Source organism: Dendrobates tinctorius, unplaced genomic scaffold, assembly GCF_039654945.1.
Source record: "Dendrobates tinctorius isolate UK_male_01 unplaced genomic scaffold, ASM3965494v1 ptg000129l, whole genome shotgun sequence".
NCBI classification, from domain to species: Eukaryota; Metazoa; Chordata; class Amphibia; order Anura; family Dendrobatidae; genus Dendrobates; species Dendrobates tinctorius.
This window is the reverse complement of record NW_027361797.1, coordinates 29,899,305-30,029,029: the sequence shown is the minus strand read 5'-3', so window position 1 is coordinate 30,029,029 and position 129,725 is coordinate 29,899,305. Positions and strand designations below refer to the sequence as shown.

At 47.6% G+C, this 129,725-nt stretch overlaps 1 protein-coding gene and 1 long non-coding RNA gene across 3 annotated transcripts; one reads left to right on the top strand and one right to left on the bottom strand.

Moving 5' to 3' along the window:
* Positions 1-9,491: 9,491 nt before the first annotated feature.
* On the bottom strand, positions 9,492-33,905 carry RSL1D1 (ribosomal L1 domain containing 1). The gene is made up of 9 exons (XM_073542904.1): positions 33,713-33,905; positions 24,108-24,247; positions 15,573-15,711; positions 14,052-14,200; positions 12,816-12,917; positions 12,401-12,494; positions 12,004-12,108; positions 11,106-11,300; positions 9,492-9,898 (listed from the first exon to the last, which is right to left on the bottom strand). The coding sequence occupies exons 1-9, from the start codon at positions 33,749-33,751 to the stop codon at positions 9,554-9,556; spliced, it is 1,308 nt and encodes a 435-aa protein (XP_073399005.1). The 5' UTR covers positions 33,752-33,905; the 3' UTR covers positions 9,492-9,553.
* On the top strand, positions 33,837-90,528 carry LOC141047689 (uncharacterized). Of its 2 annotated transcripts, XR_012219884.1 has the most exons (4): positions 33,837-33,936; positions 81,243-81,381; positions 81,559-81,671; positions 89,618-90,528. It is a non-coding gene; the product is annotated as an uncharacterized lncRNA (long non-coding RNA). The 2 variants fall into 2 exon arrangements; XR_012219885.1 differs by lacking the exon at positions 81,559-81,671.
* Positions 90,529-129,725: the final 39,197 nt, after the last annotated feature.

Sequence of the window (129,725 nt, the reverse complement as noted above, 5' to 3'; positions counted from 1 at the left end):
TTTGACACAGTGGACCATTCCCTATTACTACAGACCCTCTCATCTCTTGGCATCACAGACTTGGCCCTATCTTGGATTGCATCATACCTCTCCAACCGGACATTCAGCGTCTCCCATTCGCACACCACCTCCTCACCGTGCCCCCTATCCGTTGGAGTCCCGCAAGGCTCAGTCCTAGGAACCCTGCTCTTCTCCATTTACACCTTCGGCCTCGGACAGCTCATAGAATCTCATGGCTTTCAGTATCATCTCTATGCTGATGACACACAGATCTACATCTCTGGACCAGATATCACCTCCCTACTAAACAGAATGCCTCAATGTCTGTCTGCTATTTCATCCTTCTCCGCTAGATTTCTAAAACTTAGTATGGACAAAACAGAATTAATCATCTTATGCCCATCTCACGTGACCCCCCCCCCAACGGACCTATCTATTAAAGTAAGCGGCTGCCCACTCTCTCCAGTCCCAAAAGCTTGCTGCCTCGGGGTTATCCTTGACACCGATTTCTCTTTCAAACCACATATCCAAGCCCTTTCCGTTTCCTGCCGACTTCAACTCAAAAATATTTCACGGATCCATACATTCCTCAACCAAGAATCTGCAAAAACCCTAGTCCATGGCCTCATCATCTCCCGCCTTGACTACTGCAACCTCCTGCTCTGTGGCCTCTCCTCTAACACTCTCGCACCCCTCCAATCTATTCTTAACTCTGCTGCCCGACTAATCCACCTGTCCCCCCGCTATTCTCCGGCCTCTCCCCTCCATCAATCCCTGCACTGGCTCCCCATTACCCAAAGACTCCAGTTCAAAACCCTAACCATGACATACAAAGCATCCACAACCTGAGTCCTCCATACATCTGTGACCTCGTCTCCCGGCACTTACCTGCACGAAACCTCCGATCCTCACAAGATCTCCTTCTGTGCTCTCCTCTTCCCACAATCGCATACAAGATTTCTCCCGCACATCCCCTCTACTCTGGAACTCTCTACCACAACCTATCAGACTCTCGCCTACCATGGAAACCTTCAAAAAGAACCTGAAGACCCACCTCTTCCGACAAGCCTACAACCTGCAGTAACCACCGATCCACCAAACCGCTGCACGAACAGCTCTACCCTCGCCTACTGTATCCTCACCCATCCCTTGTAGATTGTGAGCCTTCGCGGGCAGGGTCCTCTCTCATCCTGTACCAGTCGTGACTTGTATTGTTTAAGATTACTGACTTGTATGTATTATGTATACACCTCCTCACATGTAAAGCGCCATGGAATAAATGGGGCTATAATAATAAGTAATAATACATACAGGGAAGTAAGGGGACACACGGCCAAGAACTAAGCCAAATCATGGGCAGTTTCGCTGTTCAGCGTTTTCAGCAAAGTACTATAGATTAGGGATATCATATAAAGCTGAGTAGTGATGGGTGAGTAGCATCGTTGCTCGGGTCTCCTTGAGCATGCTCGGGTGGTCTCGGAGTATTTTGGCGTGCTCGGAGATTATATTAGTCGTCTCAGACTTGCAGACAGGCTGAATACATGTGGGAATTCCCTAACAAACAGGCATTCCACACATGTATTCAGCCTGTCTGCAAGTCGCAAATCATGTAGCTGAGGCGATGAAAATTAAATCTCCGAGCACGCCAAAATACTCAGACCACCCGAACATGCTCGGGAAAACCCGAGCAACGAGTATACTCGCTCATCACTAAAGCTGAGACAACCCCCTAATGTAGGGAGTGTTATGGGTTTTGTTATGGGGTCGTAATAAAGGGTCTGAATTGTTGAAGGGCAGTCTGAATTTATATAGGGTTTTTATCAGGAGTGTCTATTCAGTTAGAGGGTCTTTTCACTTACAGGGTCTAGACTGGGAAATATAATGGTTAGGGGCTCTGGGGTATGCATTTGGTTTGGTGTAGCATTTCTATTCCTGAGTTATTGATCTAGGGTTGAATTATGGTTCTATACTGGGGTCTCAAGTAAAGTAGAGGTTGGGTCTCAGAGGCGTGGCCTAGCAGCATGTGAGGACGTGTGCCTGCAGAGCTCCTGCATGTCTTAGTTAATTACTGCTGCTAAATCCCCACAGCACAGCAGGTAATTACCTGTGGAGGCCCTGGGGACTGGTGGAGGTCGTAGGGCCATCGTGGGAGCATTCCTGACATGCAACATGCCGAAAAAAGGTCAAAAGAGGATTGCAGGAGAGATGGCCTCTGGTTCCCAAGATGGCGCCGCAGTTTCAGCACGTGCTCTGGCAGATGCAGAAACTGATAGCGCAGCCAGAAATAGAGAAGTAGCGGCTCGTCTGCAGCGATTTGCCCGAGTGGAGGAAGTGGAGAAGGAATCTCCTCAAACAGCTGGAGAAGATTCAGGCACCGGAGGAGAAGGTACAGAGCGGGGGATGGGTGAAGAGGGGGAGGAGGAGACTGAGAGTGCTGGAGGGCAGAGGAACCAGGAGGCTCTGGCTAGCTGGGGAGAACTGGTGGAGCAAAATAAGAAACAGCTCACAGCGCTGAAGCTGCAGGTTCCTGCTGAACCCACTATAAAAGACGTGCTGGTGGCTGTTTAGTAATGGCTGATCCACATTGCATATGTGCTCACTCAGCTGGGCTTTCTACAGGAGTCAATGCAGAATGTAAAATATGACCTTCACACAGTTAAGGACAGAACTGGGCAATTAGAAAAAAGAGTTGGTGTGGTGGAAAAAACAGTCTCTAACTCTGCGTAGCATAAGGAGCTCAAAAAAGATCTTGCTGCAGTATGGAATAAAACGGATGACCTGGAAAACAGGTCCAGGCGCAATAATGTCCGTATTGTCGGTGTCCCGGAACGCTGCGAGGGCAAAAACCCTACTACTTTTGTCGAAGCCTGGATAAAAGAAAAAGTTGGGCCAGACAATCTGACTCACTTGCATGCGGCGGAGCGCGCTCATAGGGTCCCGGCTCGTCCCCCTCCCCCTGGCCATCCACCAAGGCCCATCTTGGCTAAAATACTTCACTACAGAGACAGGGACAGTATTCTTCGGTTCTCAAGAGACCACCCTGATCTAACTATTGATGGTTCTAGAGTTTCATTCTATCCGGATTTTTCACCGAAAGTGCAAAAAATGAGAGCTCAATTTGTTGATATTCAAAAATGACTGAGGGCCCTTGACCTCAAGTACTCTATGATCTTCCCGGCCAAATTGCGGGTCGAAGCTGGGAACAAATCTCATTTTTTTCTGGAAGCTACAGAGGCAGCTGAATGGTTGGATCTGAACGAACATCTAAGAAGGGAGGTGGAGGATTGTGGTGAAGAAACGTGAATCTTTTGGACGTTTTGAGCTGTTCCTGTGTCTAGATGGTTGCTTTGTGCTGTGGGGTATTATCCTGAAATATGTGGGGGGCGAGATAGGAACTAAAGCGCCCGGTATTTGGCTTTATACATTTTAAGGGGGATAACATTGTCCTTCTTTGTGATGGGCCTAATACAGTTGAGAGTTATGTTGGGATGTGTTATTAGGGGGGAGAGAGGGAATGGGGGGGGGGTGTTAGGTCCTTTGACAGGTACACATACGAGGGGCGATCCAAAAGTAATGATAATCGGTTATTTCTATTGCACACAGAAATTACAATAAAATGTTTTCTTCTCTTTTAGTTACCCACTAGTCCAGGAAAAAAAACTCACTGAAATAGGCCACGATTCCCGGGAGCTACATTCATTTGAATATGAACTGCCAAGGCGTGAACATCAAAATGGAAAAAAACGAGCTCAGAGCTGTCATCAAATACCTCTGCTTGAAAAAAATGTCTACCACAGACATACACAGCGACTTGGTGGAAACATTGGGGGACTCTTCTCCTCCATATTCCACAGTTGCACGCTGGGCCAAGGAATTTAAGCTGGGAAGAACATCGACGGAAGATGAACATCGCGAAGGACGCCCGTCCACGTCCCTCAATGAAGAAAACGTGAAAAAAGTTGAAGAAGTTGTGTTGGCAGATCGAAGAGTGACTATCAGGCATGTAGCTGAGGTCACAGGGATCTCATATGGCAGTATTCAAAGAATTCTTGCAAAAGAATTGCATATGAGAAAGGTCTCCACGCGCTGGGTGCCAAAAATGTTAACCGACGAGCAAAAGAAGAAATGAGTTGACATTTCAATAGCAAATCTCGAAAAGTTCCAAGCAGACAAGTAGAATTTTTTGTCACGTTTTTTGACCATGGATGAGACCTGGATCCACCACTTTGATCCCGAAACTAAACAACAATCGATGACATGGAAACGAGCCGACGAACCAACGCCGAAGAAATTCAAAGTGTCAAGCTCAGCAGGGAAGGTTATGGTGTCCGTTTTTTGGGACGCTGAAGGAATTATTATGGTGGACTATTTGGAGAAGGGAGCCACTATTATGGGCTCCTACTACGCAGAACAAATAAGAAGATTGCGGGAGGCTATCAAGGAGAAACGGCGCGGCAAACTGCGGGCTGGAGTGCTGTTTCACCAAGATAACGCACCGGCTCACAAAGCTGCAGTTGCCATGGCTACCATTCAAGAAGCGGGCTTTGAACTGGTGGAACACCCCCCCTATTCGCCAGATCTAGCCCCCAGTGACTTCTTTCTCTTTCCTCGGCTCAAGGAACACCTCCGGGGCAAGAAATTTGACGACAATAGCGACGTGATAACCGCTGTTGGGGAGTTTTTTGAGGGTCAAGATCAAGAATTTTTTGTCGAAGGGAATTCTAAGTTTAGAAAAGAGATGGACTATGTAGAAAAATACATTTTTTTTTTTACTATATTCATTGTGTTTATTATTGATTATCATTACTTTTGGATCGCCCCTCGTATGTCCAAATGTATTTAGCTAAGATTAGTTGGATATTGTTTAAGTTTAAAAATACCAATTATGGGGGACGTTGAAATTCTTAGCTGGAATGTTAGAGGGATGAAATCCCCAGTAAAGAGACAGGCAATTTTTTCTTTTATTAAGGACCGCAAACCAACTGTAATTTGCTTGCAAGAGAAGCACCTTACACGTGAAACACTTAATATTCTGGATAAAAGGTGGATATTGGCAGGATATCATTCTACATATTCCCAGTACTCTAGAGGTGTTAGTATACTAATTAGATGGGGTGCTCAATTTTCATGTAATCGGGTGGTGGTAGATGAAGAGGGGCGATTTGTTCTTTTGTATTGTACGTTGTCTGCGGTCACGATGGTACTCATATCTATATATATTCCTCCGCCATATAGTAGCAAAATCATATATAAAATCCTAACTATTTTGAGAGATTTTCCGGGAGTCCCATATTTAGTGGTGGGTGATTTTAACATTTTAGATGCCCATTGGGATAGAGGTAATCATGCACCTATAAAACCGGAAGGCAACTGCACACCATTCGGGGCGCTCCTGCGCGAACTAGCCTTAACTGATTTTTGGAGATGCAGGAATCCTGGGGTATATCAGTACTCGTTTCTCCTCCTTGTCTCGTATCGACTTGGCTTTGGGCGACGGTCTCATATTGGGGAAAATTGTGAATGTTGAATATCTATCGAGGACAGTGTCGGAACATTCGCCCCTGTCTATTGTAATTAAAGGAGATAAAATGTCACGAGATAGGCCGCTTTGGCGCTTAAATCCGTTTTGGCTACAACTAGTGGATAAAACTGATTCTTTCACCTCTGAATTACAGGAATTCCTTGGGTTTAATGAGAACTCGGCCTCTAGTCCAGTGGTTTGGAAGTCTCTGAAGGTGTATTTGCGTGGTATGTTCATACGTGAGATTTCAAAGATTAAGTCTAGTTCTAGAATGAAATCCAAACTTTTGCTCCAGGAATTGGAAGATGCAGAGCGGGCTTTTTCAATACAGGTCACTCCCAGTGCACAACAGAGACTTAAGGATGCTCAGTTGCGAGTGACCAAAATGTTTCTGGACGTGGCAGCGCATAAACGTATGTTCCAATCGACCCAATTCTTTGAAAATGCAGAAAGTGTGGGGCACCTACTCTCAGTTATATTGGCAGCACAAAAGGGGTCCTCGCTCATACCTGGGCTCAGTGGTAAAAACGGGACACTTGTTACTGATGCGCCAGGAATCCTGGGAGTTTTGGGGGTCTTCTTTACTAACTTGTATTCCTCTCATTCTGGGGCTTCCGCGGAAGATCTTGAGGATTTTTTTGGATTAGCTAAGCTCTCACGACTCTCTGACACAGACAGAAATTTGCTGGACGAACCCCTGGGTTTGGATGAGCTTGAGGAGGCCTTGAGCACTATGTCTAATGGCAAGGCACCGGGGGTGGATGGCCTGCCAGAGGAAGTCTATAAAAAATATAAGTCGGTATTACTCCGACTGCTGCTGACTACACTTAATGATAGTCTTGGACTTGGGATCCTCCCGCCATCCATGCGGGAAGCTATTATTACTGTCTTACCGAAAAATAAGGATCCTACCCTCCCGGCCTCGTACAGGCCAATTTCCCTTCTGACAGTAGACATTAAATTATTAGCAAAGGTACTGGCCACTCATCTTTCGAAGGTAGTGGAGTCTTAAGTACACCCGGATCAGACGGGATTTATGCCTCGTAAGTCTACGGCCCTAAATATTAGAAGATTGTATCTTAACATGCAGGTGGGAGCGGATAATGTGGGGAGGAGGGCGGTCCTGTCTCTTGATGCTGCTAAGGCATTTGACAGCGTGGAGTGGAAATACCTTTTTGCCACGCTTCAATGCATGGGTTTCGGTTCAGGCTTCATTGGTTGGATTAAGCTTATGTACTCTGCACCATTGGCAAGAGTGCGGGCGAATGGATTGCTGTCTGGGCCCTTCCCTCTTCACAGGGGTACGAGGCAGGGCTGCCCTCTATCTCCGCTGCTCTTTGCCCTGGCGGTGGAGCCCTTTGCTTCGAGGATAAGACTAAACCCGGAAATTGAAGGATTTAGGTATGAGACATTGGAGGAGAAAGTGGCTCTTTACGCAGATGATATTCTTTTGTTCTTAGCGGACCCTGACAGATCACTCAATAGTGCAATGTCACTTCTTACCTCATTTGGAGCTGTCTCGGGACTAGTTATAAACTGGGAAAAGTCTGCTATTCTCCCATTAGACCCAACTGTGGTCAGAGTTCCACAAGTGCCGGTAGTGTCGTGCCTTAAATACCTGGGTATTAATGTATCTAATAACATACCAGACTATGAGCGTTTAAATCTCTCACCGCTTGTAGCTAAGATTAAACAAAAGATTAAGGCATGGGCTAAGTTACATCTGTCAATGGTGGGGAGAGTGAATCTGTTGAAAATGGTGATTATGCCACAACTTTTGTATGTTCTTCAAAACTCCCCGATTTGGCTTCCTCAAAATAGGTTATTTAAAATTAATGCACTATTCAGGGAACTTATTTGGTTAAAAAAGGGTGCGAGGATCAAGTTAGAACACTTACAAAGGGGTAAGGAGGAGGGAGGGCTGGCATTGCCTAACCCTTGGTTATATTTTTTTATCTTCTCAGTGTCAGCATCTGGCGGGGGGATCGGAAGACGCGTCTGTGGAGATGGGGGCGGTCGAGGGATTTCCAGTTTCTTAGGGGTCGGGGACCTCTATTGTCTAAGTTGGAGGCGAATAAATTCAGACCTTGGATAGCTAAACTTCCGACGGTAATGCTTATGGATAAGGTGTGGGGTAAAATCAAAAGTTTAAGAGGAATTGCTGGGTTCACGAGGTATGCTCCCATATGGGATAATCCGCATCTGCCACAATTGAGGACATTGAAAGGGTTCGCGCAGTGGCGATGTGTGGGTATCTGGTGGCTTTCACAGCTGATAGATGGGGGGGTCTTCAAATCATTTGATGGCCTGCAAAGAGATTTCCCACTTCAACACTACCAGTATTTACAGGTGAGGCATGCTTATACAATGCAGACTCACATGCACCCTATTATTATACATCATGATGCTGTCATTAATGGGCTCGGTCTGCTGACATCCTCGAGAGGATTGATTTCTTTTGGGAATGGGGAACTCCTTTCAAAGGTGCTATTAGGTCACCCGATAACGGCGCTAGTGAAGTGGGAACAAGTAGGTGGGATTTCGGCAGACCAATGGGAATCAATAATGCAAATGATCCCTAAGTTGTCCCTTAGTGAGCCCAATCGTCTGTCCCAACTATACATCCTCTACAGGGTTTATAGAACTCCAAAGTGGTTGTTTGATTTGGGTTTGAGACCGGATTCAAAATGTCCCAAATGTGCGCTCGACAATGCGGATATTCTATATATGCTCTGGACGTGTCCGTGCATACAGATATTTTGGATTATGGTTCTTAACTTAATACATGTAGCCACTGAGCAGGACATTCCCAGAGATCCCACTGTCAGTGTACTTGGATATGTGGAGGTGGTGAGGGGTGACGTTCATCTACAAACATCAGTTGCTAGAATGCTTAACCTTACATTGTGCAGAGAGAAAGTCATTTATCTTAAACAAGGAAGGCTGGCGATGTTTGAAAAAATCTGGGCAGGATGGTTGAACATCCCAGGTTTATCATCTGTAACTTTGTTATCGTAGCAACATGTTCATGATACTCTGAATATGACTTATGTGTACATTATTATACTATGTGCCTTAGGATGTGTGCCTTATCTATGTATGCTTTGTATCTATTTTGGTATAACTTAGCATTGGACCAGGGAACGGGATGGGGGGGGGGGGTAGGGAATGTGGTAAGGAATGATGTTATGTTTGAAAATTTCAATAAAAAATATCTGATTAAAAAAAAGAGGTTGGGTCTCAATTTTAGATATTTAGTCTGGGGTCTTAATTAAAGGGGGTTTTCCGAGGTAATTTTCAATATCAAAGATCATAGGGTTTAAGTAAATTGCCTACAAAGCCATTTGTATCACTTATAGGTGGGTTTTCCATACCCTTTTGGTACCACTAAGTCATCGCCAGGTGCTTGGTTTGTTAACATGCAGTATTTCTTGCCGCACAGGGAACGTTCTTGCAGCCCCTCTAAGCTCCTGTATGCGTTGCCCCCCTGCACCCTCTCAGAGCTCTGATTTGCATAAATGAATGCCCAATACACATGTAAAATGTGCCCTCATGGTCTTGTCTGCCCTACCCATTCATGCAATGTCACTATCACAGCGAGGCGAACTGGTCTTGTAGTCATGACCCACTCGTGAAGACCGACATCTAAAGCACAGTCCTGGATCGGACCATTCCCTGAAAAAAATTAACAACCCCAGAGAACATATGCGTGCCCATTTGTAGAACCAAATTGTAAAGAATGACCAATGCATAAAGGATATGAGTAAGTAGACAAGAAGAGAGAACTCACTGACTATACCAATTTGATTATTATTTGGACAGTAAGCTGGTACTACATACTGATGAGAAACGTAGCACTGGTCTAAGCAATAAGGGTTAGCCACTTCCCATTAAATAATTTAGATATATAATAAAAAAAACAAAAGCAAAATACCAAGACAGAAAATTAATAAACTTGTAGAAGCAATGGTCATCAAGAAAGGTCCGGAAATGTTTAATTAGAATGAGCCTGAGCATTTAATACGTCCACAATTAAACAGACTGCGGGGTCTTCATTTTCCTTTTCTGCTTCAGTTTTGGGGTCTGAGGGGCTTTTCTGACAGATTTAGTGAGTTTTAGTGCAGATTTGGCTGGTATTCTTTTAGGAGTCTTTTTAAGGATGCTGCGCTTTGGTGGAGTCTCCAGCTCTTCAGGTTTTTGGTTCTTTGCTTGAGATGCCAGCTTATTTTTTTGCTTACTTGGGGTCCTTTTCACTTCTTCGCCGTCATTCATCTTGCATTTTTTAGGTGTAGGCTTTTTAGTAGATGACATTTGTATATTTTCCACAGAGCCTTTGCTTTCCTTTTTCACTATGGACACTTTCTGAATATCTGATTTCTATAAAAGAATATATGCATGTTATAGATAACACCAACAGGCAAGCTTCTTTAAGAAGCTGAATCAGAGATCTGTTGAAATTATTTGCAACTGAAATTAAGTAATGAGATCTTCTGCAATGTAAAGAAGTAGAAAACACAAGGGATTTTTGGAAAAAACAAATGAGCAGAGATGTTTGGGGGATGTCCTGCAACCAGTCAAGCACAAAGGGGACCACACTAGTAAGAAAATTATACTGCAACAGATTATACTTACTGCTAAAAGAGGTTAAACTGTTCTGATATTTTTTTCTTTAATTTTTTTTATCCAGTGCCAGAAACAGCCAAAGTGACACAGGCACTTATCAATAATGGGGGGGTAACTCCTCTATCCAGCCATTCACTTAATTAGTACATGGCATAGAGGGGGACGATATTTATACTAAGCAGATGACCTCCTCCACCTTTGATATTTACAAGGTACAATGGGACACATGGATACAGGTTGTCTAGAGGAAGCCAAAGAAACTCCATTAGTATTTAATTTTTTTCCTTTTCAATTCATTATCCAATGGTGAAAATTAGGTAACAATATTATAGCGGTTTTCCACAGTAATGGAAAAGCTATATACAGACAGCAATACAGCTAAAATAAATAATATACAACCATTACATCTCCGCAGATCAAAGCGTCACATGCCCGATCCTCCTTGCTGGCCCCCTATTTACTTTGGCTGCACTACAGGGGCGACATCTTGTATCTCCACTTGACCCCTGGAGCCCCCATCACTGGCTTCAGATGTATAATACATAGTATGACACAGAGCCAGTGATTGGGGTATAGGCGATGCAACGACTATAGCCATGGAGAACAGGGAGAATCTGGGATGTGGCACTGGACATATTTGACCTCATCAAGGATCTTTTCATTACATTTTGAGTAATTGCTGTTGCAGGGTATGAGACGTGTCTTAAAGCCTACACTTGATTTTTCTACCTGATCTGACCATCCGGCGTGGTGGGTTTCCATACCATAATCAGAGAGTATTGCGTACCAGTCTAAATCATAAGAATTGGACCAATGCACTATACTCTCGAGAAGCATCTCACATTTATGGATGGTCAGGTTATGTGGGAAAATCAACAGTGTGGGTAGGCTGCAAGTGAAGCACGGACAAGGTACCGGACTAACTGGGAAATTGTGCGTCTAGAGAGCACAGGACACTTACTCTTTTCTTGCTCTTCTTTGTACTGATGGGCTCCTGTATAGGAACCAGCAAAGGGATTTCCTCCTCCCCACCATCTGGTTCGTTCTTCTCTTTATTAGTAGTGGCCCTCGTCTTCTTATCTGCTACTTTCTTAGTTGCTTTGGTCTTTTTGGTAGGCGGCGGCTGCTGCTTCTTCGTCTTCTTAGTTGGTGTTGTCTTTTTATATAATAATAATAATAATAATAATAATAATAAAAAAAAAATTCATTGCTTTACACTTTATATACAAGTAGAGTTGGTGCTAACTGATTCGCAAGACTTGGTCCGGTGGCCAGGTCAGTGGATGGTAGCCCTGAGATCCACATATTACTTGACCACACCACAGACTCCCCTTTTGGTTAGCCAGCATGGGGCAGTGTCATCGTGGTGGCTTGATGCACACATGACTTTGCGCTAGGCCGGCTAATCAAAAAAAAAAAAAAATAACCGAGGATACAATCACATAAAAGATTGTGTTTTAAGGGCTCCTGACCAGCAACCGCAGACCCGACCATTGGACTGGGTCCTGCTAAATCGCTTTGCATATAACACTAAATACAACATAGAGCCACATGGAGAGAATAAGAGAAAAAAAAAAAAAAAAAAGGGGAGAAGGCAGGCATGTTCATTATACTATACTGGACATACGGTGCGTCCACTGTGCAGAGAGCAAAATTGGCATTTGGCCATTAACGCAGTGGCCGAGGACGTTAATGAAAAGTTCAATGCTGATGAAGCACTAGGGGAATAGGCCATACATTTTGCTTTGCTTTATGAGGTCTTTGACGGTTTATATGCTAGTACTGGAAATCTTGGATATTGCAGTAAACAGAGAGCACGTGACAGACACTAGAAAACCAATCAGAACACGGATTTCTACCTTCACCAAGCCTAGGCTATTCAGATTGTCTAAAGAGGAGGTGTAGATCGGGAGAGCCACCGATGACTGGCTTTTCAAGTGAAGAACTTTGACATTTTTCCATTTCTGAAAAGAAAGACAAAAGGTTAAGATCTCTCAGTTCTTACTGCCCATAGAGATGTCAGAATCCATGGGTAAGAACTATACATTTTTTAAATATTCATTATTCATTGACCTCTAAGTTATCTTGAGCTTGTTCACTATGACATGCAGTCAAAAGCAAAGTGACAAGCAATTTGGATATACCTTACTGGCACAAGTAACAAGGGCATCGACGTCTCTAACTGGCTTGACGATTGGGGATCGTCCAATATAATACGACGCTTCGGAGAGGTACGGTTGTGTGCAGGACACCTACCAATGGCAACTTCTCAGCTAGAACTTGAGAAACTGCAAGTATGTTTTCAGCAATGTCCTCCACCTTCATACCTGTATGCCCCACGCGTACAGAACTGTAAGATAACAAAAAAATATTAATTGCTTTATTAGTAGTGACGAGCAAACGTGTTGGGATAAGGATAGCTGAGCATGCTTGGGTACTAACCGAGTGATTTCGGAGTACTCTAAAAATATGTTCGAGTCCCTGTGGATGCGTGTCTCATGGCTGTTCAACAGCAGCAACACATGGAGGGATTGCCTAACCAACAGGAAATCCCTGCATGTGCTGCGGCTGTTTAACAGCCGCAGGGACTCGAACATGCTTTACGAGCACACTCATCACTATTAATTAATCCTCATCTTATTGATGATGAAGACTGACTGTCCCCACTTACTAGCAGCAGCCTCTGTTGGTGATATGAAGCTGTGTTCCCTGGATAAAGCGGTTCAGTTCGTCAGCGAGATACTTGTGCTTCAGATTAACAGATTGCGGTTCTCTGCATAAAAAAGGCACAGAAAATATTTCACATTATACTTTGTATACATTACCTATCATGCATTTTATATTGTGGCTTTAATGCCTTTATGCTCTATGACATACCGATACATCATGGAGACTGTCAGGGACTTTGGAGCGGGTTCAGAGGCAGAGCCTGCACCACAGAGAGCAGATGCCAGCTATATTATATAATTATCTGCCTCTAACAGCACGATCTGCTGTAACCCTCTAAATGACACTATCAATCACGGACAGCGGCACTTGAATACAGCACACCACCCAAGATGTTAGATCAGGTTCCCATCACAAACCCCTGCTATGGCCGCCAGGGGTCCGGCAGACCCCGTGCTCGCCATGTGATCTGTTCTGTGATGGAGACACCCACTTTTACTACAAACAGGAGTAATGATAATGTCTGTAGAGCGCTGTGAAATTAATGGCGCTATATACGTGATGAAATTAAATAATATGGTGTTGCTGTATATAATACAAGAGATCAGATTATCGCATGTTCAGGTTCCCTAATGGGACTAAAAGTAACAATAATAAAATATAAAAATTTGAAATGACGCCCCTTTTCCCCAATTAATAAATAAAATAAAACACAAAATACACCTATTTGGCATCACTGTGGCCAGAAAAGTTCAATCTTTCAAAATATAAAATTAATTAAGCTGATTGTTTTTTTTCGCAACAGTGGTTACCAATCAAAATAGAAATGCACATATTTTGTTTTGTTGCCACAACAACAATAAAAAAAATGCAATGAGAGATCACACCATAGTATGCACCCTAAAATGATATAAAAACACTAGCTCATCATTCAAAAAACAAGCCCCAACACAGCTCCATCAATAGCAATATTAAAAAAGCCACGAGTCTCGGAAAATAAGGATGTGCTGCGATAAGGCGTTAAATGAGCACACTCTTGTGTTAATAGAAATTATTTGAGCACGCCGAAGACAATGTTCGAGTCCCCGCGGCTGCATGTCTCACAGCTGTTTGACAGTCGTGAGACATGAAGCCGCGAGAACTCGAACATAGTATTCGAGCACGCCGAAGACACTATTAACACTAGAGCATGCTCGATTGACACCTTATCCCAGCACTCTCACTCATCACTACTACTCACCGCTTTTCTTTATAGAAATGTTTTCCAATGAGGGACGGCAGGAGTCGTCGGATTCTAGAATCGGCAAGGAACAGATCATAACTGCCCAGCAATCGACGCTTTGCTTCATATGGTTTGTATTCTTTTTTCATTTTTTTTAAAGGGATGACCTGTCAACAAACACATTAGAAATGAAGAGGGAAATGTAATACATAGAACGATTAAAGGTTGTGCACAGCATCTCTGTCCCATCTGACATCAGGTGTGGAGAGAAGCTGCCGAGTGCCTGACGGGACAAGCTGCCGAGAAAATTGCATGATGTACGGTGCAAACGTTACAATTCCTGCTGGGTGGCGTCAATCCTCACAGCAACTGTCCTGCTCAGCATGCAGCAACTTCTCTCCATTCCTGATCTTGGATTGGGCTGAAGAAAGGTGCTCCTCAACCTCGTCATACGTTCGATGTTTAACAGCACACAATGGCTCCATTTTACGCAGTGTAAGGTAACAGTTCACAGTGGTAGGACAGACTGAAGAAAACCAAATTCTTATAGGGGTTGTTGCCCCCCATATAATAATAATAATAATCTTTATTTTTATATAGCGCTAACATATTCCGCAGCGCTTTACAGTTTGCACACATTTTCATCACTGTCCCCGATGGGGCTCACAATCTATATATCCTATCAGTATGTCTTTGGAGTGTGGGAGGAAACCGGAGTGCCCGGAGGAAACCCACGCAAACACGGGGAGAACATACAAACTCCTTGCAGATGTTGTCCTTGGTGGGATTCGAACCCAGGACTCCAGCGCTGCAAGGCTGCAGCGCTAACCACTGAGCCACCGTGCTGCCCGAGCCTATACTCAGCTCCTGTGCCGGCGCCGTTCCCGGGTGTCAGCACACGCTCTTACGGGGCTCCAGTGCGGTTGCTGTGACACCGGTGCCCAATCAGTGCAGGTGTCACTGTCTCCACCTTCAAACAAATCAAACATGAAGAGGACGTCCGGGCTGCGGCTGATCTCAGACTTCCTGTTTAATTCGACAAGAGGTGGGGACAGTGACGCCAGCGCTGATTGGGCACCGGCGTCACAACAGCGCGGGAGCCCCGTAAGCGTGCGTGCAGACACCGTGGGAACGGCGCCAGCACGAAAGAGGACTATTTGCTTTATTATTTTATGGGAGCCAAGTGAGGGGTATGAGAGGAAGTTGTCCAAGTAGTTTTCTAGTTATTCTTTAATATGCCTTGCAACCTATACTAATTTCAATAGCATCCACTACAGGCAATAGTCGCAATAAACACCTTAAGACCGGGGACACAAGCGAGAAACTCGGACGAGTCTCGCACGTCAATACCCGGCACTGCCGCCGGCACTTGGGAACGGAGCCTGCGGCTGAATTGTATTTCTATGCAGCTGAACTCTTCGATCCGAGTGCCGGCGGCACTGCCGGGCACTGACGTGCGAGACTCGTCTCAGTTTCTCGCATGCGAGTATGAGCCCTAATTCTCATTTTTGTACCCTTTCCTTATTTACTTCCTTTTACCTCTGTGATCTGCTTGACTCCATGCTGACTGAGCATTTTTTTGTAAAACTTTTCCGTCTGTTCCACAGACATGTTTGGTTCATCTTTAGTGAAGAGACAAACTTCACACGTAGACGGTCGGATCCCATGAGGGAGAGGACTGAAAGATGAAAAAAAATATAAATACCTACATGTAACTGCATTTAGAGAAAATGAATGGCAATAAAAACTATGGAGATCAGAGGGCACAACACTGTCACATCTGATGTCGAGATATCCCAAAAACTGTGGACCAACACAGGCAAGACCACTGTTCCTATTTCTATTACTGTTGTCTTGAGTTTCTTTAACCCTTTAAGGACAGAGCCAATTTTTATTTTTGTGCTTTTTTTCCCCTCCCCTTCTTCAAAGAGCCATAACTTATTTTCATGGGACTTTTTTTGTTGTAGTTGTCATTGACTGCATTCAGTTTTGTCAAAGAATGGAAACAGGAAAAAAAAAATCCAAGTGAGGTGAAGTAGTGACAAAAAACACAATTTCAACCTTGTTTTTTTGGGTTTCGTTTTAAAGAGGTTAATCGTGCGGTAAAAATGACCTGGAAACAGGATTCTCCGGGTCAGTCCGATCACGACGATACTAAATATACATAGGGGCTGATTCATCAAAGTATTTATGCAGGTTTTTTTTTACCAGATAAGACTTTGAAAGGTTGCATTGCAGAGTTGCCTAAAAGTTTAGTAAACTTTGGCAGTTTCATGCCAGTCCCTGCCAACTAAGCCAACGAAAATGGAGCATGGGAAAGATGGGGCAGCGCCCACCTATCAACTTTAATGAAAGCTACGCCATTTTGGTGACATAACTTACGCCAGTAATGTTACCCCAGTCCATGGCTGGAGTAGCTTCTCTGGTGAGGTGCACACCATTGAGAAGATGCTCTGAATTTACTAAGTGGGGTGTGGCTGTTAATAAATTTACCCCAGACCCATCATTAAGAATGACGCATACAACAGACATGTTTGGCTCCTCTTTAATGCAGGCCATCCTTAATGAATCGGCCCTTTAGTTTTCGGGACTTTTTTTGACTATCAGTGGCTTAAAAACTGTTTAAAAGGGGATATCAGGGATGTTATATTATTTTCTTATGGGCCTAAGAATTAACAATGTATCATGAAAAAAGAAGAAAAATGCAGCTGAAATAGAGCTGAAAAACTGTGCGTTTTATTTCACATGAATTCCATCATCAGGTATGTGGACAAGCAGGACGTTAGAGGAATGCTAGGGGAGGGAGATGCCGATGCTAGCGGAGGTGTGAAATAAAGACGCATGGTTTTTCAGCTCTATTGGTGAGTGCTGCATTTTTCTTCTTTTTTCATGCTACATTGAAATATTCATGTTTCTTCATGCAAGCACCTCCGTTTTTGTTTTTTGACTGAATTATACACCGCAATACTTCAGATAAAAAGCTCCGTCTGTTAATGTGATTTGTGTGCCCTAGTCTGCCGTTCATCTGTGTGCTTTCTTGCTGGGATTCTAAGAATTAACAAGCAGGTAGTTGGCAACTACCAGCCTGTTCTACCGGGCGCAGATCTTTGCCAGCAGAGTGGTCACAGACCGTTCCTGCCAGCGAATCTGCTGCTTCTGTCGACATCACATTGACAGAACAGTGGCTTCTCATCTGCTTTGCTGATGGGGCGTGACTGCCAACATCATACTAAGTGACAGTTGGCTCCCACCCTGCCCAACTGCAGGAAGCCAGCTGTCATTCAGCATGACATTGACAGTCACGCCCCACTGACAGAGCAGAACAGAAGAAAAAGAACTGCTCTGTTAATAGGGAGCAACTAAATTGCCGGCAGGAGTGGTCAGTGACAGCTCTGAGTCGGCGCCAGATAGAACAGGCGGGTAGTTAGTCCGTGAGTGGTATGGTGACTAAAAAAAAAAAAAAAAAAAAAGGGGGATTTTGGGTTCTTACCATAAAATCTCTTTCTTGGAGCCGTCATTCGGGGATTGGGGGACACAGATAACCATGGGTGTATGCTGCTGCTGCTAGGAGGCTGACACTATGCAAAACAAGAAAATTAGCTCCTCCCCGGCAGTATACACCCACCGACAGGCACCAAGAACCTCAGTTGGTAAAAAAGCAGTAGGAGAAGCAACCAAAAACTATGAACATATGTACCAACCCAACAAGGGACTCGAAGACCCAACACGGTACAACTTAAACAGGGAGGGTGCTGTCCCCCCCAATGAAGGCTCCAAGAAAGAGATTTTACGGTAAGAACCCAAAATCCCTCTTTCTTTATCGCCTCATTGGGGGACACAGATTACCATGGGACGTTCCAAAGCAGTCCCGAGGGTGGGAACAGTCATAAAGGAATGAAAGAAGGAAGGACTTAGGTCGGCCGTTGTGCGACCGCCGCCTGCAGAACCTTCCTACAAGGAGCTGCATGAGACGAGGCCTGGGTATGAACCCTGTAGAACATCGCAAAGGTGTGCAAAGACGACCAGGTCGCGGCTCTGCAAAGTTGTAAGGCCGAAGCCTAGCGTCCCAAGAAGCCCCTACAGCCCGGGTGGAGTGAGCTCTTACTCCCGAAGGGGGCCGTTTTTAATGAAGTCGGTAGGCTTCCAGGATGGTAGAATGAATCCAGCGAGCAATTGTGGATTTGGATGCCAGAAGCCCTTTCCGGCGACCTTCATAGATGACAAGCAGGGAGTCGGATTGGCGAAAAGAAGCGGTCTTGGCTAGATAAACTCGCAAGGCTCTCACTACATCCAGTTTGTGGAGCGACTTTTCCAGAGGGTGAGCAGGCGCAGGACAAAACGATGGAAGGACGATATCTTCATTAATGTGAAAGGGGGATACCACCTTTGGAAGGAAGGAACTGGCCCGAGAACGACCTGATCTTGGTGGAGGATTAGGTACGGGGAACGACAGGATAAAGCCGCCAGCTCAGAAACTCTCCTGATGGATGTAATGACAATTAGAAAAGCCACTTTCCATGAGAGAAGGGACAGAGGAATGTCCTGGATTGGTTCGAACGGCGCCTTTTGGAGAGCGCCAAGAACGAGATTGAGATCCCACGGATCTATCGGAGAATGATGAGGTGGAGCCACATGGGCGACTCCTTGGAGAAAAGTCTTCACCTGCGGTAAGGAAGCCAGATCCTTCAGGAAGAGGATTGCCAGGGCAGACACCTGGCCATTGAGGGTACTGAGAGACAGGCCTGCATCCAAACCGGACAGGAGGAAGCCAAGTATGGATGGAATGGAGAACGACAACGGAAAAACATCGTTATCATCGCACCAACAGAAAAATGCCTTCCAGTACCTATGGTAAATACGGGAGGAGGCTGGCTTCCTAGCACTGATCATGGTTTGAATGATCCGGCTGGAAAACCCCGATTCTCTCAGAATTGCGGCCTCAACGGCCATGCCGTTAAACTCAGACTGAGAATTCTGGTGGTAAAGTGGGCCTTGTGAGAGAAGATCTGGACGGTCTGAAAGCCTCCAGGGGACGTCCGTGAGCATGTTCACCAACTCCGCGTACCAAGGTCGTCTTGGCCAGTCTGGAGCCACCAGAATTACTTGGATGCTTTCTGACTATCTTTTTGACCACCCTTGGGATTAGGGCAAGGGGAGGAAGCAGATAAGGCAGTTGGAACTGGGACCACGGAATTACCAGGGCGTCGCAACCGAGGCTAGAGGATCCCTGGACCTGGCTACAAAGTGAGGAACTTTGTTGTTCATCCGAGATGCCATGAGATCGACGTCCGGGGTGCCCCAACGCTGGCATATGTGATTGAAGACTGTGGGATGAAGGGACCATTCGCCTGACGCTAGACCCTGGCGACTTAAGAAGTCGGCTGCCCAATTCTCCACCCCTGGAATGTGAACGGCGGAGATCGCCGGAACGTGACGCTCTGCCCAACGCAGTATCTTTGCCACTTCTGACATTACCTGCCTGCTGTGAGTACCGCGCTGATGGTTTATGTACGCCACGGCCGTGGCGTTGTCTGACTGAATGCGGACTGGTTTGCCTACGAGGAGAGGCTGCCAACGAAGGAGAGCAAGGAAGATTGCTCTGATCTCCAGAAGGTTGATGGGAAGAAGAGCCTCCTGGGCGTTCCAGCGCCCTTGGGCCGTTTTCCGATGGTAAACCACCCCCCATCCCAGGAGACTGGCTTCGGTGGTGATGACTTGCCACTGAGGCGGAAGAAAGGACCTTCCCTGGAGAACTGACGCCGGCAAAGTCCACAAAGTCAGCGATTATCTGACTGAGCGGAAGGAGGATGGGGCGGCCCAGAGAAAACGAAGTCTTGTCCCAGACTGAAAGAAGGAACAGCTGGAGAGGGCGAGAGTGAAATTGTGCGAAAGGCACTGCTTCCATGGAAGCTATCATCTTCCCCAGGACCGTCATGCAGGACCGAAGGGACATGATCCTCGAGCGTTCTAGGGATCGGATTCCCTTGCAAAGGGTTGAAAACTTGTCCCTCGGTAGAAACACCTGGGCTAGATCCGTGTCGAATTTCATGCCCAAAAAGGTCAGACGCTGGGTAGGGTGCAGGATGGACTTCTCCTTGTTGACTATCCATCCAAGGCGGCCGAGAGCATCCAGGGTTATCTGAAAACTTTGAAGGCAGTCTTGGCGGGACGAGCCCTTGATCAGGAGATCATCCAGGTAAGGGATGATGAGAATCCCCCTGGATCGAAGGATGGCCATGACTGTTGCCATCACCTTCGTAAAGACACGGGGAGCGGAGGCTAGGCCGAAGGGAAGGGCCGTGAACTGATAGTGATTGTCCTGAATCACAAAGCAGAGATATCTCTGATGTTGCAAACAAATAGGGATGTGGAGGTAGGCATCCTGTATGTCCACAGAGCAGAGGAACTCTCCGGGATCCATCGAGGCTATTACCGAGCGCAGAGACTCCATCTTGAAGTGGAGGATCCTCACGTGGCGGTTGAGCAACTTGAGGTCCAAAATTGGACGAAGGGAGCAGTCTTTTTTTTGGGACTACGAAGAGATTCAAGTAGAACCCTGAAAACCGTTCGTTTGAAGGAACGGGAACGATAACCCCGGCGGAAAGGAGGGAGGAGACGGCCTGAAGGAACCCTGGAATCTGGGACAGCTGTCTTGGGGGTCGAGATAGGAAGAAGCAACTGTTTGGGGGGGAAGAAAATTCGATTTGGTATCCGGATGTGATGATTTCCCTGACCCAAGCGGCGTCGACAACGGATAGCCATGCGTCCTTGAAAGAGGAAAGTCTGCCTCCCACCCTGGAAGGATTTCCAGGTGGGGGGTGACCCGTCACTTAGATGAAAATCTGCCGGACTGGGGGCCTGAAGACCTGACCTCTTGATCTCCAGCGGGGGGCGGGTTTATAAGATTGTTTTCTCCGGTCTCTGGAAGCGGAGGGCCAGTCCTGCTGTGATGAACCTTCTGCGGGAGAGAAGGGGCGAAAGGACCTAAACGGCCGAGAAGCTTTCCTGTTAAAAAACCTTCTAGGCCAGGACTGAGGAAGGGAAGTACTCTTACCACCAGTGGCATCCGAGATTATCTGATCCAGCTTGGCGCCAAAGAGCCTAGAGCCGTGAAACGCCAAGTTGGTGAGCGACTTTTTTGAGGTGGTATTCGCACTCCACGACTTCAACCAAAGGATGCGGCGTATGGCTACTATGTTGCTGTTAGCTCTTGCTACGCACCCAGCCGCGTCCAAGGAGGCGGCCAAAAGGTATTTATCCACATGATTAATCTGGTCTGCTAAATCTGCCAGCTCGTCCTGAGGTGCTGCCGTCGAAATGCCCTTGCGAAGAATTTTTGCCCAAGCTGAAATGACTTTCGCCACCCAAGCGGAGGCGAAAATAGGACAGAGGGAGGCGCCGGATGCCTCAAAAATTGACTTAGCCAACGATTCTATTTGCCCGTCTGTCGGATCTTTGAGCGAAGCTCTGTCCGGAAGAGAGAGAACCGTATTAGAAGACAGACGGGAAACTGGTGGATCTACCTCGGGAGCTTTGGTCCATTTTGTGACTAGATCCGCATCGAAGGGATATAGCACATCTAAATACTTGCGGCCTGAAAAACGTTTCTCAGGATGTCGAAGTGTCGAACTCCTTGTGATTAGGAAAGGTTCGAGAGGGAGGCCTCGCTCTCTTAAAAGAAACAGAGCATTCCTGAGGGGGTGCCTTATCCTCCTTTATCTTGAGGGTTTGGAATATAGCCGATATGAGACTATCCACCATGTCCCGAGTTCTAGCTATGTTGTCCGCCTCCGAGTCAGATCCAGATTGGGAATCCTCGTCTGACCTAGGGTCGTCTGCTGATGAGGGAGACGAGCATAGCCTGGGAGAAGCAGTAGGACCTTGCGAGCTGGAAGAAGAGCCAGACAAAACCCGCTTCCTAGAGCCTCTACCCAGCCTGTCTGTCTGAAGGTCGCGGTCAGGTGCAGGCGACTCACCGTGAGGGGCGGTCGGCGCACAGGTGGCTGTAGATAGCTGGGGTAACCGTTCTAAGACCTGGACCAGAGACTGAGAAACTTGAGTCAGATCAGAGACCGACTGAGACACTGCAACGGCCCACTCAGGGGGTGGGGTGCTCTCATTCCGGGGCTCGGAGTGCTCCTGAGAGGCAGACATAGTGGAAGGGCTGCAGGACGGGCAGAAAGGAGACGACTGACCTGATGCCCACTTCTTTTTACAGCGTGCGCAGGCGTAGTGAATATCGGTGGGTCTAGAACAGAGAGCCCCTGCAGGATTGGGCATATGTCTATGCGGTAGTAGCGCTACCTGGTAGGGAACTGCCGTGGAGAGCCAATTATAGCGTCAGACTGTAGAAGCGCCAAGCCTACCGAGGATCAGATGCGGAGCAAAACACCGTTGTGAACCCCAGGAAGAGATCCGGTGAAGGGAGAGAAGATGATATCCAGAAATGACAGGAAAACGCTAGCGGTGGGCGGAGCTTAACCGCCGAGCCACGTGATTGGAAGAGAACCGAGGGGAGGCGCGGTTAAGGTCAGACTGACAGCACTGAATTGAAAGCAGCCCTGCGATAGGCTAAAAAGCGCGCGAAGAAAGCGCGCGCAGAGAGGGAGGAGGAAGCTTTCAAACTGAAAGTGAAAGCGTTTCCCTCTGCACTAACATGCGACGGCACGCCCGGAGGCAGTGAAGCCGCAGGGACAGTGAAGGTACCGGGTAGGTTGCTGCCCGCGCAAACCACCGCTGGACCCCCCGGTGATAGCAGAAGAGGCGCGCGTCTGACAGAGCACCCAGGGAAAAAAGGGCGGGAAATTCAAATTGGCCCTGAGAGGCACCGATTCTGATAATATTAATGTGGAGAGACTGCAGGGAGGGTATTTCAAACGGGGCGCTGTACTGCCTGTAATGGCTGCAGGGCTGAATTGGTCAGCTTGGGTCCATTTTTGAGAGTGGGGCTGGAGGGGACATTCAAATCAGCTTACCTGACGTCCCTGAAGAGGATGACCACAGGGGCCCACGATAGAGAGCAGGCCACTGGGAGAGGCGATCCTGTGTACCCGCACCATGTCCGTATGGTGCAGAAGACTGCGCCAATCTCATGCTGGCAGGGGAAACGTCACCGCTGGCGACCGCCGTCTTCCTCTCAGCCCTGGGAGAGGGGTAAGGAGGGGAATCGGCTAGGACCGGCCACCCGTCAATAACCCATAGCACCCGAGGGAGATAGGGGAAGGTCCTGCCTGCGGTCCTGAGAGTTGCGATGTGGGCAATACCACATTGCTCGCTCAGCCGCCTGATATGGAAAAGCAGGATGAACTCACATCCTGTTTCCTGATGCTGAATCTGAAAAATAAATTGAAAAAAATTAATACACACAACTAAAACCTGAAAGGAAAGAGAATTCGTTAAATGCGGATCTGGGGAGATCCCGGTCCGCCTCCTACAGACACTAAGCACAAACTGAGGTACTTGGTGCCTGTCGGTGGGTGCATACTGCCGGGGAGGAGCTAATTTTCTTGTTTTGCATAGTGACAGCCTCCTAGCAGCAGCTTACTCCCATGGTAATCTGTGTCCCCCAATGAGGCGATAAAGAAAGACAATTTTTGCAATATCGATTTTTTTTCTTTACATTTCACGTACAAGTTAAACAATATTTGGTGATATTATATATATATATATATATATATATATATTTTATATATACACATATATAATTATACATCATAAAAGTGTGTGAAATCATGAAAACTGGAAACCATAGTCACCAAAACAACATTATTTTGTACCATCAACTTGCAGATAGGAGCATGTAACTTCCTGGCCAGTGACCACTACAAACTGGTCCGAACAATATAGATGGCCAATAAAAGACAAAACCGATGTCTGCCTCTGTGCATAGTAGTGCATAAAGTGGCTGACCGGGTGGCTAAACCACTTCCGAATAGAAAGTCATCTGTGCCAAATGTAGCCTTTGCTCTATGTCGGAGACCCCAAGATTTGTCCCAGAGACTCATTTATTTAAAACAAAGTGGAGACATCCGAATACAGAACAGAAAGGCATGTGAACGAGCCATGCGAGCTTACATTCTAATTGCTTGGGCCTGATTCGGGATCTTCCATACAGTAAGCATCATTGATATCCAGTCATGCTCATTTAACAGCAATAAGTTGCCGCTCTCCTTGGTTTTATGGTAAGCGAGTAGGGCTTTGGCTGCCTTCTTAACCTGAAAGTAACAAAGAAAAAGAATGTTAGACTGTGTACACCTCCACATAGATTTTTTTTTATTGTTCAGGTGTTACTTAAAAGCAAAATAAAGACACTTTACAAATAGTCTTCATTAAAACGTTCTAGAATTTAGTGGATTGCCTCTAAATATTTTACCTAGCTGACTGCTGTGCAAAAATATTACAAATCCATTAGCGCTCCCCTTCCCTTCTCAGCATTAAGAAATAGCAAGAGGGAGGGGGGATTGTTGTGAAGATCTGAGGCTGTGGGTTATAATAATCACCTAGGCAGGTTAATGATGCAACTATTTTTATTCCATACATCCATGGTTGTACAACTAATCCAGGTAGATGGCCAAAATACAATGTCCTCAGTCTACAAGTTACCAATCTGAGATCGGTAGTTCTACTGGCCCCGTACCAGGCAATACCCACTGTCTCACAACTTTTGGTTGGCCCACAGCTTTTGGTATCTCCACCGGGTATAGTGTGCAGTCACAGCCTATGTTCCTCCAGACGATGGATATCACGACCGTAGCTCCTGGATACCCCTCCAGCCAACAAGCAATCTCCAAAACTCCATAGATCATCCATCCCAGCTTGGTTCCTCTCCCTTCAAAGTCCATCCAACCACTGCCTGATTCAACCCTTGTGTCTCTTTCTCCCTCCCCCTTAAACATTTTTCTTTAGCTCACAGAATGAAGCATATTCCATAACCTAGGAATGCATGTGAGACCCCCTGTGGTGACGACTCCCTTGGGTGTACTATCTCCATCCATTCAATGGGCCTAGGCTGGAAGAACAATGGATTGATAGGATGATTGCTTTATGCCCCCGTCACACATAGCGATCTCGCTAGCAAGATCGCTGCTGAGTCAGTTTTGTGACGCAACAGCGATCTCACCAGCGAGATCGCTGTGTGTGACAACTATCAGCGACCGTCCCCCCCCGCCGGGTATCGCTGATCGTTCATGAAAGGTCAGGACTTTTTTTGGGTCGTTGGTCTCCCGCTGGCCAGCACACATCGCTGCATGTGGCAGGCGGGAGAGCAACGACCAGCGCGCTGGTAACCAAGGTAAACATCGGGTTTCTAAGCAGCGCGCCGCTGTGTACCTTGGATACCAACGTGCTAGCGCTGGAAGCTGGTATCCAAGGTAAATATCGGGTAACTAAGTGCTGTGCGCTTAGTTACCTAATATTTACCTTGGATACCAGCTGTCAGCGCGAGCACACTGGTATCTAAGGTACACAGCGGGTAATTAAGTGATTGCGCGCGCATAGTTACCCGATATTTACCTTAGATACCAGCGACCTAGCTGGTCATGATGGCTGGTGACGCTGCCTGTTTGGCAGCTCACCAGCGATCATGTAGCGATCCTGACAAGGTCGTATTTTTGTTGGGATCGCTGGTGCATCGTTTAGTGTGATGGGGCCTTTACTGTCATTGAATGTAAACATTGATTCCTGAGGATGAACTGACGAGCAAGCATATAACTAATAAAATACAGCAAGAAAATACCTAATAAATCACAACAATATTGACGCAACCAGTTCTTCGTGCTGGAAAAAGTCTCTCTCTCTTAGAGCTGAGGACTCTGCTCTACGTCCATTTGTCCGACAGCCTTTAGCAAGTGGCCATAGCCACACAATTGTACACAAACCTGCAGTGTAGAGGGGAGAAAGCATCTAAGGGAAAAGCAATTAGTTCCAGCTGCGTGTAAAAAATTTCTTCTACCCGCAAGAAGCATTACATGACCAAGTAATTAAGAATGTGCAAAATTATTCATCCAGAGATTTAACTCCAGATCAAATTGAGATCTTATCTTTGGGGTTAAACTTTGCTCCGGATCAGGACTTTGATTTGTTCACAACTATACTAGATGTGAATAAGTTCATGCGGAACTTGACTGCTAAAAAACACTTTATGAATGATTCACAAACAATAATGAATGAAGAAGGAGAATGTGATGACAACACTCAGACAATAACTAACGAATTTTTACATATGAACTTTCAGGAGCAGGTGTCATTGGTAACTTTACAAGATTTGGATACAGAAAAAAATAGAGAGATGGAATATGTTAATCAGTCATTAAATTTTTCCACAAAAAATCCCTATTTCTATCCGGTCCACGCGAGATCTGAGTGTATGGACCGATTCCAAGATATAGTGGAAAAGGAATTGCAAATTTTGTTTAATCAAAAAAATAGTAAATTTAAAAATCTATCTGGCAAGCAATTTATAGCCCTAAGAGAATTAAAATCAATGACAGATATTGTTATAAAAATGTCAGATAAAGGTGGGGTAGTTGTGGTTCTAGATTCTAAAGATTATTATGATAAAATGATTGAGTTATTGTCAGATGAATTGACATACAGGAAACTGGATTATAACCCTTTAGAACAATTTAGGGATAAAACTAATCAAATTATCATGGAAGGTTTGGAGTTAGGAGTCATTACTAAAAAACAGGCAGAATATCTGCAAGTGAAAAAACCGGTGCTTCCAATTATATATGGAGTACCCAAAATACACAAAGGCTGTGGCATTCCTCCTATGCGACCGATTGTCTCGGGCATCGGTTCAGCACATGAGCATTTGTCACAATGGGTTGACACATTGTTGCAACCCCTTGTACAGAGGATGCCTGGCTATATTAGAGATTCCAAACAGGTGTTACAAATGTTTTCTAACAAGATGTGGTTGTCATCATATTCATGGCTTAGTTGTGATGTAGTATCATTATATACATGTATCCCTCATGATTTAGCAATAAGAGCTTTGCAATTTCATTTAAAAAGATTTAGTAACTACTCTATGGATCTAATTAATTATATTTTGCAAGTAGTAATATTTTTGATGTCACATAATTTTTTCTCCTTCAACCAGTGTTATTATTTACAGTTGAAGGGAGTAGCCATGGGAGCTAAATTTTCACCGTCCCTTGCAAATCTGGTTATGTCGTTTTGGGAATATGAATTTATTTTCTCAGATTCCAATCCTTTTTATGAACAGGTGGCATGGTATGGCAGATATATCGATGATACCCTATTAATTTGGGATGGAGATGTATCTGCCATACCTGCCTTTATGCTATATCTAAACTCTAACCAATACAATATTAAATTTACGCATGAACATAATATGGAACATATATCTTTTTTGGATTTGGATTTATTTGGTGTTGAGGGGGAAATAATCTCTACGAAAACACATCATAAACCCTATAGTGGGAATACCATCTTACATGCGACTAGCAGTCACAATAAACATACCCTCAAAGCAATACCAGTAGGAGAACTCACAAGGGTTAAACGTAATTGTAGTGAAGAGAGTAATCTAGATAGTGAACTGGAACATGTAAAGAAAAAATTAAAAAAATCGCATGTATCCGGATTGGTCTTTAAATCGAGCACAACAAATAGTAAAAAATAAAAAACGTAATAAAATGATTTTTTCTGGTGGCAATGCAAATGAGACAGTTATTGGAAAAAAAACGTATATTTGTTTTCAGTTTAGTCGCCAATTTCCACAAATCAAGGGAATCATTAATAGATATTTGCCCATTTTATATGAAGATAGTAAATTGGCAGATATATTAAAGCCAGGTATTAATATAGTATCGAGAAGAGCACCTACATTGGGAGACAAATTATCACCTAATTTATTTTCTCTCAATAATAAAACTAATAAAACCATGCTAGAAATACCTCGAGTTTTAAAGTGCAAGGAATAGAACAGGTTAAAATTCCTTTCCGCGGCGGAGATTCAAAGCGACGCCTGTTAACAAGAGAGGCTTTTTGGATTTATCACCTAGATGTCCGATCCCCGAATGGTTTAAACAAACGAAATGACCTAATGCTTCATTATTGTTGAAAAGATAAATATTTCTCTTTTGCAACATGTGTTTTAATTTATTTTGTACATTGCTATGTAATTTTAATGAGTTAATTGTCATGTGATTGTATTTGTGCATGTCATTGGATCAAATGTAGTATATATGCAGCTGAGATCAGTGTATCTCTATGGCTCTGACAAAGATCTTACAGATCGAAACGCGTTGCCGTGTCCGTGTGTATGGCATTTACTATGAAGATGACATAATTTTAATGTTGAAATAAAGAAGAAATTTTTTACACGCAGCTGGAACTAATTGCTTTTTCCTATTGATTACACGTCAGTCCAGACGGAGCGCCGAGGTCTGCGGTGAACACTTGGTGAGCTGGCTTTTGTTTGTTTTCATGAGAAAGTATCTAAGGGCCCCGTCACACACAGCGAGATCGCTGATTTTGTGACGCATCAGCGATCTCTCCAGTGATATCGCTGTGTGTGATGGGGATCAGCGACCGGCCCCCCTGCCAGGTATCGCTGATCGTGCAGGATGGTCCTGGGCAATTTTTTGATCATTGGTCTCCCGCTGGCCAGCACGCATCGCTGCGTGTGGCAGCGAGAGACCAGCGATAAGAGACGCTGGTTTCCAATGTAAACATCGAGTAACTAAGAGCCGCACGGCTCCTGGATACCTGCTGTTTACCCTAGATACCAGCATGCACTGGTATCTAGGGTAAACAGCGGGTATCCAGGAGCCGCGCGGCTCTTAGTTACCCGATGTTTACATTGGAAACCAGCGTGCACGCTGTTATCTAGGGTAAACAGTGGGTATCCAAGAGCCGCGCGGTTCTTAGATACCCGCTGTTTACATTGGAAACCAGCTTGCTTGCTGGTCCTGATCGCTGGAGGGGCTGTCTATGTGACAGCTCACCCGCGATCAGCCTAACGATGTCCCAGCGATCCCATCCAAGTCGGATCATTGGTGGGATCGCTGGGACATCGTTATGTGTAACGGGGCCTTAAAGCCTTATGGATAGCAGAGAAAACAGGATATAGACAAGGAAGAAAGCACATAAAGAGAAAATGAGGAAATGGGTGCAAGAAACGGCAGATACGAGAGTAATTGGAGGCAGCAGTACCCTGATATACACCCAGACCTCACGCTCAGCTTTTATTAGTCCCTCAAGAGAAGGATTTGAACCTAGGATCGCACTGCAGACTGCCTATCAAGAAGGAAGAGGGGTGTCTGAAAATGAATGGAGATTGCAAACTGAAACTTAGTGTCATTTTTACAGTAAACAAAACCATGTAAAAATCCTTTTTTTTCCTCATGTCAAATTTGTCCATAAGTTTTGAAAATTGCCATTGGCAGAATTCTATATCTAGCAGTACTAATCAGCAAAAACAGTCAAAAGGGAGGCACCATTATTACTATTAACTAAGTGTAATCTGCAGTACAGAATAGTGTGGATCAGGCACTACTGTATCTTAAAACCCCAGTCAAGTGGTTTTTCTGATTTTAAAGCTGAATTGGGGCCAGTAATGTAAGCTCCTTGACCCTAGTATTATGCTTATCAGCCGCCCGTCTTCAACTGTTCCCAGCACCACCCTACTGTCAAAGCTGCCATCTTGTGACAGCAGCTTCTGACTGACCGGAAGACAGAGGTAACCGTCACAAGCTCTCCATGCACGGCCATAAGAGCCTCATTCTGTATCTCAGAGACTTACATTGAGTTGTGACTTCAAGATTGCACAGCAAACACTGCAGCGATCCTGCAGGTCACAACCTGCTGGTGACCAACTGGAGCACGGCAGATAAAAGATGAAGGCAGCAGCTAGTAAGTATGAGAGTAGGGGCAGGGAACTTAGATTAGAAATTATTCCCTTAAAGAACAATAGTTTAAATAGTAAAATCAGTTCTTCTCCAGGTGAAAGTGTCACCTATCAGAGGAAGCAATAAAGCTTCCTTTCTTCTTGTTTACTGCTCATTGTCTAGATTACAGGCCACCTCTGAAGTACATCAGAGGTGGACAGTCTCGTAGGCAATGAGGCCAGTGCTTACAAGCTCTTTGCTGCAAGTGCTGCTCTGAAGCTGGCCACATTGCTGCATCCAGACTAAGTTTCAGTGACCCTGCACTTTGCTATGGTACAGAGAAACAAAGCGTCTGCTTGTAGCATTTCAGAGCTCAAAGTTCAGACTTGTGGTGAAACTACGCTGCTAGTCTGAGCTGTCAATCAGGAAGGCGGCAGGCAGGAGAGTAGTGCGCTCCTGAGGATCAATACTGAATAGAACACATTAAGCCTTAGACAGCTGCATGATGAGCGATTTCTGTATTAGATTTGTGCTCATATGAAGGAAGGATTATTTACATAGAAGGGAAATGCTGCCAATGAGGCATGGCGGATGTGGTCAGTGTCGCCATGCTGCGACCCCACCCACCACTGTCTGCCCTGCGACCACACTCAGTGCTGCGACCCCATCACCGTCTGCCCTGCGACCACACTCAGTGCTGCGACCCCATCAACGTCTGCCCTGCGACCACACTCAGTGCTGCGACCTCACCACCGTCTGCCCTGCGACCACACTCAGTGCTGCGACCTCACCACCGTCTGCCCTGCGACCACACTCAGTGCTGCGACCTCACCACCGTCTGCCCTGCGACCACACTCAGTGCTGCGACCTCACCACCGTCTGCCCTGCGACCACACTCAGTGCTGCGACCTCACCACCGCCTGCCCTGCGACCACACTCAGTGCTGCGTCCCCACCACCGTCTGCCCTGAGCCCCACTCAGTGCTGCGACCCCACCACCGTCTGCCCTGAGCCCCACTCAGTGCTGCGGCCCCACCACCGTCTGCCCTGCGGCCCCACCACCGTCTGCCCTGCGGCCCCACCACCGTCTGCCCTGCGGCCCCACCACCGTCTGCCCTGAGGCCCCACCACCGTCTGCCCTGAGGCCCCACCACCGTCTGCCCTGAGGCCCCACCACCGTCTGCCCTGAGGCCCCACCACCGTCTGCCCTGCCGCCACACTCGGTGCTGCGACCCCACCACTGTCTGCACTGCGACCACATCACTGTCTGCCCTGCGACCACATTCAGTGATGCGACCCCATCACCGTCTGCCCTGCGACCACACTCAGTGCTGCGACCTCACCACCGTCTGCCCTGCGACCACACTCAGTGCTGCGTCCCCACCACCGTCTGCCCTGAGCCCCACTCAGTGCTGCGACCCCACCACCGTCTGCCCTGAGCCCCACTCAGTGCTGCGGCCCCACCACCGTCTGCCCTGAGCCCCACTCAGTGCTGCGGCCCCACCACCGTCTGCCCTGCGACCACACTCAGTGCTGCGGCCCCACCACCGTCTGCCCTGCGGCCCCACCACCGTCTGCCCTGCGGCCCCACCACCGTCTGCCCTGCGGCCCCACCACCGTCTGCCCTGCGGCCCCACCACCGTCTGCCCTGCGGCCCCACCACCGTCTGCCCTGCGGCCCCACCACCGTCTGCCCTGCGGCCCCACCACCGTCTGCCCTGCGGCCCCACCACCGTCTGCCCTGCGGCCCCACCACCGTCTGCCCTGCGACCACACTCGGTGCTGCGACCCCACCACTGTCTGCACTGCGACCACATCACCGTCTGCCCTGCGACCACATTCAGTGATGCGACCCCATCACCGTCTGCCCTGCGACCACACTCAGTGCTGCGACCTCACCACCGTCTGCCCTGCGACCACACTCAGTGCTGCGAACCCACCACCGTCTGCCCTGAGCCCCACTCAGTGCTGCGGCCCCACCACCGTCTGCCCTGAGCCCCACTCAGTGCTGCGGCCCCACCACCGTCTGCCCTGCGGCCCCACCACCGTCTGCCCTGCGACCACACTCGGTGCTGCGACCCCACCACTGTCTGCACTGCGACCACATTCAGTGATGCGACCCCATCACTGTCTGCCCTGCGACCACACTCAGTGCTGTGACCCCACCACCGTCTACCCTAGGACCCCACTGTCTGCCATATGACCCCACCCAGTGCTATGACCCCCTACACAATCTGCCCTGTGCCCCACTCAGTGCTGCGACCCCACCACTGTCTGCACTGCGACCACATCACTGTCTGCCCTGCGACCACATTCAGTGATGCGACCCCATCACCGTCTGCCCTGCGACCACTCAGTGCTGCGACCTCACCACCGTCTGCCCTGCGACCACACTCAGTGCTGCGACCTCACCACCGTCTGCCCTGCGACCACACTCAGTGCTGCGACCTCACCACCGTCTGCCCTGCGACCACACTCAGTGCTGCGACCTCACCACCGTCTGCCCTGCGACCACACTCAGTGCTGCGAACCCACCACCGTCTGCCCTGAGCCCCACTCAGTGCTGCGGCCCCACCACCGTCTGCCCTGCAGCCCCACCACCGTCTGCCCTGCGGCCCCACCACCGTCTGCCCTGCGGCCCCACCACCGTCTGCCCTGCGGCCCCACCACCGTCTGCCCTGCGGCCCCACCACCGTCTGCCCTGCCGCCACATCACCGTCTGCCCTGCGACCACACTCGGTGCTGCGACCCCACCGTCTGCACTGCGACCACATCACCGTCTGCCCTGCGACCACATTCAGTGATGCGACCCCATCACCGTCTGCCCTGCGACCACACTCAGTGCTGCGACCTCACCACCGTCTGCCCTGCGACCACACTCAGTGCTGCGACCTCACCACCGTCTGCCCTGCGACCACACTCAGTGCTGCGACCTCACCACCGTCTGCCCTGCGACCACACTCAGTGCTGCGACCTCACCACCGTCTGCCCTGCGACCACACTCAGTGCTGCGACCTCACCACCGTCTGCCCTGCGACCACACTCAGTGCTGCGACCTCACCACCGTCTGCCCTGCGACCACACTCAGTGCTGCGGCCCTACCACCGTCTGCCCTGAGCCCCACTCAGTGCTGCGGCCCTACCACCGTCTGCCCTGAGCCCCACTCAGTGCTGCGGCCCCACCACCGTCTGCCCTGCGGCCCCACCACCGTCTGCCCTGCGACCACACTCGGTGCTGCGACCCCACCACTGTCTGCACTGCGACCACATTCAGTGCTGTGACCTCACCACCGTCTGCCCTGCGGCCCCACCACCGTCTGCCCTGCGACCACACTCGGTGCTGCGACCCCACCACTGTCTGCACTGCGACCACATTCAGTGATGCGACCCCATCACTGTCTGCCCTGCGACCACACTCAGTGCTGTGACCCCACCACCGTCTACCCTAGGACCCCACTGTCTGCCATATGACCCCACCCAGTGCTATGACCCCCTACACAATCTGCCCTGTGCCCCACTCAGTGCTGCAACCCCACCACTGTCTGCCCTACGACCACAATACCATCTGCCATGTGACCGCACCAAGTGCTGCAACCCCACGACTGCCTATGCTGGCAGAGATAAGAGCAGCACTGATCACACCGGATGGAGGACCCCAGTAATGTTATGGCCATAGAGAGCTGCAGGTACCAGGGAGAACACGGGACTCGGGCACCTCTGCCTCCACCCCCATAGCTCGGAGCTGTGACAGGAGCACCACCTGCTAACACATGAGCAGCCGACGACTGACGGCACATAAGGGTGATATAACGTCACTCTCACCTGCTCGCAGTCCACTCCATGCTGCACGGTTTCAGCCATCTTTGACTCCACACGTGTGACTGTATAGAGCAGCGCGCATGCGCAACGTTACACCGCCAAACTTTATTAGTTACGTTGCAGCCCTTACAGCGTCGCGTAATTAGTGACGCGGAGGAGAATTTCACGTGACGGACCCCCAGGGCGGAAGGGACGGTAGATTGAGCGTGCCTCCTACGAGAAAGGAGGTAAGATCACGTGACTGACTCCAATAGAGCGGAAATGACGCAAATGAGATGATCACGTGGCTGTCTTTACAGCTGACGACTAGAGCCGCGGAAGTGAGCGAGGAGGGACCTGGAGTGGTCGGTCACAGAAATGGCCGAGCCAAAGTCTCTGTCTACTATTGGTTCCTCTGCTCACCAGCACATGTCACCCTCAGATTTTCCACCCATATCCTAATGCTGTACAGGCCGACATTAGCTCACCTTCTAATCATTCCTTCTGTCAGCCATTTCCTTGTTTACTATAGTAAGATCCCATAATCCACACTAGTGTCTGACAGCGGCCATAGGAGGGTCCTTCTACTTTCTCTGTGGCCAGTGTATGTTATTATCCTGCAAGACCCACGGGGGATCGGTGCTGACCATGCTGCTCCATCCCACCGAGTCCAGTGAGAACCAGTATATTAAGGGAGAGCAGATAGGAGCAGATTGGAATCTGCAATCCGCCGTATTTCACTTGGACATTCGATTCACAACATTTAGTTTTCACATTTTGCATGTAGCTTATTATCTGGGGTCTGGAGCCTCCTCACAGCACAGTACATAATAATAATAAATTTTCTTTCTATAGCGCCGACATATTCCGCAGCACTTTACATTTCAGAGGGGATTTGTACAGACAATAGACATTACAGCATAACAATAATCACATAGATCATAACAGATACCAAGAGGAATGAGGGCCCTGCTCGCAAACTTACAGTCTATGAGGAAAGAGGTAGACACGAAAGGTGGGTGGTAACAGTTGCCCTGATTGTATGGACCAGCCATAATGTTAAGTGTGTAACAGTACAGACACAGAGGGCTAATGGATGCATAAAGCATGTGGGAACATGATGCTGGGAACCTGGTTATGGTAAAACTTTTGGCTCTGCCACACAGGGATAGGTTAGGTTAATGTGTTGAGGCGATAGGCCAGTCTGAATAAATGCGTTTTCAGGACACGCTTAAAATTGTGGGGATTGGGGACTAATCGTATTGACCTGGGAAGTGCATTCCAAAGAATTCGCGCGGCACGTGTAAAGTCTTGGAGACGGGAGTGGGAGGTTCTGACTATTGAGGATACTAACCTCAGGTCATTAGCAGAACGGAGGGCGCGGGTAGGGTGGTATACTGAAACAAGGGAGGAGATGTAGGGTGGTGCTGAGCCATGGAGGGCTTTGTGGGTGAGGGTAATAAGTTTATACTGAATTCTGGAGTGGATGGGTAGCCAGTGTAATGACTGGCACAAGGTAGAGGCATCGGTGTAACGATTGGTGAGGAATATGATCCTGGCTGCAGCATTCAAGACAGATTGGAGAGGGGAGAGTTTGGTAAGAGGGAGACCGATTAGAAGAGAGTTACAATAGTCGAGACGAGAATGAATAAGAGAAACAGTAAGAGTTTTTGCAGAGTCAAAAGTAAGAAAAGTTCGAATTCTAGAAATGTTTTTGAGGTGCAGATGACAAGAGCGAGCCAGTGATCGAATGTGGGGGGCAAAGGAAAGCTCGGAATCAAGTATGACCCCAAGACAGCGGGCATGTTGCTGGGGAGTAATAGTGGAACCACACACGGAAATGGCAATGTCGGGTGTAGGTACATTAGTAGCGGGAGGAAACACAAGGAGTTCAGTCTTTGACAGGTTCAGTTTCAGATATAGTGAGGACATGATATTAGACACAGCGTTTAGACAATCGCCAGTGTTTTCTAGAAAGGCTGGCGTGATGTCAGGAGAAGAAGCGTATAATTGGGTGTCATCAGCATAGAGATGGTACTGGAAACCAAATCTACTGATTGTTTGACCAATAGGGGCAGTGTACAAGGAGAAGAGGAGGGGGCCTAGAACCGATCCTTGAGGAACCCCAACAGTAAGGGGAAGGTGAGAGGAGGAGGAACCGGCAAAAGAAACAGTAAAGGAGCGGTCGGAGAGATAGGAGGAGAACCAGGAGAGAACGGTGTCCTTGAGGCCAATGGAATGGAACATAGTGAGGAGGAGCTGATGATCCACAGTGTCGAATGCTGCAGAGAGATCCAAGAGAATTAGCATGGAGTAATGACCATTTGATTTAGCTGTTAGCAGATCGTTAGAGACTTTAGTGAGGGCAGTTTCAGTGGAGTGTAAAGAGCGGAAACCGGATTGGAGAGGGTCGAGAACAGAGTTTTCTGAGAGATAGCGGATAAGACGGGAGTGGACCAGGCGTTCCAGGAGTTTAGAGATGAAGGGAAGATTAGAGACAGGTCTATAGTTAGCGGCACAGTTTTGGTCGAGGGATGGTTTTTTAAGTAGTGGATGTATGATGGCATGCTTAAATGAGGAGGGAAAAATACCAGAAGAGAGAGAGAGGTTAAATATTTTAGTTAGGTGAGGGGTGACAGCAGGGGAAAGGGACTGGAGGAGATGTGACGGAAATGGGTCACTGGTGCAAGTAGTTGGGCGAGAAGATGCAAGGAGCCTGCTTACTTCTTCTTCTGTGACTTGTTCAAAATCAGAGAGTGAGTTAGATGCAGTGGGGGAGGGAGGACAGTGCATGGTATGAGGGGATTTGGAGATAATTTCCTGTCGGATCTGGTCAATTTTTTCTTTGAAGTAATTGGCCATATCGTCAGCTCGGAGCTCCGTGGTTGGGGCCTGTACTCTTGGATTGAGTAGAGAATGAAAAGTGTCAAAGAGACGTTTCGGGTTATTGGACAGTGAGATGATGAGGGTGTTGAAATAGGTTTGTTTGGAGAGGTGAAGGGCAGTGTTGTATGTTCTAAGCATAAACTTAAAATGGACTAGACACATAAAGATGACCTAAAGAGTACATAAAGATGGAGGGGAAAATGCCACCACTGCTGTCCCTGTGCCCCTTCCTGCCAATGCACACTGAAACCTTAGGTATCTTCACACATCCTGGCCTGGAGTGCTAACCTTAAGGTCTGGCACAGGGACCCAGAATTCCCAATCTAGAGTGTCCGTTGTTAGGTGTCAGATTCTTGCCCCTGCACAGGAGGAATCTCGGGCCTTGCCTTCTGCGGTCTTCCATTCAGTCCCAGCGGAGCCTGCTCAGCAAAGACATCGTTACCAGCATCTTGCTCAGGCTAGTGCTGTCAGGTTGGTTGCTGCTGCCACCTCTGGGTCAGCTTTGGCAATCTGCACTAGCCAGTAGCGAGCAGCTCCAGAGGCTCTCTCATTGGATGTCGGGGGTCACACGCTCAGGTCCTTCTCCAGCTCGGATTGGACCATCAGGAAGGTCCCGGAAGGATGCTGCTATAAAAGGTTCACATGACCACTCGGCCATGTGCTAGTATAGTCTGTAATTTATAGTGGTATGTGTGATGATGGATGCTTGTGAAATGCTGATTGACTCACTATGAAACCCCTTCCCTCTGATACGTATGTTGTTAGGGTTTAGAGTTTGAGTCAGCACCGCTAGTGGCACTGCCTAGTGCCGCAGTGCTCCCAGCTCCCATCACATGTTAGCACCAGTGTGCACCACACTACATTAGGCACTACGATATCGCACGTTCAGTGACATCAGCCTGAGCAGCGCCATGCGCCACTAATGCGCTTTCCAGCCCAAAGCTTAGGCTGGTTAGTGGCGTCTGCCAGAGCTACACTGTACGTACTTCGTGTGGTATTGATCTATCAGCTGTGCCCTTAACAGGGCACAGCATTCATTAAGGGTCTCTCCGTGGCGTCGCAGTTGCGGCGCTGAACGCTGGTGGGTCTAGAGAGACTCTAACCCCATGTCCTTGGGGCAGGGTCCTGTGACCAAAACACTAGTGTTCACTCTGCGCTATCGCGGTCCTGTGAAGCAACAGGGTTCGCCTCCTATTCACCGGGTGAAGTTAACTCGTGTGTGTTTGCTATACTGCCAGTTTCTGTCTGCCATTACCGAGCAGCTGTCTACCATCTCTGCACGGTGGACCCCGGGCTGCGAACACACCGCATTACCATCTTTTATTATTCGGTGCGTTCCGCCAGCCCTAACGTTATACTAGCGCCAGGGTCTGGCTAGTAATGGCGGACGAACAGCGACTGCTGCAGTACATCCGGCAGCTGGAGGGCAGGTTGGCAGCTCTCAACCGCTCAGCCTCAGCCGCGGATGTTACTACGGTCGCTGTTCAGGCAGCCACGGAGGCTGACTCCCGTGTGTCCACTGCCATCCCTGCCCCCGCCTCCCGCTGCCCGAGAAGTTCTCGGGTGATAGTGCTTCATGTAGGGGCTTCGTGAGCCAGTGCTCTATACAGTTAGAGCTGCTGGCGGCACAATTCCACTCAGAGCGGGCTAAGGTGGGATTTGTCGTTTCCCTCGGGCAGGGCTTTGGAGTGGGCGACACCGCTGTGGGAACGCGGTGATCAGGTGATGCAGAGCGTTTCTCAGTTCTTAGCCGCTCTGTGGCAGGTCTTCCTGGGACCGCGAGCCATTCATGACACTGCGCTCCAGCTGCTGGCACTGTCACAGGGCTTGTCCTTGGTCAGCCATTATACCATCATGTTCCAGACCCTGGTCTCTGAGCTGGAGTGGCCAGACAATGTCCTCATCCCAGTGTTCTGGAGAGGCCTGGCTGACCACGTGAAGGACGCCCTGTCCACCAGGGAGATTCCCGCTACACTGGAGGAGCCTATTACTGTCTCTACCCGTATTGACCTTCACTTCGTCGAGCGAGGGTTGGAGCGGGCCCAGTGTAGGCAGAGGTTTAGGTTGGCACCTAATTTTTCTAAACCTCAGGAGTCTCCTGATAGGGCGGCCGAGCCCCAAGAAGCCACAGAGGGTTCTCGCTCGGGAACCTGGTCTCGGTCTGCTCGAGCACCCGTGGTCTGCTATGTGTGCCAGCAGTCTGGTCATCTTGCCAACCGGTGCCCACAGCGGTCGAGAAAATGCTCCAGTCCAGTGGTCATTGGAGGAGGCTTACTGGACTCAGCGGCATTTTCTCCCAATCTGTCCTTTGAGGGGACGCTTGAGTTTGGTTCATCCACTCCGGCGATGGAGGTATGCGTGGACTCCATAGCAGAGGGCAATTTTATGTCATCTACCTTCGCTCAACGGCACGCAATACCCCTGGTTATGCTATCTAAACCAGTCACTGTCAGAGTGGTGAACGGCGCAACCCTACCCTCACAGATTACACACCAGATCGCCCCTTTGGTACTCTCGGTGTCTCCATCCCATCAGGAGATGATATCCCTTCTCATCATGCCCAAGGGTATCGATCAGGTCCTTTTAGGAGTCCCCTGGCTATGCTGCGACTCCTCATATAGAGTGGTCCTCAGGGAGAATTCTGGGATGGAGTAAAACATGTGAGGGTAGATGTCTGAGGGAGTGCGTACAGGTTGCCTCCACCGAAGTCACTGCAGATCTTTCCTCTCTCCCCACACACTATCAACAGTATGCAGATGTGTTCTCCAAGCGGGCGACAGAGACTCTTCTGCCTCATCGCCCCTACGACTGTCCTATTGACCTCTTGCTGGGTGCTGAGCCTCCTCGGGGTTGAGTATATCCCCTTTCTCTCCTGGAGACAGAGGCTATGTCTCAATATATCAGGGAGAATCTGGCAAGGGGATTCATTAGGAAGTCGGTGTCACCAGTAGGGGTGAGTGTTATGATGAGTCACCGAAGGAGGAAAAAACAAAATACCAGCTAAGTCCAGAAAAACCAGAGAGGTTGGCAGCTATCGGATTGCAGACCCCTGGACCTATCCACAACAACTAGCAGTAGCCGTGGGGGGTTCCTACGGTGCCCTAGACCCCTCGATCACAGCCGGAGAACTACATAGCCTAAAGACAGAAAGGGGAAAGACTAAACTGCCCCAGAGCAGACCCCAAAGCAATAGGCAGCCCCCAACATATAATGACGGTGAAGCAAGATGAAAACACTAACACAGATAGAAAGATAGGTTGAGCAAATGATGGGGCCCAAGCTAACTACATAGGACAGGATAGGAAAGCTGCTGTCTGCCATCCGCAAAAACCCTATCAAAATGAGCCAACCGACTGATAGGAAACACAGGCCCTGAAGTCGCTAGGCTTCAAAAGACTATATCAGCACTCAGGTATATTCTGAAGACAGAGCAAAAGATCAACAGATCAGAGACAAAAATGGAATTCAGCTCACCCCCGGCCGGGGATGGCAGAACTCCCAAAAAACAAGGCAAAACAAAAACAAAACTGAAGAGTACAAAGCAGAGCAGAAAAACTTAGCTTTGAGATGCAGGAATCAGACTGGTCTCCAAGAATCCAGCAGGAAAATCACCAGCCAGGAAGAAGGGCGTCGGCAGCCTTACATCCAGTCCTCAATTCCAGCCACCCAATCATCATCTAGCTGCCCAGGTGTTTGATAATCAGCCTCACTACCTTCCTTCACCAGAGGAGGGAGTTCATCAGACCTCAATGGTGAAGGGAAAAATGAACTCACAACAGTACCTCCCCCTTGAGGAGGGACCACCGAACCCTCATCCACGCCACCAGGGCGATCCGGGTGAGCCCGATGAAAGGCACGCACCAATCTTTCGGCATGAATATCGGAGGCAGAGACCCAGGAATTATCCTCCTGACCATAACCCTTCCACTTAACCAAATACTGGAGTCTCCGTCTAGCCAGATGGGAATCCAGTATCTTCTCTACCTCATATTCCATGTTACCTTCAACCAATATAGGGTCAGGAGGTGCCACCACAGGAACTACTGGTTCAACAAACCTCTTCAACAAGGACTTATGAAACACATTATGAATTTTAAATGTGACAGGAAGAGCCAACCGAAAAGAGACCGGATTAATAATCACCAAAATCTTGTACGGTCCAATAAATCTAGGCTTAAACTTAGGAGAAGCCACCTTCATAGCGATATTTTTTGATGACAACCAAACCATATCACCCACCTTAAACTGGGGACCAACGGTCCTACGCCGTTTGGAAAACCGCTGGGCCTTTTCCTGGGAGAGAGACAACTTATCCACTACTTGGTCCCAGATCTGGTGCATTCTCTCCACCACAGTGTCAACACCTGGGCAGGCAGAAGGCTCCACCTGCCCTGAAGAAAATCGAGGGTGGAAACCAAAGTTACAAAAAAAAGGTGACATCAAAGTGGCAGAACTAGCTCTATTATTTAAAGCAAATTCGGCCGAGGGCAAAAATGAAACCCAATCATCCTGATCGGCAGAAATAAAACATCTCAAATAGGACTCCAAAGTCTGGTTTGTTCTCTCCGTCTGCCGATTGGTCTGAGGGTGAAACGCAGAGGAGAAGGACAACTGAATTCCCAGCTTGGAACAGAAAGTCCTCCAAAATCTAGACACAAACTGAACTCCTCTGTCAGATACAATGTTCTAAGGAATCCCGTGCAAGCGAACCACCTGTTGCAAAAACAAGGGCACCAACTCAGAGGAAGATGGCAACTTAGGGAGTGGTACAAGATGGACCATCTTAGAGAATCTATCACAAATCACCCAAATAACAGTCATTCTCTGAGAGACAGGCATATCAGAGATAAAATCCATTGAAATATGGGTCCATGGCCTCCTGGGCACCGGCAAAGGCATCAACAAGCCACTAGAGTGAGAGCAAGGTTTAGACCGGGAGCAAGTCCCACAGGACTGCACAAAATTCCTGACATCATGAGACAAGGCGGGCCACCAAAAAGACTGACTCACCAGATCTCTAGTACCAAAAATACCTGGATGACCAGCCAATGCAGAGCAATGAACTTCAGACATCACTCTCTTCCTCCACTGGTCAGGAACATACAACTTTCCACTGGGACAACGCTCAGGTTTGTCCTCCTGAAACTCTTCCAGAGCACGTCTCAAATCGGGCGAGATGGCAGAAAGAACTACCCCCTCGCCTAAGATGGTAGCAGGCTTAGTCACAACAGGAGAATCAGCAAGGAAACTCCTAGAGAGGGCGTCTGCCTTGACATTCTTAGTGCCCGGAAGAAAAGAGACCACAAAATCAAAACGTGTGAAAAACAAGGCCCACCTAGCCTGTCTAGGATTCAAGCGCTTGGCCGACTCCAAGTAAATCAAATTCTTGTGGTCAGTAAGGACCACGACTTGGTGTTTGGCTCCCTCCAACCAATGTCTCCACTCCTCAAATGCCCATTTCATGGCCAACAGTTCCCGATTCCCCACATCATAGTTACGTTCGGATGGGGAGAACTTTCGGGAAAAGAAAGCACAAGAATTCATTTTAGATGTCACAGGATCTTTGTGGGACAACACCGCTCCTGCACCAATCTCAGAAGCGTCCACCTCCACCTGAAACGGGAGTGAGACATCAGGTTGCTGCAAAACCGGAGCAGAAGTGAATCTTCGCTTCAGCTCCTGAAAGGAAGAAACAGCCTCCGGAGACCAATTCAGCACATCAGCACCCTTCCTAGTCAAATCCGTCAATGGCTTGGCAATACCAGAAAAATTAGCTATAAATTTCCGATAAAAATTAGCAAAACCCAAAAACTTCTGGAGGGCCTTCAAAGAAGTGGGCTGAACCCAATCATAAATGGCCTGTACCTTGGCCGGGTCCATTTCAATAGTTGACGGAGACAAAATAAATCCCAAAAATGAAATCCTCTGTACCCCAAAAAGGCATTTCGATCCCTTGACATACAGGGAATTCTCCCTCAAAATCCGGAACACAGTCCGAACATGTTCCACATGAGAGTCCCAATTCTTGGAGAAGATCAAAATATCCAGATAGATAATCAAAAATTTATCGACAAAATCTCGGAAAATATCGTTCATGAAGCACTGGAAGACAGAAGGGGCATTAGTGAGCCCAAAAGGCATTACCAGGTACTCAAAATGTCCCTACGGAGTATTAAACGCCGTCTTCCATTCATCCCCATGCTTAATGCGAATAAGATTATACGCCCCCCTGAGGTCAAGCTTGGTAAACCAGCAAGCACCTTTAACTCTGGAGAATAGATCAGAAATCAGGGGTAACGGATACTGATATTTAACAGTAATTTTGTTGAGGGCACGATAGTCAATACAAGGCCTTAATGAACCATCCTTTTTAGCCATGAAAAAAAAACCCAGCACCTAAGGGTGAAGAGGATGGTCTAATATGACCCTTCTCCAATGCCTCCTTAATATAGGATCGCATAGCCTCGTGCTCGGGTACAGATAAATTGAAAAGCCGACCCTTGGGGAATTTACACCCCGGGTTCAGCTCAATTGCACAGTCATAACTCCTATGAGGAGGCAGAGACGCAGACTCATTCTCACTAAATACATCATAAAAGTCAGCCAAATAGTCAGGAACATCATGCGACTGGGGAGAGGTGGAGAAAACAGGAGCATCACTAAGGGCACACCGACAACCCCAACTCACCACAGACAAAGATTTCCAATCCAGAACTGGATTATTGATTTGCAACCAGGGAAACCCCAGAACAATGGTATCATGCAAATTATGCAACACCAAAAATCTGCAATTTTCTTGATGGTCTGGGGCGACCCGCATTACCACCTGGGTCCAAAAAATGAGGTTTATTCTTCGCCAAAGGAGTAGCATCAATACCCCTCAAAGGGATAGGCGTCCGCAGAGGTGTCATAGGAAATCCACAACGTTAGGCAAAATCCAAGTCCATCAGGTTAAGAGCTGCTCCTGAATCCACAAAAGCCTTGGCGGAAAATGTGGACAGGGAGCAGATCAGAGTAATTGCCAGAAGAAACTTAGGTTGAACACCACCCACAGAAAACGTGTGTGCACAACGTTTCTCTCGTTTAGGGCAGACAGAAATAATATGCGAGGCATCTCCACAAAAAAAACACAGCTTATTACGCCTTCTGAACTCCTGACGTTGCGCCCTAGACAAAACTCTATCACATTGCATAGGTTCAGACATTTGTTCAACAGGTGGCAACATCTCTCGTGTAGTTTTGCGTTCACGTAAATGCCGATCCACCTGAATGGCTAATGACATAGAATCGTCAAGACCAGAGGGAACAGGAAATCCCACCATAGTATCTTTTACAGTTTCTGACAAACCCTTCCGAAAGAGGGCTGCCAAGGCACCATCATTCCAGGTAGTAAGGACCGCCCACTTTCGGAATTTTTGACAGTACAACTCTGCCGAATCCCGACCCTGGCATAATGCCAACAGGGTCTTTTCAGCCTGATCAATAGCATTAGGTTCATCATACAACAACCCCAAGGCTTGAAAAAATGCGTTCACATTATTCAAAATAGGATCATCAGGTTTCAAAGAAAACGCCCAATCCTGGGGATCGCCGCGCAGCAAAGAGATGACAATTTTAACCCGCTGAGTGGAGTTCCCCGACGAGTTAGGCTTCAAGGCAAAAAATAATTTACAATTATTCTTGAAATTCAAGAATTTAGACCGATCCCCAAAAAACACATCAGGAGTGGGAATCTTTGGTTCAGCAGCATGTGAATGAGCAAGATAGGCGGAAATTCCCCGCACTTCAGCAGCGAGCTGCTCCACACGATCAGACAATTGCTTCATCTCCATTGAGAGAAAAATTCCCCCTACGGCCTCAGAGATATAGAGGAAAAAATATGCACACACACAAAAAAAAAATTCTGACACTTTTTTTTTTTTCCCTTTTTTTTTCTTTTTTTTTTTTTACAATTCTCTCCTGCTTTTGAGTACCCTAGGATCTGCGGTATGGCTGGTGATTCTGTTATGATGAGTCACCGAAGGAGGAAAAAAACAAAATACCAGCTAAGTCCAGAAAAAACAGAGAGGTTGGCAGCTATCGGATTGCAGACACCTGGACCTATCCACAACAACTAGCAGTAGCCGTGGGGGGTTCCTACCGTGCCCTAGACCCCTCGATCATAGCCTAAAGACAGAAAGGGGAAAGACTAAACTGCCCCAGAGCAGACCCCAAAGCAATAGGCAGCCCCCAACATATAATGATGGTGAAGCAAGATGAAAACACTAACACAGATAGAAAGATAGGTTGAGCAAATGATGGGGCCCAAGCTAACTACATAGGACAGGATAGGAAAGCTGCTGTCTGCCATCCGCAAAAACCCTATCAAAATAAGCCAACCGACTGATAGAAAAAACAGGCCCTGAAGTCGCTAGGCTTCAAAAGACTATATCAGCACTCAGGTATATTCTGAAGACAGAGCAAAAGATCAGCAGATCAGAGACAAAAATGGAATTCAGCTCACCCCCGGCCGGGGATGGCAGAACTCCCAAAAAACAAGGCAAAACAAAAACAAAACTGAAGAGTACAAAGCAGAGCAGAAAAACTTAGCTTTGAGATGCAGGAATCAGACTGGTCTCCAAGAATCGAGCAGGAAAATCACCAGCCAGGAAGAAGGGCGTCGGCAGCCTTATATCCAGTCCTCAATTCCAGCCACTTAGTCATCATCTAGCTGCCCAGGTGTTTGATAATCAGCCTCACTACCTTCCTTCACCAGAGGAGGGAGTTCATCAGACCTCAATGGTGAAGGGAAAATGAACTCACAACAGGCGGGATTCTTCGTCTAGAAGAGGAACGGAGAACTGCGTCCCTGCATCGATTACAGGGGTCTTAACGCTATCACCGTTAAGAATAAATACCCCCTGCCCCTGATATCGGAGCTGTTTGATAGGCTATGGGGAGCGAGAGTATTTACCAAACTTGATCTGCCGGGGGATTACATCCTGATTCGCCTCCGTGAGGGCGACAAGTGGAAGACGGCGTTTAACATCAGGGACGAGCACTATGAATACCTGGTGATGCCCTTCGGGCTCTGTAATGCCCCGGCCGTCTTCCAAGACTTTGTGAACAATATCTTCCGGGATATGCTTACCACCTCGGTAGTAGTCTATCTGGATGATATCATCATCTACTCTCCAGATACTGACTCACACCGGAGAGATGTTTGCAAAGTTTTCGACCTCCTGCGGGCAAACTCCCTCTACGCCAAGTTGAAGAAGTGTGTGTTTGAGCTGGAGTCCTTGCCTTTCCTGGGCTATATCATCTCCGCCCAGGGATTGGCCATGGATCCTGCCAAGCTACAGGCGGTGATGGATTGGCAGGAGCCCCATTCTCTCAAAGCGGTGCAGCGCTTTATAGGGTTCATTAACTACTATCGCCAATTCATCCCCCTCTTCTCGACTTTGGTAGCCCCCTTGGTGGCCCTCACCAAGAAGGGAGCAAATCCCAAGTTGTGGTCGGAACCTGCCTCCAAGGCCTTCTCCTCCATTAAGTCCTACTTCGCTAGTGCTCCCATTCTGTATCGTCCCTGTCATGATCCATGCTGGATCAGGACATATAAAAAGCACAGGTAACCTTTTTTTTTCCTAAGCTGTGCTTAAGGTTGTTTTTTGCCCCCGGTGGCCATTAGGATTATTGCACTGTGGTGTCGTTTGTTCTAAGTTTGCCCCCGGTGGTGGTGAGCGTCATTGCACTCTAGTTTCTTTAGTTAAGTGCACATGATTATTATGCAGTTTTGATTGCTGGCTCTGCTATAAAAGAGTCACAGGTGTTGCAATCAGTGTTGGTGATAGTGTTCATTTCAACCATCCTTGGTGGAGGAAGGAGCTGGAGAGCGTTCCTTGTAGCACTGTCTTAGCCTGGTGTGAAAGGAATCATATGGGATTTCCTTGTAGCTCTGACAGAGCTTGGTGGCAGCGATTCAGGAGGAGAGCTGCATGCTGGTGGTGGACTCTGTTGCCAGGAGCAAGTGCAACAGAGTAAAGCTAAGTGGTGTCTCCCTGTTTGTGTTTTTCCTTAGTGTGTATTAGTACAGCGGTGGGGCCAGTGCCTGCGCCACCCAGTTCCCTAGCAAGAGATAGGTGTAGGGTGTGCTAGGGCAACAGGTTCCTGATCGGCGCCCATTGCGGAACCGGCATAGGGAACGTTAGGAGCGTTAGGGACACTGACTCAGGGGAGTGCAGGAGGTCTCCATGTCCCCTTTCCCTATCGCAGGGCCCACCGTTGTAACTGTTTCCCTTCCCTTTGTCTTGTTGTTTTAGTTACCGGCCTGCGAGCCGTGTCACACAGGACAGTATCACGTGCCGCGTCCTGTTCTAGTTACCGGCCTGCTGGTCGCGTCACACAGGACGGGTCCACATGACAGTCCCGATGTAGATAGGCCCTTCATCCTGGAGGTGGATGCCTCTTCTGTCGGTGCTGGAGCGGTCCTTTACCAGAAAGACACGCGAGGTCGGAAGCAGCCATGCTTCTTTTTCTCTAAGACCTTCACACCGGCGGGCAGGATTTATTCCATCTGGGACAGGGAGTTGCTAGCAATTAAGTAGGCCTTCTCAGAGTGGAGACTCCTCCTGGAGGGGGCTCGCCACCCTTTCGAGGTGTTCACCGACCACAAAAATTTGGTGTATTTCCAAACAGCCCAGTGGCTAAGTTCTCGCCAGGCCAGATGGTCCTTTTTCTTCTGGTTCCCCTTCACCCTGCATTTTCTCTCCGGAGAGAAGAACATCCGGGCCGATGCTCTCTCCCGCTCTGTGGTGTCATCGGAGAAGTAGGAGCCTCAGCTGATAGTGCCATCTGAGAGCCTGAGGACCGTGGCTCTGGTCGCCCTTGAGTCAGTACCTCCGGGCAAGACATTTGTTCCTGTCCGTCTGTGACTGGAAGTCTTCTCTTGGGCTCACTCGTCCAGGGTGGGTGGACATTTTTGGACAAAACGGACCTCTGAGCTTCTGGCGAGGACGTACTGGTGGCCGCATATGGCCCGTGACGTCAGGGACTACATTCGGGCATGCGTCTCTTGCGCCCAGAATTGGTCCCCTTGGCAACGGCCCACTGGGCTACTGTACCCCCTGCCCGTAGCGGACAGGCTCTGGGAGATGGTCGGTAAGGACTTTGTGGTGGGACTGCCCAAGTCCGGTGGCAGCACGGTCATTTGGGTTGTCACCAACCATTTCTCCAAGATGGTGCACCTGGTGCCACTCTCCCGGTTACCTTCTGCACGGGGCCTGGCAGCATTGTTCATTAACCCCTTAAGCCCCAAGGGTGGTTTGCACGTTCATGACCGGGCCAATTTTTACAATTCTGACCACTGTCCCTTTATGAGGTAATAACTCTGAAACGCTTCCATGGATCCCGGTGATTCTGACATTGTTTTCTCGTGACATATTGTACTTCATGTTAGTGATAAAATTTCATTCAAATAACTTGCGTTTATTTGTGAAAAAAATGGAAATTTGGCGAAAATTTTGAAAATTTCGCAATTTTCCAACTTTGAATTTTTATGCCCTTAAATCACAGAGATACAGCACACAAAAAACTTGATAAGTAACATTTCCCACATGTTTACTTTACATCAGCACAATTTTGGAAACAAAATATTTTTTTGTTAGGAAGTTATAAGGGTTAAAAATTGACCAGCGATTTCTCATTTTTGCAACACCATTTTATTTTTACGGACCACATCACATTTGAAGCCACTTTGCGGGGTCTATATGATAGAAAATACCCAAAAGTGACACCATTCTAAAAACTGCACCCCTTAAGGTGCTTAAAACTACATTCAAGAAGTTTATTAGCCCTTTAGGTGCGTCACAGGAATTTTTTGAATATTTAAAAAATAAAGAACATTTAACTTTTTTTCACAAAAAAAATACTTCAGGTTCAATTTTTTTTATTTTACCAAGGGTAACAGGAGAAATTGGACAGCAAAAGTTATTGTGCAATTTGTCCTGAGTACGCTGATACATGATATGTGGGGGGGAACCACTGTTTCGGCGCATGGCTGAGCTCAGAAGGGAAGGAGCGCCGTTTGACTTTTTCAATGCAAAATTGGCTGGAATTCAGATCGGACGCCTTGTCGCGTTTGGAGAGCCCCTGATGTACTTAAACAGTGGAAACCCCCCACAAGTGACCCCATTTTGGAATCTAGACCCCCCAAGGAACTTATCTAGATATGTGGTGAGAACTTTGAACCCTCAAGGGCTTCACAGAAGTTTATAACGTACAGCAGTACAATTAAAAAATCATATTTTTTCCACAAAAAAGAGCTTTTCACCCTCAATTCTTATTTTTCCAAGGGTAACAGGACCCTAAAAGTTATTGTGCAATTTGTCCTGAGTACGCTGATACCCCACATGTGTGGGTAAACCACTATTTGGGTGCATGGCAGAGCTCGGAAGGGAAGCAGCGCCATTTGACGTTTTCGGCTGGAATTGAGATCGGACACCATGTCGCGTTTGGAAAGCCCCTGATGTACCAAAACAGTGGAAACCCTCCACTAATGACACCATTTTGGAAACTAGACCCCCCAAGGAACTTATCTAGATGTGTGGTGAGAACTTTGAACCCCCCCAGTGCTTCACAGAAGTTTATAATGCCTGGGCGTGAAAATAAAAAAGTCGTATTTTTTCCACAAACATGATCTTTTAGTCACGAATTTTTTTATTTTCCCAAGGGTACCAGGAGAAATTGGACCCCAAAAGTTGTTGTCCAATTTGTCCTGAGTACGCTGATACCTCATATGTGGGAGAAAACTACTGTATGGGCACACGTCAGGGCTCGGAAGGGAAGTAGTGACGTTTTGGAATGCAGACTTTGATGGAATGGTCTGCGGGTGTCATTTTGCTTTTGGAGAGCCCCTGATGTACCTAAACAGTGGAAACCCCCCACAAGTGACCCCATTTTGGAAACTAGACCCCCCACGGAACTTATCTAGATGTCTGGTGAGCACTTTGAACCCCCAAGTGATTCACAGAAGTTTATAACGCCCGGGTGTGAAAATAAAAAAAATCATTTTTTTCCACAAAAATGATATTTTTGCCCCCAATTTTTTATTTTCCTAAGGGTAACAGGAGAAATTGGACCCCAAAAGTTGTTTTGCAATTTGTCCTGAGTAGGCTGACACCCCATATGTGGGGGAAAAACACTGTTTGGGTGCATGGCAGAGCTTGGAAGGGAAGGAGCACCATTTGACTTTTTCAACGCAGAATTGGCTCGACGCCATGTTGCATTTGGAGAGCACCTGATGTGCCCAAACAGTGGAAACCCCCCCAAATATAACTCCAACCATAACCCCAACACACCCCTAACCCTAATCTCGGCCCTGGCCCTAGCCCTAACCCTAATGGGAAAATGGAAATAAATACATTTTCTTTTAATTTTATTATTTTTCCCTAACTAAGGGGGTGATAACGGGGGTTTGATTTACTATTTATAGTGGGTTTTTATGATTGGCAGCTGTCATATGCTAAAAGATGCTTTTTATTGTAAAAATAGTTTGTGCATCACCACATATTGAGAGCTATAATTTTTCCATATTTTGACCCACCGATTCATCTGAGGTCTTATTTTTTGCGGGACGAGTTGACGTTTTTATTGGTACCATTTTCGGGCACGTGACATCTTTTGATCGCTTTTTATTCTGATTTTTGGGACGCAGAATGAACAAAAACCAGCGTTTCATGAATTTCTTTTGGGGGATGCGTTTACACCGTTCCGCGTGCGGTAAAATTGATAAAGCGGTTTTATTCTTCGGGTCAGTACGGTTACAGCGATACCTCATTTATGTCTTTTTTTATGTTTTGGCGGTTTTATGCAATGAAAACTATTTTATATAAAAAAAAATATATATTTTTGCATCACTGTATGGCGGCTCGTTTTTTGCGGGACAAGATGACGTTTTCAGCGGTATCATGGATATTTATAGGTGTATTTTTGATCGCGCGTTATTGCACTTTTTGTTCGGCGGTATGATAATAAATCATTATTTTTTGCTTAGTTTTTTTATTTTTTAAGGGTTCGCTAAAGGGGTTAACTAATGGAACAGTTTTATAGGGCAGGTCATTACGGACGCGACGATACCAAATATGTGTACTTCTATTGTTTTTTTTGTTTCCAAAAAATGAATTTATTGGGGAATATTTTTTTTTTTCTAATTTATTTAGCGATTTTTTTAAAATTATTTTTACACTTTTTTTAACTTTATTAGGTTGTCCCAGGGGGGACATCACTGTCCTGTGACAGATCGCTGATCTGTCACATCACAGATCACTGTGACAGATCAGCGATCTGTCACAGGCATAGACGCAGACTTCCTCATGCCTGCGCTTTGCAGGCACTGAGGAAGTCAGCTCCCTACAGACCCCCGAAGGTCCCCGTCGCCATCTTGGATCCAGGGACCTGTAGGGAAAGAGAACCCCGCAGCAGCGCTGCACATTGCGCTGCGGTGGGGGGCTCAGGGAAGCACGGAGGGAGCCCCCTCCCTGCCGATGCTTCCCTTTAACCCCCGGTACACCGCGATCGTGTTTGATCGCTGTGTGCAAGGGGTTAACGTGTCGGGGGAGGTCCGTGACCACCCCTGACACATTGTGCTGGGTGTCAGCTGTGATAATTAGCTGACACCCGGCCGCGATTAGCAGCGCTCACCACGTGGGCGCCGCTGATTGCTGTGACGTACTATCCCGTCCCTGGGAATTAAGTCCCAGGGCACATGGACGGGATAGTACGTCACATGGGATTAAGGAGTTAAGCATGTCTTCCGCCTACATGGCATGCCGGACAAGATTGTCAGCGACTGGGTCCTCCAGTTCGCATCTCGGTTTTGGAGAGAGCTATGTCATCTGCTCAGTACTGAGCTGAACCTCTCCTCGGCCTATCACCCCGAGACGAACGGGTTGGTAGAGAGAGCCAACCAGACCCTGGTCACATGTACAATATTTTGTCTCAGTCAGGCAGGATGACTGGGCATCCTTGCTGCCGTGGGCGGAGTTCGCTTTGAACAACGCTGTAGACCCCATTCCTTCTTAATTATGGCCAGCATCCACGCGTCCCTGTGCCCATGCCCGTGTCGTCAACCATCTCTAGGGTAGCAGACTGGGCGGTGGAGGCACGTGACATTTGGGACCGCACTCAGGATGCCATCCGGGTCTCCAAGGAGAGAATGAGGTCCTCCGCTGATGCACACCGGCTCCCCACTCCCACCTTAGCTCCCGGCGACTTGGTGTGGCTATCCGCTCATAACATCAGGCTGCGGATTGAGTCCACTAAGTTCGCGCCTCGCTTTATAGGTCCCTTCAAGGTCCTGGAGCAGGTTAACCCTGTGGTCTACTGTCTGGCCCTTCCTCCACACCTTCCACGTGTCCCTCCTTAAGCCCGTTCACATGTCCCAGTTTTCGGAGTCATCTACCGGAACATCAGGCTTGTCCTCGGACGAGTACGAGGTGAACGTCATCGTGGGGTGTAAGGTGGTACAGGGCAAAAAATATCTAGTGGACTGGAAGGGTGATGGCCCAGAGGATAGGACCTGGGAACCTGAGGAAAACATCCGTGCTCTTCTGCTCATTGCGGCCTATGAGTGAAGAGAGGCTCAGGAGGGAGGGGGCCCTAGAAGGGGGGTAATGTTAGGCGTCAGATTCCTGCCCCTGCACAGGAGGAATCTCGAGCCTTGCCTTCTGTGGTCTCCCATTCAGTCCCAGCTGCAGAGGAGCCTGCTCAGCAAAGACGTCGTTCCCAGCGTCTTGCTCAGGCTAGTGCTGTCAGGTTGGTTGCTGCTGCCACCTCTGGGTCAGCTTTGGCAATCCGCACTAGCCAGCAGCGAGCAGCTCCAGAGGCTAAGTCCTTTTTGCAGCCTTCTGAGCATGCCCGTGGGACGACCTCTCATTGGAGGTCTGGGGTCACACGCTCAGGTCCTTCTCCAGCTCGGATTGGACCATCAGGAAGGTCCCAGAAGGACGCTGCTATAAAAGGTTCGCATGGCCGCTCAGTCATGCACTAGTATAGTCTGTAATTTGTAGTGGTATGTTTGATGATGGATGCTTGTGAAACGCTGACTGACTCATTATGAAGCCCCTTCCCTCTGATATGTATGTTGTTAGGGTTTAGAGTTTTTGTCAGCGCCGGCTAGTGGCACTGCCTAGCGCCGCAGTGCTCTCAGCTCCCATCACATGTTAGCGCCAGTGTGCGCCATCCTACATTAGGCACTACGGTACTGCACGTTCAGTGACATCAGCCTGAGCGGCGCCGTGCGCCACTAATGCACTTTCCAGCCCACAGCTTAGGCTGGCTAGTGGCGTCCGCCAGAGCTGCGCTGTACGTACTTCGTGCGGTATTGATATATCAGCTGTGCCCTGTGGCTGTTAACGGCACAGCATTCAGTAAGGGTCTCTCCTTGGCGTCGCACTTGCGGCGCCGAGCGCTGGTGGGTCTAGAGGGACTCTAATCCCTGTGACCAAAACACTAGTGTTCACTCTGCGGTATCGTGGCCCTGTGAAGCAACAGGGTTCGCCTCCTATTCACCGGGTGAAGTTAACCCGTGTGTGTTTGCTATACCGCCAGTTTCTGTCCGCCATTACCGAGCAGCATTCTACCATCTCTGCACGGTGGACCTCGGTCTGCAAACGCACCGCATTACCATCTTTTATTATTCGGTGCGTTCCGCCAGCCCTAACATTATACTAGCTCCAGGGTCTGGCTAGTAATGGCGTACGAACAGCGACTGCTGCAGTACATCTGGCAGCTGGAGGGCAGGTTGGCAGCTCTCAAGTGTTCAGCCTCAGCCGCGGATGTTACTACGGTCGCTGTTCAGGCAGCCACGGAGGCTGACTCCCGTGTGTCTACTGCCATTCCTGCCCCGACTTTGTCCCGCCTCCCGCTGCCCGAGAAGTTCTCGGGTGATAGTGCTTCATATAGGGGCTTCGTGAGCCAGTGCTCTATACAGTTAGAACTGCTGGCGGCACAATTCCCCACAGAGCGGGCTAAGGTGGGATTTGTCGTTTCCCTCTTGTCGGGCAGGGCTTTGGAGTGGGCCACGCACCGCATTACCATCTTTTATTATTTGGTGCGTTCCTCCAGCCCTAACACACGTCTTAAGGATGTGGCGCATGCGCAGAGAACCAGAAGGTCCGGCCTAGAGTGCCCATCTTAAGGATGTGGCGCATGCGCAGAGAATCAGAAGGTCAAGCCTAGAGTGCCTGTCTTAAGGACATGACGCATGCGCAGTGAACCAGAAGGTCCGGCCTAGAGTGCCCTGTCTAAAGGACATGGCGAATGCACAGAGGACCAGAAATCCCGGCTTAGAGTGCCCGTCTTATGGACATGGCACATGCGTTGAGAACCAGAAGTCCCAGCCTAGAGTGCCTGTCTTAAGGATGAGACCTCATCCTTGCTCTCAGTTTATGTCCTGTTTCTCCCACATAGAGGCCCCCAACAGGACATATAGTGCACAAAATTAAGTACACCACATTGGAAGAAGAACAAGTGAATATCCCGGGAATCTAATAGTCCCTGCTGTGTGTTGGGAATTCTGTCTTTGGTCTCTAAATGAGTGCAGGTTTTGCAGCTCTTCACATTGCACCGATAAGTTCCTCTCGGCGCATCTGAGGGTATTGAACTTCGGATCATGAGGCTTCTTAAATTTTGAGTTTGCCTGTAGGACAGCCAGGGAGGGTCTTTGAATATTGTCCTTAGCCGGTCATCCTCGTGTAACGTGAAGTTTTTCGCAGTACCTCAAATCAAAAAAACATTGCAGGGTTTGGGAACATAAACTTATTAAAGTCTTGGATTCCATACACACAGGACTAAATATGCCAATCACTCATAACTCACTACAAAATTTAAGCAATCTGCTCCGAAGAAGTTGAGTGCACCACACCTTTGACATTACTTGGATATTGGGACTATAAAACGTTCACACCACTAATCTAATCCAATTAAGGATTTAGTCTCTGAGCTCATTTTTGTTCATTTAAATGTTCATTTATTATACCATGCCTTTTTATTTTTGTTATTGTTTGTTTATATATTTGTGTTTCTTCAGAAACTTTGCTATACCATGCCTGAGGAAGGGATCTAAGAATGCCCGAAAGCTTGCTTTGTAACATTTATTTTAATTTTTGTTAGCCATTAAAAAGGTATCTTGTTTTTGCACAGAACATTATTAGTCCCCCTTTTGGCAATGCAGTCACCAATATGCTTTACCCATTAACCCCTTCATGACCCAGCCTACTTTGACCTTAATTACCTGGCCATTTTTTGCAATTCTGACCAGTGTCCCTTTATGAGGTAATAACTCAGGAACGCTTCAATGGATCCTAGAGATTCTGAGAATGTTTTTTCGTTACATATTGTGCTTTATGTTAGTGGAGAATTTAGGTCGATAATTTTTGCATTTATTTAATGAAAAAAATGGAAATTTGGCGAAAATTTTGCAATTTTCAAATTTTGAATTTTTATTCTGTTAAACCAGAGAGATATATATGACACAAAATAGTTAATAAATCACATTTCCCACATGTCTACTTTACATCAGCACAATTTTGGAAACAATTTTTTTTTGTTAGGAAGTTATAAGGGTTAAAAGTTGACCAGCGATTTCTCATTTTTACAGCAAAATTTACAAAACCATTTTTTTAGGGACCACCTCACATTTGAAGTCACTTTGAGGGGTCTATATGGCAGAAAATACCCAAAAGTGACACCATTCTAAAAACTGCACCCCTCAAGCAACTCAAAGATACATTCATTAAGATTATTAACCCTTCAGGTGCTTCACAGGAAGTAAAGCAACGTGGAAGGGAAAAATGGACATTTAAATTTTTCCAACAAAAATTTTGTTTTAGCATCAATTTTTTCATTTTCAAATGGGCAACGGAATAAAGTGGATCCTAAAATTTGTTGGACTATTTCTCCTGAGTACACCGATACCTCATATGTGGTCATAAACCACTGTTTGGGCGCACGGCAGGGCTCAGAAGGGAAGGAGCGCCATTTGACTTTTTGAATGGAAAATATGCTGGAATATTTTGCGGTTGCCATGTCGCATTTGGAGAACCCCTATGTGCCTAAACATTGGAGTTCGCCCACAAGTAACCCCATTTTGGAAACTAGATGCCCCAAGATGCATAGTGAGCACTTTGAACCTCCAGGTGCTTCACAAATTGATCAGTAAAAAAAAAGTACTTTTTTTTCACAAAAATTTTTTTTAGCCTCAGTTTTTTTCATTTTCACATGGGTAACAGGATAAAATGGATCCTAAATTTTGTTGGGCAATTTCTCCTGAGTACAACGATACCTCATATGTGGTCATATACCACTGTTTGGGTGCACGGCAGGGCCTGGAAGGGAAAGAGCGCCATTTGACTTTTTGAATGGAAAATTAGCTCCAATCGTTAGCGGACACCATGTCGCGTCTGGAGAGCCCCTGTGTGCCTAAACAGTGAAAAAACCCCACAAGTGACACCATTTTGGAAACTAGACCCCCCAAGGAGCTTATTTAGATGTGTAGTGAGCACTTTGAACTCACAAGTGCTTCACAGAAGTCTATAAACTCAGAGCCGTGAAAGTAAAAAAATCATTTTTTTTTCCTCAAAAATCATTTTTTAGCCCACTATTTTTTATTTTCCCAAGGGTAACAGGAGAAATTGGACCCCAAAAGTTGTTGTTCAGTTTGTCCTGAGTACGTTGGTACTCCATATGTGGGGGGAAACACTATTTGGGCGCACGGCAGGGCTCAGAAGGGAAGGAGCGCCATTTGACTTTTTGAATGGAAAATTAGCTCCAATCGTTAGCGGACACCATGTCGTGTTTGGAGAGCCCCTGTGTGCCTAAACTTTGGAGCTCCCCCACAAATAACCCCATTTTGGAAAATAGACCCCCTAAGGAACTTATCTATATGCATAGTGAGCACTATGAACCCCCAGGTGCTTCACAGAAGTTTATAACGCAGAGCCGTGAAAATAAAAAATCATTTTTTTCCCTAAAAAAATTATTTTTAGCCTGCAATTTTTAATTTTGCAAGGGTAACAGGAGAAATTGGGCCCCAAAAGTTGTTGTACAGTTTGTCCTGAGTACGCTGGTACCCCATATGTGGGGGGGAACCACTGTTTGGGCACACGTCGCGGCTCGGAAGGGAAGTAGTGACGTTTTGAAATGCCGACTTGATGGAATGGTCTGCGGGTGTCATGTTACGTTTGCAGAGCCCTGATATGCCTAAACAGTAGAAACTCCCCACAAGTGACCCCATTTTGGAAACTAGACCCCCCAAGGAACTTATCTAGATGTGTGGTGAGCACTTTGAACCCCCAAATGCTTCAAAGAAGTTTATAACGCAGAGCCGTGGAAATAAAAAATCATCTTTTTTCCTCAAAAAATGATTTTTAGCCTGCAAATTTTTATTTCCACAAGCATAACAGGATAAATTCTGCCCCAAAAGTTGTTGTACAGTTTGTCCTGAGTACGCATATGTGGGGGGGGCACTGTTTGGGTAACTTGACCCCCCAAGGAACTTATCTAGATGTGTGATGAGCACTTTGAACCCCCAAGTGCTTCACAGAAGTTTGTAACACAAAAATCATTTTTTTTCCGCAAAAATCATTTTTTAGCCCCCAATTTTTTATTTTCCCAAGGGTAACAGGAGAAACTAGACCCCCAAATTTGTTGTGCAATTTTTCCTGAGTACGCTGATACCCCATATGTGGGGGTAAACTACTGTTTGGGCACACGTCGGGGCTCGGAATTGAGGGAGCACTGTTTGACTTTTTGAATGCAAAATTGGCTGGAATCAATGGTGGTGCCATGTCGCGTTTGGAGACCCCCTGATGTGCCTAAATAGTGGAAACCCCTCAATTCTATCTCAACCCTAACCCCAACACACCCCTAACCCTAACTACAACCCTAACCACAAGCCTAACCCTAATCCCAGCCCACCCCTAACCCTAATCTTAACCCTAATTCCAACCCTAATCCTAATTCCAACCCTAACCCTAATTCCAACCCTAACCCTAATTTCACACCTAACCTTAATTCCAACCCTAACTCTAATTCTAACCCTAACCCTAATTCCAACCCTAACCCTAATGGAAAAATAAAAATATTTTCTTTATTTCATTATTTGTCCTTGCTAGGGCTAGCGGAACATACCGAGAAAAAAGAGATGGAATCAAGGTGCGTTCGCAGTCCGGGGCCCACTGTGCAGAGATGTTACCTGCTGCTCGGCAATGGCGGAGGATATGCCGCAACTAATAAATGAACACACGTGGGTTAATGTCACCCAGTGTGCACTGGAGCGAGTTCTGTTGCTCCACAGAACCACGTAGCCGCACAGTGTAAACAGCGGAGCCTGTTAAGCTCACAGGTCTCAGCAGGGTGAGCGCTAGTATGCAGACACAGGACTCTGCCCCAAGGACATGGGGTTAGAGTCCCTCTAGTCCACTAGCGCACAATGCCAGCAAGGAAGCAACTGAAATAGTAACGCACCTAGTTCGCACTGAACCGCTCTGGCGGAGGCCACTAACCACCCTGAATAGGGTAAAGAAAGCGCTAAACTGCGCATGGCGTCGTGCAGGCGGATGCAGTCACTTTGGTGCCTTGTGCTGAATGGCACAATATGGCGCTAAGAGAGGTGCTGTGAATTGAAAGCACTGTGGCACTAGACTTAGCCACTACAAGGCGCTGACTCTGACTTTAATAGCCCTATAACATGCGTAACCAAGGGAGGGGAGTCACAATAAGTCAGTCACCAGATACATGCATCCATCATCACTCACACAAAATATAATAAGAGTCTATAATAGCGCATGGCCGAGCGGCCATGCGATCCTTTTATAGCAGCGTTTTTCTGGGACCATCCTGATGGTCCAATCCGAGGTGCTTGAGGACCTGAGCATGTGACCTCCAACCTCCAATGAGAGGTTGTCCCACAGGCATGCTCAGTAGGCTGCAAAAAGGACTTAGACTCTGGAGCTGCTCGCTGCTGGCTAGTGCGGATTGCTAAAGCTGAACCAAAGGTGGCAGCAGCAACCAACCTAACAGCACTAGTTTGAGCAAGACACTGGGAACGACGTCAAGGCTCGGGATTCTGCCTGTGCAGAGGCAGGAACCCGACACCTATCATTACCCCCCCTCCTAGGGCCCCCTCCCCCCTGAGCCTCACTACGCTCAAAGGCTGCAATGAGCAGAGGAGCACGAATGTTCTCCATAGGTTCCCAGGTCCAATCCTCAGGGCCATGACCCTTCCTGTCCACCAGATATTTTTTGACACGTACCACCTGACACCCCACAATGGCATTCACCTCATATTCGTCCGAGGACAAGCCTGATGTGCAGATGAGTCAGAGAACCGGGACATGAGAACAGGCTTAAGAAGGGAAATGTGGAAGGTGTCGTTGATACCCAGGCGTGGAGGAAGGGCCAGCCAGTAGACCAGAGGGTTAACCTGTTCGAGGATCTTGAAGGGACCTATGTAGCGAGGAACAAACTTAGTGGACTCGACCCGCAGCCTGATGTTACGCGCGGAGAGCCACACTAAGTCGCCAGGGGCAAAGGTTGGAGCAGGACACCAGTGTGCGTCCTCGGTGACCCTCATTCTCTCCTTGGAGGCCCGAATGGCATCCTGGGTGCGTTCCCAAATATCACGTGCATCCACCGCCCAGTCTGCCACCCTAGAGTCGGTGGATGACACAGACATGGGCACAGGGACGCGTGGATGCTGGCTGTAGTTAAGGAGAAATGGGGTCTGACCGGTGGAGTCAACCACAGCGTTGTTCAAAGCGAACTCCGCCCATGGCAACAAGGATTGCCCAGTCATCCTGCCTGGCCGAGACAAAATGTCGTAGGTATGTGACCAGGGTCAGGTTGGCCCTCTCTACCAACCTGTTCGTCTCGGGATGATAGGCTGAGGTGAGATTCAGCTTAATGCTGAGCAGGCGACAGAGCTCTCTCCAAAACCGAGACGCGTACTGGGGACCCCGGTCACTGCCAATTTTGTCCGGCATGCCATGTAGGCGGAAGACATGCTTGATGAACAGTGCTGCCAGGCCCCGTGCAGAACGTAGCCAAGAGAGAGGCACCAGGTGCACCATTTTAGAGAAATTGTCGGTGATGACCCAAATAACCATGCTGCCACTGGACTTAGTACACCCACTGCAAAGTCCATACCGACCATCTCCCAGGGCCTGTCCACCACCGGCAGGGGGTAAAGTAACCCAGCGGGTCGCTGCCGAGGAGACCTATTCTTGGCGCAGGAGATGCATGCCCGAATATAGTCTCCAACATCACGGGCCATATGCGGCCACCAGTACGTCCTCGCCAGCAGCTCAGATGTCCGCTTTGTCCCAAAGTGTCCACCCTCCCTGGACGCGTGAGTCCAAGAGAGAACCTCTGGTCGCAGACGGGCAGGGACAAAAGTCTTACCTGGAGGTACCGACTCAAGGGCGACCGGAGCCATTGTCCTCAGACTCTCAGATGGGACAATCAGTCGAGGCTCCGCCTGCTCCTCCTCCTCTGATGACACCACAGAGCGAGAAAGGGCATCGGCTTGAACGTTCTTCTCCCCGGAAAGAAAATGAATGGTGAAATGAAACCGGGAGAAGAATAGGGACCATCTGGCCTGGTGTGAATTTAACCTCTGGGCAGTCTGTAAGTAAACCAAGTTTTTGTGGTCGGTGAATACCTAGAAGGGAAACTGAGACCCCTCCAGGAGATGTCTCAACGCCGAGAAGGCCAACTTCATTGCTAGCACCTCCCTGTCCCCGATGGAATAGTTCCTCTCCGCCGGTGAAAAGGTCTTGGAGAAGAAGAAGCAAGGCTGCTTCCGACCCTGAGTGTCCTTCTGGAAGAGGACCGCTCCGGCACCTCCAGGATAAAGGGCTTATCCACATTGGGATGGTGTAGGATGCGAGCGTTAGCAAAGTGGGATTTGATGGAGAGGAAGAACCTTGGAGACCTGTTCCAACCACTCCTTGGGATTTGCTCCCTTCTTGGTGAGGGCTACCAAGGGAGCTACCAAGGTGGAGAAGTGGGGAATGAACGGGCGGAAGTAGTTCACGAATCCCAGAAAGCGCTGCACCGCGTTGAGGGAGTGGGGTTCCTGCCAGTCCATTACCACCTGCAGTTTGGCAGGATCCATAGCCAAACTCTGGGCAGAGATAATATAGCCCAGGAAAGGCAGGGACTCCTGCTCGAACAGGCACTTCTCCAACTTTGCATAGAGGGAGTTGGCCCGTAAGCGGACGAAGACCTTGCAAACTCCTCTCCGGTGGGAGTCAATATCTGGTGAGAAGATGAGAATATCCTCCAGATAGACCACCACCGAGGTGGAGAGCATACCTCGAAAGATATCATTTACAAAGTCTTAGAAGACGGCTGGGGCATTACAGAGCCCAAAGGGCATGATTAGGTACTCGTAATGGCCATCCCTGGTGTTAAAGGCCTTCTTCCATTCATCTCCCTCACGTATGCGTATCAGGTTATAAGCTTCCCGCAGATCCAGTTTGGAAAAAATCCTCGCTCCCCGTAACCTATCGAACCGTTCCGATATCAGGAGCAGGGGATACTTATTCTTAAACGGTGATGGCGTTAAGACCCCTGTAATCAATGCAGGGACGTAATTCTCCATTATTCTTTTGGACAAAGAAGAATCCCGCTCCCGCTGGTGACACCAACTTCCTAATGAACCGTCTTGCCAGATTCTCCCTGACCTCCATCTCCGGGACAGATAGGGGATAGACACGGCCCCGAGCAGGCTCAGCACCGGGCAAGAGGTCAATAGGACAGTCATAAGGGCGGTGCAGCGGAAGACTCTCCGCTGCTTTCTTGAAGAAAACGTCTGCATACTGTCGATAGTGCTTGGGAAACGAGGAGAGATCTGCGGGAACCTCTGTGGTAGCAACCTGTACACAGTCCCTCAGACACCTACCCTCACAGGACTTACTGCAACCGAGAATTTTCCCTGAGGACCACTCTATGTGAGGAGAGTGAAATCGTAGCCAGGGAACCCCTAGGAGGACCTGATCGATGCCCTCGGGCATTACCAGGAGGGATAACGTCTCCTGATGGGATGGAAACAGTGAGAGCCTCAGTGGAGCAGTCTGGTGAGTAATCTGAGAGGGTAGTGTCACACCATTCACCAGTCTGATAGTGACTAGCTGGGGTAGCAAGACCAAGGGGATTGCATGTCGTTGGGCGAAGGCAGATGACATGAAGTTGCCTTCCGCCCCGGAGTCCACGCAAACCTCCACGACCAGAGTGGAAGAGTTGAATTCAAGCGTCCCCTTAAATGACAGCTTGGAGGAGAATGTCGCTGTGTCTAGTGGGCCCCCTCCGACAACCACTAGACGCGAGTGTTTCCAGACCGCTGTGGGCACCTGTTGGCAAGGTGACCAAGTTTCCGACAGCGGAAACAGATCATGGGTGCTCACGCGGACGTGGAATTGGAACCCGTGCGGGACACCTCCATGGCCTCTGGAGACTTGGGCACCTGACCAGGAGACTCCAGGGGTTTAGCAAAAGTTGGCGCCAACCTAAACCTCCGACTAGACTGGGAGCGCTTCAAGAGTCCTGAAGAGGATGGCATATTGGCTGACCAAAGACAAGCCCTGAGTTAATGCCAGTAGTTGGAGTGCGGTATCATGTGTGACCCATGGTCCCAGAAAGACCTGCTTAAGAGTGACCAGGAACTGCGTGGCACTCTGTACCACGGGGTCACCTCACTCTCATAGCCCTTCCCGACAGGAGGGAGATGATAAATCCCACCTTGGTCCGCTCAGAGGGGAATCATGGCCAGCAGCTCAAGCTGAATACCGCACTGGCTCACGAAACCCCTGCAAGAAGCACTATCACCCGAGAACTTCTCGGGCAGCGGGAGACGGGACAAAGTCGGGACAGGAATGGCAGTGGAGACACGGGAGACAGCCTCTGTGACTCCCTGAACAGCGGCCGAAGTTACTTCCGCAGCTGAGGTCGAACGCTCTAGACCTGTCAATCTGCCCTCCAGCTGCTGGATGTACCTATGCAGTCACTGGTCGTTCGCCATTACTAGCCAGACCCTGGCGCTAGTATACTGTTAGGGCTAGCGGAATGCACCGAGAAAAGAGAGATGGAATCAAGGTGTGTTCGCAGCCCGGGGTCCACCATGCAGAGATGTTACCTGCTGCTCGGTAATGGCGGAGGATATACGGCAACTAATAAATGAACACACGTGGGTTAATGTCACCCGATATGCACTGGAGCGAGTTCTGTTGCTCCACAGAACCGCGTAGCCGCACAGTGTAAACAGCGGAGCCTGTTAAGCTCAGGGCATGTGCACACGCTGCGGAATGCTCTGCGGATTTGGCCACGCGGATTTTGTAAAATCCGCAGGTAAATCTGCAGGTCAAAAGACCTGCGGTTTTACCCGCGGATTGGCCTGCGGTTTTGCCCTGCGGTTTTTCATTTCCCCAATGGAGGAGATGGTAAACCGCAGCGGAATCCGCAGAAAGAATTGACATGTCAATTCTTTCTGCGGTTTTGAAACCACGGAAAATTCCACAGCATCTGCACAGCGTTTTTTTTTTTCCATAAGTTAGAATGCTACTGTACACCGCAGCAAAAACTGCTGCAGATCCGCAGCAGCCAAATCCGCTGCGGATCCGCAGCAGAATCCGCAGCGTGTGCACACCCCTTACAGGTCTCAGCTGGATGAGCGCTAGTATGCAGACACAGGACTCTGCCCCAAGGACACAGGGTTAGAGTCCCTCTAGTCCATTAGCGCTCGGCGCCGCAGCCGCGGTACCAGCAAGGAAGCAACTGAAATAGTAACGCACCTAGTGCGCACTGCACCGCTCTGGTGTAGGCCACTAACCACCCTGTCTAGGGTAAGGAAAGCGCTATATTGTGCACGGCGTCGCGCAGGCGGATGCAGACACTTAGGTGCCTTGTGCTGAATGGCATAATATGGCGCTAAGAGAGGTGCTGTGAATTGGAAGCACTGTGGCACTAGACTTAGCCACTACAAGGCGCTGACTCTGACTCTAATAGCCCTATAACATGCGTATCCAAGAGAGGGGTGTCATAATAAGTCATTCAACAGATATATGCATCCATCATCACTCACACAAAATATTATTATTATTTATATAGCACCAATGATTCCATGGTGCTGTACATAAGAAGGGGTTACATACAAATTACAGGTATCACTTACAGTAAACAAACTTACAATGACAGACTGATACAGAGGGGAGAGGACCCTGCCCTTTCGGCCTTACATGCTACAGGATGGTGGGGAAGGAGACAGTAGGTTGGTGGGTTGCAGCAGTTCCCGTGTTGGTTGAGTTGATATCTCCAGTAGTGGTGAGGAGGTAGTGGGGTCATTGCAGGCTGTAGGCTTTCTTGAAGAGGTGGGTTTTCAGGTTCCGTCTGAAGGATTCGAATGTGGTTTACAGTCGGACATGTTGGGGCAAAGAATTCCAGAGGATGGGGGTAATTCGGGAGAAGTCTTAGAGGCAGTTGGGTGAGGAGCGAATAAGTGTGGAGGAGAGAAGGAGGTCTTGGGATAACCGGAGATTACGTGAGGAAAGGTATCGGGAGATTAGTTCAGAGACATATGGAGGAGACAGGTTATAGATGGCCTTGTAGGTCAGTATTAGTAATTTGAACTGGATACACTGAGGGAATGGAAGCCAGTGAAGAGATTTGCAGAGGGTAGAAGCGGAGGAGTAGCGAGGAGAGAGATGAAAAAGTCAGGCAGCAAAGTTAAGGATGGACTGGAGAGGTGCGAGGGTGTTAGCAGGGAGACCACAGAAAAGGATGTTGCAGTAGTCGAGGCGGGAGATGATGAGGGCGTGCACAAGCATTTTGAGGGTTGAGGAAAGGACGGATTCTGGAAATATTTTTGAGCTGGAGGCGACAGGAGGTAGAAAGAGCTTGGATGTGTGGTTTGAAGGACAGGGCAGAGTCAAGGGTTACTCCGAGGCAGCGGACTTCCGGTACTGGGGAAAGCGTGATGTCATTAATTGTGATAGATAGGTCAGGTAAGGAAGATCTGTGAGGTGGAGGAAAGATGATGAGTTCAGATTTGTCCACATTGAGCTTGAGGAAGCGAGATGAGAAGAAGGAGGATATGGCTGAATGACACTTCGGGATTCTGGACAGCAGAGAGGTGACGTCTGGGCCAGAGAGGTAGATCTGAGTGTCGTCATCATAAAGGTACTGGAATCCATGGGACTTTATGAGTTGACCCAGTCCAAGGGTATAAATTGAGAAGAGTAGGGGTCCTAGAACAGAGCCTTGGGGGACTCCAACAGAGAAAAGGTGGGATGAGGAGGTAGTGTGGGAGTGGGAGATGCTGAATGTGCGGTTTGAAAGTTATGAGGAGATCCAGTATAGGGCAAGGTCTTTGATGCCAAAGGAGGAGAGGATCTGTAGTAGGAGGCAGTGGTCAACTGTGTCATGCAGAGGACAGGTCTAGAAGCAGGAGTATAGAGTATTGTCCGTTTGCTTTGACTGTAAGTAAATCGTTAGTAATTTTGGTCAGGGCTGTCTCAGTGGAGTGATGGGGGCGGAAACCAGATTGTAGATTGTCGAAGAGCAAGTTAGATGAGAGGTGGGAGGAAAGTTCAGCGTGGACGTGCAGCCTCAGGAGTTTGGAAGCGCATGGGAGCAGTGATATTGGGCAATAGCTGGACATAGTGGTTGGGTCGATGGTTGGCTTTTTAAGGAAAGGCATGATTGTGGCATGTTTAAAAGCAGAAGGGAAGGTACTGGACGTTAGCGATAGGTTGAAGAGGTGGGTTAGTGATGAGATAAGTGTGGTGGTGAGGTTGAGGAGGAGGTGGGATGGGATGGGATCAAGTGCACAGGTTGTGAGGTGCGATTTGGAGAAGAGGTGATTAAGCTCCCCTTCAGTGATGTTGGAGAGGGAGGTTATGGGGTTTGGGCATTGGTCTGGTATACAAAGGTGTTGTGGTGGTTGAACAATGAAGACTTGCCTTGTTTGGTCGATTTTATTTTTGAAGTGTGTGGCAAAGTACTCAGCAGAGATGAGGGAAGTTGGAGGGGGCAGTGGTGGGTGGAGGAGGGAGTTGAAAATTTTGAATAACTGTTTGGGATTGTAGGATAGCGAAGATACGAGGGTTGTGAAGCGTTAGGAATCGCGGAAAGCACTAAATAAAAATAATAATAAAGTGCGTTCGCCGCTCGGGGTCCACCATGCAGTAGGTGGTATAACAGCTGATAAGTGGTGGCAGAAGCAATATGGCGGTATTGTGCACAGGGTTAACCGTCACCCAAGTGCACAGAGCAATCTCTGTTAAATCACAGAGATGCCTATGAACATAAACAAAAGAGCTGAGCCTGTTAAGGTCACAAGTACTGAGAGTAGTTACACACACGGTATAAGGTCACAGGAATAACCAAAGATGGCGGTACTAAGTACTTCTAGACCTACCGTGTGTGTAGCGTCGCAGCCGCGAACGCTTAAGTGGGCTGCTACTGCAGCGCGGCGTAGGACACTGCCGCTATACGACAATGCTAGACGCAAGCGCAATGTCGGATGCTAGCAGCTGTGGACAATGAAGCAGAGGCGCGCTGGCGCTGGTACTGAACTCAATCCCTCACACAAGCATAATATCAAAGGGTAGGGGTTTCCAATGAGTCATTCACCAGAATCATGCATCCATCCTCATTCACACAGCAGCAAGTATGATTATACTAGTGCATGGCGGAACAGCCATGCGCGCCTTTTATAGCAGCCGGGACCTTCCGGAAGCTTCCAGATCTCCGAGATGGACCAATGAGATCTGGAGCGGGACCTGAGCACATGACTCCCGATCTCCAATGGGAGATCGTCTCATGAGCATGCTCAGAAGGTGGATGGAAGAACTTAGCCTCAGGAGAGATTTGTTGCAAGGCAATCTCCTCTGCAATCTCTTCTGCAGTGGATAAAGAGCAGGAGACTGCAGAATGTGAGGGTCTGGATTCCTGCATAGCGACCGCAGAAACCTGACTCATAACATTATCCCCCCTCCTAGGAGCCCCCCTCCCTGAGACTTCCGACCCGCCAACTTGTGCCTATTAGTGGCGTAGGCCTCAGACTCGTCCGAAGGCAAGTCTAATGTCCGGGTAGGTGACAAGGAAACCCGGGCACGCGGAAGGCATCAGGGATGGCAAGCTCGCCAGGTCTGAGAAGGGACACATGGGAGACAACAGGAGCGGAAGTTAAAGTGGGACGCCGCCGTGTGTCGGCGGGCGTCGCCACTCTCCGTTTGGAGAGGCTATCCCGTGAACAAAAGGCACAGGCCCGAATATATTTTTTTACATCCCGAGCCCTGTGCGGCCACCAATAAGACCTAGCCAGGAGTTTTTATGGTCTGCATATAGCCGCAGTGACCACCCCTCCTGGAAGTGTGTGCCCACGCGAGAACCCTCGGCCGAAGATGATGAGGGACAAAGGTCTTACCCAGCGGCACAGAGTTTGTCCATTGCGGGGCGCTGTTGTCTGGAGCAACAGCATGTTGACAACGGTAACCGCAAATGGATTCTTGTGCCGAACACGCCTCGAGAACAGCGCGAGACACCTCCATGGGCTCGGGGGGTGGAATCTCTGGCTCGGGTGGTTCCAGAGGCTCAAAAAAGTTGGGAGCTGAGGTAACCTTCCGCTTGGATTGAGCACGCTCCATACCGCGCTCCGAAAAACGGAGGTCAATGTGGGTGGAAATGGCAATCAGCTCCTCCAAAGTTGCGGGTACCTCTCTGGTAGAGAGAGCATCTTTGACGTGCTCCGAGATGGACCAATGAGATCTGGAGCGGGACCTGAGCGCATGACTCCCGATCTCCAATGGGAGATCATCTCATGAGCATGCTCAGAAGGTGGATGGAAAAACTTAGCCTCAGGAGAGATTTGCTGCAAGGCAACCTCCTCTGCAATCTCTTCTGCAGTAGATAAAGAGCAGGAGACTGCAGAATGTGTGGGTCTGGATTCCTGCATAGCGACCGCAGACACCTGACTCCTAACAGTGAAGTAGGCCTGTTTAGCAGAGGTGAGGGCAGATTTGAAAGCGAGTGTTGCCTGTTTGAATGCAGTGAAGTTATCTTGTGAATTTGTTTTCTTCCAACTCCGCTCTGCAGTCCTGGACACTTGCCGGAGCTTTTTAGTGGTGTTATTGTGCCAGGGTTGTCTGTTGGTACGTCGCATTCTGCTATGAATGAGAGGGGCGACTGTGTCAATAGCTGATGTGAAAGTGGCATTGTAGAAAGCAGTGGCACTGTCTGTGTCTTGGAGTGACGATATGGATGCCAGTGGTAGAATAGAGTCAGAGAGCGCGTGGGTGTCTAGGTGTGCAAGGTTTCTGTGGGGTTGCGCATGTTGCTGAATATGGGTGCCAGGAGAGGAGGACAGGGATGAGAAAGTGAGTAGATGGTGGTCAGATAGAGGGAGAGGGGAGGTGGTGAAGTTAGAAAGAGAGCAGAGGCGGGTGAAGACCAGGTCTAATGTATGTCCGTCTGTGTGGGTGGCTGAGGAGGACCACTGAGTAAGTCCAAAGGATGAAGTAAGGGACAGGAGTTTTGAGGCTGCTGACTGAAGGGTATCAGTGGGGATTTTGAAGTCACCCATGATGATAGTGGGGATGTCAGTGGAAAGAAAATGAAGAAGCCAGGTAGAGAATTGGTCAATTAAGGCAGTGGTCGGGCCTGGAGGTCGGTATATGACGGCCACTTGGAGGTTGGAGGGAGAGTAGATGCGGACAGAGTGGGCTTCAAAAGAGGGGAGGATTAGGGAGGGAAGAGGAGGGATTGGGTTATAGGTGCAGTTGAAAGAAAGGAGAACACAGCGCAGCAGGGGAGGCAGTGTCAGAGGGTGTCAGCCAGGTTTCTGTGTGGCCGAGAAAGGCAATTGCGAGAGAGAAAGAGGTCATGAATCACATGAAGCTTATTGCAGATGGAGTGGGCATTCCAAAGTGCTCCAGAGAGAGGGAGCAGGGGGTTGCGTGTCAATGGCACGGGTTGTAAGTTGGAAAGATTGCGGTAGTTTTTATTAGATAGGTTAGCGGTAGGAATGGGGGGTAGTAATAGGGGGTTATGAGCTGTGGGGGTCCAGGATTGGGAAATATGTCGCCAGCAGTGAGGAGAAGCAGAGAAAGGTAGAGCAGATGGGAGGAGAGTGGGCAGCTTGCTTTATGTTTCATTCGGACAGATCTGAGGTTGAGGAGCAGTTCAGCAAAGGAGGTAAGGTAGGGAGGTAAGAGGGAAGGGGAGATGATTATTTGGTTAGAAGGTGCTAGGGTTTGGGGATAGCGAAGAAGATTGAGGATTAATGAAGCAAACACTGTGAGGGCATATGTAAACATGGTGAAGGAGTAGGAGGGTTAATAGAAAAGCTAGATACAAGTAATAAGAAGGGCTTACTCAGCAGACATACCCAAAAGAGACAGATACATAGTGTGGGGTCCTGACTCCTGCCGTGACTAACTGCCATTATAATAACTGCATCTTCACGATACTTTTGCTGCAGGGAGACACATGCCTGACCCCGCACACATGCCCCCCTTAGGAGGCATCTGAATATATAGGACTGAGAAGAGGATCAGGTGAGAGGGATTGTGGGAACTGATTTGGGATAAATTACCAATTGCCTAGCACACCAGGGGAGGTTACACATACAAAGGCACAGGGCCTGGCTACATCCATATGCTAGTAACACCTTGCAACTGATAACATCTCTACTGGCCCCAACATGGATATACAGCAGTAAGTATTGAGTTCAATGCAACAAATGAATTTAGCAAACATTCAGTAGGCACTGTTATGTACCATTAAAGGAAATGTTGCACTAGATGACAGCAAGCAGGGATTGTAGCAGTAGCAGAGATTGTACCATTAAAGGAAATGTTGCACTAGATGACAGCAAGCAGGGATTGTAGCAGTAGCAGAGATGGTACCTGACCCCGCACACGTGCCCCCCTTAAGAGTCTATAATAGCGCATGGCCGAGTTGCCATGTGAACCTTTTATAGCAGCGTCCTTCCGGGACCTTCCTGATGGTCCAATCCGAGCCGCTTGAGGACCTGAGCATGTGACTTCCGACCTCCAATGAGAGGTCGTCCCAAGGGCCTGCTCAGTAGGCTGCAAAAAGGACTTAGATTCTAGAGCTGCTCGCTGCTGGCTAGTGCAGATTGCTAAAGCTGAACCAGAGGTGGCAGCAGCAACCAACCTGACAGCACTAGCTTGAGCAAGACTCTGGGAATGAAGTCTTAGGCCTGTTTCACACCTCCGTTTTTCAGATCAGTTGTAATCCGCGAAAATGGCGGAAAACGGATCCGTCGGCGGATTAACAGCAACGTGTGGCACCGGACCGTTGTTTTGACGGATCCGGCGAAGGTTGAATTTTAAAGAAACCCGTGCCCGGAAAAACGAAGAGAGAGAGAGAATTTTGCGATCCCTGAACGGCACTACTGGGTTAAAAATGATCCCAGAGCAAAGCTTCCGGGAATGCGCACATGAAAATAGCGGACCGTCAAGAAGAAAAAACGTTGCAGTGTCCGTCTCATCCGCCCGGGAGCCACAAAAATTTTGGTGGATCCGTCAAAAAACGGGGGTGACGGACAACCGTCAGTCAAGATCCACCAATAATGTAAGTCTATGGGGGAAAAAAACGGATCCGCCCCTTTTTTGGCGGATCCGTTTTTTTCAAAAATTGGCGGATTATGACCGACGGGAAAAAACTGAAGTGTGAAAGAGGCCTTAGCTGAGCAGCCTCCTCTGTGGTCGGGACTGAATGGGAGACCGCAGAAGGCAATGCTCGGGATTTCCCCTGTGCAGAGGTAGGAACCTGACGCCTAACAGTCTCTACCTATGGGGGTGATAAAGGGGGGATTTATTTACTTTTTTTTATATAGATCACTGTGATACTTTATCATAGTCATCAAAATGTACCTGCTATGAATGAATAAATGTGCCAGTGGCATTTTGCAAGATGGTGGTGCCCATAAAGAATCCAGGAGAGTCATGGGACTGCCACAGGGACATAGGAGGTACCGGGGGGTGAGGGGGGAATCGGAAAGTGGGGGGAGTGGAGGGAAGGGGGAGGGGAGCAGATAATGACAGCGGCGGCAGATGTCCGCCGGCAGTCGGTGGCGGGGGCCAGTCGCCCCCGTCAGTCGTGGGGGGGTTGGATCGCAGTCTCCAGCCATTGCAGATGCTATTGCAGCATCGGCCATGGCTGGATTGTAATATTTCACCAAATTTCATTGGTAAAATATTACAATCGCTCTGATTGGCTGTTTCACTTTTAACAGCCAATCAGAGCGATCGTAGCCATGGAGGGGGGCTAAGCCACCACCCCTGGGGTGAAGCACAAAGGGTCCTGTATGTGCGGGTTGGATGAACTTTCAGTGACCCCGGTCACCCGACCCGCAGGAGGGCTATCAATTCATGACGCCACATAGGCGACATGGGTCGGATTAGCACCGATTTTCATGACGCCTACGTGGCGTCAAAGGTCGGGAAGGGGTTGGTTAAAGACCCCAACCTCTTTTTTTTATGCTATTGATTTTCCTCCTTTCAAGAGCCATAACTTTACTTTTTTGTGAACACAACCGTATGAGAGTAAAGGCCCCGTCTCACTAAGCGATCTCGGTAGCGAGATCGCTGCTGAGTCACAACTTTTGTGACGTAACAGCGATCTCACCAGCGAGATCGCTGTGTGTGACAGCGATCAGCGAGCGGCCCCCCCTGCCGGTATCGCTGATCGCTGGAAGAAACCTCTGGACATTTCTTTGGTCGCTGGTCTCCCGCTGGCCAGCACGCATCGCTGCGTGTGACAGGCGGGAGACCAGCGATGAGGTGTAAAAAATAATAAAAAAAAATAAAAAATATAGTTATTCTCACCTTCCGACGTCCCGTTCAGCCATCCTGCATCTCTCCACGCTCTGGTCCCAGTGATCCTTTGCACGAATGACTGCGAGACTTCGCGCTCCCGCGAGACCGTGACATCTCGCGGTCATTCGTGCAAAGGATCACTGGGACCGGAGCGTGGAGAGAGGCAGGATGGCTGAACGGGACGTCGGAAGGTAAGAATAACAATATTTTTTATTTTGATTCTATTTTTTACAGCGATGGCCAGCGATGCCGGGCGCACGGCATCGCTGTGCTGATCGCTGGTGAAGCTGTCTGTGTGACAGCTCACAAGCGATCACATAGCGACTTACTAGCGATCCTGACACCTTGATATCGGTGTCAGGATCGCTGGTAAGTCGCTTAGGCTGGAGTCACACTAACCTGCGCAAAATACGCTCCGTATTTTACATGCGTAATACGGATGAATGACCCCTAAACAGTGCTCCGTAGGTCATCTGTAAGCAAGGTGAGGTCGCGTATTTTGCGCATGTGTGCATCTGTATGTAATCCGTGTGGCATCCGTATGCAATCCGTATGGCGAGATTTTCTCGCAGCCTTGCAAAATGGACATTTAACGGTTTTGAGGCCTGCAAACAATTTAAATCATTAGCCTGCACCCTATTTAGACACTCAGAAACAGGTGGCTGCCTACATTCTGTACATTTGTCACCTTGCTTTCACGAGGTATGTTGGTGTCAGTGACGGATTAAGTGGACTATGGGCCCGGGGCTGTTCATAAAACCTGGGCCCCTGTACCCCCCTTCCCACCTGAGCGCTGCAGTCCCCGTGCGGGAATTGACAGCCGTACGGACCGCAGCACTTGGTTTGCTGCGAGTCCATACGGAAAACCCGCCACCATTCCACCACGTGTGGACATGGCCTAAAAAGACGTTGCACATAAGCTGTAGGCCTACGGCCAATACGCACAAAATCGCCCAACGTGATCCTGGCCATAGGGGATCCACTTTAATGTCCCCACTTTAATTTGAAGTCCCCTTACTTCATCCATTGCAGTCCCCTATCACCCACTCACTTCATCTGCAGTGCCGCTTCATCATTTGCAGCCCCTTATCCCCCCTTCCATTTTATCATGTGCAGTCCCCTTCCCCCCCAACTTCATGTGCAGCCCCACTCCCCCATCATCATGTGCAGTTAATTTTACCCCCACATCATGTGCAGTCCCCCTTACCCCCACTTCATGTGCAGTGCCCCTTACCCCCAATTCATCATGTGCAGTCCCCCTTACCCCCAATTCATCATGTGCAGTCCCCCTTACCCCCAATTCATCATGTGCAGTCCCTCTTACCCCCAATTCATCATGTTCAGTCCCACTTACCCCTTAATTCATCATGTGCAGTTCCCCTTACCCCCAATTCATCATGTGCAGTCCCTCTTACCCCCAATGCATCATGTTCAGTCCCACTTACCCCTTAATTCATCATGTGCAGTTCCCCTTACCCCCAATTCATCATGTGCAGTCCCACTTACCCCTTAATTCATCATGTGCAGTCCCACTTACCCCTTAATTCATCATGTGCAGTCCCACTTACCCCTTAATTCATCATGTGCAGTCCCCCTTATCCCCCACTTCATCATGTGCAGCCCCACTTATCCCCCACTTCATCATGTGCAGCCCCACTCACCCCCCTTCATCATATGCAGCCCCACTCACCCCCCCCTTCATCATGTGCAGCCCCACTCACCCCCCTTCATCATGTGAAGCCCCCACTCATCCCCCTTCATCCTGTGAAGCCCCCACTCACCCCCTTCATCCTGTACAACCCCAGTCACCCCCCTTCATCAAATACAGCCCCCAGTCACCCCCCCGTCATCATATACAGCCCCCAGTCACCCCCCCGTCATCATATACAGCCCCCAGTCACCCCCCCTTCATCATATACAGCCCCCAGTCACCCCCCTTCATCATATACAGCCCTCAGTCATCCCCCCTTCATCATATACAGCCCCCAGTCACCCCCCTTCATCATATACAGGCCCCAGTCACCCCCCCTTCATCATATACAGGCCCCAGTCACCCCCCCTTCATCATATACAGGCCCCAGTCACCCCCCCTTCATCATATACAGGCCCCAGTCACCCCCCCTTCATTGTGTACAGCCCCCACTCACCCCCTCCCCCATTTAATTCATTTTATAAATAAAAAAAATAAAAAAAGTTCCCCATACTTACCTCACAGCCGGCTCGCTCCCCAGCAGCGCCTCTGCTTTCAGCATCCTCCGGGACATGTCGGCGCGTGCACGATGACGTCATCGCGCACGCCCGACATCTGACCCGGAAGTACAGCCGGAGGGAGCCGGAGCTGAGCAGCCGTCAAGGTGACGGCCGTGCACACCTCCCGGCCCCTCATAGAATGTGACGCGGGCGGCTGTCTGCTGCCGGCGGCGTCACAGCACAGGGCACGGCCGGCCCTGTACAGGTGCTGGGGGAGCGGTCCGGGGGGCATTTGCCTCTCTGCCACCCGGCCCAGCCTGCCCCTGCCCCTGGGCCCCCAAAAAACCTTGGGCCTGGGGCGACCGCCCCATCCGCCCCTATTAAGATCCGCCATTGGTTGGTGTTCTTTGTGCAGCATGGCAGAGGGTCTGACATTCAATACAACTGAGCAGGTTCTCTTTACCTGGCTTTTGTCACGGCGCTTTGGCCAACCATATCCTGTGATAGTGGATCCGCGGAGGAGGAGACGCATGTGGGTACATCCACTTTTGGAGCAACGACTCACAAGAGGTCATTTTCACCGCCTCTATTCGTCTCTGCGGGAGCATCCGGAGAAATTTTACCAGTACTGTCGAATGAGCATTTCCACATTTGATCGCCTCTTGGAGACAGTGCGCCCTGGGATCACCTTTCAGGACACTATGATGCGCAAAGCCATATCTGCAGAGGAGCGACTTCTACTCACAATACGGTATGTACTACACAACCACATTCTCTATGTTCATAATGTGTGTGTTAATTTATGTTTTTTGGCCTTCTTGGACAAAGTTTAATACCCTCATCTTACTCAAAATATGTTTCACCTGACACAGCAGAATGTTACATCTAATATGTCCTGCATATCACTTAGTCATTGTGCCACCAAATATGTGTGTGTTGTTCTCTCTCATTTCCTAACAAGTTTGGTCGGCATGTAACTGATTTTTTTTTACTTTAGCCATTCTAAACTGTACTATTTCTGTTGTTCTACAGCTTCCTGTCCACTGGCCTGTCTTATGCCGCCCTCCACCATGAGTTTCTCATTGGGAAGTCAACCATTTCAGGCATAGTGAGGTCTACATGTGCACAAATCTGGACAAGACTCCATCAGGTGGTCCTACCCGAGCCCAGGATGGAAGACTGGTTAAGGATTTCAAGGGAGTTTGAGGAGTACTGCCAGTTTCCAAATTGTATTGGGGCCCTGGATGGCAAACATATCAGGGTGCGTAAGCCGCCGAACTCAGGCTCCCAATTCTTCAATTATAAACAATACTTTTCTGTTGTATTGTTGGCTCTGGTAGACCCTCAATACAAGTTTATAATTGTTGACATTGGGGCCTATGGAAGGACGGGAGACTCTAGAGTCTTCAATACTTCCATAATGGGTCGGCGGCTACGCACCAACCAGTTGGATCTACCACCACCACGCCAGCTACCAGGCTCCCCCGAACAATCAGTCCCTTATGTCCTTGTGGCAGATGAGGCCTTTCAGTTATCATGCAATGTCATGAGGCCATATCCCCGGCGCAACCTTGACCACAGGCGCAGAATTTATAACTTGCGCCTATCACGTGCTAGGCGACTGGTGGAGTGTTCCTTTGGGATTCTTTGTGCCAAATGGCGGGTACTCCAGTCTGCCATTCAGTTGAGTGAGCAAAATGTGAATGAAGTTGTCAAAGCCTGTGTTGTTCTGCTTCACCAGGATACATGATTGTTCCTCCTCTGATGGTGTTGTGCGTAGGCCAGACAATGTGCGCAGGGTGAGACCACCTATCATCCCTCAACGTAGACCGCTCTCTGGCCTCAAAGTGCGTGATATATTCACGAATTACTTTATCTCACCTGAGGGGGCAACTTCTTGGCAAGAGAATGCTGTGTCTATGTTATCATTTGTTTCTTTAAAAGTGTGTCTAAATATATATTACTCAAGCCTTTATGATTCTATGACTGTTTCATTGCATTGGTTGGTGTCTGTTAGTATGTTGTGAGGGATTGTGAAAAATCACACAGAGACGTTAACTAGAGTAGACAAATTTTTAGTTTTGCCCTTTTTTTTTGTTTTGCTTAAAGGCAAACATAATTTTGCCATAACACAAATTTGGCAATGGCCAAAATGACCCTTTGTGCCTTCTTTAACTTGGTGTAACATTATAACATTACAGAAAAAAACTGCAACAAACATTATGCAATAACAACATTGATGCATGCCTACATTAACCTTGATTCAGCAACAAAGGGTGAGCTCCATCACCTAAATAAAGTCAATAAGATAACACTCACATTTCCTCATAATGTTATCCAATCATAGAAAGACTCCACCATGACAGGCAAGGCTACCTCACATCTTTCACACAGATATTACCTATCTGTAGAACAGACAATATTTAAGCATGCTATACTGGAAAGGATGAAAATACAAAACTCACTTGTTAAGACATAGAGAGAGCGTGATATTCTGAATGCTGGTCGCCTCAAATTGTTTTACTAGAGATTGCTAACAACAAAGTTGACTACTTAACTAAAGGCAAGCACGCCTTTCCTATGCGTTAGCAAGTGACTAGTGTATTTTCATCCTTTCATGTAACAGTATAGCGCATTTAAATATTCTCTTTTATACACACATGTAATATCTGTGTGAAAGGCGTGAGGTAGCGTTGCCTGTCATGATGGATTGTTTCATATGTTTGGAAAACATTGTTTAAAAATGTGAGTGTTAAATTATGTTCTAAATGTTGGTGAAGGAGAACACCTGTTTTTTTGTCTAGATTAGAAGCACCAGTTACATGTCACTGGACATCTCCAAACTTTTGAATCATAAATCCTCATATGTAGGGGAAGGGGAACGTGGAGGACCAGCCTGTGGGTGCTGCTGGACATTGTGGGCAACATCGCCCTGTGTGGGGCCATACTGTTGCCCATGATGCTGTAGTTGTCCAGCCTCCTGGGCCTGTTGGGGATACTGGCCAGAGTAATGATGATGGTGAGGGGCTTCTTGTTGGCTCTGGTAGGCCCGTGGCTCATACCCACCAAGATAGCCAGATCGTCCCCAACCAGGTTGGGACCAGCCTCCAACACTGGGTGGGTACAAGTGGCCATATTGGTGGGGTTGGCTTGAGGAAGACATTTGGGGCTGCGGAATAGAAGGATGGGTAGGGGGAGGAAGGGGTTGAGGTGTTGGCCCACGTATTAGGGGCTGTTCAGACCCTGCTTGACCAAGCATCTGTGTGGATGGTCTCATGCGCATTAAATTTCTTGGTGAGAGCTGCCACCTCTAAAGAAATTCAAACACCTCATATGGGGTATTGGGGGGGGTGCTTGCATCAAGCAGGATCTGAATACATCCCCTAATACGGAGCCTGACCTCACGGGTAAGGGCACGGAGATAAAGGGTGAGGCTACGTGCATAGGCCTCCTCACCATCATCTGTAGTGACTCTGGACAAGTAATTCAGCACCCCTGTGTCCACATTGGTCCTGCTCTCTTGAATGGTGACCTGGCGCCGCCTTCTTATTCGCCGTGATGCTAGAGCAGCCTGTGGGGAGGGCCTGATCTGGGCAGTTGGGCTGCTGCTCAAGTTGCCTGGCTCTTCCAGGATGGGTGAGTTTGCAGCAGCAGACCGTCCTGGTGGTGTGTTGTGTAGGGCAGCCATTGTGTGTTCTGGTGATGCCTCCTCTTCAGCCATCCTTCTTGTAGGGGGAGAAGATGGGCCAGCCACCTCATCCCCTACAGGATCTATAATGGGCTCTGCCTCTGAGGCCGTTCCTCGATCCGTAAGGTTGGATTGAGTTCTGTTATGAAATAGAACAGAGGCAAAAATACATCAATATTTTTGTCCCTGTAAAGTATTTGTGTAATGTTTTTGTGTCATGTGGTGTGAGGTATGTACTTACGGTCTCAAAGCCAGAATTGGGGCGAGGAAGTTCAGCCGGTCATAGTATATATATTTGCGCTTTACATGGCCAGCATCCCCACTCCTGGACCGCTGCTGGCGTTCCCGGCGGTACTGGTCCCGGATGCTTCTCCACCGTTTCATCACATCTTCCACTGCAATGTGACAAGAAAGAATGTCAAAATCACATATTTGAGAGGTCACATTTTCTACCAGTAGTCTAGGCATGGGGCCTTCTGGGGTGTGCGTTCTACCCATGGTGGCATATGTAATTGGGCCGATACCCAGGGTCTCATTAGGTCCACTGAAACTAATTTTATTGGCTAGGAGGATGAGGAGCTTGTGGCCTAACCCCTAATTATGGCTGTGTGAAGCCACGTGTCACATCCTAATGTAACGGCCTCATGAGGCTAATAAAAGTACATGCACAGGAAGGGGGGTGCTGATTGTAGAGTCATTTTATAGTGCGCGCTAAGGTTAATGATATTTTGATGGTTGCACTTACGAATTTTCTGCTGCTCATCACGTGGTCTGTCACCAAAGTCATGGTACATCTGGCGACAGATGCGCCTCCATGACGCCTCCTTTCTTGTGCGGTTCACATAGTTTGCGTTGCGTGGGTCCCATATTTCTGGACGCTCCTGCACCAGCACAATGAGCATCTCTACATTAATATATGTGGACGCCATGCTGCTGCTGTACTCCGTGGAGGCTGACTTCCTGGATGTCTGGAGTGTTTTTTTAGCTCATTTGCATGTCTACGCTTCATGATGATGGATTGGCCCATTTCCTGTTCACCAGCCAAAAGACCTGCGTATTGCTCGCAGGTCACACGTGTGTTCCGTGTGTAATCCGTATTTTTTGCGCACCCATAGACTTGCATTGGCGTACTACGGGCGTAGTACGCTGACAATCGCAGCATGCTGCGAGTGGCACGGAGCGTAGGATACTGAGGAGAAATATACGCCTGGTGCGAGTGACCCCATAGAAAATCATTTGTCCGTGTCTAATGCGTGCTTTTTGCGCCTCTCACTCTCCCGTATTCCTCGCCAGTGTGACTCCGGCCTTAGTGTGACGGGGCCTTAAGCTTTTTTTTCTGAGGAACTAGTTCAGTCCTTTTACTTGGTCATATAATGTACTGGGAAGAGGAATAAATTCCGAGTGGAGTGAAACTGAAGGGGAAAAAAAAATCTATTTTTTTTTTTACAGTTTGTACTTGCATCAGTAGCATGTAAAAATAAATGACCTAGCAATATTCTTCAGGTTAGTACAGTTCCATTAAACTTTCATTAAAAAAAAATACAAATGTAAAAAAAAAAGTCAGCATTTTCTGATACTTTAATTCCCCCATTCATGGAGTTAGAGGGCTTGGGTTTTTTTTTTTTCGATGCTCAGCTACGCTTTGGTGCTGGTATTCCCAAGAAATGCAACTCTACATATGCAAAAGTCATAAAAAAATTCTAGTTGTAAATATGACATACCCAGAATATGTGAATGGTGTCAGATCATTGCATAGTAATGAGGGTGACCATCTTTGTTTCCCTTTCTATCCTGTGAATATTACTATTATTATTATTATTTATTTATATAGCATCATTGATTCCATGGTGCTGTACATAAGAAGGGGTTACAAAGATCATCGAATTGATAAACTAGCTATGCTATTGCTCTTCATATCCTGGGGATTGTTGGAATAAAATAAATAATTTCTAATCTGTCGCTTCAAAATTTTCCAGAGAAGTCTCTAACTTTCAGTTGTAGACAGGCTGAACTCTTGATATGCAAAGTTTACAGGTGGTAAGCACAATACCCAAGCCCATTATCCTATAAAGGAGCGGGCTACACTCTGCATGCACAAATGTATCACAAAGGTCATGTCACTATCAAGTGACGCAATAACCAAGAGTGTCACTCATTTTATGAAATAAACATTTATTTTATTAAACCTTGATAGACATACAACCATAAAAACCATTGCCTCAAACCAACACATAGGTAGGAGAAACAGCTGAAAGGGATAGAATTCTAGTTGTAGAATATATTAAAATTTTGAGAGAATTACTAGAGTATCCAAAATAATATGCCCAACAATATGCTTGATATCTTTTGTTATTTACAAAAGTTAGGTGAAGGGCTGGATGGCTACAGAGGAATAGTTGCAAAACTGCAAAGATGTAAATAAGGTTACTGCCTTAATTCAGACAGAGTCCTGCACATAAATCACACCATTAAGGTTTTATGGCTATCCATCAACTATAAATCAAATAACATGCAGCAATTGCTGCTACTGCAGCAAGGAGAAGCATTCAAACCTTGACACATAAGACCGAACTATGACCGAGAAATTAACTCTTTCCAGGTAGTAATTAGAGTGTAGCTCTTTGGGGTGGGGGATGGATCTACCTAGGTCTTTGTCGTAAATTGGAAATCTAAATATTAAACAGCCATTCACACTTTATGATTTTGGAATTACTACTGATTGATGGCCCGGAGCAGTTTTTTGCCCATTTTTGCTTTAATACACGTGGAGCACAATTACAATCAGATCATCTGCCATCTAGACTATTACCGCTTTAATTGCATCAAGTTTGCTTAAATTTTTGGCTCATTCACATAACAATGGCAGTTTTGTTTCTTTGAAACTGGGTGGTAGGGCAGTCTCACATGTCCAGATAATTCCAGTAGAGGAAAAAACGGTACCGGAGCTATCAGTGTCCGTGTGAATACGTGGTACATCCGTGTGGCACACGTGTGGCAACCATGTGCCGAACATGTGCTGCATCAGGACCACTCGGACCGCCGCCGGGGAAGACGCGCTACAGTAAGCGCTGTTCCTCGGCGGCTGGTGCTGAACGCGGCTGTCATTCTCTCCTGCTCTGCCGGCAACAGCGAGCAGGAGAGAAAGAATGAATGAAAACCCGATGTGGGGTCCCCCTCTGTTTGTGATCCAACCCGGCAAAACTCACAGGTGCGGGCTGCTATTCTCACGCTGGTAAGGGGCCATTGATCTTGGCATCCCCAGCCTAAAAACAGCAGCCCACAGCTGCCCAGAAAAGGTGCATGTATTAGATGCACCTATTCTGGAGCTTTGTTGGGATCTTCCCACTTGCCCAGTAGAGGTGGCAAGTGGGGTTAATAAGGGGTTAATGTCACCTTGCTATTGTAAGGTGACATTAAGCCCGGCTTAGTAATGGAGAGGTGTCAATAAGACACCTCTCCATTACTAATCCTAGAGTTACTCAGATGTTAAATAAACACACACACAATAAGAACAAAGTATTTCAATGAAAGAATGCACTACACAGTTTTAAAATCTTTATTATACTCCTAATCCCATATCAAAGCCATTGTTCTCCTGTAAAAAAATAAAAAAATAATAAACCAATAATATCCTTTCTAAATCCATCTTAGGGGGTAATCAGATTACAGCTGGAGCAATGGTAATGCAGCCGCTCGGGTTGTAAACTAATGCGGAATGAATGAGAAGCAGCGTGCAGGCTCAGTGATGAGTGGTGACGTTACTGAGCCTGTGCGCACTGCTTCTAGTCAAGACCTTTCCAATTGCAATGGTCTTACCTGGAAATCACAGCGAGAGAAAGATGTTACTAAGAAAGATCAGTGCAAATCTCAAGAATATTCGACCCAACACAGATTTTGCTCTTTTATCCGCCAGAAAAAGCGCTAAACACTCAACAGAATGAACCTACGCAAGCCTACGATGACAAAATGACTCGCTGTTCGTAAGCTCAGTCTTTCAAGACGTCAAGCGGTTAATAGAAGTGATCTGACATCATGTGTTTTCCATTGAGAAGGTACTTTATAGCACCCCCATGCCCAATCATTGTTTTTATGATATTTTGGGAAAATGAACCAATTGCAGCTAACATTACACGTACACCAGCACAATGGGGTAACATTTCAAATCTTCAAGTTTTTCCCTACATGTTAAATGCTTTTTTTTTAGTTATCTTTTCTCCTTTTTCTTTCAGATTCGTTGTGGAGGGAAACAGAGTGGAATATGTCATTCAGTTATCCCACTCGCAACCGACAAATTAAATTACAAAAATTGTATTTTTTTCCATTCTTTGCAATTAGGGTTGAGGTTAGTGTTGTGGTTGTGTTAGAGTTGGAGATAGAATTGTTTTTTACAATAGTAAAAAAAAAATAGACAACAATTTGACGGCTAGTGTAGAGCGCAAGTGCTCGCTACTCGAGTTTGCATTGGTTGCTCTGGAATGTACGAAGCATCGCAGATCCCTGTATATATTTTTTGGAGTGTCTAACAGCCACGAAACATGGGGGGGTGCAGGTACTCATGCACCACTATATTCGGTGCGTACCCGAACACCCAAAGCAAACTGTAGTAGCGAGCACTTGTGGTCAACACTAATGACAACATATTCAATATGACAAACGGTTATCAAATTCTGTGTCGTACCTGTGGGTTCAAAATGCTCACTATACAACTGGATAAAATCATTGAGGGGGGTGGTTTCCAAAACGGGTCACTTGTGGGGGGTTTACACTGTTTAGGCGCATCAGAGGCTCTGGTATCTGGTCTCGATTCCAGCCAATTTGGAATTCACAGCAGAACCCTTACAAATATCATAAAATCTATAAACTTTATTGATCAAGTTTTTAAAAATATCACACTTAAATATTATTACTATTGCATCACACCACCACCAACAGATTGATAACCATAGGGAGTTGCCTGTCCCTATACTGACTTACTTGCCCCTACCTAGCAGCGGAGGTTGGCACCCTATAACCTGCGCAGTGGTACCCCCGGTCCATGGCGGCTCTCCCTGCTATCCCTATAAGGCCCTAATAGGCAGGGATGTGAAAAGGTAGGACAAGTAGGTGAGAAAGTTTAAGAGGGGACTGAATGTCTTTTTTGTATGATAGATTCTGAATGAAGATATTTTCTTGCTAACTTCTTGATGCTTAATTTATATAGGTCACTTTCAACACAGTTTCTACACAAATCTTCCTTTGTCTTGAGTTTTCTGATGACTACTCTTTCTCTAGATCGTCTTATATTGCACAAAAGACCACAGGTGGCCCCTCGATACAACAGCAAGCAGAACCCACAGCTCAGAGTGCAGGGGGGGGATGTGTAGGTCATGGAGGTGTAGGTCATCAGTGTCTGCAGCTGTTGCGTCTGAAAATGAGGAACCTAAGTACCAGACAGAGCTGTCAACATTTACATCATCATCAACGCAGTCTCAGGGGGGGTGGGGGGGGGGGGGACAACCACACACAAAAAGGCAAACACACAATATCACAGTTTCTCCTCTGATGAAAATGAAGAGGGAACATCATACATGCTACCCAGTACTAGGGAAAGAAACCCACAGGCACCAAGTAGGCAGGGGCAGATAGAGCCAGAACTCTTACACTATGTGTCCTTCACCCCTAGTCAGGTGTTCAGTATTCTGAATAATCTGCCAGACCTAGATATGGACCCCATGCCATTCTACCGAAGAATGCAGCAGAGCCAGCAAACATATGATGCAACCTGGATTGATCTCTGGGCCATAATGGAAATAAAGGCAGGTGAAGCATTCTGGCCAATCATGAACACTTCAAGCTTCCAGCAGAATTAGATGTGCACTCCTGGGAGTCAGGGTCAAAGCTAATTGAGCAACTCAGAGAGTGGGCCACAGCCAGACAGGCAGGGCAAGCCCTCAGCCTACATGACATGAGCCAAGCCAAGACAGAGTCTGTAGTTTCATGGCAGAGTGATGCAAGTATTCCAAGATTTAGGCTTCACTATTCATGATCAGATACACAGACAAATGTTGGCACAGGCATTTGTGCATGGACTAAGAGAACTAATCAAGAAACTGCTGATAGTGGCCAGGCCTGAGTACAGGTCAATAGCAGTAGATACCCTGCTCACAGTAGCCAGAAGAATTGAGTCCCACCCAGGAGTGTGGAAGACAGCCCCTCTTATGGTGGCCACCAATGTGGAAGAGCAACCACCCTGCAGAGACAGGAGACACAGCATGTGTTACAACTGTGGCAGCACTGGTCATTTCCGGAAACAGTGAAGAGCAGAGCACCCAGGCAACCAAGGACATCACGCAGAGGAATAGGCCAAGAAAGAAACACAGGATAATAATAATCTTTATTTTTATATAGCGCTAACATATTCCATAGTGCTTTACAGTTTGCACACATTATCATCACTGTCCCCGATGGGGCTCACAATCTAAATTCCCTATCAGTATGTCTTTGGAATGTGGGAGGAAACCGGAGTACCCAGAGGTAACCCACGCAAACACGGGGGGAACATATAAACTCCTTGCAGATGTCCTTGCTGGAATTCGAGCCCAGGAAGCAGTGAAAAATCCTGTCCATAGGACAGAGGCAAGCCAGGTCCGCAAGACATCATGCCTCTGACATGTAAAAACCCATCAGCGGACCCAATACCTCAAATCACCCTGAAGGTGGACAGGGGTAGTCAGGTCTTTGTGGACACTGTTGCAATCGGTAGTGTGATGAGACATGTGGAACTCCCCGACCCCACCTGCCTATCAGAACACTGTGTCTTGTGTGGATTGATGGTCAAGTCAATCATTCCCAGCTTACAAGCCCCTGAGCGTGTGAATACAGCCAGGACACTCCATCCTGTTCAAGTTTATGGTGGAGACCTGCCCACTCAACCTACTGAGAGCAGACCTACCGTAGAGAAGCTGAAGGTGACCAAAGTGTTCCAGGAAGATGTGACCATGACATTTTCTCCACCCCTGACCCAAGAAGAATCAATCATGCTGGTGGCCCTACGAGAGCCTCGAACAACCAGTGCAAACCTACCCAAGGAGGTGCCGGACATAGTACCTGAAAGCCTGTGTTCCAAGTAAGACTTCAAGTTGCGCCAGTGTGGGTGTCACTCAAGTCTGGAACCCCGTACCCACATAATTCCCAGCATCCCCTGTCCATCACCCAGAGTCAAACTGTCTCGGACCAACTGGAGGTCTAAGTGGAACCGCTGTTCAAGAAACAATCTAAGAACTTTGACATGGGCCAGGAAATTTCAACCCAAAGGGACCTTACCCGCTTCGGGAAATGGCTGCGCTGCTTCCGGCTCCAGCGCCAGATGATCATCTTGGTCAAGATTCTGAAGTTGCTCCCGGAAGTTTATCCAGGCCCTGGACCAGAAGACAGCCACTCAGCTTTTCACACTGGTACACAAATGCTGACCTGAGACCAAGCTGGGAGAAAGGAACGGCTGCTGGCTGGTAAAGAACACGTCCCAGCAAAGAGACCCCCAGTGATCAGAGCAGATGTTAACACAGTGACCGCCTTGGTGGAGAGCAAGAAAGCTCAGCTGGTCATCATCGCTGGTGAAGAGGATCCCAGTAAACGGCTTGTTTTCCTACCGGCTCTGGGCCAGAAGATGGGAGTCCCTCACGGCATTGTGAAGAGCAAGGCCAGACTGGGCCGCCTTGTCCATAGGAACCATCGCGCAGTGCCCACTTTCCTCGATCAAGAGGAAGACTGTGAAAGGAGAACCAGCCAGGTTCTGAATGGTGCATGACCTGAGGGCTGTGAACGAAGCAACCGTGTTTGAAACCCCAATTGTGCCAAATCTGCACACTCTGCTGTCCAGCGTGCCAGCCACAGCAACAGTGCTCACGGTGATGGATCTGTCCAATGCGTCCTTCAATGTTCCCCCTTCACCTGGCTGACCAGTTCCTGTTTACCTTCACGCACCGGGGGGGTGCAGAACACATGGACAGTGATGCCCAAGGGGGCCCAGAACAGCCTTTCACAGCTCACCAAAGCATTGTCCTCCATCCTCGTCAACTGGATTGCAGAACATGCAGAAGTCATCGACATCTCTACCTGCACAGCCCTTTCCTTGCCTCTTCTACTCTACCTGGCGGAGCAGCAGCGCAAGTTCTGGAAAAACAGAGTCCAGTGGTGTCAAAAGCAAGTAACGTTCCTGAGACACAGTAGTGCCCGCCAGACAAAACACTTGACATATGACCGGAAGACCACTTAGGAGAAGATGGCTCCCTCAACAACTCCAAAGATGCTGCAGGCCTTCTTTGGTCTAGTTTCGTATTGCAGAACCTGGATCCCTGGTGCTCCAGTCTTAATGCAGCCTCTGTACGATTGCATCAATGCAACCCCGTTCCTCCTGTTGTTTGCAGCCTTCATCTTGTACAGGAAACTGAAAGACTCCATAGTCTCTGCGCCAGCTCTAGACCTCCCTGACTACGAGAAGCCATTCCATCTTTACTAAATGGAAAAAGAAGGTCATGCTACTGGCGTCCCAAAACAGACCCACGGAGCAAAAACAGAGACCTCTAGGCTACTTCTCAGCCCGCCTGGATCCAGTTGCAAGGGGGGCCCCCTCCTGCATGAAAACAGTATTTGCAGCGCACGCCCTCCTGGACAAGGTTGCTGACGTCATTCTTGGACAACCACTAGAGATCCTCTCTCCACCAAAGCATCTCTTCGCCGCCCTCCAGTGCTCTCAGCTGTTGCCTGACTCTACTCCCACTCCCAAGGGGGGATGCGGATACGGACTCTTCAGAACAAAATCTGCAGGATACCGTAGATGGCTCGAGTTTTGCAGATGATGAAGGAAGGTTCCACATGGGATGTGCAGTGACCAGCAATCAAGAAATCCTATGGTCCAGAATTTTGTCTCGTAGCTTGTCAACCCAAGAAGCGGAACTGATAACGCTGGTGAAGGACTTCCAGATTGCGAAGGACAAAACCGCAAACGTCTATACCGATTCCAGGTACTCGCTGTTAGGGACGGCGGAACGCACCGAATATAAATAATAGGAGGTGCGTTTGCTGCCCGGGGTCCACCGTGCGGTAGGTGACAAGACCGCTGCTGGACAATGGCAGACTCGCTAGCTGGCGAAGTGCTGCACTCGGGTTAACGTCACCCGAGGAGTGAAGGCAGACTCTGTTAAGCCACTGAGATGCCCTAATATAAATTAGGAATGAGCGCTGGGCCTGTTAACTCCACAGGACCAGCTGGCGTGTGTAGCGTCGCAGCCGCGAACGCCAATGAATGCTGCTACTGCAGCACGGCGGTAACTATAGCCGCTAGACGACAGCGCCGGAAAGCCGGATACCGTCGGATGCTAGTGTACAGTGCGGTAAGCGCAGTGGCGCATAGCTTGCCACGAACTGGAGCTGACTATAACCAACACTCTGTCACCATTCGTATTATCAGAGGGAACGGGGTTTCAAATAAGTCAGTCACCAGACACATGCATCCATCACCTTACACACACAGCATAATAGTCTACACTAGCGCATGGCCGAGGTGCCATGCGGGCTTTTTATAGCCATGCACTTCTGGGACCTTCCAATACTTTGGGAAGGGCCAATCAGATCCGACACAGGACCTGAGCAAGTGACCCCTGCTCTCCACTGAGAGGTCCTCTTGCGGGCATGCCCAGCAGCACAGCGAGAGGACTTAGCCTCTGGAGCGGTTCCCTGCAGAGCAGGTTGCGCTACCATTGCTGCACCAGAGGTGGCAGCAACATCCAGGCTCACAGAGCGAGTCTGAGCAGGACGCCTGGATCGCTGGGATTGCTGAGTAGGTCCCTGAGCGGTCGGAGGGAAATGGGAGCTTGCTGGATGTATGGCTCTGGATTCCTGTTGTGCAGTCCCAGGAATCCGACGCATGGCATAGCACATGACTTGACCCATCTGGGCTGCAAGAGGCTTTATCACAGAAAGCGGGACGACCGTGAAGCATCATGGAGCCATCAGGGACCTGCTGGATGCTCTCCAGCTTCTAAAAGTCAAGGCACACGGAAAACTGAACACAGTAGAGGCACGGGGCAACAACATGGCAGACGTTCCAGCCAAACAAGCAGCCAGAAGAAGACAATATGGAAAAGTGGAGGAGGTCGTAGAGCCGGACGGCTACTACATGACGACTGAAGACAAGAAAACCTGACAAAAATGATGTCCTGGGACCTGTTCAAGAAGTTGCAGGATCAGACTCCAAAGGAGGAGAAGAAAAGCTGGATGCTGAAGGGACAACATATGAAGGAAGAAGAAGGAAAACAAAAGCACTGGACTCCAAAACCTTGTCTACCTCAAAGCAAACCCTGTCTACCTCAAAGTATGTACCCTATGGTGGTTCAATGGGCACATGGGCCCCGCACAGATTGAAGACACAGGTGAATGATCTGATTGAACTCCCACCTTAACAGCCAAATTTCCCTGCAGCTGTTTGACCTTTGACAAATACAACACTGGACAAGTGGGAAAACGTTCCCCCACATCATCTGGCCCAAAGCTTTCCCAGTAAGAATCCAGTCAGCGAAGACTACTGCAAAGAAGCTACTCTCAGAAATAGTGTGCAGATATGGAGTTCCAGAAGTGATAGCGAGTGATCAGGGACTCGCATTCACAGTAAACCTGACACAAGAGATCTGGTCAGCAGTAGGGTCAGACTTAGGCTAGTTTCACACTTGCTTTTTTTTGCAGCGCGTTTTTCCCGCAAAAAAACGCATTGAAAAAACGCATACAAAAGCATACAACTGCTGCGTTTTTTTCAAGCATTTTTATGAGCATGCATGAAAAAAACGCAGCGTTTTTATGCGTTTGTATGCGTTTTTAGTGCGTTTTTACCGCGTTTGCGTTTTTTTCCAACATTAGGTGGCCCCTCACACTAACCCAAACCATGACTTTACTAACCCTAACCCTGACCCTAACCCTAACCCTGACCCTAACCCTAACCCTAACCCTGACCCTAACCCTTAACCAAATCATACTTAACCCAAACCCTAAACCCTAACTAACCCTAACCCTGACCCTAACCCTTAACAAAACCATACTTAACCCTAACCCTAACCCTGACCCTAACCCTAACCCTGACCCTAACCCTTAACCAAACCATACTTAACCCTAATCCTGACTCTAACCCTGACCCTAACCCTTAACAAAACCATACTTAACCCTAACCCTGACCCTAACCCTAACCCTAACCCTGACCCTAACCCTTAACCAAACCATACTTAACCCTAATCCTGACCCTAACCCTGACCCTAACCCTTAACAAAACCATACTTAACCCTAACCCTGACCCTAACCCTGACCCTAACCCTAACCCTGACCCTAACCCTTAACCAAACCATACTTAACCCTAATCCTGACCCTAACCCTGACCCTAACCCTTAACGAAACCATACTTAACCCTAACCCTGACCCTAACCCTAACCCTAACCCTGACCCTAACCCTAACCCTAACCCTGACCCTAACCCTTAACCAAACCATACTTAACCCTAATCCTGACCCTAACCCTGACCCAACCCTTAACCAAACCATACTTAACCCTAACCCTGACCCAAACCCCAACCCTAACCCTGACCCTAACCCTAACCCTAAACCCCCTTAACTAACCCTAACTCTAACCCAAACCCCTAAATTCCATGGTTAAAAAAAAAAACGCATATGCAAAAAAACGCATACATGAGCATGCCAGTGCGCACATATGCGCATCCATAGGCTATAATGGCCATTTTTAGCGCAAAACGTGCGCATATGTGCGCATGCGCTTTTTTGCAGGGCCAAAAAATGCAACATGCTGCGTCTGGAAAATACAAACGCACACCCCAAAAAAACGCAGCGCATGAAAATCGCATACATGCGCTTACAAGCGCGCAGGTATGCGCACCCATGTTAAATATAGGGGAAAAAACGCATGCGCACATATGCGTTTTTTTCCAGCGCTAAAAAACGCAAATGTGAAACCAGCCTTAGACCTACACACTTCCCACCATCCCCAAAGTAGCGGCAACATAGACTAAGTGGGACACATAAGAGCAGCATGTTAAAAAATTGCCCAAGAGCCAAACAAACCATGGCATTAGACACTCCCATAGGCCCAGAAAAAGCTGTCACCAATATAAAATTTTATTTGGGTCTAAGCCCAGGTTAGGAGTATTCTTCCCTCAGCAGATGATTACGCAATATGATACTTTGCCTGCTTGTGTAATTGAATTTACCAAGAATCTTGTGAATGTCTATTCTCAAGTTTTTTTCTTCATTGCCAGATCCAGATTCGGTACCTGGTATGCACGCCATGAAGCCAGGAGACTGAGTGTTGGTGAACAAAGTTCGTAAGGAGAGCAATCGATTCCAGATTTGATGGCCCTTCTCCAAGTGCTGCTGACGACACCAACCTGGAGGGAAGACCCCCACTTGGATCCACGCATCACATTGCAAGGAAGCTCTCATACCAGAAGATACACCTGAGCTGGAATGATGCTGTGGATGCCCTACCTGACTGAATAAATTACCTACGTGATAGAGAATACATACCACTGACTACATAGACTGCTAACTTAGAGACTTTGATTACAATGCAATGAACCCCGTTAGGGACAGATCTCCTGACCGCCCATTTGCAAAAGTCTGTATGGAGGGGGGTGTATGCACTAGGTATGCGTCAGCCCACTGGCAGCATAAAAAAGTTACAGCGCTTTGGGACAGGAGCAGGATTAGGGCAAGTGATATCTAAGGGGGGATTGTGATGGAAATATATATGTATTTCATATAGATCTCCCTTGCCTGCACATTGCTATATACTGATATATACATATATATAATCACAGCTAACATGAACTCTATAATCAATTGCTCAGAATGGTCCAATGACCTCGTGAGCCATCTAGCTTAAACCAGGATTGTCTTGTGATATATGTGCTAGACATCGAAAAGAGGAAGTTGGAACAGATGTACCAGTCCGATGTCTTGTTTTTGCTGAGTTGCAGGACAATGGATACAGTAAATCATATATTGCTAAATCAGCCTCTTGTCGGACACTGCCATATATGTTCATGTACTCAAATAGCCAATAGTATTGAAGCTCAAGCCTTATGTTAATTAACTAACCACACCTTTCTGTAAGTAATTATAAACCTATGTATGTGCAATAAACCTCCAGAGTTCTGGTGGAATGTTATGCTGCTAACAGGTGTTTAGCGTCTTCATTCCTTTGAGCGCTCAATGAGACTCTGTTTTAATTAGGAGCAGCCGCAGCACACACAGGGATATATCTATCCATCAAATTTCCACAACAGGTGGATAGAACATTGAAAGACAGGCAAAATGAGGAGAAGGCTTCAATTCTGCTGAATCCTGTGTTAGGGTTGCGGATCTCACTAAATATAAAATTTAAGGAAGTGCGATTGCAAACCAGGGTCCACCGTGCAGAGATGGAAAACTGCTGCTTAGTAATGGTGGAGTACTAAGTGAACACTGATGGGTTAACCACTGACCCGGTTGTGCACAGGAGCAAACTCTGTTACTTCACAGAGCCGCTGAAAGAAACGCCAGAGCCTGTTAACCCCATAGGACTCAGCAGAGGAAGCGTATAGCGTAAGGTCACAGGACTCGGCCCTTAGACAACAGGACTGGAGTCCCGCTAGACCGTTAGTGCTCAGCGCAGCAACTGTGGTGCCAGTAAGAGTTGCTATAATAGATAACGCGTGCAAGTGGGCACAGTACCGCTCACTAATCACCCAGGATTGGGCCAGATAAACGAACAGGTTGCGCAAGGCGTTGCACAGGCGTGGCTGTCACTTGCCGCGGTACGATAGTGCCCTGCAGTGGGCGACACCATCGGACGCTAGTGTGCAGAAGACTGGGATGCACTGTGACGTATACACTAGCCACTGACAGGCATTCACTCTAACCGCTAAACCCTAACAACAGACACAACCAAGGGTAGGGGTTTCATAAGGAGTCAGTCACCAGATACATGAATCCAATAAAAATCAAATGAGTGGGCACCATCCAACTATACCTAAGGAATATACTAATGCAGGGATCACCACATGCAAGTAAACTGAATCAATAAACAAAAGGAAGAAAAAAGACTATGCATATATGTGGGATCACCACGCATGAAACAATAATTTGAAAATATAAATTTTTATTGATTGCACAAAAGCAGCAAAAAACACCACACATTAAAAACAATTAAAACAATTTAGTCAGCATGTAAGCCGCTGGCTGCAGAAAATACAGGCACTAATATAGATCAATCAAGCTATTAGTAAAGCTCCATATGATACAGACAATACAGTGGGAGCGATAGAAAGAAGCAATCAAAGATGACTGGACATATTATTGTAACCCTATAGTGATAGATTGCGCTAAATGCATAACAAGCAGCAGGGAATAACAATCAACAATCCCTGATAAGGGCCCTGCAGTGTTTGGTAAATACCTGATGGAAAAAGGTAGAAAAAACATGGGTAACAAATGAAGCTCCTCATGGGATAAAATCACTATTCAAAAGAGCCACTAGAGCTCCAAGTGAAAAGATTAATAATGTGCAATAATTCCACACCCCAAACTGGAGTGCCATACATCACCCAGGAGCAAAACAGTCAGAAAGTCCAGTCAGAGTCGCCCCAGCGTCTGTGTAAAGTGCCAGCAGTCACAGCGGGATACAGTAACCCACGCGTTCCGACACCGCAGGTGTCTTTCTCAAGGTGAGTGCTAATGTTGCTTGGTAGTGCAGCTATGTAAATCAAAATAATCACAGATAGATCTTTACCAGGTGGCAGGTAGTAGCGTGCAGACACACAGGGAGGTGGACATAGCGTCACAGGTTTCAAATGTAGTGCGCAGGCGCCGTCACAGCATAACAGGCAAACGTTTAGGTATAAGTCAAGATCTCGTGGGAATTGAATGTCCCGCACATGCGCACTGCAACCAGGCGGGTAACCATAGCGCTGTTTGTAAGCGCTGTCACAGACTGCAGAGCGGCGTTTGTTGTAAGTCAAAGTCTCGTGAGATTTTCAAATCTCACGCATGCGCAATCAAACCCTAGGGTAACCATAGCAATACATGCAGGTGCTGTCACAGCATACAGAGCGGCATTTGATGTGAGCCAAAATCTCATGAGGCCTACACATCACATGTAAGCACAATTCGACTGGATGAATGACCAAAGCAATAGATGCTAAACACATGTGTTTAAAGTATGAACACTGTCAGAGCATCCGCTATGTTGCGGGAAACGATGACCAAAAATAACAAAGGACGATTTGATACACAGACGCTAATGTGACAAGAGGGCGGCGCTTGATAAATATTAGATCTTATAGGACTTACACAACCCATGCGTACGTAGTGTAGCTGTAGCAAGAGGCAGTGATACAGCCCAAATACCAACATCTCATTTGATTTTTATTCAGTGTGTCGTCCTCATCTTTCATGAGGTTTCTGTAGAGTGGTGGCACATCTTGTTGTGATTATTATGGATTTAAATGCCAGAGAGGCAGCGTGGCAGGAACAAGTCAGAGAGATTTTTGGCAGGGACGGTGAGTCTATGACCCCTAACACGGTTATGGATATGGGATTTTAGAATCTGTCTTCTGATCTGTTGGGTCTACATAAGAAATTGACTAAGATCTGGTGGAACATTAAGAGCCTGGAGGAATATAAAAGATTAGGCCTTATTCCACGTGGATTGAGGGTCCAAATCTTCCCGGCTTGGGAAGTTGATCAGGACTTTAGATTGGTGTGGGAGACTGACCTTAAGAAATGCTCTTATATTATTATTGACATGTTGATTGAGCAGGATAAAGTTTTTTTTGTCCAGGATCAAGGACGAGATCAGGGACAAAGAGCTTAGACTTGACACCTTTGATAAAAAAACATTAGTTGATCCTTTTAGAAATCAACTTAAGGAAGTGGTGGACCGATATGAGAAAGACATCAATAGAGGCAAATAGAGTAAATTCCAATGAGATAAATTAGATTTTGACAAACAACGGGTCTTCAGATGGACCCATCAGGGTAATTTGAGACATCGGGTACCAACGACTACTAATACTAAAAGTAATGACACCACTTATTTGGGTGCAACTACTCATAGTAGTGATTTTTTATCCACACACACAAGCGACAGGGAAAGCAGTCTAGAAGGGGGAGAAGGAAACCTAAGACATCGGACCAAGAGAAACAGGAACTTTCGAGTTTGGTCACCGAACTCGAGAAGGGAGACGAGACTCAACAGCAGGAGACGTTATTAGAGGACACTCCCCACTCCAGTCCTTCATTGGAGGGGGATGGGTTGCGTATAATAAACTTATCTTCATATGAATTATCAGAAGTAGAGACCAAACTCCTATCCAAAGGTTTATCTTTCTGACCAACCAATTGCTTGGACAAATTTGAGCTTACAAAAGATTTATATCTCTTTTGTCGCCAATTGACGTTTAAAATGCTGTACCAACAACCCTCTCTTATCGAGGAATTACCTGAACAGGATAGACAAGTGCTCTGTGACCTCTTAGACTTGTTAACGGAGAATGAGGCTGGCTCTGGGCGGAGAAGATTCACTGGAAGATTGCCCTCTCAGGCATCTCCCAATTTCTCTTTATTTCCAACAATTCAGATATTCTTCGATAAGACATGCAGTGATATTAAGAGATTCAGGATTGATAAGCCTCGCCAAAACAATCTGAGTAGAGGGGAGAAACTGGCTCTTAAGAGTCTGAAAAATAATGATTCCTTTCCTATGGCCTAAAAACATGTACTGCCTGGAAGCCCACCGCCAGCTTGATAATACTCAGTATTATCAAATTTTACCTTCAGACCCGACCACTATCTTTAAGGGCCAGCTAGATAGACTACTCTCTAGGGCATTCCTGAGTGGCACCATTAATAAAAAAGAGCATGGCTTTCTGACTACCAGCCATCCGGTTGTACCAACATTCTAACTATTACCAAAGGTACACAAATCTATCATGGAGCCCCCAGGCAGACCCATTGTATCTGGGCTGGGGGGGGGTTGTACGAGAAACCTTGTGCTTATCTTGATTTCTTCTTGCAGCCTCTGGCCCAGCGGTTGGAGTCTTTCGTCCGAGATACCACTCACCTGCTATTACTTCTGAAGGATCTGGAAATACCCGATGGCACCATTATGGTCACCCTAGATGTGGAGGCACTTTACACCAACATCAGCCACAGTCTTGGTATGGAGGCTGTCTCTAATTTTCTAAACCATCATACCACGGGCGATAGGGGTCATGACACGTTTATTCTGGAGCTGTTAAAATTTTTCCTAGAAAAAAACTATTTTGTTTTTGATATGGCATTCTTTAGGCAAGTGTCTGGGACCGCCATGGGGGTGAAGTGTGCGCCCTCCTACGCCAACCTCTTTTTGGGTTGGTGGGAGGAGACACACGTCTACCAACAAGACAGCTTTTCCAAATGGGTGATTAAGTGGTATAGATATATTGATGACATTGCCATCATTTGGTCGGGATCTGAAACCCAGCTAACGGATTTCATTTCAGTATTAAATGGGAATTTTTGGAACATCAAGCTCACTTGTGCTTTCTCTTCCAGTTCGGTGGATTTTTTGGATCTTATGATTGGAATGTGCCAAAATCGCATCACTACAACATTGTTCCGTAAAAAAACAGCAACAAATAACGTATTACACTTTGATAGTTTTCACCCTGCACATTTACGCAAGGGAATTCCCAAAGGACAATTCATTCGAATCAGGAGAAACTGTAGCCGTACAGAAGACTTCATGAGGGAATCACGCCAACTATCCAACAGATTTCGTGAGAGAGGATATCCAAGGAGGATTGTATCTGGGGCCTTTGAGTTCTCCAGGAATAGGCCTAGGGAGGAATTTTTAACTCCACGGGTAAGGGATGCCCGAAATCGGATTAGTCTCATCACGAGGTTCCACAACCAGTGGAGTGATGTCTACCAAATCCTTGGGAACAACTGGGGCATTTTGTTAAGTGATTCCAAACTACGACGCTTTATAGATGAACACCCTAGTGTGGTGGCCAGGAGGGCGCAGAACCTCAAAGACATTCTGTCTAATAGTCATTTTAGACGCCCCACCATCAAGATCCGTACCGGTAACGACAATAGGGGTACTTTCCCATGTGGTGCTTGCTCTATCTGTCCTCGGATTTTGTCTAATCGATTAATTTCTGTGCTTTGTCTGCCCACACAGATACAGCCGAAGGCGTATTTCAACTGCCACTCCCACAATATGGTCTACGCCCTGGTTTGTGGATGCAAGAAAATATATGTGGGGTAGACAACGCAAGAATTACGAAGTAGGACACAGCAGCACCTCTCGAATATTATGACGGCACGGTCCGACAGGGGTAAGGGGAAACCGCTGACCTCTGTGGCCACCCATTTCCTTGACATCCATGGGGGTTCCCCCGACTCCCTCAAGGTTCTAGAACTGGAGGGGGTTCGTGTCAACATCAGGGGGGTAACATCTCAGACGAGCTCCTCCGTCGGGAAGCTAGGTGGATCTATGTTCTGGATTGCCTATCACCTCGAGGTCTCAATGAGGAGTTGCTTTACAACGGTTTCTATAAGAAGATATAGACCGTCATGTGTCATCCTATTAATATACCTTTTCCTTTTGTTTCTTCCCCTTAGAGTCTAGGTCCTGGTTCTTCTTACACATTGGGCCTTGGGACCTTTCTCCTTCACTGGCTGGACTCCGAGATCTCCCGTCTTGACGTGTTTAATCTGTACATTATTAATGATACTTCGTCATGATGCTGGGAATCACGTCGAACACAGGAGGATGTGGTTATAATGCCTCTCTTTCCATCTTTGGGACTTTTTATCATGTCTTTTGAAACATAGTTGGAATGGTCGGAATATGGGAGATTATAGCATGTATATGATAGTCTGGTATCCTTTTATATTAACATCTGGGTTGTTTATTCACCCTCTCTATACTGTATGTTTAAGTGTTGGCCTATTGGTGCCCCTCCCCCCTTTTTCGATTCCGTACTCAAACACATGATATAAAGATATGTTGATAGATATTTATGGTTATGTGAGTAAACTCTGACTGTTTGTTACTCAAATTGGTTCCATTCTTTCCCATTTTTGGGTTTAATGGGTCATCAGCAGTGTTTGGTCTTTACCTGTATTGGTCTGGCGTCTGTTTATATTTTGCACCCACTTTCTATATGTTCAGAAATATGACATCAGGTATGTCTAAAATTACTTATATATCTCTAGACTCCATTACCATCATTGATGGCTCTGGTGTTTATTTCTCACTTATATTGTGCTACATTGAGCTGCATATAGGCCATTATAATGCGTCTCAATGCTATCATTGCTCTTACCTTTTATAATATTTTGGTGTGATGTTTGGCATTATTACCCCTGTAGTTTGGTGGCATAAGTTTAACAACAACATGATCTCAAGTGGGGGGTTTCTATGTATCTATCACAGCACCAGGCCTGGTTTCCGTCACATCAAACTAGAATCTGTACCTATGTATGATTTAATTTCATCTAATATCATTGTTATAGGCTGTTTTCATGTAAGCTGTCCATCAAATGTCGACCTCTCAATTTAGCAGATACAGCGACAATTTATTGCTATTATTAATATATATGGTAATGTCTTTAGTTGATGCGCATTTATGAGATGTATCTCTGATTGTTATGATTATTTGATCATTTGAGATGTTTGTATTTGGGCTGTATCACTGCCTCTTGCTACAGCTACACTACGTACGCATGGGTTGTGTAAGTCCTATAAGATCTAATCTTTATCAAGCGCTGCACTCTTGTCACATTAGCGTCTGTGTATCAAATCGTCCTTTGTTATTTTTGGTCATCGTTTCCCGCAACATAGCGGATGCTCTGACAGTGTTCATACTTTAAACACATGTGTTTAGCATCTATTGCTTTGGTCATTCGTCCAGTCGAATTGTGCTTACATGTGATGTGTAGGCCTCATGAGATTTTGGCTCACATCAAATGCCGCTCTGTATGCTGTGACAGCACCTGCATGTATTGCTATGGTTACCCTAGGGTTTGACTGCGCATGCGTGAGATTTGCAAATCTCACGAGACTTTGACTTACACCAAACGCCGCTCTGCAGTCTGTGACAGCCCTTACAAACAGCGCTATGGTTACCCGCCTGGTTGCAGTGTGCATGTGCGGGACATTCAATTCCCACGAGATCTTGACTTACACCTAAACGTTTGCCTGTTATGCTGTGACGGCGCCTGCGCACTACATTTAAAACCTGTGACGCTATGTCCACCTCCCTGTGTGTCTGCACGCTACTACCTGCCACCTGGTAAAGATCTATCTGTGATTATTTTGCTTTAAATAGCTGCACTACCAAGCAACATTAGCACTCACCTTGAGAAAGACACCTGCGGTGTCGGAACGCGTGGGTTACTGTATCCCGCTGTGACTGCTGGCACTTTACACAGACGCTGGGGCGACTCTGACTGGACTTTCTGACTGTTTTGCTCCTGGGTGATGTATGGCACTCCAGTTTGGGGTGTGGAATTATTGCACATTATTAATCTTTTCACTTGGAGCTCTAGTGGCTCTTTTGAATAGTGATTTTATCCCATGAGGAGCTTCATTTGTTACCCATGATTTTTCTACCTTTTTCCATCAGGTATTTACCAAACACTGCAGGGCCCTTATCAGGGATTGTTGATTGTTATTCCCTGCTGCTTGTTATGCATTTAGCGCAATCTATCACTATAGGGTTACAATAATATGTCCAGTCATCTTTGATTGCTTCTTTCTATCGCTCCCACTGTATTGTCTGTATCATATGGAGCTTTACTAATAGCTTGATTGATCTATATTAGTGCCTGTATATTCTGCAGCCAGCGGCTTATATGCTGACTAAATTGTTTTAATTGTTTTTAATGTGTGGTGTTTTTTGCTGCTTTTGTGCAATCAATAAAAATTTATATTTTCAAATTATTGTTTCATGCGTGGTGATCCCACATATATGCATAGTCTTTTTTCTTCCTTTTGTTTACAGATACATGCATCCATTATCATACACTCCATAAGTATTTGAGTCTATACTAGCGCATTGCAGAGCGGTCATGCAAACCTTTTATAGCAGCGTCCTTCCGGCACCTTCCTAGTGGTCCAATGGGAGAAGCAATAGGATCTGAACATGTGACCTCAGACCTCCAATGAGAAGACTTCCCACGGGCATGCTCAGTGGGCCGAAAGAAGGACTTAGTCCCAAGAGCTGCTCGCTGCTGGCTATTGCAGGTTACTATAGCTGAACCCTGATTGGCAGTAGTAACCAAGCCAACAGTAGTAGACTGAGCAAGCCACCGGAAACAAAGTCTTTGCTGAACAGGCTCCTCTGTGGATGGAGAGGAATGGGAGACTGCAGAAGGCAAGGCCTGGGATTCCTGCAGTGCAGATGCAGGAGCCCGACGCCTAACATCCTGTTTCTCAAGAGACCTCCATGGACTATGGGGAACTGTGCAACTTGGTGTGATGTCCTCTCGTTCCCAGGAAAGGGAAAGAAGGGGCTATGCCTTTATTGTGGTAAGACTGGCCATTTTATCAAGGAATGTGAAGGTCGCATAAATCAGGAAAAGTAAAAAAAGGGGGTCAGAGTAACCCTTCCATTCGTATTGCATTTTTACGGTCCGCAGGAGTTTCTTTTTCTGGTAGTTCTATCTGTCATGGTCATACTCTGGATTTTCAAGTGATGGTGGACTATGGGTCTGCACTGAATTTGATCGATCAACAATTTCAAGACAAGTATAAGATTGAGTCTTTACCTTTATCATCTCCTTTTCCTGTAGTGGCGATTGATAACACTCCGCTAGAGCATGGGTGCGTTTCCCGAAAGGTCACCGGGTTTCCACTCACTGTGAATATGGAGCACCAGGAATCTTTAGATTTGTTTGTACTTGATAAATTGCCTTTTCCGGTCGTTCTGGGGTGACCCTGGTTAAAAGTGCACAATCCTGTACTGGACTGGTCATAAAACACTATAAGATCCTGGGGTCGTTGGTGTTATGGGAAATGTTGTGATGTACATATCGCTGCTGTCGTGAAAAATGAGCTACCTGAAGCCATTCAGGAATTCTGGAAAGTATTTTCTGAAGTTGAGTCACAAGCTCTACCACCGCATAGAGATTACGTTTGCGCTATTGAGTTTGTCCCAGGTGCTACTCTCCCATAGAGTCGTTTATTTAATCTGACGATCCCTGAGAGGGAGGCCTTAAAGGAATACCTGCAGACTAGTCTTGCTGCAGGTCATATAAGACCCTCCAAGTCCCGTGTGGCTGTGGGATTCTTTTTTGTCAAAAAGAAAGATGGGGGTCTTAGGCCGTGTTTGGATTTCAGGGAGATTAACAAGATCACTGTACACAATCCTTACCCCTTGCCGCTAATTCCGGATTTGTTTAACCAATTAGTTGGAGCCAAGTGGTTCTCTAAGATTGATCTCCGTGGGGCATATAATTTGCTGCGAATTAAAGAAGGCAATGAATGGAAGGCAGCCTTTAATACCCCAGAAGGTCATTTTGAGTGTCTAGTAATGCCTTTGGCTTTACAAATGCTCCGGCGTTCTTTCAAAATTTCATCAACGACATTCTGAGGCCATTGATCAGTAGGAGTGTTATCGTTTATTTGGATGATATTTTGATCTACTCGCCCAATCTGGAGTCGCATTGGCAGAGAATCCGCGAGGTTCTGCAGATTCTGAGAGAAAACACATTCTTTGCTAAACTGGAGAAATGCGAGTTTACGGTACAGAAAATTAGCTTTCTGGGGTACATTGTTTCCAGTTAGGGGTTTGAGATGGACCCTGTGAAGTTTCAGGCAGTATTGGAGTATCCATGACCTGAATGCTTGAAGTCAATTCAGAGATTCTTGGAGTTTTCTAATTATTACAGAGAATTCATAAAGAATTTTTCTGTTATCGCCAAACCCCTTACTGATCTGACTAAGAAGGGTGCCAATACTGTCCAATGGTCCCTTGAGGCTGTTAAGGCCTTTGAGCATCTCAAGGAGAAGTTTAACTCTGCTCCTGTTTTGATCCAGACAGACGAGACTAAGCTATTTCTGGTAGAGGTGGATGCCTCATCAGTAGGAGTGGGGGCTGTTCTGTCACAGGAGGGAGAGGATGGGGTACATCCCTGTGTGTTCTTTTCTAAGAAATTTTCAGAGGCGGAACTCAACTACGATGTTGGGAACCGAGAATTGGCTATTAAGCTTGCGTTTGAGCATTGGCGACATTTTTTGGAGGGCGCTAAACATCCTATACAAGTCTTTACTGATCATAAGAATCTGATCTATCTGGATGCTGCTAAACGTTTAAATGCTCGTCAAGCCAGGTGGGCATTGTTTTTTGCCTGGTTTCATTTCTCTGTGACATATATCCCGGGGATAAAGAATGTTAAAGCTGATGCTTTGTCTCGAAGTTTCTCCCCAGCGGTTAATACGGAAAAGGAGGAATTTATTCTGCAGAAAGGGGTGGTGGTGGCAGCTTTAATGTTCTGAGTTGGAAAATAGCATTCTTAAAGCCTAGGTTGCAGCACCAACCAACACTCCGTATGGGAAATTATTTGTGCCTAAAGCCCTGAGGAGGGCTTTGTTTACGGAATGTCATGAGTCTTGTTTGGCGGGTCCTCCAGGGATTGCCGAAACTAGAAAGTCGATTGGTCGAAATTTCTGGTGGCCGGGGTGGCTAAGATAAATCGTCAAGTGGGTGCGTCAGTGTACCATGTGCGCTAGGTCTAAGTCTTCTCATGCTCCAACGGCAGGGTTGCTGTGCCCATTAGCGGTTCCTAGTTTCCCATTGATGCATCTTGCAATGGATTTTATCACCGACCTGCCGGTCTCTGAGGGTTTTTCTGTCATCTGGGTTGTGGTAGACCTGTTTAGTAAGATGTGTCATCTGGTCCCGTTCAATAAATTACCCTGCACTAAGACACTTGCCAGGGCATTTGTGAAGGAGATTGTCAGACTCCATGGTGTCCCCACGGACATTGTCTCCGATAGGGGACCACAGTTTGTCACCCGATTTTGGCGTGCCTTTTGTGACAGACTTAAGGTTCATTTGTGATTTTCGTCGGGTTATCATCCGGAGTCCAATGGACAGACCGAGAGGAAGAACCAGGACGTTGAGCAGTTTTTGACATGTTTTGTAGCAGACAATCAGGAGATGTTGTTGGAATATCTACCATTACCTGAGTTTGCTCTCAATAATCAAACGTCTTCTTTGGCTGGGTGTTCTCCTTTTTTTGTTATACTGGGAAGCATCCATATTTCGTTCCTTTTTCTAGGATTGGGCCAGCGGTGCCTGAGGAGGAGAGTTTTTCTGGAAATTTGGAAAGAGTTTGGACCAGTGTGCGCCATAATCTGAATCAGGCTAATAGGAGGTCTAAGAAATATTTTGGCAAGAAAAGAAGGGAGGCCAGGTTGGTTGTTGGGGACATGGTTTGGTTGTCCTCTAGGAATCTGCGTTTAAAGATCCCTTCTAAAATGTTGGGGCCTAAGTTTGTAGGACCCTTCAAAGTGGCAGCGGTCAGATTGGACATTCCTTCGTCCTGTAAAATTAATTCAGTTTTTCATGTATCTTTGCTGAAGAAAGTTGAATATGCAAATAAAGTCCATGGAGCCTCATTTAAGAGTCTCAAACATGGGACTAGCCAGATCTTCCTCCAGGGAAGGACCGAGCCAAGGAGTGGCTCCTTTCGGAACCACCATTACCACCATATTAAATGGCCCTTTAAACCAATATCCAGCTCTTTACGAGTTTAGAGATATGACAAGGTAAATTCCAAGGTTAAGTTATCCATCCACAGTCAGCTGTTTCGGGGTGTTGCCCCTCATCAGTGTGGAGTAGGATTCTGGCTAGGTGGGAGCAATGCCTAGTAGACCAACATCACGAAACAATCACTGACCTCAGGGAGACCAGTCAAAGAAAACACTGCGGTAGCCGGCAAAGGTGCTCAATCAGTGAAATCCTATGTGCAATGCTCCCTGGGAAATACGAATATGCAAATAAAGTCCGTGGAGCCTCATTTAAGAGTCTCAAACATGGGACTAGCCATATCTTCCTCCAGGGAAGGACCCAGCCAAGGAGTGGCTCCTTTCGGAAACCACCATTACCACCATATTAAGTGGCCCTTTAAGTCAATATCCAGCTCTTTACGAGTTTACAGATATGACAAGGGAAATACCAAGGCCAGGTACCCATCCACAGACAGCTGTTTTGGGGTGTTGCCCCTCATCAGTGTGGAGTAGGATTCTGGCTAGGTGGGAGCAATGCCTAGTAGACCAACATCACGAAACAATCACTGACCTCAGGGAGACCAGTCAAAGAAAACACTGCGGTAGCCGGCAAAGGTGCTCAATCAGTGAAATCCTATGTGCAATGCTGCCTGGGAAATACGAATATGCAAATAAAGTCCGTGGAGCCTCATTTAAGAGTCTCAAACATGGGACTAGCCATATCTTCCTCCAGGGAAGGACCCAGCCAAGGAGTGGCTCCTTTCGGAAACCACCATTACCACCATATTAAGTGGCCCTTTAAGTCAATATCCAGCTCTTTACGAGTTTACAGATATGACAAGGTAAATACCAAGGCCAGGTATCCATCCACAGACAGCTGTTTCGGGGGTGTTGCCCCTCATCAGTGTGGAGTAGGATTCTGGCTAGGTGGGAGCAATGCCTAGTAGACCAACATCATGAAACAATCACTGACCTCAGGGAGACCAGTCAAAGAAAACACTGCGGCAGTGTAGTATATGGATGGATGAATATAGTGGTCTTTATAGGCTTCCCTCTTTCTCACAAATGTCTGTTGTGAATTGACAAACTTCTATTTATATGGTCCCAGGAGGTTAAAAGAACTTGATAATTTGGGGTATATTGGTAACATTGTTGATTATCATCTGTACAAAGAACTATAATAAGACTGTTTATCATTAGTATATAAGAAGATCTAGAGAAAGAGTAGTCATCAGAAAACTCAAGACAAAGGAAGATTTGTGTAGAAAGTGTGTTGAAAGTGACCTATATAAATTAAGCATCAAGAAGTTAGCAAGAAAACATTTTCATTCAGAATCTATCATACAAAAAAGACATTCAGTCCCCACTTAAAATTTCTCACCTACTTGCCCTACCTTTTCACTTCCCTGCCTATTAGGGTCTTACAGGGCTGCCACTAGGAATTTTGGGGCCCCGTACTGGCAAAATTTTCGGGGCCCCCTTGAGACTCCGCCCAGGCTCCACCCCAGCCCCGCCTCCACCCCTCAAACTGTCCACAGTCCCACCTCTCTCTTGGAAAAACTCCACTTCTCACATATCACACATTAACAGTTCTCATTACCAGATCACACATCTAGCCAGCAGCTCTTGTTTTGGCCAAAAGATTTTTTTAAATCTGCCACCACGACATGGTAGACTCTTTTGGCCGAGCTCTACTCTACTCTAACCTATTAAACATTTGCTAAAATATCCAATACAATTTAGGGATATTTTTTATTTATTTTCAATTTTTAAAATGACCAATAATATCACATCCAAAGGGACAAATACCACCACACCATGTCCAGACCACATATTACCACCACATAGTGACCTATAATACCACATACAAGTAACAAATACAGCCACACCATGACCAGACCACATATTACAACCAGTGACAGAATAATAGCACATACAAGGAACAAATACCACGGCACCATGCCCAGACCACATATTACCACCACATGGTGACTGAATACTGCAATACTGATCATTAATAAAAAAAAACATATACACAGATCTGTGTACAGGTAATATAGTGATCAACAGTGACATTATGCACAGGACCTCTGTATATAGTGTCTGTGTACAGGTAATACAGCGATCACAGGTGACATTGCACAAAGGCACTCAGTATATAGTGTATAGTGTCAGTGTACAGGTAACACACTGACTCACCACTGACATCTCTGGGTGAAGTCCTTCATCTTTGTTTTTTATCTTTCATCCAGCACACACCGCCATCACGTCTTCCAGCCAGGGCTCGTCTCTGCAGGAAATAACAGATTTATCTAGAGCTCCGCTTGCAGAACACATTACTTATTTTTTTCCCAACTTCTACACTACACCAGATGAAGAAAAAAAGGCAACATAGTGTCGCTCTGCACAGTAACAGGACCGCCCCCCCATTTAAAACAGTATCCTCAAAAAAAATAAATACATCACTGCAGTAATAATATCCTTTAATTAGCCCCTATGGTAATAATATCCCCCATCCTGGCCCCCGTGTGTCTCATTCCTGGCTTCAGCCATATTTTCTCTCATCCTGCCCTCATGAGTATCCATTCTGCCCCCATATGATCTCGCGATCCTGCCCAGTCTACATCGTATCCATCTTGCCCCATGATCCTGCATGATGTGTCTCCCATTATGCCCCGTGTCTCACATTCTGCCCCGTCCTGTCTCACTTTCACATTCTGCCCCCTCCTGTGTCACATTCTGCCCCCGTGCCTCACATTCTGCCCCTCGTGTCTCACTGTCACATTCTGCCCCCTCCTGTGTCTCACTGTCACATTCTGCCCCTCCTGTGTCTCACTGTCACATTCTGCCCCCTCCTGTGTCTTACTGTCACATTCTTCCCCCTCCTGTGTCTTACTGTCACATTCTGCCCCCCTCCTGTGTCTTACTGTCACATTTTGCCCCCATGTCTCACATTCTGCCCCCTCCTGTGTCTCACTGTCACATTCTGCCCCCATGTCTCGCATTCTGCCCCTCCTGTGTCTCACTGTCACATTCTGCCCCCTCCTGTGTCTCACTGTCACATTCTGCCCCCTGCTGTGTCTTACTGTCACATTCTGCCCCCATGTCTCACTTTCTGCCCCCTCCTGTGTCTCACTGTCACATTCTGCCCCATCCTGTCTTACTGGCACATTCTGTCCCCATCATGTCTTGCATTCTGCCCCCATCATGTCTGCATTCTGCCCCCATCATGTCTGCATTTTGCCCCATCATGTCCTGCATTCTGCCCCCATCATATCTGCATTCTGCCCCATCATGTCTGTATTCTGCCCCATCATGTCTTGCATTCTGCCCCATCATATCTGCATTCTGCCCCATCAGGTCTTGCATTCTGCCCCATCATGTCTGCATTCTGCCACCATCATGTCTGCATTCTGCCCCCATCATGTCTTGCATTCTGCCCCATCATATCTGCATTCTGCCCCATGTCTTGCATTCTGCCCCATCATGTCTGCATTCTGCCCCATCATGTCTTGCATTCTGCCCCCATCATGTCTCCATTCTGCCCCCATCATGTCTTGCATTCTGCCCCATCATGTCTGCATTCTGCCCCATCATGTCTTGCATTCTGTCCCATGTCTGCATTCTGCCCCCATCATGTCTCCATTCTGCCCCATCATGTCTCCATTCTGCCCCATCATGTCTTGCATTCTGCCCCATCATGTCTGCATTCTGCCCCCATCATGTCTGCATTCTGCCCCCATCATGTCTCGCATTCTGCCCCATCATGTCTCGCATTCTGCCCCATCATGTCTGCATTCTGCCCCATCATATCTGCATTCTGCCCCCATCATGTCTCCATTCTGCCCCATCATGTCTTGCATTCTGCCCCCATCATGTCTGCATTCTGCCACCATCATGTCTGCATTCTGCCTCCATCATGTCTGCATTCTGCCCCCATCATGTCTCGCATTCTGCCCCATCATGTTTTGCATTCTGCCCCATCATGTCTGCATTCTGCCCCATCATGTCTGCATTCTGCCCCATCATGTCTGCATTCTGCCCCCATCATGTCTTGCATTCTGCCCCCATCATGTCTTGCATTCTGCCCCATCATGTCTGCATTCTGCCCCATCATGTCTTGCATTCTGCCCCCATCATGTCTTGCATTCTGCCCCATCATGTCTGCATTCTGCCCCATCATGTCTTGCATTGTGCCCCCATCATGTCTTGCATTCTGCCCCCATCATGTCTTGCATTCTGCCCACATCATGTCTCCATTCTGCCCCCATTATATCTGCATTCTGCCCCCATGTCTTGCATTCTGCCCCCATCATGTCTCCATTCTGCCCCATTATATCTGCATTCTGCCCCCATCATGTCTTGCATTCTGCCCCCATCATATCTGCATTCTGCCCCATCATGTCTGTATTCTGCCCCATCATGTCTGCATTCTGCCCCCATTTCTCCATATTTGCCCCTGTGTGTCTCCAATCCTGCCCCCGAGTCTCCATTCCGCCAGTGAAACATATGGCCCCTTTCAATAATAAAATAAAATAAAAACTTTTTTCTTACCTGGCCTCCCTCCTGTGTTAAAGATGGAGCTGCAGCTGTCTGAGCTGAAAGGACCTGTGGTGACGTCATCGTCATGTGATCAGGGGGCGGGCTGATCAATGGTGAAGGCCTGAGGTAATGATGACGTTACCACAGGTCCTTCAGCTCTTCTGTAGCTCTGGATGTCGGCCGCTGTGGCGGCTCTGCTGATGTGTGCGCTGCAGGCCCGGCCGCAGCGCACACTTGGGGCCCGCCTGTCACCCCATAACACGCAGCACTTGGGGCCTAATGACTGGAAGCACAGGAGCGGGGCCCCTGATCTGTGGGGCCCCCTTCTGTATTGCTGTTCATGGGGCCCCATACAGCAGTAAGGGCTGTCATGCCCTGATGGCGGCCCTGGGGTCTTATAGGGATAGCAGGGAGAGCCGCCGTGGACCGGGGGAGCCACTGCACAAGTTATAGGGTGCCAACCTCCGCTGCTAGGTAGGGTCAAGTAGGTCAGTATAGGGACAGGCAACTCCCTATGGTTATCAATCTGTTGGTGGTGGTGTGATGCAATAGTAATAATATTTAAGTGTGATTTTTTTTTTAAACTTGATCAATAGTTTATAGATTTTATGATATTTGTAAGGGTTCTGCTGTGAATTGGTTATATATTTTATAATCACAATCTAAAAGAATTTAGACAAGATGGAGATTTATTTTAAGAGTGTGAAAGAGAGTAAAGTGTACTGCAAGCACAGGGAAGCCGCACTGCTGTACCTGGGCATCAAAGGTGCGTCCAGAATGACAAAGGTTGTTTGGGTCGCAGAGAATAAATGCGGGCAGAATTTCCTCCTCTTCTATTCCTTTCAGTCGGAGCTTCAGATTTTCTCCAGGTGCTACCAGCTCAGTCTCTACTTCACCTGAGAGCAAGATTAGAATTTCAGCATTGTGCTTCTAAAGAGTACAAAAGCGCAACGCAGGTGTGTTAAGCACATACATTGCATGCGCACCATGCAATCACCAAACTTTATTAGTTACGCCCTTATACATTTATTACAGCATTGCGGACTTAGTTACGCGGAGGAGAATATCACATGACGGACCCAAAACCAGGGCGGAAGTAAGGCTAGATTGAGCGTGCCACCTGCGAGAAAGGAGGGAAGGTCAAGTGATGGACTCGCATAGAGCAGAAATGACGCAAAGGATATGATCACGTGGCTGTCTTTACAGCTGACTTGAGCGGAAGTGAGCAAGGAGGGACGTGGTCACAGAAATGGCCGAGCCAAAGTTTCTGTCTACTATTGGTTCCTCTGCTCACCAGCACATGTCACCCTCAGATTTTCCACCCATATCCTAATGCTGTACAGGCCGCCATTAGCTCACCTTCTAATCATTCCTTCTGTCAGCCATTTCCTTGTTTACTATAGTAAGATCCCATAATCCACACTAGAGTCTGACGGCGGCCATAGGAGGGTCCTTCTACTTTCTCTGTGGCCAGTGTATGTTATTATCCTGCAAGACCCACGGGGGATCGGTGCTGACCATGCTGCTCCATCCCACCGAGTCCAGTGAGAACCCGTATATTAAGGGAGAGCAGATAGGAGCAGATTGGAATCTGCAATCCGCCGTATTTCACTTGGACATTCGATTCACAACATTTACGGTATTTTTCACGAATTGCATGTGGCTTATTATCTGGGGTTTGGAGCCTCCTCACAGCACAGTACATAAAGATCGAGGAGGGAAATGCCACCTCTGTGCTTCTTCCTGCCACTGTACACTGAAACTTTAGGCATCTTCACACATTTGTCTACCCTTAAAGCGAGCCTGTCAGTAGTTTCGGCTGATATGAGATATGGTCACCGCCTTTCAGGGCTTATCTATAGCATTCTATTATGCTGTATAGCTGCTCCCGATCCCACCTGAAAGATAAGAAAAATAAGTTTTATTATACTCACCCGGGGGGGGGGGCGGTCCGGTCTGATGGGTGTCGCAGGTCCGGATCCGGCGCCTCCCATCTTCTTGTGATGCCATCCAACTGCTTTCTTCACAGGCTCTCCGGTATCGCACTCCTGCGCTGGCGTACTTATCTGCCGTGTTGAGGGCAGAGCAAATTCCTGCAGTGCGCATGCGCTGCGCCTCTCTGACCTTTCCCGCCACATGAGCACTGCAGTACTTTGCTCTGCCCTCACCAGGGCAGATAAGTACACCTGCACAGGAGTGCGATGTCGGGAAGCCATGAAGCAAGCAGGAGTGAGGCATCACAAGAAGATGGGAGGCCTCGGACCCGGACCTGCAACACCCATCAGACCGGATTGCCCCTCCCTGAGTGAGTATAATAAAACTTATTTTTCTTATCTTTCAGGTCGGATCGGGGGTTTATCTACAGCATTATAGAATGCTGTAGATAAGCCATGAAAGGCACTGGCGGCATCTTATATTGGTCAAAACTGCTGACAGGTTCGCTTTAAAGGGAACCCGTCACCTGATTTATGCTGCCCCAAACCACAGCCAGCATGAAAAAGAGCCTGGCTACATGATCACAGGCAGCTATATTTTTTATGAAATGAGTAAAAGTGTTAATATTTATCAGAATTAATATAAAATAATCAGTTTATGAAACATTTGTACCACCAAATCAAATCTGTACTGCCATATACTGCAGTTACGTTTATATTCACAACTATCTGATGAATAATGCAGATTTGGTAGGACTGCTGTCTCGCTCCGCTGCCACCGTGCAAGTCCAGATGTGATCCAACACCCTGCTGAAGCCTGGAATAACTTTTACCATGACCAACTGATCAGATAAAGTTAAAATTGACTTGATTGTCTATATCGCGCTGATTATCCTAAATTAGTTCCTTTCATAATAAAACAGTTACATTGCAGATTGAAAGTACAGGGTTATTTTACCTTGAAAAAATGCGTAACTTCTAAAAGAGACAATCTATTGCATTGAAATGTGGATTGTACATACTTTGGTTCTTAAGAACCTGATGTTTTAAAGCAGGTGTTAAAAATGTCCACCATTGTAGGGTTCGAGCAGGCTCACAGGATGCAGTGACGAGACACGAGACTGAATGTGGGGTGAAATAAACTTTTATAAGTTTTAAAGCCGCAAGGGCTAAAACTGATTAAATCAGACAAAACGGGAAACACTTATTTGTCCTCGCAGGGACTCGTAAAACAACATTAAAAAAACAAAAAGGGTCCTTATTTTCTCTATAATACACTTAGCCTTCCGGGCGTCGCTCGAGTTCACGACCACTCAGGTGTTGCAGATGTGGCTGCCTTGTAATCCACGACTTCCCGGAAGGACTTGTGCTTGTCCAGCCCCGAAGAGACCAGAACGATGGGGCGCAGCAGGCCCTTAAGAAACTGGACGGTGGGGCGCAACGGGCCCTGTAGTAACCGGAACGATGGGGCACAACAGGCCCTGAAGAAACCGGAACGATGGGGCACAACAGGCCCTGAAGAAACTGGGCGGTGGGGCGCAACGGGCCCTGAAGAAATGGGGTCGGTGGGGCACAACGGGCCCTGAAGAAGCTGGCACGGTGGGGCACAACAGGCCCTGAAGAAATGGGGTCGGTGGGGCACAACGGGCCCTGAAGAGGCTGGCACGGTGGGGGCACAACAGGCCCTGAAGAAACTGTTCAGGGGGTCAATCTCCCAGGCGTCCGTTTAGAGGCGCTCGTTCCCCAGCCAGGTCATGACGCAGTTTCAAAAAAAGACATAAACGTTAACAAATTCTGCTCAGTGTCCCCTCAGTAACCGGGACGGGCTCTGCGGCCGCTTATAGTGAGGTGACGTCCCCTGAGGTCGGTGATGACGGGGCCGCAGCTGTGGGAGAAGACAGGGGGGCAGTGTCCTGGCCACTGTACCGGATTGCTGTGTCGTCGCAGCGGTCGCCTGAGATCCCGGTCCTGTCACACCACGGAGGGAATCAGCGGCCGTCACTTTATCTGAATCTTTGCGGGGGGAAACTCCCGGGGAGAGTCTCTTACGCGTCAACCTTCGGTCAGTCTCAAATTTCCCTTTTTCAGTCTCCTGCCTGTCTCTCTTTTCCACACCGTCAGTTGCCACAGTCCTCTCTCTGCAGCACGGCTTCCTCTCTCCTGTCAGGCTCTCTGCCAACTGCCACCTCAGCGCGTCCCCTGCTCCTTTTACCCTCGCCCTGCCCCCTGTTGCCCTGACAACTTCAGTCGCATGTCTCCCTTTGTAATCCCCCTGATGTGGTTTCTTCAACAACCCTGATGGCGGTCCCCCTGGTTCCAGCCCAATCACTGTATGGGGGTCCTCCTCCCCACATTCCCCCACCCTGTAAGCTCGCCAGTCCTCGGGCGAGGGTGTTAGTCTATTGAGATTGGTCTGTAAAGGTGTCAATATTTGTTGCCATACGAACTGGTCTTGTTCATACCGTTCGGGGGGTTTGCCGGCTGTTGACCGCGCGGAGCGTCTAAGTTCGACTGGGGTGGAATCTTCTGGGGTGGTGGACGTCGGTGAGCTGCAAGATGCCGGTGGGTTAATTGTGTCAACTGGCTCATTATTGGGTGGAGGGCCCTTGGGAACTGGAGGGAAATCCTCGTTGTCTGAGTCCCAGCATATGGACTCCGGTTCGGATGTCCTCGGGACGGGTTCCAGTTGCTTTGGGTCGGAAGAAATACACAGGCGTAACATATTACGATGCACAATGCGAGTAGGCAGTGTTTCATCCTGCTCGGGCTGTATTTCGTACACAGGTCCTTCTGAATGGATACGGCGTAGTACCCGATAAGGACTCTCTTCCCAACGTGACTCCAGTTTATTCTGGGGGCATTGATCTAGTACAAGCACACGGTCCCCGCTTTGGAGATGGGGAGGGGAGGTTGTATTCTTCCCGGGGTGTTCCCAGTCTTGAAGTTTGGTATGTACAATTCGGTGAAGAGTTTGCAACCTGTGGCGATGATTTCGGACCCAAGACGACACTCCGGTCCAGGGCCGAGGCTCTTCGGGGTCCAACTCTACCTCCGTGATTCCTTTACCCTCTCGTCCGAACAGCAGGAAATAAGGAGTATAGCCCGTTACTCGATGTACCCAATTATTATAAACCCACACTAATTCAGAAACATATTCAGGCCAACGAGCTTTCTTGTCACTCTCCAGAGTGAGTAGCATTTGAATCAATGTCCGATTAAATCGCTCACAAGCCCCATTCCCTTGCGGGTGATATGGTGTGGTCCGGGATTTATCAATCCCATAAAGATGATGTAGTTCCTCCATAACTTTCCCCAAAAAACATGCTCCCTGGTCGGAATGTATGCGCTGAGGACAGCCGTACACTTGTATAAAATTTCTGCAAATTGCGGAGGCGGCTGACTCCGCGGTCTGGTCTCGAGTAGGGGTGACCACAGCGAATTTAGTGAAATGATCCACCATGACGAGGCAGTGTTCGTATCCCTGGAATGCGGGACCAATGTGCAGATAATCCACCGTCAAGAGCTCCAAGGGTTCTGAAGTCACAATCGTCTGTGTTGCGGCCCTCTGAGCAGGCGGTTTGGCCAATTCACATAAGCGGCAAGTACGACAAACTTCGTCCACAACAGCCGACAAGCGTGGGTGATAAACTTTCTGTTGTAACCATTGCAAAGTCTTTTTGACTCCAAAGTGGGCCCCTTTTTCGTGAGCCTCTCGAGCCAGTTCGTGTAGTTGAGCTCCGGGCGTAACCACCTGCCAAACAGTCGTTGAGGTTGTTTGCGAAGTGATCTTACGGTACAGTAATCCCCTTCGGATAATCAGTCTCTCCCATTGTCGCAGCATCAGCGACAGGTCTTGGGTCAAAGCTTGTCGTTGAGTATCAGTGGGTAATTGACCAGCGGCGACCCATGTCCGGAGAAGTCCAACTTCTTCATCTTCTTGTTGCTGTTGTATCCACTTATTACGAGATTGTTCCAGGATGCCCCTGTGGGCCTCTGGGGAAGATACTTTTGCATCAACATTGGTGAGCACGGCAGCGGTAAGAGCGAACGGTATTTCCTCTCCTTCTAATTCTTCGTCTCGATTCTGTCCAGGAGTTGTATGTCGAATCCTAGAGAGAGCATCTGCATGAACATTCTCGGCCCCTCTTTTGTAAATAATCTTGTAATTGTACTTCGCCATTCGGGCCACCCATCGCTGCTCCAAAGCCCCCAACTTGGCGTTTTCCAAATGAGCCAGTGGGTTATTGTCAGTTCGCACTACCACCTCGGAGCCCGCTAGGTACTCTGCGAATCTCTCCGTCATAGCCCACACCACTGCGAGGAGCTCGAGCTTAAAAGAGCTGTAATTGTCAGGGTTACGCTCGGAGTCATGGAGTGAACGGCTTCCATATGCGATCACCCTTTCCCGGCCATCCTGAACTTGTGACAACACAGCTCCTAGCCCGTGAAGACTCCCGTCAGTGTGCAGGATGAACGACTGAGAAAAATCCGCATAAGCCAACACTGGGGCATCCGAGAGTGCAGCCTTGAGATCTCGGAAGGCCTCTTCCTGAGGGTGTTGCCACTGGATTTTTCGCCCATTGGCCCCAGCGGGAGCCCCCTTCAGCAGGTCATGTAGGGCTCGAGCTCGACATGCAAAATTCTTTACGAAACGACGGTAATATCCAGCTAACCCCAGAAAAGCCCGCACGTCTTTCACCGTCTCGGGGGTAGGCCATTCCTGGATAGCAGCAATCTTCTCCCGGGATGGCCTCACACCTTCTGCCGAAACGACATGACCCAGATACTCAATCTGAGAGCGAAATAGGTGACATTTCTGAGGCTTCACCTTCAACCCGTACTTTTGCAGCCGGCTGAGTACCTGTCCCAACCGCTTCAGGTGGTCCTCGAAGGAGGCGGCATAGACGATGATGTCGTCCAGGTAGATCAACGTGGCCTCAAAATTGAGATCCCCTAGACATCGCTCCATCAATCGCTGAAATGTCCCGGGGGCGTTGGCCAGCCCGAATGGCATTCGATTAAACTCAAACAGTCCCATGGGCACTATGAACGCCGTCTTAGCTCTGTCCTCTTCTGACATAGGCACCTGCCAGTACCCACTGGCCAAGTCCAGGGTCGAAAAATATGTTGCTTTACCCAATGCAGACAGAGATTCTTCTATGCGGGGCAGTGGGTATGAGTCTTTAATAGTGCAAGCATTCAATTTACGATAATCAACACAGAATCGTATTGTACCATCTTTCTTCCGGACCAACACGATGGGGGCCGCCCAAGGGCTTTGACTTTCCCGTATCACCCCTTTTTGTAGCATCTGAGCCAGCAAAGTTTTCACCTCCTGATAGAGTTGTGGCGGGATCTGTCGATATCGTTCTCGGATAGGGGCCGCTCCTGCTGTGGGGATCTCATGAGTGATGGCGGTGGTACACCCAAAGTCGTCCTCATGACTAGCAAATACTTCATGGTACTGTCCCAGCAATGCTTTTACTTGTGAAAGTTGGGCCGCAGTTAGTCCAGAAAGCTCGGCCCGCATCTGCTCCAAAATATTTCGGCCCTTCTCTTGTGTCGAGACTTCGTGGGCCTGTAGGGTTCGTATTGTTACCTCCCCAGGATCCTCGGGGTGTACTCGTAATTGAACCGCAGCAGCGGGCAGCACTTCTTCTAGAGGCTTTACTAGTTTGGCCAGTACAGTCCGTGCTTTCAGAATGATATCTCGGTCTTCAAGGTTAATGCAGCGGACCAGGGCGGTTCCTTTTCGCACCGTAGCGAGGGAACGGGCCACCAGTATGCCAGGAGGTAAGTGCTCTGAGTGACACGGCTCCACCTGCACCTCTACGCCTTCCAAAGGTATCGGGGCCCGAATTGGCAGGGCCACCACTGTCTGTCCAGGAGGCAGCACAAGCAGGGGTGCCGCTGTCGCGATGACCTTGCCCAGAGCCTCACCCTCCTGGCAGTCCCGATGCACCCGCGCACCTCGCACCAGCTGCTGGAATACCTGTCCCTGAGCTGTGCGAGAACCCCACTGCTTCAGTGTCCTTTGTGTGGGATCATTAAGCAACAGGTTACCAAACTCTTTTAAAATATTCATGCCTAGGGTGACGGGGTGTCGTTGATCAGCTTCTCCTTGAGTCAGCACCACCCCTCTGCGGCCGAGGGGTTTACCGCACAACGTCACCTGCACCCACACTACCCCGGCAACCGGAACCGGCAGTTGGTTGGCGGCTACTAGTCTAATCATGGGCCCCCACTGAGGCCTTGCTGCCTCCGGAAAGTTTTGTTGAAAGTACGCTGCGGGCATAGTGGTTACTTGTGACCCAGTGTCCACCAGACACCGGACGGCCCGGCCCTCTACTTCTGCCCAAACTTTAGGACACTTTGCTACCAAATCTTCGGGACTTCCACCACCCCTAGTTGTGGTTTTCGGCTCCGAGCGGCGTCCCCCCAGACCGGAGCCCTTTAGTTTAATGGCCGCCGGGGTGGGTATCTCCCACGCCGCGGACACTCTCGGGCGAAGTGGCCTGGTTCTCCACACTCATAACACCGGGCCGGTAGAGATTGACCACCTCGCAGAGAGCGTGACCCCCAGGGACCGGGATTAGCACTGGGTCGTCCAGTCTCCGGTTCGGTTCTTCTCTTTACTTCAGCCAACTCGCTCTTTATATTTTTCAATTCACGCTTCATCTCCTCCACCCATTGAGGTTCCTCAACTGTGTTCGAGGAGGCCTCCACACCTCGGACCTTCCCCACGGGGACCGCCATCCCCTGCTCTTGCTCCTGAACCCGTGCCTGACTTCCCACTTCTGAAAAGTCGATTTGGGGATTCATTCTGATCCGTTCCCTTAAAGCCTGCTTTATCAGTGGATCTCGCAGTCCAGTCACCAGTAGGTCACGTAGGGTTATGTCAACAGGTCCTACCCCTACCCCATCTTTTCTTTCAATAGCCGTATGCAACTCTTGGAGTACATTCATATACTGAGTAATCGTCTCCCCCTCTGCCTGCATCCGGCTAAACAGTCGGGTCCTTAACTCTCCCACATTAGTGGGATCCCCGTGGGTCTGTTCCACTATCTGCAACACCTTTTCAAAAGTGTTGCGGTGCCCCGGGGGTTTCAACATCACTGACCTCCGCACCTCCCCGTCTAGGGCCATGAGTGCCACTTCAGCTTCCAGGTCAGGGGTCATTGGGTGCATCCGAAAAAGCCCCCTCATCCGCTCTGTCCAGCTCCATAGCATAGTATTTGAGCCAGAGAATCTAGGCAGGTTGTTCAACATGGCCCCCAATGAGATGCTGGTACGGGGACCCTCATTATTTACAGAGCTTACAGCTCCCCCATGTTCGGGGCTACCACTGTCCGCGCTCGGAGACTGCATCCTGCCGACTACGCCAAGTGTAGGGTTCGAGCAGGCTCACAGGATGCAGTGACGAGACACGAGACTGAATGTGGGGTGAAATAAACTTTTATAAGTTTTAAAGCCGCAAGGGCTAAAACTGATTAAATCAGACAAAACGGGAAACACTTATTTGTCCTCGCAGGGACTCGTAAAACAACATTAAAAAAACAAAAAGGGTCCTTATTTTCTCTATAATACACTTAGCCTTCCGGGCGTCGCTCGAGTTCACGACCACTCAGGGGTTGCAGATGTGGCTGCCTTGTAATCCACGACTTCCCGGAAGGACTTGTGCTTGTCCAGCCCCGAAGAGACCAGAACGATGGGGCGCAGCAGGCCCTTAAGAAACTGGACGGTGGGGCGCAACGGGCCCTGTAGTAACCGGAACGATGGGGCACAACAGGCCCTGAAGAAACCGGAACGATGGGGCACAACAGGCCCTGAAGAAACTGGGCGGTGGGGCGCAACGGGCCCTGAAGAAATGGGGTCGGTGGGGCACAACGGGCCCTGAAGAAGCTGGCACGGTGGGGCACAACAGGCCCTGAAGAAATGGGGTCGGTGGGGCACAACGGGCCCTGAAGAGGCTGGCACGGTGGGGGCACAACAGGCCCTGAAGAAACTGTTCAGGGGGTCAATCTCCCAGGCGTCCGTTTAGAGGCGCTCGTTCCCCAGCCAGGTCATGACGCAGTTTCAAAAAAAGACATAAACGTTAACAAATTCTGCTCAGTGTCCCCTCAGTAACCGGGACGGGCTCTGCGGCCGCTTATAGCGAGGTGACGTCCCCTGAGGTCGGTGATGACGGGGCCGCAGCTGTGGGAGAAGACAGGGGGGCAGTGTCCTGGCCACTGTACCGGATTGCTGTGTCGTCGCAGCGGTCGCCTGAGATCCCGGTCCTGTCACACCACGGAGGGAATCAGCAGCCGTCACTTTATCTGAATCTTTGCGGGGGGAAACTCCCGGGGAGAGTCTCTTACGCGTCAACCTTCGGTCAGTCTCAAATTTCCCTTTTTCAGTCTCCTGCCTGTCTCTCTTTTCCACACCGTCAGTTGCCACAGTCCTCTCTCTGCAGCACGGCTTCCTCTCTCCTGTCAGGCTCTCTGCCAACTGCCACCTCAGCGCGTCCCCTGCTCCTTTTACCCTCGCCCTGCCCCCTGTTGCCCTGACAACTTCAGTCGCATGTCTCCCTTTGTAATCCCCCTGATGTGGTTTCTTCAACAACCCTGATGGCGGTCCCCCTGGTTCCAGCCCAATCACTGTATGGGGGTCCTCCTCCCCACACCATTAACATCCAAGCACGCCTGCACGCGCAGTTCCATATTGTAGAATATATTGCCCAGGAGGTCTGGGGTCATAGCCTGAATTTCTTGCTGTTTCTTCTCTCGGAGGGCCTGTAATGTTTGTTGCTTGTTACTCTACACCTAACGTTTCAAATGACCCCAAAGGAAAAACTCCAGTCGTGTTAAATCAGGTAATCTTGGTGGCTATAGTCCCTTGGAGATTACATAGTCATCATAGAAGGCTTCAATACATGGTTTTGACGGCAGATTTTGACCTCCAAGCATCTTTAGAAACTCACTTTGGCAACTCTTTAAGGACTCAGTTTAGTTGCCATTTACTAGACCCCATTTTTTAAATATTTCTGCACATACACCTATGTGACGGCTTATGTACATAGAACATAGAACGATTTGATTGCTTTTTATTACATTTTTTACAGCCGTTGGATCTTTTTATTTTTTTCCTTCAGCATTTCATATATGAGGTAATTAATTTTGTATAACTGTTTTTTACATTATGAACATGAGATACAAGAAGGCAGTAACATTGCCTTCAGTGGGACCCTAAATGCCATGGGACACCTTCAGCTTCCTATGATGGGCCGAAAGGCAACATAAATGAAAACACAGATACTTAACTCCTGCATCAAACCACTTAAAAGAGCATCTAAATGGTTAAAAAAAGGCAATTCAAGGCAGGTTGTTAGAAGCGGGTGCCAGCTGTATAAAGCAGCCGACATCTACTATATAGGAATTGGGCTATCATCCAGAACTCGCTCCATAGAACCGCATCAGACAAGTGACATAAATGTAGATCGCATGTTGAGAAGTGGATATATTGCTTTTAAGCGTAACACTACTTGTACTCTAGATTACATGTGTGCAAGAAAATGGGATGATCAGCAGCCATGTGTAATGGTAATGACTATACAAAGTAGTCCAGTGCTAAGTATATTTTGATGTATTGTAAAGATCCATAAAGAAAGCTCAGATACATATGATATAAGCTGACTTCATTAATTACTTTATTCACGTTGGATAATGTGGAAGTTTCCATTAGAAGTCAGGACAGTAGTCTTAAATGTGGCCCTGATGAAGATGGGCTCTTGACTCACGAAGAGTCGTCCTTTAACAGGAGAGGAAAAACCCCCAGTGGAGGAAACCTCTAGGGAACCAAGGTTAAAGGAGTGCCCTTCCCTTGGGCTCTGGATAGGTGAGAGCAGAGACCGAGCCCGGAATCTGCCTTTTATTACAGCTGGTACCTCACCTGTGACGTGGGTACATTTCCCTGCTGAAAGTCTGGTAAATGTCATATGACTGAATGAGAGCAGTCCAAGCCTGGAATCTGCCTCTTCATGCAGCAGGTATGTCACTTGTCTGTGAATACGTCTGACTGCAGAAAGTCCGGTAAGTGTCATATCCATAGGTGAGAGCAGTCCAATCCTGCAATCTGCCTCTTCATGCAGCAGGTAAGTCACTTGTCCGTGAACACGTCTGACTGCGGAAAGTCCGGTAAGTGTCATGTCCATAGTTGAGAGCAGTCCAAGCCTGGAATCTGCCTCTTCATGCAGCAGGTACTTCACTTGTCCGTGAACACGTCTGACTGCGGAAAGTCCGGTAAGTGTCATGTCCATAGTTGAGAGCAGTCCAAGCCTGGAGTCTGTCTCTTCATGCAGCAGGTTAGTCACTTGTCCATGAACACATTTGACTGCGAAAAGTCCAGTAAGGGTCATATCCATGGATGAGAGCAGAGACCGAGCCCGGAATCTGCCTCCGTTTCCTTAATCACAGGATGCCTGATCCTCACATGGTAGCCACCATGTAAGGGAGTTGTAGTGGAGTAGTCATCTCTGGCTGGATTCCTTGTTCACTGGTGAACTTAGCGAACTCTCGTTCTAGCTGCAGAAACAATAAGGGATTATGAATAAACATGGAGCAGCAGAATATTATGTATAAGAAACATACGATATAGATTTTTTTTTTACATGACATCCCCTTAGGAGAATCTAGATAATATTACATCACTAATCTATGGCCTATTGCAGAATCCAGTTTGATATAAATGATGGTTTGTATCTTATAGATCAGATCTCAGGGCTTCTCTATACAAAATATAGACTTTTATACAAACCTAAATCCTAGCTTTAAAGGGCTATTCCCATCTTATCCGTTTATGGCATATCCACACAATAGTTTGTGAGAAAAAAATCACCATTGAAAAGAATAAAATAGGATGAAGTAGATAAAACACTGAAGAAACTAGGAAGACGGGAGGAGCGGTGTAAGATCTCGTCTACAGATATCTGAATCTGCACATGCACCGCCTCCAGCGGTCATTTAACGCAGTGATATAATAGGGAAAATTAACTATGCCCACGGCACAAAACCTCGCTCACTCCTGCCGCTGCCAGCCTCCTGAAGCAGCAACCTTGCCTCCTGAAACACCAAGTAGTACAGGTATAAGTCCTAGCTTTGCAGGATTTGATTAGATGCACCCACCTTACTTTTTTTTTTTTTTTACTAAAACCATGGCCTGTGTTCACTAGGTGTGTGAGTATGCTGGATGAAGCAGAGTCAAGTGTGCTGGAGCTGGAGAGTGTTCAGCCAATATGTGAGCTGTAGCCGAGAGGAAGATGTGGCAGGATCTCTCTCTGAATAAAGACAGCATGGGTCAGCTAGGAAAGCTGAGCAGTCTGTGTGCAGGAGCGGCAGAGAACAGTGTGTCAGCTGCAGCCTGTTCAGTGTGAACTGTGCCCAGGAGTTGAACACTTCTGTTCGGCACTGGAGGCTGCTGGTGCTCAGGCTGAAGAGGATACAGAAATTGATGGGATTCTGCCTCTCCTGTGTATGAAGTTTTCTCTGGGAGAAATGACTGTAATCTGTTTGGGTGAGCCTGCACTGACATATGCACCCTGCTAAATTAGCTGTTTATTTGCTGTTTTTTATCCCTTGGAGTTTTACGAAAACAATAAAACTGCAACGGATTGGACAGAAACGCATTGCCTGTTTGAACGCTACCTAATGCCTACCTGAGAGTGTGACTCCTTACAAAGTCTAACATATGCCCATCAGTTACCCGCAGGGCACAACTCCAGGGTGACAAGTGTGAGCTACAAGAGGTCTACACTAAAATATTCCCATTACTGGAGCAACCTGAAGATGTGACATTTCCTCTACAGACTCCTGTATAGCCCTAAATCATTACTTACTACTACTACTTATCTACTTACCCATTGATGGAACCAATAGCAAGGATCGCAACACTGGCAACTATGGTTACTGAGATGATAAATAGAATGGTGGCATCTACTATAATCAATCTTAGTGACGCTATCCTCAGAAGTTCTTGGAGAGTCGGTGATCTGAACTAGAAAAAGAAATAACAAAAGTGATTCTTTAACCAGAGCTGGAATGTGTTCAAAAGTGAAAACCAAATACATGGGCTGGGCTGACTGAGGAGCCAAGTATGACTATTAAAAAGTGGAGTATTTGGTTTGGAAAAATTATAAATTGCTTTTGATGTCATATCAATATAATGGACAATACAGAGATTGTTTTTTTTATAATCCTGGAATAGGGAACAAACACATGATGGGAGATGACGGTTCAAGAAAATTGGCCACAGAAAAAAGTCCAAAGCGATGAAAGCCCACAGGAAAATTTACCCACCCAGAATGTTTCCTTCATGGAAATTTGTCCATGAGGAAATTTACCCACATGGAAATTTGCCTGTAAGGAAATTTGCCCACTAAAAGTTGCACCAAAAACTTCACACTGTTGTGAGGGATTTCACAATGCACTTAATTCCCTGTTCTGCTGCAGAACTGTGATCCCACCCGCGGCTGTTGTGGGCACATGTCAGCTGCAAAGATCAGCTGTCATGTGCCTGGAAAGGTGCAAGCTCAGCACCAGAGCCCGCAACAAACAGGGGAAGTCTGGCATGGGAGTACTATTATACCCAATGTTGTAAAGGGGTTAAGACAGCGGAGTCCTGAGACCTACAAGTGAGTATAACGCACCTTACATGAGATAGCACACTGGAACAGGGACACGACTTTTCTGTAAAGTACCAGGGCGTCATGGTGCAGCAGCTTGAACACGGCTACCACCCTCTGGCACCAGAAAGTCGCTGGCCTGCTGTGCAATATGTTATTTCTACAGTCATGCAGACTCTATATTAGTAGGTTTATTATCTTGGAAATTACTGCTATATCATTTAAGTAAAAATAGTTTTTTACTCTTTAACTATATTTCTTCTAATAGTTCTGAAACTTACTGTCAGAGGGGATGACCACATTCCCATCAAGGCTGCTAGTGATGCTTATATCAGTGGGGTCAGCCATGTCGCTCTTGGTTTCTTCGAAGACGTCTCCCTTTTCAGCCTCAGGTCCATGAGGAACATCCTCATTTGTAACAGTTCTTTTCACCTCATGATCACCTGTAATGGAAAAAATTGAACGTAACATTAATAAAATCTTCTATATGTTTATTGGAGATTATCAGTATATATGTTATTATAACCTCTAGATGGTACACTGAACTATGACAGCAGAGGGGCTGAGTCTCTATAGCTACCAATATATTAATGGCTCATTCACTGAAAGTTCCTATAGGAGACCATTTTATTATTTGTATATTAGGTTGTTTTTCTATTAAATCTATTTAGTGAAATCCCTGAGAACTTACTGTCAGAGGAGGTGACCTCACCCTCATCCGGGCTGATACTGTCTATTACATCAGGGGGTCCAGGCACTGAGATCTCGCTGCCTGTGAGGACGTCTCTCTGTTCATTCCCGGGTCCATGAGGAGAATCATCAGTCGTGATTGTTATGTCGTCCTCATGTTTTCCTATAACACAAAACATTGAAATCAACATTTCTTACATAAAAGCTTCTATCATGTTTCTATTGTATGTTTAGGAATCTTATTCTAACAAGATCCTTTAAGAGACTATTTCTTTTTCTTTATTGTTGTTTTCCTATTAAATACATTTTAGACATTGAAGAAGACAAATCGGAATGTCCCCAGTGCCAGTAACGGACTTCACAATGCGGACTGCTTCCATGTGATATAAAAGCCGACAATAACTGTCTGTATAAATAGAGATATCAAAGAAGCCCTCTGAGATAAATGTGTATTGCTAATCACTTCTGAACATATCAGTAGTGTATATGGTAAAGCACTGATCGCTGGCTTCTCCAGTTTGCAGCACAGCTCCAGTCTTCTGCTGAACCATGTGACTGTAAATCGGACTGGATATCACAAAGTCTTTCTTATGTGAGGAGTGGAAGTTGCTTTCTCATTAAAAGTATATGGAACCTCGCTCTGAGATTCATAGGATGACATTGGGGAAACCGCTACCGCACCACACATAAGACGCTGTGTGAGCCGACAAAGCTGAATCGTAGCTATATGGTTCAGAAGACGACCAGAATGGCTCCGGAAACCAGAGAAGACGGAAAATGGTAAGTATTTTATCACATGTACACTACTGATATATCTAGAAGGAATTAGACAATACATATGGAGCTGGAGAGCTGCTGTAAGGTCAGATTTATCCGGCTGTAGTTACCATTTAGTTTGGTGTTGCTCTCTGTAAAGTCGTCGGTGCAATTCTGACTTTCAACGTCTTTCATAGGCTTTTTCTTTTTCAGACAACTATAAAATTGGAAAAATAAAAGTCACATTGTAAATCACAAAGTAAAACATGTCTGTATTCTGCAGAAAGTAAGAATGAATCATTTTATCTAGTCCTATCTGTAGATCACCAGTCAGTCATGTTGGTGTCTATGACAATCAGCAATTTAGTTTAGTAAAGTATATACAAGTTGTAGCAGAGTCAGGTAGGAAAGGGTTAAGTCTGAGCTTTGCAGGATTTGATAAGAAGCCCCCATATAACTTTTTGATGAAACCAGGGCCTGTGTTCACCAGATGTTTCAGTCTGCTGGATGGAGCTTGTGAACTGGAGTTTTATGAAAGGAATAAAGCTGCACCGGTCTGGACCAAACCTCATTGACTGTGTGAGCGCTACCTAATACCTGAGAGCGTGAATCCCTACAAAGTCTAATATATACCCATCAGTTACCCGCAGGGCACAGCTCCAGGGTGACGTGTGTGAGCCACAAGAGGCCTACACTAAAATATTCCCATTACTGGAGTAACCTGAATATGTGACATTTCCTCTACAGACTCCTGTGTAGCCCATAAATCATGACTTACTTTACTTACCAAGAGATGATAGCAATGGGACTAATGAATACTGCAAGCATGAAGAGAATGGCGGCAGCAGGTATAACAATCTCATAGACTATATCCTCAGATATTTTTGGAGACACAATGACATTCTCTAAAAAGAGAGAGAACATAAGTGATCAGTAACTAGAGCTGGAATGTGTGCAGAAGTGGAAACCAAATACATGGACTGGGCGGCCTGAGGAACCAAGTATGACTATTGAAAGAGGGGAATTTAGTTTGGAAAAATTATAGATTTTTTTTTACGTCATATCAATATATAATGGACAATTCAGAGATCTGTTTGTTCCCTATTCCAGGATTATAAAAGAACACATGATAGGAGATGTCACCTGAAATTTCAAGTAACACATGAAAAATCCTCCATTCCATGTATTATGTGACATCATATAAATCTCCAGTCACAGAAGAGAAGTTACAGAACCCCCTAATGACACGGAGCCTGACGCTCATAAACTGGGCCCTAATAATGGATCCTAATAGTTTCTGGGGCCGGAGGTGAAATGTTACATGTGAAGGACATATCTGATTCCTGAGCTGCTTATCGCCTGTCTCTTCTGGGCGCCTTCTGCTACGTGCAGTAGTCAGTGCATCCAGCAAGGAGAGAGCAGTATTAATGCTCGGTGTCTCCTCTATGTGTTATTAGACTGGACACTGGAAGCCAAACTGCATCTTTCCCCAATTTCTCATTGAGTGGTAAAATGAATAATGTCATTCACAACTTCAACTCGTCCCGCAAAAAGATAATCAAGTCCTCATACGGCCATATGAAGGGAAAAAAGTTATGGCTCTTGGAAGAAAAAAAAAACAAAAACAAAATTTGCTGAGGAGGGAAGGGGTTAACCCCATAGTCAGTGTATATCTGGTAATGCACTTACCTTCTTTAATCCTGATCTGCTCGTGTGAGCGAGGGTTGCAGGTAAAGATGGGAGCACCTTCCGCAGGTGCTAATAGCACGCTGAGAACTAGAAGTAGTGTAAACAGCATTGGAGACTGGAGGAACATCGCTTACTGTGTACGGCACAATCAGCTTCTCCAGACAAAGGATCTCACTGCAAAATCGCTGGTTATAACCAAGCATTCCGTGACATCACAGCTGGAACCCAATTGTGACATCATGGTGGGCGGGACTACACATGAGTGACATTGTGGTGGGCGGGGCTACAAATGAGTGATGTCACAATTGGGGTTCATCCACTAAACATTTCAATTTCTATCAGACCGGCCTCTTATTGCGGCTAAATGTAGCAAGACTTTACGTGACATGTTGGTACACGATCTTCATATCCCTCCAACTGCAATATCTTTATTTGGCTGAAAAGCCCCCAAGTGGGGCACTTGGAATTGTGGAAACTGCAAGGCGAGCAAATATACTGACAAAACAGAGACCTTCTCAAATTCAGCAAGAGAGCGCGATATCGAGGTATTACATTGTATTAGCTGCAGGGCAACCTTAGTCATTTATCCTACAACTTGCCCTTGTGGTCTGATTCATGTCGGCATAACGCAGGAACTGAGAATCCGGATCCTTAAACACATGAAGGATATTCAGGCGTCAGAAAAGATCCCACAAGAAGACTTGGGTACGAACACAAAATGTAATCCTTTAGCCAGATATTTTTGTGAATTCCATCAGTGACCCTTACTCCGCTTTTGGGGAATTGATGGTCTTTATCCAGGTACTAGAAGAGGTGACATGACCAAGAAATTGGCCCAATTAGAAGCAAATGGATCACATTATTAAATGGATGAAGCCAAGGGGTTCAATGAACAATGGGGCTTTGGGAGTTTCCTATAAAATATTGATCTCGTGTCTGTTATTATATACACGTCAGATATTTATCCTTGGCTCTTAAGTCTTTTTTCTTTCCCTATTTTCCATATAAATACTTTTTTCCAGCAGTGAATACTTACCTTTTGCCGTTTTTTTAGTTGTCTAGATGAAGTGTTATCAATAGAGTTGAGCGAAACGGGTCGAAAAATTTCAAAAGTCGCCGACTTTTGGCAAAGTCGGGTTTCATGAAACGAAACCCGACCCTAGGATGAGGTCGGCCACGAGGTCGGCGACTTACGCGCCAAAGTCGCGTTTCAAAAGTTTGTTTTGCGCTCTTTTTCAGCCAATCAGGATCCACGGACACTGTGGGCAACGTGATGACATAGGCAGGGGTCACCACCATCTTTCAGAAGGGCATGCAAGTGATTGGCTTGCTTTGGTGGGCGTCACAGGGGGTATAAAAGGGCGTGCACGCCGAGCGCCATCTTACTTCTGCCGATCTCAGTATAGGGAGAGGTTGCTGCTGATTCTGTAGGGAGAGCGTTAGGCAGGGAAGAAGACAAAAAAACTGCTTCTGCTGCTAGCGATTTGGCTTGCACAACACACCAGTCACTGTGTGTGCAGTGCAAGGGGAGGCTATATAGTGGTGTATCAGTGGTGTTGGTTGTTGGGCTGCCTTCTAAGCCTTCCTGACATTCCTTCATTGCTGTTTACCTACTGCTCCGCAAACTGCTTTTTTAAAAGCAATCCCATTTTTTTTTTGTCCTGCTGAGAAGAAAAAAAAACTGCTTCTGCTGCTAGCGATTTGGCCTGTACAACACACCAGTCACTGTGTGTGCAGTGCAAGGGGAGGCTATATAGTGGTGTATCAGTGGTGTTGGTTGTTGGGCTGCCTTCTAAGGCTTCCTGACATTCCTGCATTGCTGTTTACCCACTGCTCCGCAAACTGCTTTTTTAAAAGCAATCCCATTTTTTTTTTGTCCTGCTGAGAAGAAAAAAAAACTGCTTCTGCTGCTAGCGATTTTGCCTGCACAACACACCAGTCACTGTGTGTGCAGTGCAAGGGGAGGCTATATTGTGGTGTATCAGTGGTGTTGGTTGTTGGGCTGCCTTTTAAGGCTTCCTGACAGGCTGGCATTCCTGTTTACCCACTGCTCTGCAAACTGCTTTTTTTAAAAGCAATCCAATCTCCCTTATCCTCTCGTCACTTTTGTCACAGCTGTGCCATCGAGCCTGTGACATAGCGCTCAGATATCAGTGGGCCTCACACAATCCAAAAGTGTCCAGTGTCCACAAGTGTCTGCAGAAATTCAAAATCTCCCTTATCCTCTCGTCACTTTTGTCACAGCTGTGCCATCGAGCCTGTCACATAGCGCTCAGATATCAGTGGCCCTCACACAATCCAAAAGTGTCCAGTGTCCACAAGTGTCTGCAGAAATTCAAAATCTCCCTTATCCTCTAGTCACTTTGGTCACAGCTGTGCCATCGAGCCTGTCACATAGCGCTCAGATATTCATTGGGCCTCACACAATCCAAAAGTGTCCAGTGTCCACAAGTGTCTGCAGAAATTCAAAATCTCCCTTATCCTCTTGTCACTTTTGTCACAGCTGTGCCATCGAGCCTGTGCCATAGCGCTCAGATATCAGTGGGCCTCACACAATCCAAAAGTGTCCAGTGTCCACAAGTGTCTGCAGAAATTCAAAATCTCCCTTATCCTCTCGTCACTTTTGTCACAGCTGTGCCATCGAGCCTGTCACATAGCGCTCAGATATTCATTGGGCCTCACACAATCCAAAAGTGTCCAGTGTCCACAAGTGTGTGCAGAAATTCAAAATCTCCTTTATCCTCTAGTCACTTTGGTCACAGCTGTGCCATCGAGCCTGTGACATAGCGCTCAGATATTCATTGGGCCTCACACAATCCAAAAGTGTCCAGTGTCCACAAGTGTGTGCAGAAATTCAAAATCTCCCTTATCCTCTCGTCACTTTTGTCACAGCTGTGCCATCGAGCCTGTGACATAGCGCTCAGATATCAGTGGCCCTCACACAATCCAAAAGTGTCCAGTGTCCACAAGTGTCTGCAGAAATTCAAAATCTCCCTTATCCTCTCATCACTTTTGTCACAGCTGTGCCATCGAGCCTGTGACATAGCGCTCAGATATCAGTGGGCCTCACACAATCCAAAAGTGTCCAGTGTCCACAAGTGTCTGCAGAAATTCAAAATCTCCCTTATCCTCTAGTCACTTTGGTCACAGCTGTGCCATCGAGCCTGTCACATAGCGCTCAGATATTCATTGGGCCTCACACAATCCAAAAGTGTCCAGTGTCCACAAGTGTGTGCAGAAATTCAAAATCTCCCTTATCCTCTCGTCACTTTTGTCACAGCTGTGCCATCGAGCCTGTGACATAGCGCTCAGTTATCAGTGGGCCTCACACAATCCAAAAGTGTCCAGTGTCCACAAGTGTCTGCAGAAATTCAAAATCTCCCTTATCCTTTCGTCACTTTTGTCACAGCTGTGCCATCGAGCCTGTCACATAGCACTCAGATATTCATTGGGCCTCACACAATCCAAAAGTGTCCAGTGTCCACAAGTGTGTGCAGAAATTCAAAATCTCCTTTATCCTCTAGTCACTTTGGTCACAGCTGTGCCATCGAGACTGTCACATAGCGCTCAGATATTCATTGGGCCTCACACAATCCAAAAGTGTCCAGTGTCCAAAAGTGTCTGCAGAAATTCAAAATCTCCCTTATCCTCTCGTCACTTTTGTCACAGCTGTGCCATCGAGCCTGTGACATAGCGCTCAGATATCAGTGGGCCTCACACAATCCAAAAGTGTCCAGTGTCCACAAGTGTCTGCAGAAATTCAAAATCTCCCTTATCCTCTCGTCACTTTTGTCACAGCTGTGCCATCGAGCCTGTGACATAGCGCTCAGATATCAGTGGCCCTCACACAATCCAAAAGTGTGCAGTGTCCACAAGTGTCTGCAGAAATTCAAAATCTCCCTTCTCCTCTCGTCACTTTTGTCACAGCTGTGCCATCGAGCCTGTGACATAGCGCTCAGATATCAGTGGGCCTCACACAATCCAAAAGTGTCCAGTGTCCACAAGTGTCTGCAGAAATTCAAAATCTCCCTTATCCTCTTGTCACTTTTGTCACAGCTGTGCCATCGAGCCTGTCACATAGCGCTCAGATATCAGTGGCCCTCACACAATCCAAAAGTGTCCAGTGTCCACAAGTGTCTGCAGAAATTCAAAATCTCCCTTATCCTCTCGTCACTTTTGTCACAGCTGTGCCATCGAGCCTGTGACATAGCGCTCAGATATCAGTGGCCCTCACACAATCCAAAAGTGTGCAGTGTCCACAAGTGTCTGCAGAAATTCAAAATCTCCCTTATCCTCTCGTCACTTTTGTCACAGCTGTGCCATTGAGCCTGTCACATAGCGCTCAGATATCAGTGGGCCTCACACAATCCAAAAGTGTCCAGTGTCCACAAGTGTCTGCAGAAATTCAAAATCTCCCTTATCCTCTAGTCACTTTGGTCACAGCTGTGCCATCGAGCCTGTCACATAGCGCTCAGATATTCATTGGGCCTCACACAATCCAAAAGTGTCCAGTGTCCACAAGTGTGTGCAGAAATTCAAAATCTCCCTTATCCTCTCGTCACTTTTGTCACAGCTGTGCCATCGAGCCTGTGACATAGCGCTCAGATATCAGTGGGCCTCACACAATCCAAAAGTGTCCAGTGTCCACAAGTGTCTGCAGAAATTCAAAATCTCCCTTATCCTCTCGTCACTTTTGTCACAGCTGTGCCATCGAGCCTGTGACATAGCGCTCAGATATCAGTGGGCCTCACACAATCCAAAAGTGTCCAGTGTCCACAAGTGTCTGCAGAAATTCAAAATCTCCCTTATCCTCTCGTCACTTTTGTCACAGCTGTGCCATCGAGCCTGTCACATAGCGCTCAGATATCAGTGGGCCTCACACAATCCAAAAGTGTCCAGTGTCCACAAGTGTCTGCAGAAATTCAAAATCTCCCTTATCCTCTCGTCACTTTTGTCACAGCTGTGCCATCGAGCCTGTGACATAGCGCTCAGATATCAGTGGCCCTCACACAATCCAAAAGTGTCCACAAGTGTCTGCAGAAATTCAAAATCTCCCTTATCCTCTCGTCACTTTTGTCACAGCTGTGCCATCGAGCCTGTCACATAGCGCTCAGATATCAGTGGGCCTCACACAATCCAAAAGTGTCCAGTGTCCACAAGTGTCTGCAGAAATTCAAAATCTCCCCTGTCCTATAGACACCTTGTACCTTGTTTTACATTACTATATAGTTTGTTGGATTTTGTCTACATTTCTACCAAAAATGAGGAAGGCTGATGGAAGAGGTCGTGGAATTGGGCGGGGGTTGGCAGCTGGTAATGATGGTGTTGGT

Coding starts and splice junctions, on each gene's coding strand:
- RSL1D1 (XM_073542904.1), bottom strand. CDS start 33,751: ATGGCTGAAACCGTGCAGCATGGAGTGGACTGCGAGCAG. Junction 24,248..33,712: donor ATGGAGTGGACTGCGAGCAG/GTGAGAGTGACG, acceptor TGTTACTTTCAG/GTTAAGAAGGCAGCCAAAGC. Junction 14,201..15,572: donor GAGTCAAGCAGATCACAGAG/GTAAAAGGAAGT, acceptor GTTTGTTGACAG/GTCATCCCTTTAAAAAAAAT.